The sequence below is a fragment of the Uloborus diversus genome, chromosome 4 (genome assembly GCF_026930045.1).
Source record: "Uloborus diversus isolate 005 chromosome 4, Udiv.v.3.1, whole genome shotgun sequence".
In the NCBI taxonomy this organism is placed as follows: domain Eukaryota; kingdom Metazoa; phylum Arthropoda; class Arachnida; order Araneae; family Uloboridae; genus Uloborus; species Uloborus diversus.
Genome location: NC_072734.1, coordinates 77,615,621 through 77,728,298, shown reverse-complemented (window position 1 = coordinate 77,728,298; position 112,678 = coordinate 77,615,621). Strand labels below are relative to the sequence as shown.

The 112,678-nt window shown below is 35.8% G+C and overlaps 2 protein-coding genes across 2 annotated transcripts in view; both read left to right on the top strand.

Moving 5' to 3' along the window:
- The window catches only part of LOC129220652 (A disintegrin and metalloproteinase with thrombospondin motifs 7-like), a 52,088-nt gene extending 47,617 nt beyond the window's left edge, over positions 1 to 4,471 (top strand). The window contains exon 10 of the mRNA XM_054855080.1: positions 4,463 to 4,471. Within this exon, the coding sequence (XP_054711055.1) occupies positions 4,463 to 4,471 (9 nt within the window). The remainder of the gene's footprint in view (positions 1 to 4,462) is intronic.
- A 59,527-nt stretch (positions 4,472 to 63,998) lies between these two features.
- Positions 63,999 to 102,602, top strand: LOC129220651 (NACHT domain- and WD repeat-containing protein 1-like). The gene is made up of 11 exons (XM_054855079.1): positions 63,999 to 64,069; positions 73,298 to 73,460; positions 77,913 to 78,138; positions 78,632 to 78,800; positions 81,069 to 81,268; positions 83,031 to 83,346; positions 86,408 to 86,761; positions 87,458 to 87,801; positions 98,890 to 99,093; positions 99,765 to 101,341; positions 102,572 to 102,602. The coding sequence occupies exons 2-11, from the start codon at positions 73,393 to 73,395 to the stop codon at positions 102,600 to 102,602; spliced, it is 3,489 nt and encodes a 1,162-aa protein (XP_054711054.1). The 5' UTR covers positions 63,999 to 64,069; positions 73,298 to 73,392.
- Positions 102,603 to 112,678: the final 10,076 nt, after the last annotated feature.

Sequence of the window (112,678 nt, the reverse complement as noted above, 5' to 3'; positions counted from 1 at the left end):
GACTCGACCACTTGTGTAAAAGGACCTAAGAACGTACGCGAAATATCCATTTTGACGATTCTCGAGTTAGTTACAGCTAGTGATGTGCCGGATCGTTAAAAAAGTAGATCCGAGGATACGGATACGGATCCAGATCATTAGTGTTAAGATCCCCGGATACGGATACGGATCTCAAAATGTTTTTGCCCAGTTCAACTATCCAAGTTTAAAATTTATTGCGGAATGTATTCCGGTCACTATAACAACACTGTTTTTTCAAAAAATGTGAACTGCGGCAAAAATATAATCAAGACTATGATTTACTCTTTAAAGAAATCTCCGTTAACATTGAGGGAGAGTTGAAAGGAATGGAACAGCGCTGCATCAATGCTTAGATGGAATGGAAAAATTATTTCTAGCTTACTCGGTAGATGTAGGATACAGGAGCAACCCGAGTAGCATCAACTCATCGGCCGATGATCGGCCGTTCATCGAAATCCGATCAAACTTTGATCGGTCGATGATCGGCCGATGATCGGATTCCGATGAGTTTTCATCGGAAATTGCTCCAATATGTCTCATCGGCAATAGTAGAATCCGATCATCGGAATCCGATGAATTTTGCTCCCTATACCGATGAGATTTGGAGCAATATACGAGCAGTGCTGTTCCGAGGCAATGAATTTTGGATAAAAATACGATGAGATTTGGAGCAATATACGAGCAGTGCCGTTCCGAGCCGATGAATTTTGGATGAAAATACGATGAAATTTGGAGCAATATACGAGCAGTGCTGTTCCGAGGCGATGAATTTTGGATGAAAATACGATGAAATTTGGAGCAATATACGAGCAGTGCTGTTGTTCCGAGGCGATGAATTTAGGATGAAAATACGATGAGAAGTAGTAACAACTACGATATAGGGACAAGCAAGGAGGAAACAAAAATAACAGTGGGAAGAAAACTTGCAGGAGGGGTATTTTCGGATGACGTCATTTGGGAATTACTTAATATATATTATTTTTTATTAACTTGTTTAATTAATTTCTAATTTAACAACTTTTGATGAGCGTGATTCATGAGTTCAATCATAGTCGCTCTAGCCGGGAATCGAACCCTAGTCCTCTGGAATACGAGATTCATATGCTAACCACTAGACAAGTTATGCTAGCTCCATGGCGGAAAATAATGTGTTAAATGGAAAATCATTTGTGGCGCCATCTATCGGGTGGCAAGGCCATGACAGATTTCTGAACGGAAAGTGAGAATTTTATTCAGTGAATATACTTATGGCGCCACAGCTAGTGAAGAGTCGGAGTCGGTAATTTTGGGAGTCAAATTGAACGGAGTGGAATTGTTTTGGAGATAGAGAGAAATCATTCAAGAGCCGGAGTCTCATTTTGTTCGCAATTCCAGTGAGGTAATCGGCGTTGGAATCGTGGAGTTAAAGTTGAATTGATTTTGCAGCAAATTGGAGTAAACCCTTCCAAAATCCAGGAGTCGGATTCGGAGTCAAAGTCTCAGTCATTTTTCCTCCGATTCTCAAACTTGAATGTTGATCCGTATAGCCTTACGTTTGATCAATATTCGGATATTCGAATAATAAAATTTATCCTATTTTAACAGTTGGGAGATTTCCAAAAATTTTAGATTGGGAAAATTTTTATCGGAAAATTTAAACGACCTACTTTTTTTAAGATGAAATGTAACTCGGCAAATTTTCATCGGAAAATTTGATCGTTACGATCTCTTTTTCCGATGAAATGTAGCTCAGCAAATTTTCATCGGAAAACTTGATCGTTACGATTTCGTTTTTCGATGAAATTTCGCTCGGAAAATTTTCATCGGAAAATTTGATCGTTACGATCTCTTTTTCCGATGAAATGCAGCTCGGCAAATTTTCATCGGAAAATTTGATCGTTACGATCTCTTTTTCCGATGAAATGCTGCTCGACAAATTTTCATCGGAAAATTTGATCGTTACGATTTCTTTTTCCGATGAAATGCAGCTCGGCAAATTTTCATCGGAAAATTTGATCGTTACGATCTCTTTTTCCGATGAAATGCAGCTCGGCAAATTTTCATCGGAAAATTTGATCGTTACGATCTCTTTTTCCGATGAAATGCAGCTCGGCAAATTTTCATCGGAAAATTTGATCGTTACGATCTCTTTTTCCGATGAAATGCAGCTCGGCAAATTTTCATCGGAAAATTTGATCGTTACGATCTTTTTTTCCGATGAAATGCAGCTCGGCAAATTTTCATCGGAAAATTTGATCGTAACGATATAGTTTTCCGATAAAAAACAGCTCATCGAAAACCGTTCTCGGATTCTGATCGCATCGATATCAGCGTGCATTACGCGATGAGTTTAGGAGGAGTCGATGATCGGCCGAGCAAAATCCGATGAGTTAATGCTACCTGGAAAGAGTGTAAAGCTGCTACTGGACAGGCTAGAAATAATTTTTCCCATTTTATTTCAGCATAAATGCAGCGCTGACCCGCGCTGCATTTATGCTGTCGCAAATTACTCCGACGCAAATTACTCCGACCGACGGAATAACAGAGCCGGGAACACCTTTACAAACAGTAAATAGAGACTTTTGTCTCACTTTTTTTGAAGGATGCCGGGAAAAACCAAACTGAAGAAAAACAGAACCCCATATCCAATAACAAAAACTAATATTAAACTAAAAATTTAAAATAAAAAAAAACATGTCTCAGAGGGCCGTTGGCTTCTGAAATGATACCTTATAATTTAAATAGGGAATAAAACCTAATTTAAACGGAATTTAAGAGTCTTTTATTCAAATATTTAAAAAATTTTAGAATAGAAACGATCCGTTTAAGATCCGTCAAAAAAGTAATGGATACGGATACGGATACAGATCTTTATTTTTTCTCGGATATTCGCGGATACGGATACGGATAATCGGAACATCACTAATTACAACGAGTTCTATCGTGACGTCTGTATGTACGTACGTATGTATGTGGGTATGTATGTCGCATAACTCAAGAACGGTAAGTCCTAGAAAGTTGAAATTTGGTGCGTAGACTCCTAGTGGGGTCTAGTTGTGCACCTCCCTTTTTGGTTGCATTCGGGTGCTTCTAAGGGGGTCTTTCGCCATTTATTAGGGGTAATCATGGTTAATTTCGATGTAAACTCAAGTGGTGTTGCAATTTGGCGGACAATTGGCGATATATCGCCAGTCTTTTGGTCGCCAAGTTTTGTCGTCAACTTGGCGACAAATTTGGCGATTTTTTTAAAAAATCTGGTTTCAATTTTTTTTTTCTAAATCTCGTTTTAATTTGTCCACTGTTGGTGATATTTAGAGAGTAAACTATTGAATCACATTAAAATTGCCAATGATGGGAAAATGACATAAAACTGGAGTAAAAGGAAGTCATGTGAGGTCATCAGCTCGTTTTTTTTTAATGAAAAATGGAAGAAAAAGTGTGTTTTCAAATTCGATTGATCCTTGAATTATATAAGAAAGTAGAGAAATTATATAGAATTGTATGCACTCAAATTCGAGTTTTTTTGTACTGTGCAGGGAGACAACAAGTAAACGAGCTGATGTGTGAATCACATGACTTCCTTTTACTCCAATTTTAATGTCATTTTCCCATTATTGGCAATTTTAATGTGATTCAATAGTTTACTTTCTAAATATCACCAACAGTGGCCAAATTGAAACCAGATTTTTAAAAAAAATCACCAAATTTGTCGCCAAGTTGACGACTAAAAAACTGGCGATATATCGCCAAGTGTCCGCCAAATTATAACACCACTTGAGTATACATCGAAATTAACAATGATTTCCCCCCAAAAAGGGGCAAAAGACCCTTTTAGAAACACCCGAATGCAACCAAAAAGGGAGGTGCACAACTAGACCCCACTAGGAGTCTACGTACAAATTTCAACTTTCTAGGACATACCGCTCTTGAGTTATGTGACATACATACGCACATACGCATATACGCACATCCGCATATACGCACATACATACATACGTACATACGGACGTCACGAGAAAAGTCGTTGTAATTAACTTGGGGAATGTCAAAACGGATATTTCGAGTGTTTATACGTTCTTAGGCACTTATCCGCGTGTGGTCGGGTTGAAAAAAAAACTCAACATTAATTCCGGGGTGAGCAAAATGGAAGTTATGGCCGAATTTTGAGTGAAATTTTGTTTGCGAATACACTACTTCCTTTTTTGCAAAAGGAAGTAAAAATTGATATTTTACATTTTTGAAGTTTCTTACTCATTTTGGAGAGGGTCCCGACTCCCTGGATCCACTCTTGGCTTCGCCACTGCTTGGTGCAACACGTATTTTTGTGATTTTTAACTACTGTTCGTGGTAATTCAACTGCTTCATATTATCATACCTAAAAATTTGTTAAGTACATAAGTACTTATTATTAGGGTTTGTAAGTGCATATTATTTACTCGTGCATAACATTTATATATTGTAGACAATATAGGCTAACTTTTTAGTTTCGTAAAGTAACGACTTGACCATAATTACTTGATTCTCTAACCCCCCCCCCCCCCCCGCTCTTTTCTTCAACTATTTGTTTATTAAATCTAAAAAGAGCTTTGTACAATGTATATGTTTTAGACATTAAATTCAATGCTTTTCTAACGATTCCGTACTTTAGAATTAACTTATTTTGCTGGAAAAAATTTAAATTTCAGTTTTTAAGGTGGAATGTCCTCTATATTATTATGCTTCAATTTATAAATATAATCAGTACCAGGAGCGGACTGGCCAGAGGTCGGCTAGTCGAGGATCCCCAACTGGGCCAACCACTGAGTGGGCAACTTCAAGCAATTTTTTTTATTGAACTATATATATGTTTAAATTCGCACCTAACATTTTTTTGAAATGGTATTATAAGTTTTGAAAAAAACATGTAATTTGTTTACTCTATGGAAAAAAGTGTTTGGAAACAAGTGTTATTTTTTTCTTTCCTAAGCACAGCCCAGGGACCAAAGTAAATAGCCGAAGCCCACACGGGCGAATGCTTTTCTCTCTTATCAACTTTTTCTCTAGTTTTTAGAACCCTGGAGGCCAACAAGGCACCCACATTGAGGAAACGGGAGGGGGCAGAGAAATTGCTGACATCTACAAATAAAATATGCCTCGTTCATCTAAAGATTTAGATGCATAAAAAATAAAATAACGAACATCTTTTAAACAAAGCAGATATTACATTTTTTTTCAATTAAAAAAATAATCTTTAACCGCTTTCAAAAAGAAAAAAATAATTGAAAAAAAATAGCCCATTAAAATAAATACATCATATATATATATATATATATATATATATATATATATATATATATATATATATATATATATATATATATATATAAAATCGTTTGCTTTTCCCCTGTTGCAGAAAAATATTTTAAAAAATGAATTTAATGTACTTTCAAAAACAAATACTAAAAATAAATGAACAAAAGAAATATTTTCATTGTCAAAAAAAAAAAAAACCCTGCGCATATTTATGTAAGAACATAAAGGACTTCATACCAACAATAATTATCACACAGTAAAAACTATTACTGCGGAGTCAGAGTCAATCTCATTTTGATGTATTAGAGCGAAGGTTTTTAATTCAAAGATACGGAGTCGGAATCGGTCACTTTCCCTCAAAGTCCGCAGTTCTGCCAAAGTTTGCGGAATCGGAGTCAAAGATTTTAAAATTCCAAGAGTTGCAGGAGTCAGTCATTTTCCCTTCGTGTCAAAATTTTTGCCAAAGCTACGGAGTCAGAGCCGGAGTCGGGGAATCGGAGTCTGATTAATTTTTGTGTACAGGAGTCGGATTGGGAAGTCATAGGCGGATTTAGGCCGAAATATTTGGGGGTGCAACAATAGCAGGGAACTGAGGAGGGGGGGGGATTCCTGCAATAACTAAGGCAGTTGCGAAATCAGAAAATAATTTTAGGGCGGGACACACTTTTAAGTCTAAAAAACGCGATGTAAACCATATTTAGTAAGATTAGGGGATGTGCAATTCTTAACATTTCAAACTGCAGAAAAAGTCTTAAACGAAAGTCGATATTAGAAGCAATGGGTGAATCTAGCTACTGGTTTGGAATGGGATTCACTCCCGAGAAAAAATTTGAAATAGTAGTTTTGAAAACGCAGTTTTACAGTTCTTGGTGATATTTTAGAGGCAAGAAAGGTACGTGTGGCTCCAAGGCTATTTTTAGAAATTTTAGTCTTATAAATGTGACTATAGTCCATATTTATAGTTTGGGTTATGAATGAGTCTCATAGACTGCCTCCAATCGATTTTTTGAAAAGCAGATAGAAATACGTAACCTCTCCCCCACGCTACCTCGTTAACTTTTCATAATTGAAGTTCCGAAAATACTACGGAGGACAATTTTTGATGCTGTTACCGGACGGGGTGTTCTGGAGCTCTCCCCTGGAAAATTTTCGAAATTGAAGTCCTAAAAATGAAGTTCTTTTGCAATAATCCATGGTATTAAAAAAAAAGGATTCTCCCACTTAAAGATTTCGAAATAGTAGTTTTCAAAACCAAAATATTAACACTCTTTGATGATAATAGAGAAAGGGTGGTCAGAAGCCGTTGTTCTAATATTTTCCAAAATTAAAGTCTTAAACACATGAGTGTAAGACCATACTTGGTAACGTTAGGGACACTGCAGTATTTCAAAACTGAAACTCCAAAAACGCAATTTTAAACGATTTTCGATGTATTTAGTGATTAGAAGATCTTCCTTGGAAATTTTGCGAAAGTGAAGCGCAGGAAACGAAATTTGAGGTACTCTGTAATAATTTTAACTGGAGAAAGGAGTTTGCAGAAAAAACATTTTGAGGACTAATAGAAAAAATGAAAACGAAATAGAAAAAAAAAAAGGGAGGGGGAGATATGAAAGAAAGAGGATTGTGCGAGAAGGCACGCAATTCGCCGCCAATAATCGGAAGCTGTTGAAAAATTTGTATGTCAATATTTCTTTTTGAGAGAAAAATTAAGATTTTTTCCCAACACTTTTTTTTTTCGTAAAATAGCTGCGTTTTCCCAAAATGAGATCTTTTCTTCTCTTCAATAATAAAGAATATTTTTTTAAAAACATCTACTCAGCATTTTGTGGGGAGGGTCACCAATCTTGTGCCCCTTCCCCCTGGATGCACAACTGCTGCAAAATGTCCGGAAGTCCTCCTTCAAAAATTTTTGATTTTTTACCTTAAAATTGTTGGTTTTCGGTTGATTTCGGTGTAGATTTTATTAATCAAGTTTCTTGCTATAGCCATGTTTTTTTTTTTTTTTTTTTTTGGACTTGATTAGCCATTGTTGTTTTAAAATAGAAGAATTTGTATTGATATACGAACAAATACCCAATTACAGAACATGCAATTTTATTCTATACAATAACACAGCACTGAACAATAAAGTGTTTGAGAAGTTTCTTTATTTGCATGAAATTATTTAATAGGTTTTTTTCTTTTCCCCAAATGGATAAAATTACTTGAATTCTTAATATGAGCACAGTTATGTTTTTCTTGCACTAGCGCCGTGTGGTGATACACTGGATTCAAGTAAATTTACTAGTATAGGAGCTATGATTTTTTCCTCCAACTGCGTTTCTGAGTGAAATATAGTAAACTAATTTTTTTTCAAAACCCAACCAAAAATTTTGGGGGTGCGGCGCACCCCCTGGCATCCCCGTAAATCCCCCTATGTGGGAAGTAGGTGTAGGTCATCAACAGCTAACAAAATTTGGTTGAAGTAAAGCCGCCTTAATGTTCGTGATCGAAATTGATTTTTAGTTTCCTCTTTGGTTATTGTTATCTAATGTTAAAGGATTGGAACTGTTCAAAATGGAACTTAAACTTTTTCAAATCAAAAGATATTTCTTCTTCAAAAGCTTTTTTCTACAAAGTTTTTTTGAAGCAAATTTGCCTCTTAGTTCGCGGAATTTATATTTGCCTTTGAATTTCCCCCAGCCTCTAATGTAAAGTTTTTTTGAACTGTTCAAAATTGAACGAAAAATTGCTCAAATATAAAAATGAAACATGTGAATAAGGTGTCTTTGCCAAAATCTTTCGAACAACAAAAAAAAAACTAGTATGTTGTGGCCATTACGAAACTTTCTTCTATATTTTTCCTTTTTCTGATCCCTCCCCATGCTTGACGAGGAAGCAATATTCCTAACAAAAACAAAATTACACATGCAAAAACTTGACGACCATCCCAATGTCTGAATTATTGTAAAAACAAAACAAAGAGCGAAAATGGAAAGTTGCTTTAAAAGACTTACTTGAATTAATTACAAATATTTTATTTATTAACAAACATAAGATGGCAACAGTGAAAAATTTTAAATCATTGAGATAATATTTCCGATCATTTCCATACAATTAAAATCACGAGAAATACGCAGACGACAATCTATTACGATTTATCTTTCTTATTGTTGCATTAATAAAAATATTTTTATTCGCAAAAAAAAAAAAAAAAAAAAAAAATCAACACCTCTTGGAGGGATTGGAGTCAAAATTGAACCAAAGCCTCTTTACGTATGGATTCACATATATTCCAAATTTCAACCAGAACGTAGCATTACTTCTTGAGATAGGGCACTCACAATGGAAAAAAAGAACGAGCGATTGCGCTACCCCCTTTTTAGCTGTTGACACCAAAATAAAATCAGCTCTTATACCCACTAAGGGCTACTTGTCAAAAAATTTTTGTTTGATTCCGTTAGTTATTTCTTGAGATACAGCAGTCACAATTGACGACAAAAAACGTTCTATAATTCAACCCCCGTTTGAGCTATTGACACCAAAATTGAATCAGCACCTGCTCCTGTTAGGGGCAACATATGGACCAAATTTTGTTTGATTCCGCCAGTTACTTCCTGAGGAATAGCAAGCACGCGTAACTCAAAAAACGTCCCATTGCTCCACCCCCCTTGGAGGAATTCGCGCCAAAAACCAATGGGCACAAGTTCACATAGGGGCACATATGTGTACCAAATTTCGTTCAATTTCATGCGGTAGTTTTTGCTGTAGAGCAGCCACAAAAAACTGGTCACACACAGACGTGACACACATACACACACACACACAGACAGACAGACATTTTCCAAAAACAGTCGAAATGGACTCAGCACACCTTAAAACGTTCAAATCATTCGAAATTCGAAAATTTGCACGAATCCAATACTTTCTTCTATATATAAGATATAGAAGAAAGTAAAAATTGTTCGAATCGGACTATTCACTCAAAAACAGGGGCGTAGCTAAGGGGGGGGTTTTGGGGACAAACCCCCCCCCCCCGAAAAGTTAGCCTCAAAAAAAAAAGAGAAAAAGAAGAGAGAAGAGAAAGGAAAAAAAAAGAAGAAAAGGAAAAAATTCCAAGCGATTATATATATATATATATATATATATATATATATATATATATATATATATATATATATATAAGAAGTAACCCCCCCCCCCCGAAAGTCGGGTCTAGCTACGCCACTGCTCAAAAGTTATTACGGGAGGGCGGGGGGGGGGGGGGCAGACAGACGACCAACAGACACAGGTGCAGCAGTCACAAGTGACGTATTGAATCAGCACTTGTACCTGTCAGGAGCAACGTATGGACCAAAATTTGTTGAATTCCGCCAGTTACTTCTTGGGGGAATAGCAGGCACGCATAACTCAAGAAATGTTCCATTGCTACTCCCCCCCGTCCCACCCTCTGGATTAAATCGTGCCAAAGACTAATGAGCACAAGTTCACACAGGAGCACATATGTGTACCACATTTCGTTCGATTTCATGCGGTAGTTTTTACTGTAGAGCTTTCACAAAAACCAGTCGCACACATACAGACACAGGGGTAGACGGACGGACACACAAAAAGACAGGTATTTTCCAAAAGCGGCCGAAAAGGACTCGGCACACCTCAAAACGTTCGAATAGGTCAAAATGTGAAAATTGGCACGAAATCAATATACTTCCTTTCATACATTAGATATAGAAGAAAGTAAATAGAAGTAATTTTAAAATGCAATGAACAATTTTTTTTTCTTAAGAAATCACACATACGTCTGCGATTCCTCAAGCACCAAAATTTTGTTCACACACACACACACACACACACACACATCATTACCCTTTCAAATTAGTTTTGATAAAATATGAGCTGTCATGCTCTTGACAAAATGTTCGTTCTTCCGTGGAATGGTCTCATTGTGAATTGTACTATATATCGTCGCGCTTCAGAGCAACAGTAAGACATCTAATCCCAGAAATAACACTTAGATATCCTACGGTTGCTCTGAGGCGACGAAAGACGATATGTTATTTAAATACAGATTAAAAGCTTGCGTATTTTGAGTGCCAAGTACTGTTTTTACTTTCTTCTATATCTAATATATAGAGGAAAGTATTGGATTCGTGCAAATTTTCGAATTTCGACTTTTAACGGATTCGAATGTTTTGAGGTGTGCCGAGTCCATTTCGGCTACTTTCGGAAAATGCCTGTCTGCCTGTGTGTGTGTGTGTGTGTTTGTGTCACGTATGTGTGTGACCAGTTTTTTGTGGTCGCTCTACAGCAAAAACTACCTCAGGAAATCGAACGAAATTTGGTACACATATGTGCCCCTATGTGAACTTGTGCCCATTGGTTTTTGGCGCGAACTTTTCCATGGGGGTAGGAGCAATGGGACGTTTCTTGAGTTCATGCCTGCTATTCCGCAAGAAGTAACTGGCGGAATCAAACAAAATTTGGTTCATATGTTGCCCCTAACACGTACACGTGCTGATTCAATTTTGGTGTCAATAGCTCAAATTGGGTTGAACTATAGAACGTTTTTGTCGCCAATTGTGACTACTGTATTTCAAGAAATAATGAACGGAATCAAACAAAAAATTATCGACAAGTAGCCCTTAGAAAGTATAAGAGCCGATTCTATTTTGGCGTCAATAGTTGAAAAAGGGGTGGCGCAATCGAACGTTCTTTGTTTTCCATTGTGAGTGCCATATCTCAAGAAGTAATGCTACGTTCTGTATGAAATTTGGAATAAATGTGAATACATATGTAAACAGACGTCGGTTCAATTTTGACACCAATCGCTCTATGGGTGGCTGATTTTTACTTTCTTCTATATTTAATATATAGAAGAAAGTATTGGATTCGTGCAAATTTTCGAATTTCGAATTTCGACGGGTTCGAACGTTTTGAGGTGTGCTGAGTCCATTTCGACTATTTTTGGAAAATGTCTGTGTCTGTGTGTGTGTATGTGTGTGTCACGTCTGTGTGTGACCAGTTTTTTGTGGCCGCTCTACAGCAAAAACTACCGCATGAAATCGAACGAAATTTGGTACACATATGTGCCCCTATGTGAACTTGTGCCCATTGGCGCGAATTCATCCAAGAGGGGTGGAGCAATGGGACGTTTTTTGAGTTACGCGTGCTTGCTATTCCTCAGGAAGTAACTGGCAGAATCAAACAAAATTTGGTCCACATGTGCCCCTAACAGGAGCAGGTGCTGATTCAATTTTGTTGTCAATAGCTTAAACAGGGGTTGAGTTATAGAACGTTTTTTGTCGTCAATTGTGACTGCTGTATCTCAAGAAATAACGAACGGAATCAAACAAAAATTTTTTTGACAAGTAGCCCTTAGTGGGTATAAGAGCTGACTTTATTTTGGTGTCAACAGCTAAAAAGGGGGTAGCGCAATCGCCCGTTCTTTTTTTCCATTGTGAGTACCCTATCTCAAGATAATGCTACGTTCTGGTTGAAATTTGGAATATATGTGAATCCATACGTAAACGTAGGGTGGAACGAAAATGACCTTATTTTTTTTTTTTTTCAATTTTTTTTGGTTTGCCGTAGGGGGGAAAAGTTGTCATTTAAGTTTAAAAAGAAGCAGAAGAAATTTCATTGCTTTACTACAACACCTTTAGGTGCCGCAACGAGCTTAAAGTTTGATAAAAACCGAAATTTCCATTTAACAATGAAATTTCTTTTTATGCTTTCCTACTGTATATAACGGCACAAAATATGATACTAAATACATTTTTTAAGCATTACATTAGGAAAAAAGTACTAATTACAAAATACAGTTTTAAAAAAATCATAATCTGTACTAATAATTAAGCTGAAACTCTGTCTGGACATCTAGATGTCTGTCTGGATCTCTGTGACGCGCATAGCGCCTAGACCGTTCGGCCGATTTTCATGAAATTTGGCACAAAGTTAGTTTGTAGCATGGGGGGGGGATGCACCTCGAAGCGATTTTTCGAAAATTCGATTTTGTTCTTTTTCTATTCCAATTTTAATCACATTTACCCGAGCAACATTATAAGATGGGCGAGTAAATTACCAAGTTGTCATAACGTGGAACCGTAACATGGGCATTGGGCAAGCCAATTGGCGAGAAATTCTTCTTACATTATTTGTAAATATACAAGCAAACCAAATGACCTTTTAATTTTTCTACAACGGGCAAAGCCGTGCGGGTATATACTATAAAAGACATTAACAATTCCATTTTTACCATTTAAAGTATTCTTAATGATTGTAAATAAATGGTTAAACCTGTATGATGTTTGTGTCTACTTTTTTGACACATTAAAGTGTTTTTATTTATTTATTTATTTATTTATTTATTTTTCTACCAAATAACTCTTTCTTCCAAATAACTCTTAAGTGAATTTTCCGTCTCTTGCGATTGAACCATACTTTTTAACAGCCGCTTAGGGGTTACAAGTTTAACTTTGAAGGATTCACTAGACAAATGCTTTACCAAGGGGGGATTCGGTTATTTCATTTTCACCCCATGAGATCAAATCGATGTAATCTTTGGCAGCAAAAATTATTTGTTGAGCTTTAAACTTCTTGACACCGCCTTTACTTTGTGTTCTTGCATTCAACACACGTCGTAATCCAAGTTCTCTTACATTTCTACGCTCTTTGCATAACACAGCCAAATGGAGATTTTCTGTTGCATCAAAATACCTATTTCTTTATATAACCCGGTCTATAATGTTCTTAAAATCATGAGAGAGATATCGTGAATGTAAGATGCGTTCAAATAAATGTTTAGAGCAGTAAGTACGAGAAGGTTTTAACTTGATGTTAAACCACACAGGAGCATACGCATTGCCCACTTGATCTGTACAAGAAATGGATCCTTTCTTGAAAATGTATGAATGAATAATGATTACTATTAATATATTTCAGTATTATTATTTGTTTCAAACAATTTTAGCGAAATGCCGTGCCCCATATAAAGGAAACTATACTTTACTACACTTTAACAATGTACTGAGTCAAGAGTCTTCAGATTTTCAGTCGGATTTTTAGTTGCCACGTACAATCGAAACATACGGTTTGCAAATGTAAGTCATCTAGAGTGGGAAAGTTTTCCTAGGTTCCTTGAAGATAAATCTAGTGAGCAAGTCCCACTTGATATCATGAGACACATATCCAATACATATTTGTGATCGGTACTTATGTCCTGTATGTTCTCAAAAAAAAAGGCTATTTTCAATAGGTAAGGAAGTAACCACAGGAAGATTAGAGCAGGTTTCCAGCTGTTGACCTATTTTGTTTTTAAATTCGTATGATTCTTTTGTTTTACCATCTAAGAATCCATTAGGCTTCTATTCCTGTTGTCGCAAAGAAGCTCCTGACGAAATGTAATTTATTCTGGAAACTAAAAAGTCATATATATTTCACTTACAGAAAGGTCTTTTTCAGCCGCACTTTTTATGCCGTGTCTAATAAAACAGTAGCATTTCATTACATCTTCGTAAGTAGTTAGTAAAAGTTCATTGAAATAGCTAAAGATTCCAAAAATAGGACATTCTGACGTTTGTCTCGTCTGCACTTGTTTAGACTGAGCCATTGCAACTCACAACAATGAAGTATCTTACCAAGTAACAAAATTTTACGTTACTCACTAACTCAACTCGACAAAGAAATTGACACCTGATCTGAGCTTGGCCCCACTCACACAAATTCCTCCTGACCAGCCATTTAAACCAACTGACCATTTAAACATCCGCTGCTGCAAGACTCAAGCTCCCAGATGCCAGTGCATTCGGCAAAAAGTGCGTTTTTGCGAAACTTACTTTGCTCTTGCTGCACCTCAAAACATAATCCGAACAACAAAAAAAAAAGTTATTGTGCGACCTGTTGAGCATGAAAATTGCTTTTCGACAGAATTTGGAGCATAAAGATAAATTTGAAATTTTTTTTTTTATTTAAAATGTAGCAAAAATTGCAATTTTGCAAAACTTTATGCTCTTTGCGACACCTCAAGACGTGCTTCAATATTTTTCATATTTTTTTTTACATCTTGTTTGCATGAAAAGACAACTTTTCCGCACTACGGCAAATTGAAACTAAACAGCACGAAACTGCAGTCCTCGGCTGGAAATGACTGAGCTGGCGGTGTATTTCATGTAAACAGGCTTTGGTTCAATTTTAACTCCAATCGCTCCAAGAGGTGTTGATTTTTTTTTTTTTTTTTTTTTTCGAATAAAATAGCTTTATTAATGCAACAATAAGAAAGATAAATCGTAATAGATTGTCGTCTGCGTATTTCTCGTGATTTTAATTCGGAACTCCAGCGCTCGAATACGCTACCTTGCGCTGATTTACATAACTGCCGAAAAACCTATAACATTGCGTTCCATGTGTGTCTGTTGACGTAAACATAGGCAGTTTGTTATGAGTATTTATTAACGCAATCGATGTGTCTTGGATTGCTTTCAGAAAAAGAAAGTATTTTGTCCCTTAATGTTATTCTCGAGCTCTTCAAAATAATGTTAGTCTTGATTATTTCCCTCTAAAAAGTGAGTTGACTGTCGTAAATGGCGTGAAATCCTAAACATATGAAAACTCTGGATTAACAAACTTCGCATCTGCAAGTCTATTCGAAGCATTTTTTTTTTTTTTTTTGGAAGAGGATAACTTTATACAAGGTAAATTTTTTTTATTGTTTTGTGTGAATTTGTAAGAATATGTTTTTTTTCTCTCTCTTAATCTTAAGCTCAAAAGAATGATAGTATGCAGTATTATCGTAGAACGGAATGAAAAAGGTTTAACCACACATGAGAATTTTCATCGCGAAAATAGTGCGATTATAGTTTAGGGTTATAGTTTTAGTATTATGCGAGCAAAGAACACTTCTTGCTTGGCGAGATTTTGCATGTCAGTTGTAAACCATTTTTATTTTTTATCATGTGTGGATTAAAATGGTAGAAAGATAACAGAATTTGATAAGTTTAAAGAAATAATGGAAGATCAATTAAAAAGAAAACTACCGCCATGTATCCGTGAGAATTTTATTGATGATGCATGACAGAATTAATTCATAATTCAGAAATTAGAAACATACGAAACCGAATGTAAAACAATTAGCGCTAGCCAAACAAAACAAAGAACTTTCATCTTCCTCTTTTGATAACACTGATAAACAAAGGTTTATTTACATGAAATATTTATAGTGTTCATATGGCTACAATAAAAATGTAGTTTTATCAAGAATTGATAAATTTCGAATTCAACATCGTGGAAATGGCTGCTTACAACTACGAACTACGTAATTTGCATTAAGTTTTGACACTTAGTAATGCTTCTTGAATTCCCATTTCTTTTTACATGGGCCAGAATATCCACAAGACATGAAAATTAATTTAAAAAGAATAAAACAAAAAACTCATGCATACAAACAAAAATTACTAGGCTTTTTAGCATATTCTACGCTACAGCGTGCGTTTGTTTTAGTTTTTTCATCCGCCATTAGACGGCGGCTGCAGTGCCCCCTATAGTTCGTTAGAGTTGCGAATCGTATGGAAATAATCGGAAATATTATTTCTATTTCTATTTCTATTCAAGAGTCACAACTGACTACAACTGTATTTATGTCGAGGTCTGCATACTAGTGCCTTGCCTCCATTATTTTATATACCGATAGATGGCAGCACCATCACCGGATCGAACAGTTAATGAGAATTTAGAACTAGTCCAAGAGCTAATAGCTACCTGGTACTAGCACCCCCAGAGGTATCGTTTCACTTGGAGGACATTGAGACCACGAGCATATTTAACGTCGCCCAGTCCCCTTTAATGACGACGGTGGGTCTTCGACCAGCGGGGATCGAACCCGAGCCCCTCCGGCCCCGAGTCCAATGCCCTACCGATCAGGCTACCACGGCCCATTGGAAATATTATGTCAATGATTTAAAATTTTTAACTGTTGCCATCTTATGTTTGTTAATAAATAAAATATTTGTAATTAATTCAAGCAAGGCTTTTAAAATAACTTTCAATTTTCGCTCTTTTGCTTTGCTTTTACAATAATTCAGACATTGGGATGGTCGTCAAGTTTTTGCATGTGTAATTTTGTTTTTGTTAGGAATATTGCTTCTTCGTCAAGCATGTGGGGAGGGATCAGAAAAAGGAAAAGTATAGAAGAAAGTTTCGTGATGGCCACAACATATTAGTTTTTTGTGAGAATAAAAATAGGTTTATAATTGCAGCACTAACAAAGATAAATCGTAATGAACTTTCATCTGCGAAATTCATGTGATTTTAATTGTTGAAAAATTACAAGAAAATCGCGATGATTTAAACTTTTTAACTGTTGCCATTTTGTGTTTCTTAACAAATAAATGTTTGCAATTATTTCAAGCAAGGTTTTTAAAATAATTTTCAATTTTCATTCTTTGCTTTGCTTTTGAGATAAATCGGAATGGCCGTTAAGTTTTGCCGTATGTAATTTTGCTTTTGTTGGGAATATTGCTTCCTTGTCAAGCATGGGGAGGTGTCAGAATTATAAGAAAGATATAGAAGAAAGTTTCGTGATGGCCACAACATACTACTAGTCTCTTTTTATTTTCAATTTGAATTCTTATCGTTACATGTGTCTCTAACCAGTCACAAATATTTAAGCTTCGAAGTATGGTGGGTTTAGGGCCATGGTAGTTTTGCTTATATAGAAGCAATGTAATTTTTTTCTTTTTAATTTATTTACAATGGTGGGTCAAAATGTAATTTTGCCGGCGACTGGGCCAAAGGTAGCCAGACCGTCCCTGATTCGCAACTCCAGCGCTCGAATACGCTACCTTGCGGTAATTTACACAATTAAAGAAAACGGTAAAACATTGCATATTCCCCGTGTGTCTGTTGGTAAACATAGGCAGTTTGTTTATGAGTATTTATTGACGCATTCGATGTGTCTTAAATTGCTTTCAGCAACAGAAATTGTTTCCTCCCGTAATGGTATTCTCGAGCTTCTCAAAAGAATGTTAGTTTCATTATTTTCCTCTAAAATGTGAGTTGACTGTCGTAAATTCGAAATCCTAAACACTAGAAAACTCTGGATTACCACGCATTTGCATGAAATGTACGCATATGCAGAAACAAATATGCTGTTCGAAGCTTTTTTTTTTTTTTTTTTGAGCTGTCACGATTGCTTATTGCTTTCATTTCACCGTCGTTGATGTTGTGGTTCCTTTTTCAGCTTGGATCAGGGACACCAGCACCACCGCCCACCGGCCTTTGCAGGCGCGGCTCCGAGCACTGCCTCCTGGAATCCGTTTCTCCTAGTCAATGCCGACCATGTCCTACACACACGCGCGCTCATACACACACACACACACACACACGCTCATTAACATAAGCCTTTACACATGCGGCAACAAATATTGACAACTCAACTTTTTGCTATTGAAGTGAAGTGAAGCGCTACGTCTTGTCATTGCGCCAAATTACTCGCGCCTCGCACTCGTACGAATCACGTGTAGATAATCCTTAGAATTTTTACCATTTTCTTTTCCCTTCTTGTATTGTCCAAAAATGTTTGAATAAATGTGTTACTTTTCTGTAACTTCGTTTTCTTCATGAACATAACACGCCAACCTGCCGTAAATTGGTGACCTGAGGACTTATTAAAAAAAGTGTATGCAGTTAATGTTAACTGGATGCAGCCTTAAGAATGCCGTGTTAATGAAGCATTTGGCGTCATTGTTTTCCTGAGGACTTTGATTAGTAAGTTTTTGCATTTGGAGCTACTACCGTGAGTTAGCGATGACTGCTCCCGATCAACAAAATCAGATTTGCGAAAGTTGCTCTTCGCATCCCACCAAGTTTTGCCTCTGGCCCTCAAACTCCTGTTGGACAACCTCATCAATCAATGCCGCAAAGTCAAGCAGTCAGTGGAAATCAACCTCATGGGCCTGATGTTCCACAAAATTTTAGTACAACACCTCACCCTCCTGTTGGTCACTCACCTGGCCCCCAACAGCAGCAGCAGCAGCAACAACAATTTCCAGTCTCTCAATAAGCTCAACAGCAGCAGGCACAGCAACAGCCCCATCAACAACAACAACCACAGGCTCAACAGCAGCAGCAACATGCATCGCAACAACCACAGCAACAGCCTCAGCAGCAACTTGTACCCTAGCAACAAACACAACAGCAGCCGCATCAGCAACAAGCCGGATCCCAGCAGTCTCCCGCTAACCAACAACAAACGAGCATACAGTACAGCCAGACTGCTATTCAGCCTCATCAGTCCCAGAGCAATTTCAATATTTCTCAGAGCACCACTCCCCAGCCTCAAATGTACACTACCCAATCTACTACATAAACCAATTACCTCACCGAGTGGTTCTTCATTGAAACCTACAACTCCTTCATCAGAGGATGAAGCAACTGTTCAACCAAGGACTACACGTTCTGGACGTCATGTACATTTTCCCGTAGGATATCGTTGACACTGGGAGGGGAGTATGCGGCAACAAATATTGACAACTCAACTTTTTGCTATTGAAGTGAAGTGAAGCGCTACGTCTTGTCATTGCGCCAAATTACTCGCGCCTCGCACTCGTACGAATCACGTGTAGATAATCCTTAGAATTTTTACCATTTTCTTTTCCCTTCTTGTATTGTCCAAAAATGTTTGAATAAATGTGTTACTTTTCTGTAACTTCGTTTTCTTCATGAACATAACACGCCAACCTGCCGTAAATTGGTGACCTGAGGACTTATTAAAAAAAGTGTATGCAGTTAATGTTAACTGGATGCAGCCTTAAGAATGCCGTGTTAATGAAGCATTTGGCGTCATTGTTTTCCTGAGGACTTTGATTAGTAAGTTTTTGCATTTGGAGCTACTACCGTGAGTTAGCGATGACTGCTCCCGATCAACAAAATCAGATTTGCGAAAGTTGCTCTTCGCATCCCACCAAGTTTTGCCTCTGGCCCTCAAACTCCTGTTGGACAACCTCATCAATCAATGCCGCAAAGTCAAGCAGTCAGTGGAAATCAACCTCATGGGCCTGATGTTCCACAAAATTTTAGTACAACACCTCACCCTCCTGTTGGTCACTCACCTGGCCCCCAACAGCAGCAGCAGCAGCAACAACAATCTCCAGTCTCTCAATAAGCTCAACAGCAGCAGGCACAGCAACAGCCCCATCAACAACAACAACCACAGGCTCAACAGCAGCAGCAACATGCATCGCAACAACCACAGCAACAGCCTCAGCAGCAACTTGTACCCTAGCAACAAACACAACAGCAGCCGCATCAGCAACAAGCCGGATCCCAGCAGTCTCCCGCTAACCAACAACAAACGAGCATACAGTACAGCCAGACTGCTATTCAGCCTCATCAGTCCCAGAGCAATTTCAATATTTCTCAGAGCACCACTCCCCAGCCTCAATTGTACACTACCCAATCTACTACATAAACCAATTACCTCACCGAGTGGTTCTTCATTGAAACCTACAACTCCTTCATCAGAGGATGAAGCAACTGTTCAACCAAGGACTACACGTTCTGGACGTCATGTACATTTTCCCGCAGGATATCGTTGACACTGGGAGAAGAGTATGCGGCAACAAATATTGACAACTCAACTTTTTGCTATTGAAGTGAAGTGAAGCGCTACGTCTTGTCATTGCGCCAAATTACTCGCGCCTCGCACTCGTACGAATCACGTGTAGATAATCCTTAGAATTTTTACCATTTTCTTTTCCCTTCTTGTATTGTCCAAAAATGTTTGAATAAATGTGTTACTTTTCTGTAACTTCGTTTTCTTCATGAACATAACACGCCAACCTGCCGTAAATTGGTGACCTGAGGACTTATTAAAAAAAGTGTATGCAGTTAATGTTAACTGGATGCAGCCTTAAGAATGCCGTGTTAATGAAGCATTTGGCGTTATTGTTTTCCTGAGGACTTTGATTAGTAAGTTTTTGCATTTGGAGCTACTACCGTGAGTTAGCGATGACTGCTCCCGATCAACAAAATCAGATTTGCGAAAGTTGCTCTTCGCATCCCACCAAGTTTTGCCTCTGGCCCTCAAACTCCTGTTGGACAACCTCATCAATCAATGCCGCAAAGTCAAGCAGTCAGTGGAAATCAACCTCATGGGCCTGATGTTCCACAAAATTTTAGTACAACACCTCACCCTCCTGTTGGTCACTCACCTGGCCCCCAACAGCAGCAGCAGCAGCAACAACAATCTCCAGTCTCTCAATAAGCTCAACAGCAGCAGGCACAGCAACAGCCCCATCAACAACAACAACCACAGGCTCAACAGCAGCAGCAACATGCATCGCAACAACCACAGCAACAGCCTCAGCAGCAACTTGTACCCTAGCAACAAACACAACAGCAGCCGCATCAGCAACAAGCCGGATCCCAGCAGTCTCCCGCTAACCAACAACAAACGAGCATACAGTACAGCCAGACTGCTATTCAGCCTCATCAGTCCCAGAGCAATTTCAATATTTCTCAGAGCACCACTCCCCAGCCTCAAATGTACACTACCCAATCTACTACATAAACCAATTACCTCACCGAGTGGTTCTTCATTGAAACCTACAACTCCTTCATCAGAGGATGAAGCAACTGTTCAACCAAGGACTACACGTTCTGGACGTCATGTACATTTTCCCGCAGGATATCGTTGACACTGGGAGGGGAGTATGCGGCAACAAATATTGACAACTCAACTTTTTGCTATTGAAGTGAAGTGAAGCGCTACGTCTTGTCATTGCGCCAAATTACTCGCGCCTCGCACTCGTACGAATCACGTGTAGATAATCCTTAGAATTTTTACCATTTTCTTTTCCCTTCTTGTATTGTCCAAAAATGTTTGAATAAATGTGTTACTTTTCTGTAACTTCGTTTTCTTCATGAACATAACACGCCAACCTGCCGTAAATTGGTGACCTGAGGACTTATTAAAAAAAGTGTATGCAGTTAATGTTAACTGGATGCAGCCTTAAGAATGCCGTGTTAATGAAGCATTTGGCGTCATTGTTTTCCTGAGGACTTTGATTAGTAAGTTTTTGCATTTGGAGCTACTACCGTGAGTTAGCGATGACTGCTCCCGATCAACAAAATCAGATTTGCGAAAGTTGCTCTTCGCATCCCACCAAGTTTTGCCTCTGGCCCTCAAACTCCTGTTGGACAACCTCATCAATCAATGCCGCAAAGTCAAGCAGTCAGTGGAAATCAACCTCATGGGCCTGATGTTCCACAAAATTTTAGTACAACACCTCACCCTCCTGTTGGTCACTCACCTGGCCCCCAACAGCAGCAGCAGCAGCAACAACAATCTCCAGTCTCTCAATAAGCTCAACAGCAGCAGGCACAGCAACAGCCCCATCAACAACAACAACCACAGGCTCAACAGCAGCAGCAACATGCATCGCAACAACCACAGCAACAGCCTCAGCAGCAACTTGTACCCTAGCAACAAACACAACAGCAGCCGCATCAGCAACAAGCCGGATCCCAGCAGTCTCCCGCTAACCAACAACAAACGAGCATACAGTACAGCCAGACTGCTATTCAGCCTCATCAGTCCCAGAGCAATTTCAATATTTCTCAGAGCACCACTCCCCAGCCTCAATTGTACACTACCCAATCTACTACATAAACCAATTACCTCACCGAGTGGTTCTTCATTGAAACCTACAACTCCTTCATCAGAGGATGAAGCAACTGTTCAACCAAGGACTACACGTTCTGGACGTCATGTACATTTTCCCGCAGGATATCGTTGACACTGGGAGGGGAGTATGCGGCAACAAATATTGACAACTCAACTTTTTGCTATTGAAGTGAAGTGAAGCGCTACGTCTTGTCATTGCGCCAAATTACTCGCGCCTCGCACTCGTACGAATCTCGTGTAGATAATCCTTAGAATTTTTACCATTTTCTTTTCCCTTCTTGTATTGTCCAAAAATGTTTGAATAAATGTGTTACTTTTCTGTAACTTCGTTTTCTTCATGAACATAACACGCCAACCTGCCGTAAATTGGTGACCTGAGGACTTATTAAAAAAAGTGTATGCAGTTAATGTTAACTGGATGCAGCCTTAAGAATGCCGTGTTAATGAAGCATTTGGCGTCATTGTTTTCCTGAGGACTTTGATTAGTAAGTTTTTGCATTTGGAGCTACTACCGTGAGTTAGCGATGACTGCTCCCGATCAACAAAATCAGATTTGCGAAAGTTGCTCTTCGCATCCCACCAAGTTTTGCCTCTGGCCCTCAAACTCCTGTTGGACAACCTCATCAATCAATGCCGCAAAGTCAAGCAGTCAGTGGAAATCAACCTCATGGGCCTGATGTTCCACAAAATTTTAGTACAACACCTCACCCTCCTGTTGGTCACTCACCTGGCCCCCAACAGCAGCAGCAGCAGCAACAACAATCTCCAGTCTCTCAATAAGCTCAACAGCAGCAGGCACAGCAACAGCCCCATCAACAACAACAACCACAGGCTCAACAGCAGCAGCAACATGCATCGCAACAACCACAGCAACAGCCTCAGCAGCAACTTGTACCCTAGCAACAAACACAACAGCAGCCGCATCAGCAACAAGCCGGATCCCAGCAGTCTCCCGCTAACCAACAACAAACGAGCATACAGTACAGCCAGACTGCTATTCAGCCTCATCAGTCCCAGAGCAATTTCAATATTTCTCAGAGCACCACTCCCCAGCCTCAAATGTACACTACCCAATCTACTACATAAACCAATTACCTCACCGAGTGGTTCTTCATTGAAACCTACAACTCCTTCATCAGAGGATGAAGCAACTGTTCAACCAAGGACTACACGTTCTGGACGTCATGTACATTTTCCCGCAGGATATCGTTGACACTGGGAGGGGAGTATGCGGCAACAAATATTGACAACTCAACTTTTTGCTATTGAAGTGAAGTGAAGCGCTACGTCTTGTCATTGCGCCAAATTACTCGCGCCTCGCACTCGTACGAATCTCGTGTAGATAATCCTTAGAATTTTTACCATTTTCTTTTCCCTTCTTGTATTGTCCAAAAATGTTTGAATAAATGTGTTACTTTTCTGTAACTTCGTTTTCTTCATGAACATAACACGCCAACCTGCCGTACACACATACACCCACGCCTACGTGCATACACACTGGTCTACGCACACACCAAGTCTACACATGCACGCACGCGCGCCTACACATACATACATGTCTACACACACACACACACGTCTGCACACACACACAACTTTAAACACGTAGCCGCCCAGGAGGAGGGGCAGGCTTGGGGGGACAGGAGCCGTATCTAGAAGCAATAACTTCAATGAGTAGGGCCCTGTCGCAACTCGTGATTGCGAAAAACATAATTTGAATTCAAAATTTCAGAGTTCAGGTTTTTTTTTTTTTTTTTTGAAAGAGGATAACGTTATACCAGGTAAAATTGTTTTGTGTGAATTTGTACGAATACGGGGTTTTTTCCCCTTAAGCTCGAAAGAAGGATTTAATAACATTAGCAGAAGAATTCGAGCTTTCATCTCTGCCTAGTTAAAAAATAACTAATTTGACTAACCTAATTTTATTGCAGCATTTGGTTGGAATGGACAGTATGCAAAATATTTTCTTTAATATATTGTCGTAGGACGAAATAAAAAATGTTTAACCGAGAAAGAAATTTGAAACAAAAACAAAAGCCGAAAATTTTCATCGCCAAAATAGTGAGTCAATTTTACTTTATTGCTTTCATTCTCAGCTGAAGAGTTTCACCAAAAATTTGTTTAGGGTTATAGTTTTAGTATTGTGCGAGCAAAGAACCTTTGGCAAGATTTCACATGTCAATTAAACCATTTTAATTTTTTATCATGAGTGGAATAAAATGGTAGAAAGATTACAGAATTCGATGAGTTAAAAGAAGTAATGGCAGATCAATTGAAAAGAAAACTGCCACCATATATCCGTGAGAATTTTGTTGTTGATTTGCATTGCATGACAGAATTAAATCATAATTCAGAAATTAGAAGCATACGAAACAGAAAAACGTAAAATTAGCCGATTCGGCAATTTGAGAAAAATAACTCAGCTACAAATGCAAAATAATTAGCGCTAGCCAAGCAAGGCAAAGAAGCCTCCTTTTCCCTTCTTTTGGTAACAATAATTCTTAATGACATATAATTAAATTATCTACACTGTAAAAAAATTTAGTGTATGTCAACACCAAAAATGGTGGCAACTACTTTACACAAAGTGTCGTGTAGTGAAACACCACAGATAATTCTTGGTGTTTGTATAGCATTAATTGTTATTCTTGTCAGTCTTATGGCCACACGAAAATGTAGTTCCATCAAGAATTGATAAATATCGAAGAATTCAACATAGTGGAAATGGCTGCTTAGAGCTACGAACTACAAAATTTGCATTAATTTCGCCAACAAACTATAGTAAGCACTGAAGCCACTGTCTAATGGCGGATGAAAAAGGTAAAACAAACGCATGCTGTAGCGTAGAAAATGCTATTAAGTCAAGTAATTTGTGTTTGTATGCATGATTTTTTTTTTTTTTTTGCTTTATTCTTTTAAAATTAATTTTTAAAGTCTTGTGGATATTCTGTTCCACGTAGAAAGAAATGAGAATTCAAGAAGCATTACTAAACGTCAGAAATTAATTCAAATTACGTAGATCGTAGTTCTCAGCCATTTCCACGATATTGAATTCGATATTTATCAATTCTTGATGGAACTACATTTTCATTGTGGCCATAAGACTGACAAGAATAACATTTAATGCTAGATAATTTAATTATATGATATTACGAATTATTACCAAAAGAGGAAAGATGATACTTCTTTGTCTTATTTGGCTAGCACTCATTGTTTTACAATTGTAGCTAAGTTATTTTTTTCAAATTGCCAAATAGGTTAATTTAAAATTTTTCTGTTATGTTTTTAATTTCTGAATTATGATTTAATTCTGTCATGCTACGCATATCATCAACAAAATTCTCACGGATATATGATGATAGTTTTCTTTTTTATTCATCTTCCATTATTTCTTTAAACTTATCGAATTTTGTAATCTTTCTACCATTTTAATCCGCTAATGATAAAAAATAAAAATGGTTTAACTGACATGCGAAATCTCACCAAGTGTTTTTTGCTCGCACAATACTAAAACTGTTCGCAACTCCAATAAACTATAGGAGGCGTTGCAGCCACTGTCTAATGGCGGATGAAAAAGGTAAAACAAACAAATGCCGTATCTTATAACTTGCTTTGACGCTTAGTGAATGGCAATAATTTTTCATCGTGTTTGTGGAAAGTTTTCTTTTCTATTCTTCTGAAATCATATTTTCTTACTACTATTATATATGCGAAAGTTTGTCTGTATGGATGTATGGATGTTTGTTACTCTTTCACACAAAGACTACTGAATGGATTTTGATGAAACTTTACAATAATATAGCTTATGCATCAGAATAACACATAGGGTAGTTTTCGTCCCATTATGGGGGGCAATAAAACACAATTTTCGTATTTTACTAATATTATACAGTCAAACCCCGCTATAGTGAACCCGGGATATAGCGATCCCCCGGTTGTAGCGATCCTTTTGAACGGTCCGAACTGAAGTCCTATGTCATTAATGCAATTTCAAACGCTTGTAACGATCCCCAATTGTTCGAAAATCGGCTATAGTGAACCAAAATTTTCAAAAATTTCAAGCTTTTCAACATTTGGTGCAAAAAGTAAGAAAGAAATCCTTTCATTCGTAAACGTTCCTGACCTAAAAAGTGGATACACTTCAAACAAATTTTATTGGACAAATTTTATGACTTTAAAAATGTGCAAAGAAGTTTTCTGGTTTCATGTGCTTCAGTATTTTCTGATCTATGCAAAAACCTTTCACAAGAACAATTTCACTTTGAACTCATCTTCTGATATTGATGAAGAAATAGGAGATCCCGAACCTCCAATTTCAGCTCCGAAGGCAACTGTCAATGTTTTTAACTTTTTTACTTCCTTTTACAAAAAAGGAAGTATTGTATTCGCGAAAAAATTTTCACTCAAAAATCGCCCTTAATTTCCATTTTGCTCACCTCCAAATGAATGTTGAGTTTTTTTTTCGATTCGACCACATGCGGAAAAGTGCCTAAGAATGTATAGACACGCGAAATATCCATTTTGACCATCACCGAGGTAATTACAACGACTTTTCTCGTGACGTCTGTATGTATGTGCGTATGTGTGTATGTGCGTATGTGCGTATGTGCGTATGTATCTCGCATAACTCAAAAATGGTATGTCCTAGAAAGTTGAAATTTGGTACATAGACTCGTAGTGGGGTCTAGTTGTGCACCTCCTATTTTGGTTGCATTCGGGTGTTTCTAAAGGGGTCTTTTGCACCTTTTTGGGGGGAAATCATTGTTAATTTCGATGCAAACTCAAGTGGTGTTATAATTTGGCGGTCACTTGGCGATATATCGCCAGTCTTTTGGTTGCCAAGTTTTGTCGCCAACTTGGCGAAAAATTTGGCGTTTTTTTTTTTAAAATCTGCTTTCAATGTGGCCATTGCTAGTGATATTTAAAGAGTTAGAGAGAGAATCCCATTAAAATTGCAATAATAGGGAAATAGCATTAAATTGGTGTAAAAGGAAGTCATGTGATGCACACATCAGCTCGGTTTTTTTTGCAACTGAAACATGTTGCGGATTTGTTTCCAACAGCTGACGAAAAAAGTGGTGAAATGCGTTTAAAATCAAAATGCTTGCAACCTAAAATAACATCTTTCGTCCATGCTGTAGAATTTTTTTTTTTCATAGAAAAAGTAAATTTTTATAGTTTGCTTTTTACTGAGTACAATGTAAATAATACATTTCACTTTTTGTGAACCTAACTACTGATAGAAACATTGTGTAATTAGGATGTCCATTATGGAAGTAATTGAGTGAATTTAGACTTTTTTTAAAAATCGGATGTAGCGAACACTCGGCTACAGCGATCTCTCAAGTCGGTCAGTTGAGGGTTCATTATAGCGGGGTTTGACTGTATATGCGAAAGTTTGTCTGTATGGATGTATGGATGTTTGTTACTCTTTCACGCAAAAACTACTGAACGGATTTTTATGAAACTTTACAATAATATAGCTTATACATCAGAATAACACATAGGGTTGTTTTCGTCCCGTTATGGGGGGGGGGGCAAAACCCCCTTAGGGGGGCAATAAAACACAATTTTTGTATGAATCCTCTAATATGAGGATGAAAAAAATATCTGCACATATTTACATTATATGTCCATCGAAAGCTCTGATTTTTCTGCTGAAGATGGCACCTGTTCGAAATTTCTAAGTAGAATAAAAAACGAGTAATGAGCTTTTTTGTTCCATGTTCGAAGGCTTTCTTCAACTCGATATAGTATTTAGTGTATCATCTCAACTCCCTGTCGATAGCGACAATTGTTGTATTGTTTACTATCTTTGCTTTTCGTGACTGTTCAAGGCTTTTTTCTCAAGTCAAATCTTGAAGTAAGGTTTTTGCTCAAGATTGGCAAATAATACACGGATTTGGCTGATTATTTTCCATATTAATGCAACTTTGAGGCAATTAATGCGTTTTTTTTTTTTTTTTTTATTTATTTTTGTTGACTGGCTATTTAATCGTTTAGCAGGAATCTAGCCAAACTTTTTTTGTGGAATCATTTCAATAGCTGAAGCATTTGGCAATTTTTTCAACTGTCACTGTTTGTGAAGCTAAAAAGTATGCTATACTGTTTCTCGATTTTCACCATGTAACCAAATATCGCCATTTCTTTAATATTTCTTTCTTTAAATTTGTTAACATGTAAAGCAATTCTCCAACTAAAGCAAGCAAATCAATAAACAGCACAAAAACTTTTATTAATTTGTCTTTGCGCACAATTTCAAACAATTGCCACATTTTTACTATTTATTGGAAACATTTCGGGTAGCAACAATTTTATAATCACCAGAAGTATCTCAGTATTTGGCGACACTATCTCTTCGATGAAAATTAATAACACACAGTTTTACAAAGTAGGAAGGGAGAGCCTCATTTAAGGTATCCCAATACGATTAATGCAAATTTAATAACATTTTAAATCGCAGTAAGAGATTACGGGCGGCTACGTTTTTTAAAAGTTTGTACTTCAATAGCAATATAGAAAAGGTTTTAGACTATGTTCAAAAAAAAAGAGAAAGATTAAAAATTAATTTGAATTTTGACATCTGGAATTCAAATTATGTTTTTCGCAATCACGTGTGTGTGTGTGTGTGTGTGTATGTAGGCGTGTGTGTTTGTGTCTGTGTGCAGGCATGAGTATGTGTGTGTGTGTGTGTGTGGACATGAGTGTGTGTGTATGTATGCACGTGTGTGTAGGATCTGGAAGCAACCTGGAGACTTTGCTCGCTAGAGTATCAGCATCAGAAGGGGCCGTCGACGGTGGTGCTGCAGAGGGGGTGGGGGGAAAATAAAATCATAGGAATTCAAAACAGTCAAGTGAGAACAATAAGCAATGTGATTGCTCAAAAAAGATAATTTTTTTAAACAAGTGAAGTTTAATTTCATATTTTGGAAATTCCTCAAATTTGTATATGCTTAAGTATCGTTTTTTCGTTTCTAAAAGAGTATTATTTTGTTCTTCATACTTATTGCCATTTTATTTTTATGGATTAGGAAGAAGCTCTATTTTTAATCACGTCAAAGCGGTGTATTTTGAGGTTTTTCAGTTACAGCAGAGAACGAATAAAAGTAGCGATTGTTTCTCATAATTATTACAGACCCAGGCAACGACGGGTATTTTTGCTACGTACAATTATCTGGTAACTAAATAAAGTTATGAAATAGAATCTGCCCCCCTACCACCAAGTTACCGTCGAACAAAGATTTATTTTTCGCCAGGAACGGCCAAATACATGCAGACATTTTCTTTATAGCATCTTCTGTTCGGAATTAAAAATCCTTTCTTATGAATATAGATTAACCAAACATTTTACGCAATTTCATAAACTTGGCAAATCTCTGGCGAATGTATGGTACTGTGGTCCTTTGGCGATTAATAATGGATTTGGATTTATTATTTTACATTTTAACGCTGCTTTCAATTGCAAAAATATAAAATGAAACTAAACAAAATGATATTTTAAAAACTTATTTGATAGGAAGAGTTATGATAACGTGTTCGGGACGAGTGTTCAAAATTTTGGCGCTACAGCCATTATAAAAGTTGCATTAAAATGTAAAAGTTCCGCCAAATTAATTTTGGTAAAAAGATTATGAGGTATGGAAGTTAAAATTAATCTGCAAAATTAGTGAAAAAACACTCTTAAATAACATTAAAACTACTATTAAAATGTAAATTAGTTCACCAAATTCATTTTTATCTCCATCTTACCAGGCGATTACGTCAGTGCATTGGCGAATTATTTAAAATTTTTATGAAACTTTTCATTTTCTTTTTTCTTTTTTGTGTGTGTATTTTTAAGGGTTAATGATGCTAATTAGGATTTTGTGGAATTAATGTCCCTATTTTAATGGCGACAATGGAGAATACTGTTCTTTCTTTCTTTTATTTATTTTTATTTATTTATTTATTTTTGTTTTTTGTCCTATCGACATGTACTGATGAAGATTTTTGGAAATAATCATGACTGAGATCATCAGAGGGAAATGTTATTTGAAAACGCTGATAGAAACCATTCTAATAGAGACTTTTGGGAATTTTTTCTCTTTTGCGAAATGAGAAGTTTTTTGTACTATTGTCCTTGTAGTGAAGTGAAGTCACTGATTCCTGCGAGCGAGCAACTCAACTCGAGCGGAGAGCAGGAGTGGAACGAAAACAATTCGGCGATCGAACAGACGCGTTTGATTTGGTGTGTATCATTGTAAGATTAATAAATAATATGGAGTCAGATGATAGTGTTTACTGAATCAACAACAACACTAAAGCTACAGTGGTGACCTATTTTGTGCATTGAAAATGAGTACTGATAAAGAAATTCCGAAACAAAGCGTTTCAACGGACGTTCTTTCTGAAACCGAAAGCACTGAGCAAGCCTGCTTTGTGGGTCATGTTGGAGTGAAAGTTCCACCGTTTTGGAAGCCTGATCCCAGGATTTGGTTTCTGCAGTTAGAAGCACAGTTCCGCCGTGCAAAAATCACAAGTGACGAAACAAAATTCGACCTAGTCGTCAGTTCCATAGAGGAGGATATCCTAGCGCAAGTTACGGACATTTTAGTTACCCCACCACCCAACAACAAATATGACGCAATAAAAGATCGCCGGATTTCGACTTTCGCAGACAGTGAATCCCAAAGGACACAAAAATTGTTGACCCAAATTGAACTTGGGGATCGTAAACCTTCAATTTTACCCTGTGAAATGAGAAATCTTGCCGACCAAAAGGTTAGTGAAAATTTTCTAAAAACCTTGTTTTTGCAACGCCTCCCAATGGACATGCGCAGCATTCTTTCAGTCAGCAACGATGATTTAAATAAACTGGCCACCATGGCTGATAAAATTTGGGACCTTCGATCACCCAATAATTACAATTTGGCTTCGGTGTCACATACTAATGTGTCGATGGTTACTTTGGAATCCCTCCAAAAACAGATAACAGATCTCCGAATACTGGTGGAAAATTTAAACAAAAGGGGACGTTCCTCAGCTCGTCGTCAGCATAGTGGGAAGAGCCACAGTAAATCTGGCAGCCGCAAACCCTCCGATCAGCACGGAATATGCTACTTCCATTCAAAGTTTGGTGATAAAGCGTATGAATGCTTACAACCTTGCAGTATGTCTCTTCAACTACGGCGTGAGGGCCCCGACGTGCAGGAAAACTGATACCCCGGCTTTCCACGGCGACAGGGAGCCTAGGGGCGGAGCTGAGTCGCCTCTACATTAGTGACAAAGTATCAGCAGCCCTTTTCCTGGTAGATTCAGGGGCGGAGATTTCTGTAATTCCTCCAACGCTCACGGAAAGAAAAAATGTACATAAGTTTGAACTATTTGCAGCAAACCATTCGAAAATTAAAACTTTTGGGCAGAAACTGTTACGACTCGATCTTGGCCTCAGACGAGACTTTGTATGGCCGTTCATAATAGCCGATGTCGACAAGCCAATCATCGGGATAGATTTTCTGGCAAACTTCAACCTTTTAATCGACAGCAAAAATCAAATGCTAATAGATGGAAATACAAAACTGTCAACAAAGGGAACGTTTTTTTCAACGAGAAGACCAGTCATCACCGAAATAGAAACGCAACAGCCATATATGTACATAGTCTCAAAATTCCCTGATTTGCTAAGACCTAATATTGTAAATACTAAAATTGTAAATCATAATATTGAACATTTCATCACCACACAGGGACCACCGGTATATAGTAAAGCGCGCAGACTTTCCGCAGAAAAATTAAAGGCCGCTCGAAAAGAGTTTGACTACATGCTACAGCAAGGTTTGTGCCGCCCTTCCAAGAGCAGTTGGGCCAGCCCACTACACCTAACCCAGAAAAAATCAGGTGATTGGAGACCTTGCGGGGACTACAGGGCCCTTAACAACGTTACGGTTCCAGATCGTTATCCGATACCATTTCTGACGGATTGTAGCTATATACTGCATGGAGCTAAGATTTTTTCATCCATTGACTTACTGCGAGCGTACCAGCAAATACCGGTGCATGAAGCGGACATCCAAAAGACCGCCATAAAGGCGTGACCCAATAGCCACGCCTTTTGGGCTATTCGAGTTCCCCTTCATGCCGTATGGCCTTTGCAATGCAGCACAGACTTTCCAACGTCTGATAAACACTGTGTTGCAGGGATTAGACTTTCTTTTCTGTTATTTAGATGACATATTGATTGCTTCGAAGAATGAAGAGACACATCAAAAACATCTGTTCCTTCTCTTCGAGCAACTGAACGAGTATGGTCTACGCATTAACCTTTCTAAATCTATATTTGGTGTAACACACATCCAATTTCTCGGATGTGAAATCAGCTCCGAGGGAATGAAGCCTTGTACATCCAAAGTCGTTGTCATTAAAAATTATCCCGAACCTAGCTCTGCCACTAGCCTGAGACGGTTCCTGGGAATGGTAAATTTTTACCACAGATTCATTCCTAAATGCGCTGGCATACAGCAACCACTCACCAAGTTACTTGCTGGCCATAAAAAGAATAGCACCAAACCTCTTCAGTGGACTGACGAAAGTCGTGAATCGTTTTCCAGGCTCAAGGATGCCTTATGTTCGGTGACTCTCTTATCACATCCAGATCCAGAGGCTCAACTGAGTTTGGTAACGGACGCTTCAGACATAAGCATCGGAGCCGTCCTTCAACAAGAAATCGCTGGATTAAAAAAACCTCTTAGTTTCTTTTCAAGAACTCTATCCCCGGCACAGAGGAAATACAGCACGTACGGTCGTGAACTTCTGGCCATTTACAGTGCAGTTAAGCATTTTAGATACTTACTAGAGGGAAGGCCTTTCGAAATCTATACGGACCACGAACCCCTCACATACGCTTTTCGACAAGACTTGGACAAAGCCTCTCCCAGACAAGCAAGACAATTGAGTTATATTGCTCAATTTTCAATGGATATTCGCTACATCAAAGGAGAAGAAAACATTATTGCTGATACCCCTTCCAGAATTGATACAATATCCGCACCATCTCCAATTGATTACGCAGCTATTGCAAAACTTCAAGATGATCACGATTTAACAATTTTGAAGAATAACCCAAGGCTGAGAATGGTTAAAATATCCATTCCAGAAACTGACGAATCCATTTATTGTGATGTCTCCACCAAGAGTAATCGACCCTACATCCCTCCAAACTTCCGACGACAGTTATTTTCTTCTATTCATAACCTATCTCATACAGGGATTAGAAGCACAAGAAAATTAATTACAAAAAGATTCATATGGCCAAATATCAATAAAGATTGTCAGTTATGGTGCAGGGAATGCGTGGAATGCCAAAAATCCAAGGTACAAAGACATACCAAATCAGCTCTTATGGACTTCAAGGTTCCTACCGAACGTTTCCAGCACGTTCACATTGATATCGTTGGACCCCTGCCACCATGTCAAGGTTTTAGATACTTACTAACGATGATTGATCGTTTTTCGAGATGGGTTGAAGCTGTTCCTATGGCAGATCAATCAGCAGAAACAGTTGCAACAGGCATGATCTCAACCTGGATTTCACGCTTTGGAATACCGCAACGTATTACGTCTGACCAAGGACGTCAGTTCGAAAGTCAAATCTTCTCATCTTTGAGCAAATACTTCGGGTTTCAAAAATCCAGAACCACAGCCTACCACCCACAATCGAACGGACTGCTTGAGCGACAGCACAGGACTATTAAGGCAAGCTTGAGATGTCATTTACAACAAAGCAAATCTTGGGTTGACGCTTTACCTTTGGTTCTCCTCGGATTGCGTTCTGCACTGAAAGAAGACATAGGATACTCTTCGGCCGAGCTCCTGTACGGAAGTCCTCTACGTTTACCCGGAGAGTTTGTTGACACCATTCCTAATGTCACGCATTCAGAGTTTGTACAAAGGCTACAAAGTATTATCCGCAACCTAAAACCTTCTGCAACGACTACCCATGGTAATACGAACGTGTTCGTTTCAAAACAGCTTTTGAATTGCTCACACGTTTTCGTCTACAATAATGCCGTCACTTCATCTTTGCAACCAGTTTATCTTGGGCCTTATGTTGTGAAACATCGGTCACCAAAGTATTTTGAAATTGAAATCAATGGAACTGTCAAAAGAATCTCAATTGACCGACTGAAACCATGCTTTATCGTAAAGGACAACGACGAGAAACCCCTCGAAAACCAAAGACACAGGGATTTCACGGATCAACCCACCCAAGGTGCATTTCGAGAGGAAATTTCACCGCCGAGCAATCGCACTCATACCACACGCAGCGGAAGGATTGTCAGGTTCCCCCCTCATTTAAAGGATTATGATTCCTAATCGTTTGCTCTAGGGAGGGAGTGTGTAGTGAAGTGAAGTCACTGATTCCTGCGAGCGAGCAACTCAACTCGAGCGGAGAGCAGGAGTGGAACGAAAACAATTCGGCGATCGAACAGACGCGTTTGATTTGGTGTGTATCATTGTAAGATTAATAAATAATATGGAGTCAGATGATAGTGTTTACTGAATCAACAACAACACTAAAGCTACAGTCCTCATTTAAATGGGAACTTTAAAAAAAAACTGTTGTCCTTACTCTGATTTTAATGGTATTTTCAGTCTGAACTTTTTAGTATTGTAATCAGGACCGTTTACTTTATTTAGAAACAGTTGGTTTCCTTCTGATGGGGATTTTAAAGGTTTAATGTTCTCTCTCTAAAGGGACATAATTAGAATCATTATTTGTAGTGACTGTTGACCCTATTTTGGGACGATATCTCCGGTAAAAAGCTATACATTATACAATAATTTAGATAGCTGGTGTAGCGCTGGATATTATTTGACGGAGATCGGGATTATAAGGGAACTGTTTCACTTTATTTAAGAATACTTGACCTCATTCGAATTGGATTTTTTGAGAATTACCCAAACTAACTTCTTTAGAACTCTTGAACGTTTTCGTGATTTATTTTGTGTGATTTTTTGGGTGTCTTCCCAGTTTCGCCGACATTTCATTTACCCCCTTTCCCCCTGATTTTCAATTTTAATCATACCTTTTGATACATTTAAAGGGCAGGCAATTTGAAATGTCAGCGAAACTGGAAACAAACTTTTTTTGGTAACTATTTGAAGGTTAACTTGAATCGATTGAAAAAAAAACTACATCAACGTGAGCGAAGCCGCGGGTAAAAGCTAGTAAATTCTCTAATATGGGGATGAAAAAATACTTGCACATATTAACATTATATGTCCATCGAAAGCTCTGATTTTTCTGCTGAAGATGGCACCTGTTCGAAATTTCTAAGTAGAATAAAAAACGAGTTATGAGCTTTTTAGTTCCATGTTCGATGGCTTTCCTTAACTCAATACAATATTTAGTGTATCATCTCAACTCCCTGTCGATAACGACTATTGTATTGTTGACTATCTTTGCTTTTCGTGACTGTTCAAGGCTTTTCTCAAGTCAAATCTTGAAGTAAGGTTTTTGCACAAGATTGGCAAATAATACATGGATTTGGCTGATTATTTTCCATTTTAATGCAACTTTGAGATAATTAATGTTTTTTTTTTTTTTTTTTTTTTTTTTTTTGTATTGACTGGGTATTTAATCGATCAGCTGGAATCTAGCCAAACTTTTTTTGTGGAATCATTTCAATAGCTAAGGCATTTGGCATTTTTAATTTCTTCTATATCTAATATATAGAAGAAAGTATTGGATTCGTGCAAATTTTCGAATTTCGAATTTTGACGGATTCGAATGTTTTGAGGTGTGCTGAGTCCATTTCGACTATTTTTGGAAAATGTCTGTCTGTCTGTGTGTATGTGTGTATGTGTCACGTCTGTGTGTGACCGCTCTACAGCAAAAACTACTGCATGAAATTGATCGAAATTTGGTACACATATGTGCCCCTATGTGAACTTGTGCCCATTGGTTTTTGGCGCGATTTCCTCCAAGGGGGGTGGAGCAATGGGACGTTTTTTGAGTTACACGTGCTTGCTATCCCTCAGGAAGTAACAGGCGGAATCAAACAAAATTTGGTCCACATGTTGCCCCTAACAGGAGCAGATGTTGATTCCATTTTGGTGTCAGTAGTTCAAACGGGGGTTGAGTTATAGGACGTTTTTTCGTCGTCAATTGTGACTACTGTATCTCAAGAAATAACGAACGGAATCAAACAAAAATTTTTTGACAAGTAGCCCTTAGTGGGTATAAGATCTTATTTTATTTTGGTGTCAACAGCTAAAAAGGGGTAGCGCAATCGCCCGTTCTTTTTTTCCATTGGTTCAATTTTGACTCCAATCGCTCCAAGAGGTGGTGATTTTTTTTTTTTTTTTTTGCGAATAAAAATAGCTTTATTAATGCAACAATAAGAAAGATAAATCGTAATAGATTGTCGTCTGCGTATTTCTCGTGATTTTAATTGTATGGAAATGATAGGAAATATTATCTCAATGATTTAAAATTTTTAACTGTTGCCATCTTATGTTTGTTAACAAATAAAATATTTGTAATTAATTCAAGCAAGGCTTTTAAAATAACTTTCAATTTTCGCTCTTTGCTTTACTTTTACAATAATTCAGACATTGGGATGGTCGTCAAGTTTTTGCATGTGTAATTTTGTTTTTGTTAGGAATATTGCTTCCTCGCCAAGCATTGGGAGGGATCAGAAAAGGAAAAATATAGAAGAAAGTTTCGTGATGGCCACAACATACTAGTTTTCTACTGTTGCTGTTTTTGAAGCTAAAGACTACGCAATACTGTTTCTCGGTTTTCACCATGTAACCAAATATCGCCATTTCTTTAATATTTCTTTCATTAAATTTGTTAACGCGTAAAATTATTCGCCAACTAATTCGCAAATTCATAAACAGCGCAAAAACTTCCATTACTTTGTCTTTGCACACAATTTCAAGCAATTGCCAAATTTTTACTGTTTATTGGAAACATTTCGGGTAGCATCATTGTTGAGCCTATTTTGGGACGATTTCTGCGGTAAGAAGTTACACATTATACAATAATTCAAATTGCCGGTGTAGCGCTGGATATTATGTATTTGATGGAGATCGGGATTATAAGGGAACTGTTTCACTTTATTTAAGAATAGTTGACCTCACTCGAATTGGATTTTTTGGGAATTACCCAAACTGACTTCTTTACAACTCCTGAACGTTTTCGTGATCTATTTTTTGTGATTTTTGGGTTTCTTCTCAGTTTTGCCAACATTTCATTTACTCCCTTTCCCCCTAATTTTCAGTTTTAATCATACCTTTTGATACATTTAAGGGGCAGGCAATTTGAAATGTCGGCGAAACTAGAGACAAACGATGTTTTGGTAACTATTTGACCTCTGCCTGTAACAGGGGCGGCATTTCAGCATTTCATTTGGGGGGTCGAGATTCTTAAATACGTACTACCACATTGCGGTACCAAGCACACATTAGCTAACAGAAAGTTGTCATAAAATCGGTTTAATATGAATAAAAATTAGTAAATTTTGATTCACTTTCTAGTAAGTTATACAAAACATCTCGATACTAAAGTTTTTATACCTTTTGGAAAAGTTTTAATGCATGATTTTTGGAATTCGGAAGAGCAGGGAATCGTGTTACTAATCTATCAGTGCCCAGTGTCGTGCTGTTTTGCCAGTTCAGCTAAATATAAAAGATGGTGGAAAAGCTCATGCCCTTTAGCATGTATGACTTCGTTTGAATATTTTGCCCATTGTGCTTCGAAAATAATTCTCTAACCTCCTGAGACATAAAAAATCTTTCTCTACTAGCTGAGATAATTGAAGTAACAAAGTGATGTATGAAAACACTTTTTATATCTTGCTCTTCAAAATCACCCAGAGCAACTTCAAAAATTGTGAGTTGCTTAATTTTTCATCTGTGAATAATCTAGTCTCCTCGGCGCTCTCAGCTGCAGTGAGATGTCATCTGCCTCCAGCTTTGTTATTCACTATTCAAACTTGATGAGTCCATAACAAGGACGAAACTGCAGTCTCTGGAGGTGATAACTACTCTGTCGCTATATTGCTTGTAATTTTTCATGCCTCGTGCTAAAAATTTTACTCATAACTGAAACATTTTATTTTTTGTTTCAAAAATCCAATCCAGATAATATAGAGCCAACCATACAGAAAAATAATTATCATTAAATCTTGTGTTAATTTCATTCGAAACTGAATCTATTGTTTCATACAAAATTTAAAAAATCAATATTTGACTTCACATCATCATGTGGATTTTTGTAATTTTTTTTTTTTTTTAAGTTTTACGTTTGATTGAAACACACATCTATGTAAATCTATTTTCTGTTTCAATTGTAAATTCAACTATGGTAGTGTGGTGCACAGATCAGTTGTAGATTGAACTGTGGCTTGAATAGTTCGAAAATTAAGGGTAACGGATTGAAGATGTTTTAATAGAGTAACGTATTTTTCAAAAACTTTCCTCAGTACAAAAAAAATTGAATAAAAATTCAAACGGAGTCAAACATGCTAAAAGGCATGAGCTTTTTCATCATTGAAAGAATCGTTTTGTAATAATTCTTCCAGTCGTCAAATCACTGCTTTGAAGTTATAGAGAAATATTTTTATGATTTTAACTCTAGAAGACCATTTTGTGTCACTCCGAGCTTGCATAATTATACGCATAACAGGTATTTGTTGATATGTTTTTTTTTTAAGTCAATGATCACATGCACTTTTAAGAAGTTTTTTTGAAAGCGTATAATGCATTGAGCAGCTGAAACGTGTTTCTAGCCGACGAAAGCGGTGGACACTCATTAAATAAATATACATTAAAAAATGAGCGTAAAGTGAATGTAAAATATCAAGAAATTTTCTTGTGAAAACCATGCAGTCACACCACTTTGCACGAGCCTCTCATATTGGACATACCATCGTTACACTGGGCACACAAGTATGAAATATTTAGCCTGTATGAGAAAATGTCTTCTTTGGTTAATAAAATTAACCATGGTTCTCTATCAGTTTTCCATGTTCTGAAAAGGCCGGAAAATACTTCAAGAATTCCTAAGTCATTATCCAAATAACGAAAAACACTTTTTATAGTCTGGGAATGTGTCGAGTTTCATCAAATAGTTACTGAGAACCAGCGAGATTTCTTTTAATGAACATTGATTTCCGACTTACATAAATTGAATTCACCCATTTTCTATCATTCTGCGCAAAAAATTTGGGGGTGCGACCGCCCCCTCTTGAGCCCCCTATTTGCCGCCCCTGGCCTGTAATGACCATTAACTTGAATCAATTGAAAAAAAAAAACTACATCAACGTGAGCGAAGCCGCGAGCAAAAGCTAGTTATACATAAAGGGCTACTTCTGTTCGAATGTCCGGGGTAAACTTCAAAACTACTGGACGGATTTTAACCATTTTTTCACCATAGATAGCTACATTATCAGGCAGCAACTTAGGCTATAATTTATTAATTAAAAACTTAGTTTAAAAGCGTCGTGATCGAAAACTAAATTTCATGTAATTTCCTCATGTTATGATTAAACATAGAGTAAAGAAATATACATAGAGAGGCCCCGTTTATGGTAAAAAGGAGATGAAATTGAACCCGGAATTATGGGATACAGCGCTGCAATAATGAGCGGGTTCATGATAACGTGATCGCTTCGCGAGTATAGTTTTCACCAATCTGGCAAAGAGACCGTATAAAGTAGCTGGCGGATTGGTTTGCATTTTAATTCATGTTTTAATGCGATTTCAAAAACGCGCTTCATAAACTTGCAACAATATCTAAGTTTAAATTAACAACCAATTGAGATTCAGTAATGGAATGTTTTCAATCAATATGTATCTCAAAAACTCGACGTTAAATCCCGGTTATCACAAATTTGCCACTTCAACTGCGCTCGCGCGGACTTTGCTGATTTCAAAAATCTTGCTAAAATTAATTACAAACATTTTAAGTTTGGTAATAAATATGAGATGGCAACAGATAAAAATTAGAAATCATAAAGTTTTCTCTGATTTAGCTTTTAGGCCTCGGTAAACATTGAATTTTGGATTCATTATTAATGGATTCGGTGTCTGATTTGTCTGTCCCTTTTCAGGACCAAATTTTTAACCTTAGAAGAGCAGAGCATTTTTTAACATAGGTACTACGCGACACCAATGTCGCGTAGTGAAAAAATTCTGTCGCCTAGAGGATGCAAAATCAAACTACTGGGCGACATTGGAAAATTCAACATCCACTCCTCGTTTTTGTAAAAGGATTTCAAACCTTTCTTTTCTTTCCTCTTGAGCAACAGAATTACATCGGGCATTTTCCAGCTGTGAACCAAAAGCAGTTTTTCTCTTTTTTTTCCTACTCGTTTAAAACCGCTCGACTGGTTACGAAAACATGTCATCCCCTGCGGGTTAAGGGGTGCTAATTGTTGTTGCCATCCAGTCATCATTGTACTGTACATCGGGTAGACTCAGTGGTGTAAATTCCAGACTAATCAGTGATTCACTCGGGGTGTGATGATCTTTTTTTCTCTCTCTCCACCCCACCACTCAGCATGAAACGTTGTTCTTTCTTTCATCAAAAAGGTAAGAGAAATAAATGATTATGCTTTGATTTTAATTTGTTAGTTAATTCAAATACATACGCTTTTTATTTTAAATTTAATTATGTCTGAATAAATAAGAAGAATGTCGGAATATGGTTTAGCGAGGGGTTTTTCAATCTTTTTTACTCATGGGCCACATTGCAAGTTTTTGGAGATGAGGCGGGACTACTATACTTTAGTTCATATGGTTTAGTTCGCACTCCCCCCCCCCCCTCCTTCCCATAACTTTTTTTAGAATAAACGCTCAGTAGCATGGGGCAGGGGCGGATACAGAAAAATCTTTTGAAGGGGGTCCCGGTAAATTGAATGCCCCCCCCCCCACACACATACATTCGGTGTTTCATAACAAAGTTTTCATGAATTTATTTTAAAATGTTTTATTTATTTATTTGTTTATTTTTTTATTCGTTTGGTTTGATTTGATTCTTAATGTTTTCTTCGTTTTGGTCTACGTTATCCTCAAATTCAGTTTCAGATTCTGAATGTTCGCTTTCTTCAATATTCTCATTTGATGTATTGAGAATGCATTTGTTTTTGTTTTTTTTTTTTTTTTTTTTTTTTCTTCCATCGAAAAAAGAGGGATAGGATTTGTTTCATAGTACAATACTCTGAAGCAACGAACAGTTTTTTCCCCGTTACAAACTGCATTTCTCATCTAGTGTGCAACCTGACAGGGATGTTGTTTTTTTCCAGTATTTTCACCAATCGTAAATTGTTCTTATAAATACTTCTTCTGCTTTGAAGTGAACTTGGACTGAGCTCTTAAAATTAGGGCCCATCCAATTTCATTAAATTGAACTTTTGGCAATGCAGGGGTATTTATTAGTTGAAAATTTGAAGCATTTATATAAGATGTTTGTAAGCACTTCTCTCTATACATCTTTCGTATAAAATCCATTTGCAAGTTGAGGTCAAATGTATGTCAAGAACAATTGGAATAAATAGATTTGTTTGACCGAAAAAACAAGACGAGTATTGGTATGATAATCTAGACATATTATGCACAATACATCCGCCTGTACCTATATAAAAACGGGCATTTTCTGTTCAAGAACAAGACGCTCTTACTGCCCAAAGCTGTTTATGTTGAAATATACACATTTCTGTATTAAATTAAAAATAAATATGTTCAAAAAAACTATCTGGGGGTGAAAAGATTAAATAAATAAATAAATAAATAAAAAAAACGCCATAACGTACTAACTTCGAACGATTATATTTCCAAAAATAATAGGAGTGACACCGATTTTTTTTGTGCAAAATGTTAGACAAACATGTCGGTTATCAACCAAATTTAGTATCAGATCTCTGCTATGAGGGCGACAGTTTTAGTTAGATTTTAAATATTTGTGTTTTTGTGAAATTTATCGAATAAAAGTTCCAATATCTTCTGGCGCCCTTATAGTGACACCGATTTTGATACATATTTTGATGTATGTAAGTGTGGCTAGAAAATGATCTAAAAATGTTGGTGTCATCATGAAGGCGCTTTGAGAAAATTGGCCTTGAATATAGAAAAAAATTCATTTTCAGTCATTTTTAAACGGAGTTTGTGGGCGTCGCCCTCGTAGTGTCACCGATTTGACAGCTGTAACAGTATCTAACAAGACCATATAGTCCATGTCATTATAAGGGCGCTTCAAGCAACAAGCACATTAAAATCTGCAAATTTGAAAAACCAGCAAAAATATGCCACGCCCCCTAAACAAAAAAAATTGTTTTCTCAAAAACGGTGAGTCAGACAAAGCTCAAATTTCGGATTTACATTACATTCATGATAAGAAACAACCTATGTTAAAATAAAGAAAATTAAAAATCCCAACAATCACAACCTGCCTGATCCTTACAGACAATGGCTCTTAAATATAAAACCCATTGTTACAAAAATTCGTTGCCTAACAACAGCAATATTAAAACTAATCATAATGAAAATTTTAAATCAAGGCTTCTCCCAAGCAAACATGCGTTTAAAGTCATTTAAACATTTGGAAACTCTACTTTTCGCACCCTGAGGAAAACATAGTCGAGAGTTTTTTTTTTTTTTTTTTTGTGTGCATGTGTGTGTGTGTGTGTGTGTGTGTGTACTATTTAATTAAATGAAGCAAACGCACGGTTTTTTTAGTGATCTTTGTTTTTGTTAGTTCATATTTTGGAAATTCTTCAAATTTTTATATGCTTAAATTATTGCTTTCGTTTCGAAATGAATATTCGTTGGTTCTTTATACTTATTGCTATTTTACTTTTATGGGTAAGGAAGAAGCTCGATTTTTCATCACGTCAAAGTGGTGTTCTTTCAGTTAAAACAGAAAACAAAAGAAAGTAGTGATTGTTTCTTACAATTATTACTGACCCAGGCAACGCCGGATATTTTTGCTAGTTACACCATAAACTGTCTGAAACAAGTAATTTACGCCAAAGAAAGCACGAGGAATGGAATGTTTTACCTTTTTCTTTAGTTTCGTTAATCACCGCAAGGTAGCGTATTCGAGCTCTGGAGTTGCGATTAACCCTAAACAAATTTTTAGCGGAACTTTTCAGCTGATAAAGCAATAAAGTAAAGTTGGCGATGAAAATTCTTAGCTTTTGTTTTTGACATTCTAAACGTTCTTTCTCGGTTAATCATTTTTTATTTCGTTCTACAATAATACATTCAAGAAAATATTTTGCATACTGTCATTTCCAACTAAATGCTGCAGTAAAATAAGATTAGTTAAATTAACTATTCTTAAACAAGGCAGAGTTGAAAGTCGCAACTCCAGAGCTCGAATACGCTACCTTGCGGATATTTACAAAACTGCCGAAAAAACTAAAACATTGCGTTCCACTCGTTCATTTTGGGCAAAACAAACAGTTTGTTATGTGTATTTTTTTTATTTGCGTAATTCATCATTTGGAATCGTCATTAGGGGTGCGACATTGATGTCGATGTTTTGGAAACATCGATGTTTTTGTTAAAACATCGATGTTTTTAACATCGATGTTTTACTTTCGATGTTTTCGGAACATCGGTGTTTTGGTTTCGATGTGTTTTCGATGTTGGTGTTTTTGTATTGTAATTGAAAATTTTAGTAAAATTTGCTCCAATTTTCTCGCTAGGTAATTAAGTTTACTTATGGAATTGCTCCAAAAATTTCATTTATTTGCGCACATTTAAAAAGATCGATTTTTCTGTGTAAAGGATGATTTTTGGGAAGATCACTACAAGATGGTAGAATATAACTGGAGAATGAGTAAGAGGTCAAAGCTATTGGAAGAACTCGACAGTGGTAGTCTGTTGCAAGAACTTACAGTCGATTCTAAGGCTCGAATTCTTAAACTAAAGGAGAATCCTATATATTACTACGGTGAATATTATAACTGTAAAAATTCAGAACTGTTAAAAGTTGTGTCGAAGTATTTGACAGTGATGGCGACTTTTGTTTCATCGGAAAGAGTTTTTTCTCTTCCTGGTGAAATAGTCAGCGAAAGAGAAATGCGTTTAAACACCAAATATTGGAGGTTACTTATCTTCTACCCGGGAGCGGATACAGACTAACATTTTAGGGGGTTCATGCTGTAGCTTTAGTGTTGTTGTTGATTCAGTAAACACTATCATCTGACTCCATATTATTTATTAATCTTACAATGATACACACCAAATCAAACGCGTCTGTTCGATCGCCGAATTGTTTTCGTTCCACTCCTGCTCTCCGCTCGAGTTGAGTTGCTCGCTCGCAGGAATCAGTGACTTCGCTTCACTACACACTCCCTCCCTAGAGCAAACGATAAGGAATCATAATCCTTTAAATGAGGGGGGAACCTGACAATCCTTCCGCTGCGTGTGGTATGAGTGCGATTGCTCGGCGGTGAAATTTCCTCTCGAAATGCACCTTGGGTGGGTTGATCCGTGAAATCCCTGTTTCTTTGGTTTTCGAGGGGTTTCTCGTCGTTGTCCTTTACGATAAAGCATGGTTTCAGTCGGTCAATTGAAATTCTTTTGACAGTTCCATTGATTTCAATTTCGAAATACTTTGGTGACCGATGTTTCACAACATAAGGCCCAAGATAAACTGGTTGCAAAGATGAAGTGACGGCATTATTGTAGACGAAAACGTGTGAGCAATTCAAAAGCTGTTTTGAAACGAACACGTTCGTATTACCATGGGCAGTCGTTGCAGAAGGTTTTAGGTTGCGGATAATACTTTGTAGCCTTTGTACAAACTCTGAATGCGTGACATTAGGAATGGTGTCAACAAACTCTCCGGGTAAACGTAGAGGACTTCCGTAAAGGAGCTCGGCCGAAGAGTATCCTATGTCTTCTTTCAGTGCAGAACGCAATCCGAGGAAAACCAAAGGTAAAGCGTCAACCCAAGATTTGCTTTGTTGTAAATGACATCTCAAGCTTGCCTTAATAGTCCTGTGGTGTAGCTCAAGCAGTCCGTTCGATTGTGGGTGGTAGGCTGTGGTTCTGGATTTTTGAAACCCGAAGTATTTGCTCAAAGATGAGAAGATTTGACTTTCGAACTGACGTCCTTGGTCAGACGTAATACGTTGCGGTATTCCAAAGCGTGAAATCCAGTTTGAGATCATGCCTGTTGCAACTGTTTCTGCTGATTGATCTGCCATAGGAACAGCTTCAACCCATCTCGAAAAACGATCAATCATCGTTAGTAAGTATCTAAAACCTTGACATGGTGGCAGGGGTCCAACGATATCAATGTGAACGTGCTGGAAACGTTCGGTAGGAACCTTGAAGTCCATAAGAGCTGATTTGGTATGTCTTTGTACCTTGGATTTTTGGCATTCCTCGCATTCCCTGCACCATAACTGACAATCTTTATTGATATTTGGCCATATGAATCTTTTTGTAATTAATTTTCTTGTGCTTCTAATCCCTGTATGAGATAGGTTATGAATAGAAGAAAATAACTGTCGTCGGAAGTTTGGAGGGATGTAGGGTCGATTACTCTTGGTGGAGACATCACAATAAATGGATTCGTCAGTTTCTGGAATGGATATTTTAACCATTCTCAGCCTTGGGTTATTCTTCAAAATTGTTAAATCGTGATCATCTTGAAGTTTTGCAATAGCTGCGTAATCGATTGGAGATGGTGCGGATATTGTATCAATTCTGGAAAGGGTATCAGCAATAATGTTTTCTTCTCCTTTGATGTAGCGAATATCCGTTGAAAATTGAGCAATATAACTCAATTGTCTTGCTTTTCTGGGAGAGGCTTTGTCGAAGTCTTGTCGAAAAGCGTATGTGAGGGGTTCGTGGTCCGTATAGATTTCGAAAGGCCTTCCCTCTAGTAAGTCTAAAATGCTTAACTGCACTGTAAATGGCCAGAAGTTCACGATCGTATGTGCTGTATTTCCTCTGTGCCGGGGATACAGTTCTTGAAAAGAAACTAAGAGGTTTTTTTAATCCAGCGATTTCTTGTTGAAGGACGGCTCCGATGCTTATGTCTGAAGCGTCCGTTACCAAACTCAGTTGAGCCTCTGGATCTGGATGTGATAAGAGAGTCACCGAACATAAGGCATCCTTGAGCCTGGTAAACGATTCACGACTTTCGTCAGTCCACTGAAGAGGTTTGGTGCTATTCTTTTTATGGCCGGCAAGTAACTTGGTGAGTGGTTGCTGTATGCCAGCGCATTTAGGAATGAATCTGTGGTAAAAATTTACCATTCCCAGGAACCGTCTCAGGCTAGTGGCAGAGCTAGGTTCGGAATAATTTTTAATGACATTGACTTTGGATGTACAAGGCTTCATTCCCTCGGAGTTGATTTCATATCCGAGAAATTGGATGCGTGTTACACCAAATATAGATTTAGAAAGGTTAATGCGTAGACCATACTCGTTCAGTCGCTCGAAGAGAAGGAACAGATGTTTTTGATGTGTCTCTTCATCCTTCGAAGCAATCAATATGTCATCTAAATAAAAGAAAAGAAAGTCTAATCCCTGCAACACAGTGTTTATCAGACGTTGGAAAGTCTGTGCTGCATTGCAAAGGCCATACGGCATGAAGGGGAACTCGAATAGCCCAAAAGGCGTGGCTATTGGGCCACGCCTTTATGGCGGTCTTTTGGATGTCCGCTTCATGCACCGGTATTTGCTGGTACGCTCGCAGTAAGTCAATGGATGAAAAAATCTTAGCTCCATGCAGTATATAGCTACAATCCGTCCGAAATGGTATCGGATAACGATCTGGAACCGTAACGTTGTTAAGGGCCCTGTAGTCCCCGCAAGGTCTCCAATCACCTGATTTTTTCTGGGTTAGGTGTAGTGGGCTGGCCCAACTGCTCTTGGAAGGGCGGCACAAACCTTGCTGTAGCATGTAGTCAAACTCTTTTCGAGCGGCCTTTAATTTTTCTGCGGAAAGTCTGCGCGCTTTACTATATACCGGTGGTCCCTGTGTGGTGATGAAATGTTCAATATTATGATTTACAGTTTTAGTATTTACAACATTAGGTCTTAGCAGATCAGGGAATTTTGAGACTATGTACATATATGGCTGTTGCGTTTCTATTTCGGTGATGACTGGTCTTCTCGTTGAAAAAAACGTTCCCTTTGTTGACAGTTTTGTATTTCCATCTATTAGCATTTGATTTTTGCTGTCGATTAAAAGGTTGAAGTTTGCCAGAAAATCTATCCCGATGATTGGCTTGTCGACATCGGCTATTATGAACGGCCATACAAAGTCTCGTCTGAGGCCAAGATCGAGTCGTAACAGTTTCTGCCCAAAAATTTTAATTTTCGAATGGTTTGCTGCAAATAGTTCAAACTTATGTACATTTTTTCTTTCCGTGAGCGTTGGAGGAATTACAGAAATCTCCGCCCCTGAATCTACCAGGAAAAGGGCTGCTGATGCTTTGTCACTAATGAAGAGGCGACTCAGCTCCGCCCCTAGGCTCCCTGTCGCCGTGGAAAGCCGGGGTATCAGTTTTCCTGCACGTCGGGGCCCTCACGCCGTAGTTGAAGAGACATACTGCATGGTTGTAAGCATTTATACGCTTTATCACCAAACTTTGAATGGAAGTAGCATATTCCGTGCTGATCAGAGGGTTTGCGGCTGCCAGATTTGCTGTGGTTCTTCCCACTATGCTGACGACGAGCTGAGGAACGTCCCCTTTTGTTTAAATTTTCCACCAGTTTTCGGAGATCTGTTATCTGTTTTTGGAGGGATTCCAAAGTAACCATCGACACATTAGTATGTGACACCGAAGCCAAATTGTAATTATTGGGTGATCGAAGGTCCCAAATTTTATCAGCCATGGTGGCCAGTTTATTTAAATCATCGTTGCTGACTGATAGAATGCTGCGCATGTCCATTGGGAGGCGTTGCAAAAACAAGGTTTTTAGAAAATTTTCACTAACCTTTTGGTCGGCAAGATTTCTCATTTCACAGAGTAAAATTGAAGGTTTACGATCCCCAAGTTCAATTTGGGTCAACAATTTTTGTGTCCTTTGGGATTCACTGTCTGCGAAAGTCGAAATCAGGCGATCTTTTATTGCGTCATATTTGTTGTTGGGTGGTGGGGTAACTAAAATGTCCGTAACTTGCGCTAGGATTTCCGCCTCTATGGAACTGACGACTTGGTCGAATTTTGTTTCGTCACTTGTGATTTTTGCACAGCGGAACTGTGCTTCTAACTGCAGAAACCAAATCCTGGGATCAGGCTTCCAAAACGGTGGAACTTTCACTCCAACATGACCCACAAAGCAGGCTTGCTCAGTGCTTTCGGTTTCAGAAAGAACGTCCGTTGAAACGCTTTGTTTCGGAATTTCTTTATCAGTACTCATTTTCAATGCACAAAATAGGTCACCACTGTAGCTTTAGTGTTGTTGTTGATTCAGTAAACACTATCATCTGACTCCATATTATTTATTAATCTTACAATGATACACACCAAATCAAACGCGTCTGTTCGATCGCCGAATTGTTTTTGTTCCACTCCTGCTCTCCGCTCGAGTTGAGTTGCTCGCTCGCAGGAATCAGTGACTTCACTTCACTACAATGCTAAAGAGTGACCCTCCCCTCTACTCCATGAATAAACTTATGGTTTTGGTATGAAGAGTGACGGATTGGTTGAAAAAATCGGCTCTGACATTAGGAGATGTAGCGGCCCCATAGCTGTTATAGATATTAAATTTTACCTAACGATTGGGATATCTATTAAATATGAGGAAATTAATCTTAACAATTAAATATGCTTTATTTAAACAACATTTATCAGATAGGAATACTTCTGCGCTTTAATGGTGAACAAATTGATTCAGTATTAGCTAAACCTTATTTTGGGGGAAAATTGCAATTGTAATTGTCCATTTATGAGTATTTTTTTAATGCTCAGAACTCGATTGAATATTTCCGTAATCATAACACTGCTTGGCTGGTATGTCATTTTCTGCAGTCATAACAAGTAACTTAATTGCTCTGTTATTTGAAACTGATCTAGCGATGTTCACTGGTGGAAGACTAGCGCCGTCTTAGAACGTGATGGGTCCCTCGACACAAACATACATTACTGGGCCCTGTCATAAAAATTCCCTTTTTTATACTGTCATACCCTGACGACCATCAGACTCGATGCGAGGTCAAAAACCTGGTGGGAGAAGTCAGATACGAGTTTGGCAGCCCCTTAACGCATGTATCTGTGCGTTTGAAACATTATTGACACATTATGAGATGAACATTATTGTGGGAACTAGCTGACAAGCCCCAACCCAACTACATGACAAGAGATCGTGCAGTTTCGCTGCCAGCGTCTACGTGGCAGCGAGAGTATTACCATATCGCGCGGGAAAGCAGATAGAGTAATTGACTGCGGTCAAGAGAGGGGACTTGTTTGGTTCGCGACCTGTGAAAGACTTGGCTGAGGTCGAGTACCGCTTCAAGTGCCAGTCCTGGAAGGTACCGTGGTTGTGGTACCATGTGCCAGATTGGGATCGGATGCCGTGCTATCCAGTAGTTATAGGACATTCATTTTCACGTGTAAATATATCATCATTATCGTTAAAGAACCATTTGTAGATAAGCATCTAATAAATAATTAATCAGTTAACGTGGAAGTCTATGTGTCCCCCCACATTATGAACTTACTTATATACTTAAAACATTATGAGATGTCCGGGGGCTCTAATGCATACAAAGAGAGATAGAGTGGACTTAGCTTTCTGGCTTCTGGGAGTCATTAAAGTATTAGCAATATAAACTTAATGGAAAGATTAACATTGAGTCTGAAATAGGGGGTCCGGGGGGGGGGAATTTTCGAAATTGAAGTCTTAAAAACTCAATTTTAGACAGTATTTCGTGATGTTAGGGGAGCGTATAGGTTCAGAGTTTCTCCTGCTGCAATTTTTCAAAAGTAGAAAACCAAAAACAGAATTTTAAATTTTCTTCGAGTATATGGTATGAAGAGCGGTTCCGAGGGCTCTCCTTTGAAAATTTAAAAAATATATTAGCTTTGTGAAAACGCAGTTTTAGAAGATCTTTGGTGATTTTAAATCGAGATAGATTCCGAGGCCATCCACCAGAAAATTTTTAAATTCAATTCTTAAAAACCTTTTTGGTAAAGACTAGGGCACTGGCAGTTACTCGAAAGTTAAGTTCCAAAAACGAAATTTTTGCCGACCTTCAGTGATGTTAGGAAAAGGAGTTTTCAGAAGGCTCACCCCGGAAAATTTTCGAAATGGAAGAACTAAAAATAAGATTTAAAACGTTCTTCATTGACGATGCCGTGAGAGAGGAGGGGACGGGGCACTTTCCAAGACAACTTTTGATACTGTTAATTTAAAAACACAGTTTTAAACCATCTTTGGGAATGTTAAAAAAATGGGAGAGCTTCGAGTACTTTCCTCCAGCAAATTTTTGAAACTGGAATTCCGTGTTATGGCGGGAGTTGATTTGGCTGTTCACTTATGAAGTTTTTCAAAAGTGAAGCCCAAAAATTCAAATTTTACACGATCTTCGATGATATTAGGAGGGGAGGGGGGGAGGTTCTAGGGACCACCGGAATTCTTTCGACATTGATTTTTATCAACTTATTTTCTTTTTAAACTAAGGGGCCAGAAACCGTGAGTTTGTGCAGCGTACAGAATACTTTATGTTTCGTCAAAAAATGTTTGAAACTCACATTTCGACGGCCTTTGGCCTTTGATTTGATAATCTTAACAATGTAGAGTCTTTTATGTTCCTCAGTGGTATTTTTAAAAATAATTTTACGAAAAAAATATTTTGTCACTTTTATTCCAACTGTCATAAACAGGGTCGCCGAGAGCAAAAGCGGATCCGGGAAAAAAATGACAAAGGTCATTTTTTTCACAAGCCTCCTTCTACAACTTTCACAACTAGGATATTTTACCAACTGCACGAGTTCAATTCCGAGCAGGGATGCTATCCTCTGCTAAGCTGACATGACCTCACGTCGGCCCTTGTTGTAGGTTGCATTTTATAGCAATTGTGAATTTTCATTTATAAATAAAAGTGTCAAAGAGACTAAAAGTATTTTAACTTTTTACGACCGCTAAGGTTTCCCTGTTTTTTTTTTTTTTTTTTTTAATTTATTCATTTAATTTTTATTACACCACAAAAAATATATTGGCAGTCTTAGTGCCCAACTAATTAAAAGTGAGGCCCTAGGTCCACATTAATTTGGATGCCCCCTGAAGACTATGCAGTGTTCGATTTACAATTTTAAAGCACGAATGCACTTTCGGAGGCCTCTTTGTCTAATAACACAACTATGTATAAATCACTTATGTACTTTTATGAATCCCCTTTGGGCCCCTTCATAATCATGACCTAGTAAATTCGTTACCGGCAGAATGATTAAAAATTCCCCTTTAAAGAATTTTTTTTTCAATGAATAAGTCATATTTTTTAATTTTTTTTAAAAATACATGTATTTTTCATATCGTTGCAATGATATGCATAATTATTTAAAAAATGTGGGGCCCCACACCTAGGCCTAGTCAGCCTGTGTGGTAAAAAAGGGCCTGGGCAGCCCCATTTCAGAAATTCCCCCTCCCCTACTCCAATTGGTGACCGGCCCTGCCCCCTCCCCCCTCCACCCGCAAGTTTTATCCCATGCGTAAAGAGGAGCTGAGACTGTGTTTTGCGAATTGCGTTATTCTAAACACATGCGCGCAAAATTTATATTTTACTGTTAGTAGACAAGCCCGAAAGACTTTGCTGTTAGTTGATCGGCCCGAAGCATGACCTGCTCACCGGGCAAATGCCCCGGTTGCCCGCCGGCTGTATCCGCCACTGGGTATGAAAAATTTCTGAAACTGCTTATGTGTTTAAAAAATATCACATCGGTCAGGAATATGGCACCTAATAGGACAAAAACCTCACGAATAAATTTTATTAACAATTAAAAGAAGTAGTATTTCAAGCATTTACTTTTAAAAATAATTCAAAAACTGAAATCATTAACATTTTATCCATAAAGTGTTTGAATACAATGCGAACGGATAATATTGTCGACGTTTTAGGGGGGGGGGGGGGTCATGACCCCTACGACCCTCCCTTTGTATCCGCCACTGATTAGTGTTCACCCCTGCGAGAACCTATGTATAATGAGGTTCTGCGCTAACACGACACTCAAATCTTACATTTCTTGCACGCTAATAAATCCTAAACACTGATTTAAACTTATAAACTATGTACAGCGCATATAAAAATAAACAAAGCACAATTAAAAACTGAACTATCTAAAAATTACAACAGAAAGAAATTCTAATCTATAGAGACTACATAAAATAAAATTAAAAAAAAAAAAAAAAACATTTACGGACTCAAATGTTTTATCGATTGAAGCGATGCCTAAAGCTTTGGATATGGTTTTACAAAAACTATCGTTGATTAAATTTGTTGCTTATAAAAAGGAAACTGGCGTCAGATACTTCTTTGTTACTTTTCGTTATACTGGCTCCTGAACAAAGCGCCGCAGACTAACTGTCTCAAGAAAAGCTATTTTTACTGTCTGCATATTTTAAATACATATGCTATAAATAGAAAAGTTACAGTTATTACTCCCCCCCCCCCAGAAAAATAACTATTTACTGTTTCTTATTATGGTTTCGGTCCGGCTTTTTTTTCAAGCAGTCATTTTCACTACTCAAATGCATTGAACCTTGAAACAGATTACAAAGTATTGTCGCAGATTTTGGTGGGAGGAGCGGGTCATGATCCCCATGATACCCCCTCCTCCTTGTATACACTTCTTACGGTTTCGATCAAGATTTTTATTTTTTCGAGCAAACATTCAAATATTGTTGCGGGTTGATGTTATGATCCCTCTTGACCCCCTCACTTGTATCCGCCACTGCGTCTACCCCCAACAAGCTATCCCTCAATCACTCACAATTTGTGTTTAATTATATATAGCGCTAACAGTACAAAATATATTTCTTGCTCTTGATAAAAATTGTCGGAATTAATTTTGTACTTTTAATTTAATTTGCACAACTCTTTCTCATCATACAACTGACTGTAAGTGCTATGATATATTTTTTCGCAGATTCAACTAGTTTGTATTAATTGTTGCATGTCTTATTATCATTTTTTGTCTTATCATAGTACCAAGGTGTTGCGAAATTATTCCTATTAAATTGTATTCATGATTTGCAGTTCAGTACTTTCAATATATTCGTGGGGTTCGTATTCTTTTGTATTGCTTAAATTAGACGCAATGCCAAAAGAATTCCCTGATCCATTAAGAATCATTTGTTAAAGATTATCATCTATGTAAGTTTGTAGTGTAGTATATTAAAAAATGTATGTTAAATATTGACAAAAAGATCGATGTTTTAAAACATCGATATTCGGAAACACCAATGTTTTTTGGTCGATGTATCAAGAACATCGATGTTTTAATTTGCAACATCGATGTTCTGAAACATCGATGTTTTGCCATCGATGTCGCACCTCTAATCGTCATCCGCAACAGCGTAACATCAAAAATATCTGATATAAACTGTGAGTACACATTTTATTTATCTTGTTCTGAGTGAATTTCAGTAAATATTAGTTTTTCAATTCGATAAAAAAAAGCGGACTTAACAACATTGACTGGACACTAGGGCCATGCTGAAAAATTACTCTTTTCCTTAACCTAATTCCACATAAATGATTTAAATAACCTTTATTACTACAGCATCCAACTGAAATGGACAGTATGCAAATAAATTTTCTTGAAAATATTTATCGCAGAACAGATTGAAAAATCCAGAAAGAACGTTAAGAATTTGAACAATAAAAAATAAATGTTTGGAATTTTTATCGCTAAACTATCGCGCCAACTTAACTTTATTGCTCTGTAAAAGCTGTCATTATCGGTAGTTTCGCCAAAAACCTGTTTATAGGGTTATGGTTTTAAAATTGTGTGAAAGAATAATGTATCTTGACAAGATTTCGCATATTAGTTAAATCATTTCCATGACGAATGAATTAAATGCATGATGATTTCTTTTGATATCCAATCATATAGTCATAGAAATAAATTATCTAGTGTTTAATGTTACTCTTGACAGTTTGTTACTTATGTGCACTATGTGACAAAAATGTCAACAAATGCCGGAAATGTCAGAAAAATGTCAACAAATGCCGGAAATGTCACGAAACTCGACATAATATGTACTAATGTATAGAAAAAACGGTACAAAATGAAAATGCTTTCGAAGCGAACCAAAAATTTATGAATTCTGAATTCAACATCGTGAAAATGGCTGCTTCAGAACAACTTACTGTGTGTTCTGAATTAATTTTTTACTTTCGTAATACTTTTTGATTTCTAATCTCTTTCTACATGGGTCAGAATGACTAAAAGACTTTGAAAAATCTTTTCAAATGAATAAAGAACAAAAAATAATGCATGCGAACAAAAATTTCTCTCCTTTCCTAAGTTTAGAAGCAGAATGACTAAAAGACTTTGAAAAATCTTTTCAAATGAATAAAGAACAAAAAATAATGCATGCGAACAAAAATTTCTCTCCTTTCCTAAGTTTAGAAGCATTTTATACGTTACAGCGTGCGTTTGTTTTAGTTTTTTCATCCGCCATTAGACAGTGACTGCGGCGCCCCCTATAGTTAGTTGGAGTCGCGAATTAAATACTTCTTTCGAGCTCAAAATTAAAAAAAAAAAATAAATAAATAAAAAAAATTAATTTGAATTTTGACATCTTAAATTCAAATTATGTTTTTCGCAATCACGAGTGTGTGTATGTAGTCGTGTGTGTTTGTGTGTGGGAGTATTTGTGTTTGGGTGTAGGGGGTATGTGTATGTGTGTGTAGGCATGTGTGTTTGTGTGTGTGTACTGGCATAAGTGTGTGGGTAGTTGTGTGTACGAATGTGTGTGGGGGGGAGTATGTGTATGTGTGTGTAGGGGGTATGTGTATGTGTGTGTAGGCATGTGTGTTTGTGTATGTGTACTGGCATAAGTGTGTGGGTAGTTGTGTGTGCGAATGTGTGTGTGTGGGGGAGTATGTGTGTGTAGGCATATGTGTTTGTCTGTGTGCAGGTATGAATGTGGGGGTAGTTGTGTGTGTATGTGTCTGTATGTGTGTATGTGTTTGTGTTTTTTTTATTTGCTTGCGTGTGTGTGTAGTTGTGTATGTATGCGCGTGTGTGTAGGATATGGATGCAACCTGGAGGCGGCTTTTGCTATAGGAGCACCATCGTGAGGACCCGGTCGATGGTGATGGTGCGGAGGGTGGCGGTGGGAAAATAAAATGATAGCACGCCAAAAACAGTCAAATGGAAGCAATAAGCAATCGTGATTGCTCAATAAATAAATAAAAATAAAATTTAAAAAAAATGAAAAAATTAATTTGAATTTTTTCATCTTGAATTCAAATTATGTTTTTTCGCAATCACGAGTGTGTGTTTGTATGTGTGTGTGTGGGGGGGTATGTGTATGTGTGTGTGTGTAAGCATATGTGTTTGTGTCTGTGTGCAGGCATGAATATGTGGGCAGTTGTGTGCATTTGTGTGTATGTGTAGGTGTCTGTATGCATGCGAGTGTGTATGTGTTTGTGTATGTGTGTAGGGGTATGTGTGTGTATGGTGGTGTTTGTGTATGTGTGTAAGGGTATGTGTATGTGTGTGCGTGTATGTATGCGTGTGTGTAGGATATGGACGCAACCTGGAGACGGTTTTCGCTAGAGGAGCAGCATCTTGAGGCCGGCCGCCGCGACGGGTGCTGGCAGAGGGTGGCGCCGCGCCGGTGGGATAAATGGTAGCACAAACACAGTCAATGGTAGCCAAAAACAGTCAAATGAAAGCAATAAGCAATCGTGATTGCTCAAAAAACCATATTTTTACAAATTCACACAAAACAATTTTTTAAAAAAAATACCTGCATAACGTTATCCTCTTTCAAAAAAAAAAAACTTCGAACAGACGAGTTTTTTTTTTTTTTCCGCATGCAAATGCGAAGTTTGTTAACCCAGAGTTTTCTTGTGCTTACGCTTTTGTCATTTACAGCAATCAACTCACTTTTTAGAAGAAAATAATGAAAACTAACATTTTGTGAAGCTCGAGAATACCATTACGGGAGGAAACGATTTCTGTTTCTGAATGCATTATCAAATGCGTTAATAAATATTCATGAACAAAAGCTATGTTTACCAACAGACACACATGGAACGCAATGTTTTACCTTTTTCTTTAATTTTGTAAATCACCGCAAGGTAGCGTATTCGAGCCCTGGAGTTGCGAATTAGAGATTAGGGAGATATTTAGAGCGGCGTTAGTTTTAATATTAGAATATTTTTTTATTCCAAAATGCATTAGCATATCAGATGGGCTACTGAACTTGAAATAACTTCGAGATATGAAGTAAAAATGTACACTGTATTCCAAAATTGAATATTTACACATTGTTTTTTTAATAAATTAAATTTCAAACCTATTTTTTGCCCATTATATTTGACGAAAAAACCTCACTCCAAGTGTTAACTAGATTTTTCTCGAACGCCACGGCTTAAAGGTGCTCAAAAGGGTTTGGGGTCAAAATGTCGCCACCGAAATGTCGCGGGACAAAATGTCGCGGCCAAAATGTCGCCGGTCCAAAATGTCGCCGGGCCGAAATGTCGCTTGTCCAAAATGTCGCCAGGCCAAAATGTCGCCGGTCCAAAATGTCGCTTGTCCAAAATGTCGCCAGGCCAAAATGTCGCCGATCCAAAATGTCGCCGGGCCGAAATGTCGCCGGTCCAAAATGTCGCCGGGCCAAAATGTCGCCTGTCCAAAATGTCGCCGGGCCAAAATGTCGCCGATCCAAAATGTCGCCGGGCCAAAATGTCGCCGGGCCGAAATGTCGCCGGTCCAAAATGTCGCCGGGCCAAAATGTCGCTGGGCCAAAATGTCGCCTGTCCAAAATGTCGCCTGTCCAAAATGTCGCCTGTCCAAAATGTCGCCGGGCCAAAATGTCGCCGGGCCAAAATGTCGCCGGGCCAAAATGTCGCCGGGCCAAAATGTCGTAGAACCAAAATTCGCTCATTCATTTGGTAAGAAAAATGCAAATGTACAAAAATGCTGTTTAACACCAAATTTGCAGAATAAATGATTACTGCCTTTAATGAATGTCTTCGTTAAAAATGGGACTGAACTAACTGAGTTTCTTGATGAATTCTAAAAAGATTATTCCGTTTTGATTCGCAACTCTCGGCTGCTTTTCAGCAAACAAATAGAATACAAGCGTTACGTTATCTTATTTCTTGTGACTCGCTATCTACCAACTATAGAACGTTCTGACGGCGTTCAATTCTGACGTTCGATAAATTTTTTAAAACTTTTCTTCAAGAATAGTGTGCATTTGTATGTGACCGATTTTTTGGGGCCATTCTACGTCAAAAACTGTGGTAAGAATTCGAACGATACCCGCAAGTACCCATATATGATTTAGGGCTGCGTGGTTTTTTTGCGTCAATTCGTTCAAGATAGTGGAGTAACTGAACGTTTTCATCGATATGCGTGACTGTCATTGCTCAAAAAATGATGAACGGAATCAAATAAAATGTTAGGAAGCAGCAGGGGGACAGATTTTGGGGTCAATAACACCAGAGGGTGGAGCAATCGAATGTTTTTTTTTCCTTTCTTTTTTTTATCTGTGACTGATATATCTCAAAAAGTAATACAGTAGACCCTCGTTTTCAGCAGGTTTATTTTACGCGGTTTCGATTATACGCGGTTGAAGATTTGACACCTTTATTTTATTTACGCAGATGAGTTTCGGTTTTACGCTGATGCGGCAATGCAAACAGGTAACATTTTCCTCTCTTTCAAAACCCAAGCTCCTATAGATTGCAGATTACTTGTAACTAACTGCATTTTGGCGTGCTAATAATCGAACTTGGGTCCTTGGAGACATTTTATGCGATTGGTTCCAGAGCTTTTTCCATTATAGAAGTAAAGTGATTAAACTCACACAGTTCAGAACTCACTGGAAGAAGAGCTTTTAGGAGTGACAAAGGAGGTCAAAACCAACGAGGATACCGACTCCGGTGACACACAACCAAAAACGCTCACATTGAAAATTTTGAACCATTCGTAGACAATAGAAATAATCTTTTTTCTGATTTGTTAGTAAAGGAGGATTTTATCAAGGAAATGACGCAAGTGGTCATGGATGCGTTAATGCTCAGCAAAGAATTAGAGGAAAAATTCTTAATGACTACCAAAAGACTATCATAGCCAGCTCTTCTTCATAAACAGAACACGAAATTAGTTTGTTTTCTTTATGCATATTATGCATAAAAATCGAGATAAGTACACATTAAACTTTTCATACAATTAGTCATCACCAGAATGAAGTATTTTTTTATCTACGGAACCTAATCCCTATTTTGAACCCATTCCCTATTTTTGATATTAGATCTCAATTTACGCGGTTTTGATTTACGCAGCATTTCCGTGGAACATAACACCCGCGTAAAACGAGGGTCTACTGTACAAGGGTTAAGACAAAATTTGGTCTACAGGCTACAGGTATATCTTAAAGGGCGAGTTGCTCATTTATTTTTGGCTTCAGTCATCCCAAAAGGATGGATCACCGAATATTTTTAATCGTTTTATGTGACTGCTATATCTCAAGAAGTAATGCGAGGATTCATACAAAAATGTAGTATGCAAGTGAAATTAAACGAAAACAAGCCTTATTTTCGTTCTAAGTTGAGTTTCGTAATCGTTTACGTGAGTCAGTGTAATTAAATAAACAATGAAAAATATACTGGTTGAGCAAGATATCAATAAAATCTAAATTAGCCGTGTATTCCTCTCATTTTTGTAGCACTTTAACTAGCGTGGGTGTTAAATAAAAACTGAGTCTGCATTCTTATACAATTTGCGTAGTAAAAATTCAATAATTAAAACAGCATTTTTTTCTGAGAGGGGAAAACTTATTTGTTCATTATTATTATTATTATCAGTATTCTTTTCTTTCTGAATTACCAAGCTATATTGAGCTAGAACTATTACTTTTTGAAACTCATTTTAAAAATAAGTCTAGGTATAGTGCCTAGAAAGAATAGTGTGCCGATCGGCGCTTTTTCCCCTTCGATTCTTGAAGACAAAATGTATGAAAACCGCTAGAGGGCAGTGCGGTCGAGGTGTACGTTCAATTTCGCGGTTTTTACATTAGTAGACGCGGGATTTTGTTACAATTTAGTTCCGCGTTTCTCTTTTTTACCTTTATTTCGTGAATATTTCATGAAACAGCGTTTAAGGCTTTTAATGGAGGCATCAAAGTTTAATATTAGAAGAAGTAAAGCTTTATCTTGTTTCGTACCAGGGTGCAAAAGTGGATAGAAAACATGCAAAGAAAAAGTTTCGCTTTTTAAAGCTCCAGCAGTGAAGAAAAACTAAAGAAGTGGAACTCGTTAATTCCCAGGTTAGATAAAGTTTTTGATAAATATTGCTCAATTTGTGCTCTGCATTTCGAAAAACATTTTATTGAAACGCAAAATGAGCATATTATAAATGGTGAGGAAGTTTTGATTCCCCGGGGAAAACTTTTTTTAAAAGACGAGGCAATTACGACAATTTTCCCAAATCTGCCAACATACTTTACTAAAAAAATACCAAAGCAAAGGTCCATCAGGAATTATGCAGTTAAGAAAAATGTTCCCTGTTTGAAAAAAATAAAACTTGATCTTTCCGCAGATGAAACTGAAATAACCACGTATAAATCTATTATAGATGAAATTGTTCATATTAATTTGCCTAAAACGAATATTGGGTTTGTATGAAATTTAAGAAATCTCCAAATATTGTAGTTTTTGTATATAATGAAAATTATGTGGAAAATAATATTGACGATAAAAAGATCATTATTGAAGTAGAAGAAAATTTACAAATCAATGCTACTATTTTGGTCAAAGGTGTAAAAGTAGATTATCCTGTTCTTCGACTCAGACTGAGAAGCCCCGATAATTTTAATTAGCTTCAAGAATTTAGAAGCAGTTTTATTTTGTAACTAGCGGTACCCGCACGACTTCGTCCGAAGGAGAAAATTAAAAGGTCATTTGATTAGCCTGTATATTTACAAATAATGGATGATGAATTTCTCGCCAATTGGCTATGTTCATTCGCTCTTCCCATGTTACGATTCCACGTCAGGATAATTTCGTAATTTACTCGTCCATCTTATGATAATTCTGCTTCGGAAACTGTTTTTAAAATTTAAAAATAAAAAAAGAACAAAATCGAATTTTCGAAAATTCGCTTCGAGGTGCACACCCCCATGCTACAAACTAACTTTGCACTAAATTTCATGAAAATCGGCCGAACGGTATAGGCGCTGTGCTCGTCACAGGGATCCAGACAGAATTCCGGACAGAAATCCAGACAGAGAGACTCGGCTTTATTATTAGTAGAGAAATAAGAGACGCGCTGTTATTGAATACTTAGGGGCCATTCATTAATTACGTAAGGATGATTTTGGCAATTTTTGACCCTCCCTCCCCCATGTAGGGGTACGTAAGAATTTTCACCCCCCCCCCCTCCCCCATTCTTATGTAAGATTCCATTTCGTTTTTCAAAATGATAAAATAACAAATCTTGAATCGTTACATCACTGGAATCGTTATTAAATTCACATTATTAAATTAAACCTTTTGCGTAAAGAAATAGTTACTGAAAAAAATCTAAACTGAATGTTTTTTCGACTTTTTTTTTTGATGTAATATTAATTACAAATAAAACATGCCGTACGCAAATTCTTTGTAAAACAAATAAAAAAACATCCTAACACGTTTCTTACCTTCCAGACGCAAATGGAACATAATCTCTGCCAAATCACTTGACCGCGCAATGTCTAATGTGAAATATCGACTTGGAAAATATTATGTAAGAATGAGTTTGACCCTCCCCCCAAGTAAGGGTACGTAGAGGCTTTTCCAACCCCCCTCCCCCTTGGGACCCTTACGTATTTAATGAATGGGCCCTTATAGTCTACTTTTCATTGAAGTAAGGTAGTTTTTTTAATAAGGTAATACGGTAATTTTATATGCTTCAAAAAATAAACGAACACCCATGTAACAATTAGCACTTATTACAGAATTTGTCTTTTGCGCAGAAATAAGTTTAATCCGAAAAACGGGGTTTTTAAACTGCGAAATCAGCATGCAATCGCTGATTTAAAACGAGTCTGATTGAGGAGCATAACGTACTACTCGAGTGCAGCGCCACCTGGATTTTCCTCAGATCTGACCTCACTTTTTCCCCGCCGATCGGCACACTACTCTTTCTAGGCACTATAGTCTAGGTCAAAATTGATCTGAATAATCTCATTGATATCAGTTATTTCACCCTACATTGTGAAATTTTTTCTTTTCTATTTAAAATTGGAAAATGTGATTCAGCTGACAAGCGCTACTTCGCAAGCATGAAAGTATCCTCTTGAAAACCTCTAATAAAATAGCTGTTCTGAAATTGTCCCCCTTGATGTTCTATCGGATATATAAATTTCATGAATGTTGAGAATTGAAAATATTTGTCATCGCGTAGAGTCGTTTTTCAAAAATCTGTGTGAAAGACACCTGTTTTAGCAATTACGGGTTTCATTGATTTCAAAAGATTTGACGGTGAAGATTTCGACGTAATTTCAGAATTTTACTCATAAGACAGAGTTTCCACGGCAATAATCTGTCATCTCTGTTAAACATTTGTTTTGCTGTCCCAAAATCCCGGTCGCAAAGGACATACAAATGTCCTCTCAGAGGAAGGTCTCGAGCAGTCTTGTTAAACTTCTTCAGTTTCATTTCCAGAAAAAGTCTCAGAACAGTTTTGATCTTACTTTAACCAACGTATATCTCACTGAAAACCTAGTTTTTTTTTTTTTTTTTTTACAGTTCTTAGGGTGATGTTAAAAAATCTATGAGAAAATTAAATTTCATTAAGATACCTTTCTACTTGATTTCCACCCTGGCCCGTGATTTCGAATTTTTCTAGTGAAAGGGGAGAGGGAGGATAACGGGCATATAACCAATGCAAATTTCATAGGATTGCTATAAAAAGCACTTCCACTTGTATATATAAAAAAAATTCAAAGTCGGGGGCCATTCCGCCTGATCCCCTAAATTACTGACTTGTCGCTAAGGTAATAATATGCTAGAGTGAAGGAGTTATTTGTTTTTACTTCATTACGCCAAAAAATACAAACCGCCTATTCTCTTGCCATATTCACATAGCGCCTCACTATTCTTTCATTCGCCTTTAGAACAGTTTCGTTTTACTTCCATACCAATTTTTTGTCTGAATCCTTGCGTTACATCTTGATCCTTTGCTTTACATCTTGAGTATCATTATTAATCAGATTAAACGAGAAAGAGAAATCCGTTGCAGCAGCCTTTCGCATGTTTACGTTCTTAATAGTATACAGAAAAACGTATGTTTTTCTGAAAACTATTAATTTTCTGGAATTAATCTGATGCTTACGAATTAAGACAGGAGAAAACGTTTGGAATTTTTGAAGGAACTTACTTTGAAAGGCAATTAATATTCTTTCGCAACTTTTATGCTGAAAAGCATCGACGTACATTTAAATTTTTCGTACCAATTGAACTAGCGAATTTTGGGCCGGCGACATTTTGGACCGGCGACATTTTGGACTGGCGACATTTTAAACCGGCGATATTTTGGACTGGCGACATTTTGGGCCGGCGACATTGTGAACTGGCGACATTTTGGACTGGCGACATTTTGGGACGGCGACATTTTGGGACGGTGACATTTTGGACCGGCGACATTTTGGGACGGCGACATTTTGGACCGGCGACATTTTGGACTGGCGACATTTTGGGACGGCGACATTTTGGGACGGCGACATTTTGGACCGGCGACATTTTGGGACGGCGACATTTTGGACCGGCGACATTTTGGGACGGCGACATTTTGGACCGGCGACATTTTGGGACGGCGACATTTTGGGACGGCGACATTTTGGGACGGCGACATTTTGGCCGCGACATTTTGGCCCGCGACATTTTGGCCGCGACATTTTGGGCGTATACCGCTCAAAAGACATGTGTACGACGGCGCCGATCAGTCTTGGCACGGGCCTGTCTGGATCTCTGTCTGGATGTCTGTGACGCGCATAATACCTAGACCATTCTGCCGATTTTCATGAAATTTTGCACAAAATTAATTTGAAGTATAGGGGTGTGCACCTCGAAGCGTACTTTTGAAAATTCGTGTTTCTTCTTTTTCTGTTCCAATTTTAAGTCCATTTTTCGCTTTAATTTGATCCTATGGGGAAGAAATATTTCATTTAGCGCTTAATTTTGAAAAAAAAAGTCTCTTTTTGCTTTTGAGCTTGCTTCATCTTTAAAAATATTTCTAAGGTTTTTGATGGTTTCTGAAAAAAAAAAAAAAAAACCTTTAACGCCCAGTAGACGTTAACTATATGTTCAGGCGAACCAAATGACCTTTTAATATTCTACTACGTGCAAAGCCGTGCGGGTACCGCTAGTAAGATATAAATCCATTATTTTTTTCATGTTTGTATACAAATTGTCTAAAATACCTTTCCTTGATTGGAAGCTTTTTTTTTTTTTTTAAGTGTTCGTTTTTCGTTAATCTTCTTTCTTCTGTTTCTTTCTTTTTGCTTAATTGAATTTTTTTTTCGTAAAATTTTATCTTTTACTTTTTGTTTCGTTTTCATTTTTTCGTTTCATATCTTTTCTCGTAGATGGATAAACTAAAAATAGAATAATTTTCAATAGCCTATATTGCAAGGAAATTACTTTAGTTTTTTTCTCTTTCTCGAACTGTACTTTTTTTTTGTTTATTTATTTTTGATTTAATTGGTATTTCTTTTGAAGCAGGTGCTTATTTCCCGAAAACGGTCTGTGCAAAAATACAGAGCCTTTCATTCCATCGATCGTTCGGAAAGCAGCGTCGGTCGCTTCTGCGAATAAATGCGCGCGCATCGGATTTCCTCTCATTTCTAATATGGCGGTTTAATACCGGCTGGAGGTGCAGTCAGTCGAAGGCGGTCGTAATCCTAAATTTTCTTGCTTAGAGCTTTCTAGGAGTTTTTGTGAGTTCATTTATGGTAATATTGTAAATAATCTAGTTCATTTTGTATTCGCCAGTAAAATTGGCGACTCCAGTGGTCTTGTGTCTTGCGAGGTAACTTAAATTTGAAGTGACATTGAATGTTGATATTTTTTATTGCTATTTATGTGCCGGCGATCTATCAAATAACTCTTGCTGTACATTTTCTGCATTCTTCCTATTGAAATTCTATATTTGTGTGAAACTGTTATTTCGATTATTATAAAATAGTATTCTTCTGCGCATGTGATTTATTTTTTATTAATTTATTTTTTTTTTAATTTAATGCAGTGACTTCTTCAACATTTTACTACATTAATGTTTTTTTAATGTTTTTTAATGTTTTAATGGATAATTAGGGCATAATTGTGTAATTTGTGAAAGATTCTGGTTTTGTGAATGAACTCTGATATGCTTTTTTAGCTTTCCTTTAAAGCTGAAAAAATAATTCGGTTTGTCACTGCATTAATTACACCTGCTAAAAAAAATTTTCAGTATCAACATGTTTTTCTCAGTATTAATATGTTTTTTCTCGTTTGGTAATTAAGTTTCACGCTATATTTTTGTCATTTAGTTCAAAAAATGAACTTCTTTTTGGGTCAAAAATTTGCGGCATCTTTCTTGCCCTGGAATGTTAATGACAGCTTCAGTTTTCTAAACAATTTTTATTTAAATTCCAAAAATCGGATGCGTAATTGTGTACAAAACTTGTTTCAGTTACTTTATTTGTTTATTTATTATTTTGTTGAATTTATAATTTGAAAAAAAAAATTCATAAAATAAATTTTGAGTTTAAATGTATTCCCATTGAAATGTTCAAACTGGTAAAACTAAGTTTTAGTTAAATACTTTTATTGTTTATTGTACCATGTGTTGACTAAAAAACAATATTACTTGACTTTTAATTTAGTATGTTTTACTATTTACTGCATTCATTTTGGGATGCTCACTCAAAATCTTTAAGTTTGTCATTAAATTTTAACTGCTTAATAAAACTTCTTTAATAAGTTTTCAAATTTAAGATAATAATTTTGACCTAGCTGACAAATTTAAGAGTGATTTATATATTTTTATCTGCAACATATTTAACACAGCTTTTGTTTATCCAATGCTTCAGCACAAATGATACTTTCATTTTTGTTTGCTTACATTAAAAATGCTATTTCTTCCCAAAATGTAACATAATACAAATACAAATACAAATACAAATGTGACGACCAGCAACAGGCACTGGGCCCAGCTAGGCTGGTCCTAGTCAATTAATTAGTCCCCAATGAAGATCAATGGCCCTCTTAAAGCTATCCACTCCCTTGCTCATTACCACCTCTTCCGGTAAGCTATTCCAAGTGCCCACGACCCTGCTAAAGTAGTAGTTTTTCCTGATTTCCAAGTTAGCCTGAGATTTAAATAGCTTAAAACAATGACCCCTTGTCCTGCTTTCCCCGCAAAAATTTAATCCATTTACATCTTTCATTTTGATAAATTTAAATAACTGAATCATGTCCCCTCTGACTCTCCTTTGCTCCAGGCTATACATGTTAAGCCTATTAAGTCTGGTATCATAATCTAAATCTGAGAGTCTCCTTACTAATTTAGTTACCCTTCTTTGAACCCTTTCCAATACAAAAATATCTTTCTTCAGATAAGGCGACCAAAACTGAACAGCATACTCCAAATGAGGTCTTACTAAACTCCTATATAAAGGCAGAAGAACTTTCTTAGATTTGTTTGAAATAGATTTATTGATGAACCCAAGCATTTTGTTGGCTTTGTTACTAGCAATACTGCACTGTTGACTAAACTTGAAGTCCTGATTTATAAAGACACCCAGATCCATAACATTTTCTGCCTGATTTATGACTGAACCCTGTAAACGATATCTCATACGCTTATTTCCATGACCTAAGTGTAGCACTTGACATTTCCCTACATTAACTGCCATACCCCATTTATCTGCCCACTTAGTAATATGATCTAAATCCTCTTGCAGCTGTTTTACTTGTTCTTCATTTTCGACAATCCCCATAACTTTTACATCGTCAGCAAAACAATTCATGCTTCCAGAAATATTATCATTGATGTCATTCATAAATATAATAAACAAAAGAGGCCCTAAAACTGATCCCTGAGGAACCCCACTTAAAACATCACTCCAATTAGAATGATTTCCTCTCACAACTACTCTTTGCTTCCTACCAGTAAGCCAATTTCTAACCCAAAGTAAAGTTTTTCCTCCTATTCCAATGTCAGCTAACTTGCTGAGAAGAGCAACATGCGGTACCTTGTCAAAAGCTTTTTGAAAATCAATATAAACAACATCCACACATTTTTTGTTATCTAAAGCTGAGGTAACCTTGTCGTAGAAATGCAATAAATTAGTAGTACAGGATTTACCTTTCCTGAAACCATACTGCAAACTAGTCAACAGACTATTAGTCTCTAAGAACATCATGATCTTAATTTTGATCAAAGTTTCGAAAATCTTACAAATCACCGAAGTCAAACTTACAGGTCTATAATTCCCAGCAATACCTTTAGACCCCTTCTTGAAGAGTGGCATTATGTTAGCCAGCTTCCAGTCCTCTGGCACCGTCCTTGAGTTATAAGAAGCATTGAAAATATTCAAAATAACATCCACTAATTCCTCTGCACATTCAACTAAAATTTTTGGATAAATATTATCAGGTCCCGGAGCTTTAGTTGCTTTAATCTTTTTCAAATGAAATAAAACCTCCTCCCTGGAAAATACAAAATCCTCAAGCTGTATAATAGCTTGTGTCTTGTTAGTGTCAACTGTTGAGATACAGTTATCGTTAAACACACTGGAAAAAAAGTTATTTAGAACATTTGCAATATCCCTATCGTTTTGGATTAAATTTCCATGCTCATCAACCAAAGGCCCAATTTGACTGTTTCGAGCTTTCCCAGAATTAGCGTAAGCAAAAAACCTCTTAGGGTTCCCATCAATGTCATCTGCCAGCCTTTGCTCCAATTCCCTTTTCTGAATCCGTACCAAATACTTAAAATTTCGCCTTGCCTTACCATACTGGAGCCTTTCCGCACTCTGACCAGTATCTTTAAACTTACGAAAAGTGGCTTGCTTATAATTAAGAGCTTCTTTAGTCTCCCTGGAGAACCACATGGGCCAAATTTTGGTACTAACACCTTTTCTCCTAAATGGAACATAGTCCCCAACGGTTTTAGCAAGTTTATCCTTAAATTCTGTCCACTGCTGATCTACGTCGCTATTTTCCAACCCTGACGAAAAAACCTCTTTCAAGCTCTGCCTAAGTGCAACAAAATCGGTGTTTCTGAAATTGGGCACAAACCTAAAATTATCATCTTTGCACACTTCAAATTTAACCCGGAACCTAATGCTGTTATGATCACTATCTCCAATATGCTCCCCTACACTCAACCCCTGAACAAAACTACCTATGTCACAAAAAACTAGATCCAAAATGGCCTCCTCTCGAGTTCCCTGAGTTACAACTTGATCTAAGAAACAGTCACCAATTACTTTTAAAAATTCCTCTTCTTTGCCATTACCAGGATAAAAATTATTCCAATCAATACCCGGAAAATTGAAATCCCCCATTATGATAACGGATCCCTTACTGGACATGTCACTAATAATACGGTACATCTGTTCATCTTGTCCCTGGTTTGAATTAGGTGGCCTATAAATGTTTCCAAAGCGTAGCTTTATGCCCTTACTGCTCATCAACTCCAGGCAAACCATATCAATATCAGTAGGCTTATCATTTATGACCAATTCATTGCAAATAAAATTGTCTCTAACATAAAATAAAACCCCACCACCTCTTTTACCTACTCTATCCTGTCTGAATAAATTATACCCAGCAATATGTAATAACTCTGCATCAGATTCGGTAGCCCATGTCTCTGTAATTCCGATAACATCCAACTTCTCATCCATAACTATGCTTTTCAATTCATCCATCTTGTTCCTAATACTGCGAGCATTGGTATAGAAAACTTTAAGCATGCCTAAGTTGCTTTTATTTAACACCCTGAAATTTCCTAAATTACAATTGTTAACATTACTACTCTTGTTTGTCACTTTATTTCCATTTCTAGCAATACCCAAAAACATATCATTCTCTCGATACCTGGTGCTTGAACCATGCCCCCCATTCCAACTTAGTTTTTTGACTCCAAAGCCCTTAAAATTAATCCACTAACCATTTTGACCCCTGTAGAGCTCAGATGCAGGCCATCCCTAGCAATCCAATCCCGTTTACAATGACTCCATACATCAATGAACCTGATACTGCGCTTTTCGCAAATTGACTTCAGTAGCAAGTTCATACACCTCGCACGTTGATTTAGCCAGCTCCTATGCACTCCATACCTGGGAAGCAAACCAACCACTTGGACATTTGTCGAAAAGCTGGTTGCTTTATCCAACAGGGATTCCCATTCCCTAGAAAACTCCTCATTTTTACTGTGGCCTACATCATTTGTTCCCACCCACAAAGTAACCATGTCCTCCTTATTCAATACTCCCTTCTTTTCAGCAACCATATTAACGTCTTTTACCCGAGCCCCTGGTAAACAACACCTAGCCACCTTACGCTTTACTCTCCCAACTGTGTTACCCACCTCCCTTACCATAGAGTCCCCCAAAATTACACCCTTAGTTTCCCAATCTAACTCCTCATTTGAAACTTCCCCCTGAATCTCTGGAACATTTATACCCTCTACAACTGGCTTACACCCTAATGCTAACTGGGCTTCCAAAACTAGCATCTTAAGTCTTAAGTCTGAGAGTTCAGCACATTTAGTGCAAATATAATCCTCTTCAAAAACAGACTCATTTTCCCCCTTATACAGGCAGAACATATGACATAGATCACAAGAGATCCACCTGTCCCCCTTCCCACTCTTTACCTCTTTCATAATGCATACAACACCCATTTCTACTCAGTGAATATGTTCCAAAAGGCAAAACAGTAAGATAAAAATGCAAAAAAACACAGAATAAATACTAAAAACAGCAGTAAATAAACAGAGTTACTACACCCAATAAAGCACACAAGATCAAAAACCAGGAGATCACCACATGTTAGGCTTAGCTCCAAAAAATGCAAAAACACTTCAAGAATACAATAACAGCAAAAATGAGCCCCCAAAACACAATAAAACTAAATTACATGATAAAGTGAAGTAAAAAAACCTAAAACTAGACAGTAATAATGAAAAATTATAGTAAAAAAACACTTATCAAATTAGCAGCAAAAAACACTCCCTGCATCACAGGCGCTAAGTTAAAATGCTGTGTCAAATTCAAAATTTTTTGCAATTTGCATCAATTAAGTATTTGTTTTTAGTAGTATAAGCTTACATTTTGTAATGCTTACTAAGTCTGAAGCTCGCAACTGTGCTTCAACACTTTTGGGTTATTCTGGTTGTCTGTTTTGGTAGTCCCTGTTACAGTGATCTGGGGAGGGGGAGGAATGGAGATGGTGAAAAATGATAATTGTGTAACTCTGCATAATATATGGTTTAAGTCAAACCATCATGAAAAACAAAAATGTTTCATGTCACTCTATTTTTACGCTGCAGTCTGTATATGAAATTTCTCTTTGCAGAACTTAAATAATTATACAGTACAACCTCGATTATCCAAGCTAATAATGACCTCAGGAGCCTCGAATGTTGGAATTCTCGGTTAATAGAAACTTTATATAAAAACTTGTAAGGATCGTAAATTGTATTAATTAAAAATACGATAGAATATTTATAAAAGATGGACAGATAAAAAGTAATGTTTTACAGTTAAAGAAACTAAAATGGAAAATAACTTGTTGTACATTTTAAAAAGTCAATATAATTATTTTAGCAATTTCAAGTTAAATATTGAAAGTTGCATTAAAAAACAAACACACACATTTCCAGAAAATATTTTTACATTTTCAAATTGAAAATTCCTCATTTTCTTAAATTTACATTATTTTTTTGAAAAAGAGACTTCATTATCGGCTTGGTTAACAAAAACCTCGGATAATCGAGGTTCTACTGTAACTTCAATTTTTAAGCAGAACAAATACACAAATTGTTATTGACTTGCGGACATGATTTTTGAATGGATGTAAGTATTAGTAGAAGTAATTAAGCTTAAAATCCTGGAAAAAAAAATCCCCTGAAGAAAAAGTGGCTAGTTTTTGTAGACCTGCAAGCATGAAGATGTATATTGGTCCGCATACGGTGTGACTGATCTAAAACAAAATGAGGTTTTGCATAAAATAATGTTTCTAAATAAATTTATAAGCATTTTACGTTTATTAAACATCTCATTTGTCTTAAACAAAATTTACATAATGCAGCTAACTAGTTTTGATTTTAAAGATATTATCAAACAGCTCACACCAGAAACATTTATCTAAACATAAAATACACTAACCTACACTGGTGTGCAAAACTTAAGCAACAAGTGATTTTTCGGCCACAGCTCCTCAACAAAGTATAAGATAGCCATGAAATTGCAGTACAATATGCACGTAATTCAGTAGAAAGACTTTGTATACAAATTTTAGAAATAAAACGTCATAGGTGATATAAGGGTACGTAAAACTTGAGGGTCGGCGCGCGCAGGTCAAAGCTGTGATAAAAGGATGAAGAAAGCATAGTTAAAAACATTCGCTGCAAGTGCAAGTGACTTGTTTTGTGAAACATGTCTTCAAGAAATCATTTAAACAACTTTACTCAAGGAAGAATGATTGGGAAGCTTGAGGAGGGGCGTAGTGTGACCAGTGTCGTCAAAGTGTTTGGGATCAACAAAAGTGTTGTTTCTCGTGCTTGGAATGTCTTTAAAACTACTGGTATAGCTGTTCGGAAGGTTGGTGGTGGCCGTCCAAGGAAAACAACACCAAGAGATGACCGTAACATTGTCATACAGGCAAAAAGAAACCGTTTTCAGTCAGTGAGCGCCATATCTCAGCAACTGTGCACAGCCACAGGACGACAAGTATCAAGATTTACAGTGGCCAGATGCCTCCACAAAGGTGGCTTATTTGCTAGACGTCCTGAAGGCTGCATACCTTTAAAAGTTAGCCATCGGCGGCACTGTTGATAGTGGTGCAGAGAACACAAAACCTAGACACCTCATCAATGGAGTCGTATCCTCTTCACAGATGAGAGTCGTTTTAGTGCTATAAGCGATTCTCAACATCAGTTGATCTGGAGAGAGGTTGGAGCTTGATTTCATCCCAATAACATCGCGGAAAGAGATCGTTACGGTGAACCTGGAGTTTTCGTCTGGGGTGGCATTATGTTGAACGGGCGGACTGAGCTTCAAATCTTCGTCCGAGGTTCTGTAACTGGAGATCGTTACTGCAAGGAGGTAATCCTAGCCCATGTGCGTCTGTTCCGAGGGGCCATTGGACCAGACTTCATTTTTATGGATGACAATGCTCGGCCACACCATATTGCTAATGTTCAAGAGCTACTGGAAAGTGAAGACATCAGACTAATCGATTGGCCAGCTTACTCTCCAGATCTAAATCCCATAGAGCATGTGTGGGATGCATTAGGGAGACGTCTTGCGACACGACAGTATCCTCCTGGTAACACCCATCAGCTGAAAGATGCGTTCAAGGAGGAATGGAGACGTTTACCCTAAGAACTCCTGGATAATCTGGTTCTTAGCATGGAGAGACGATGTCAAACAACGATTGCAGCAAGGGGAGGACATATCCCATACTGGGATCTCAAGTGCGATTTTTCTCTCTCTCTCTGTCACTCCTTTCAAGTTTATCAACACTTAATTACAAAAGCAAATCTTCTTTCTCAAAATGTAAAAATATACACAACAAACCTAACATTAAACAGCTTTCCTTGTTCAATAGAATGACACCAGAAGATTGTGTTGCCCCCTTTAAAAAACCTTTTTTGTTCAATATTATAATTAAATTTTTTGTGGTGAGTATAAGTTAGGGCGTACTTTTGAATCTTGCAGGGAAGAGCACCTAAGTCCATGTGTGCCACTACCTACCCCTTATAACACAAGACATGTTGACTTCTCTGACAGATAATGTGCATGTAGCAATTTATTAAGAAAAAATGTTTTGTTTGTTTTAATTAAATTATTTTAAGATGCATTAATCAGAGAACATACATTTTGCAGTGGCGTACCTAGCATGGGTGACACCTAGGGTGGTAATTTGTGGTGTCATCCCCCCTCCGTCCTACAGATGCAAAAGAAAAGAAAAATATAAACATGAAATTCATGCAATTCAGAAACAACTTCATTTGTGTTATAGCAAAATTTTCAGTCGCCTAATGTACAAAAAACAGATAAGAGTGGTAAAAAGCGGGGTCTTGGGTTTTATCCCGCAAAAATTTTCAAATTTTTAGTTTTAAAAATGCATTTCAGCTTTATATTTTTCAAAACTTGCAAGGTTTGTTTTTTTTTTATTTTTTAAAAAAATCAAAAAAGTCAAATTTTTTTAAATTTAAATCAGATATTTTTGATTTTTTTAAAATGTTCAAAGATTTATAGATATTAATTACTTTCCATTAATAAGCATATTATATTTCATGCAATAGATGAATCCATTCAACTTACTTTTAAAATTAAGATAAGTTTTCTAACTATTCAATGATATTTTAAGATTTATAAAAACGTTATAATGCTTAGATAAGATGTGATTTTGTTTTATGGTTTGCTTGAAGATAAAGTTTCGATTGTCATGTACATTTTTGGTGTAAAATAATATGTTGAACAATTACTTTTCTGAACTATATTAATCATGGTGTGTATAAGAAAAACTCAAAATTTTTATTTTGTTCTAAACTAATTTTGTAGTGAAAGCAATTAAGTGAAAATGTTACACACACAGAAGGAGGGATCTATGTCGTTTTGCCTGTGAAAGTTAAGATAGTATAATGCAGTATAGTTACATTTAGAGCAATACGTCCTAAAAATGCAGAAATAATTTATAAAAGTAAAATCAACTGATTTTAATTAATGATTTTGTTAAAAAAAAGTCACTTAATTCAAATCAATTGATTTAAATCAATGATTTTTTTGAAAAAATCACTTGATTTAAATCATGATTTCAATCAACAAACCCTGCTTAGACACCCCCCCCCCCCACAGCTGGGGCCATAACTGGTGTGGGACCACCAGAGATTTTGAACATTGATTGCTACAATGTTGTATTAAACTTTCTTTTTATTTACACAGCTTTCTCTACCAAGCTATGATGAGGCTCTTCATAGTTGCTCGAGCCTACTTCATGCTGAAATATTCCTGATTGTTCGTCGTCGTCTGACGTCATCATGGGAAGTAGCTGCTCCTCTGCCCAAAAGAAAAAAGATAAAGACAATAAAAATGCTCAGAGTGGACAGTAAGTATTTTGTATGCATAATTAGTTAAGGTCTTTTAAGTATTGTTTTTTATTATAATTCTTTTTTTTTTTTTTTTTTCAAAATTCCAGTTAAAATTCTGACCTTAAGTTTATTTATTCAGTTTTTCAAATTTAATAGTTTGAAATTAAGGTTTTAATGCTGGTACGAACTTTCTTATGTAATATTAATTTTTCATATGCGTTGAAAGTTGAAATCATAAACGTAAATACTTTTTAGAACTCAACTGCTGTGATTCATTTTAAGGAAGTGCAGAGCATTATTTTTGTTCCGTGTCTTGGTTCTTATTTGCTATGTTTGAAATGTCTAATGGTAAAAGCTTTTAAATTATCACTCTTCTTTACTGTAAATTCAGTTATGTATTATTTCATTATTGTACCTATTTAACCCTAGCATCAATGACCTGGTGCCTATTTGGGGCTTTTATCATAATTTTTACCCTTTGTAACTAAGTCTTGGTGATTTTGCTTTTAGTCCTTGTTATTTACATGAATCTGAACTGAAGAAAGTTGTAACAGTGTTTTCAGAAACATTTTTACTTCCTTTTACAAAAAAGGAAATATTGTTTTCGCAAAAAAATTTTCACTCAAAAATTGGCCTTAATTTTTATTTTGCTCACCCCCGAATGAATGTTGGTTTTTTTTTTGACTCGACCACACGTGGATATATGCCTTAGGAACATACAGACACCCGAAATATCCATTTTGACGATCCCCGAGTAAATTACAACGAGTTTTCTCGTCACGTCTGTATGTACGTATGTGTGCGTATGTGTGTATGTATCTCGCATAACTCAAGAACGGTATGTCCTAGAAAGTTTAAATTTGGTACGTGGACTCCTAGTGGGGTCTAGTTGTGCACCTTCTCTTTTGGTTGCATTCGGGTGTTTCTAAGGGGGTCTTTTGCACCTTTTTGGAGGGAAATCATTGTTAATTTCGATGTAAACTCAAGTGGTGTTATAATTTGGTGGACACTTGGAGATATATCCCAGTCTTTTGGTCGCCAACTTGGCGACAAATTTGGCTTTTTTTTTTTTTTTTGTATTTTTAAATCTGGTATAGATTTGGCCATTGTTGGTGATATTTAGAGAGTAAATTATTGAATTACATTAAAATTGTCAATAATGGGAAAATGGCATTAAATTGGAGTAAAAGGAAGTCATGTGATGCACACATCAGCTCATTTTTTTTTTGGGGGGGGGGAGTTTTTTTGGCATTTGAAATGTTTATACTTATATTCAATAACCCGGGTACCCATTACACTGTACATCAAAAAATACCCTTCAAAATGCATCTGACACTATTCTTGATGATTCTCATGTAAAGTGAGCCCTTGAATCAAAACATGACCAGCGTTTTCCCCCATTATCCCCCCCCCCATTTGATTTTGCTGCCCCTCCTAATTTTATTCAGTTTTCAGCACCTATATAGCAATTATTTATATTTGATATGGGAAACAGTATTGTATTCACCATTAATTATATTTTATTATTAATCATATTGTATTCACCATTCCACCCAAGCTTTAAATTATAAAGAAGTTTTGATTACTTAATTATTATAGCGGTTGTATCGTAAAATGTCTAGAGAATTAAGTGTTACTCCCACCAAAAAGATGTTTCAGCAACACTTTTACAATATGCGTCACCTTATGTGGATGGATCAAGCTGGAAACTACTGAGCTGTGAGATCAGCGAAAGCAGTTTGAGATTTTCCTTTAGCAACATGAAAGCTCAAGATTTACCTTTTCTGAATATAGCTGACATGGAGTCGGAGTCGCATCTTGTGGCTGTGTGGAGCAAAAGAAGAGAATCTTTCAAGGCACCCAAGACTTCTGTATTTTCAATATATTGTAACATTTTTCTTTGTATTAAATTGGTTTGTGGGCAAGAAATACAATGATGATCCAGACATACCTGTTTCACTTAGAATCGAGAGCAGATCTGTATCAATACCTATTACTGTGACTGGTCTGGAGCTGTTCTGGCATGTTTTTATCTCAATTGAGCAAATTAATACATTGGCTTCCCTATCCACTTGTACAGCAGTCGTTCCTTCTAATCGGAAGTATTCCATCATAATTTGAATTAATCTTGATTTGTTCTCAGAATTCTGCAAAAATTTAAACTATAAAGTCGTTCCCACTACATTTTCTTCAAAAAGCATTAATCTCAGACATTTTCGACATCATCCTTCTTTGTTTCTTCTCAGTGTTAGTTGGTAATGCATCAGCGTATCCATTAAAAACCTAGAAGCTTCACATAAAAAGTTTTTTCTGAAGACACCTGAAGTATTTGTGAAATATGTTTTTATTATATGTCTGACTCGTCCTATGCCAATGCATGCATAAAAAATCCTTCATCTTTAATGGATAAAGCGATTGGTGGTGTGTGGCTTAACAAAAGGCTTTACTAATTCAATGATAGCTGCCACGCTTGTATTTTTATCCTTTCACAGAGAAACCCAACCAAGAATGGAGGGTAGTTGAGGGGATAATTCATATTTGAGATATCTTGTAAATAATCGTTTGATTTGAAGACGGAAGCATCCTGGTCAAAAACTGAGGAAGACGGAACAGAACGCTCATTTCTAATTAATAATAACTCCTTTTTTCTTCTGAAGTTTAACCAGTTCTGAAATTTCCATTGTCACATAATTATATGGAAACATAATTTAAAAAAAAATCATTCTTGAGTAACTATTTGCAATCTAAAATGTACAAAAAATATTATTTTGAGATAACAATGATCTTTTTATTAAAAAGAAAAAAGTTTTGAACGATTTTTGTGTGTGTGTGAGTTTTTTTTTTTAAATTCATTTAATATTACAAAAGGAACTTGAAGCCAATTTACGATTTATGGTAGTTTCAAACAGCTAAACAGATCAGCATTGAATTTTCACACCGAAAATTTTGCATTTCAGACAACAAAAAAAAAACACAGTTTGCAGATCATTATGTTTATAATTTTTTATGGGGAAATGTCGGTAAAACACAAGCACCAATTCAAACATACATAGCATTTTTTTTAAACTGAAAAATAACAACTATTGACTAATGTATGAAGGAGAATATTTTTAAAAAAATACTCTAAAAATGTTTAAAAAAATTATTTATTTTAGAAGCTTATCTCTGTTCTGCTGCATATTATATAGAACACAGAAATTTCAGTTTTTTGTATCAAAACAAATGTTAGAAATTTTTTATTGGTTATTTTAAGTTATGTATTGAAACAATATTACTTCTAGAGCCTACAGTTTTTTTTTCAGAACTGAAAATTTTTCATTTTTGACCGAGTTATAAGGAAAACAAAAAGTACTAAGCGGCCATCTTTGATCCACCATTTTGGATAGAAGCTCACATGGGAACTAAGGGGACTTTTTAGGATTTGTTCTACACATGTTCAGGAACTAATCCTGAAAAATTCAGCTAATTATAAATTTATGGCGCATCGACCCTATTTTTAGGCCTAAATTTACTGAGCTAATTTTGAAATCTTGTTGAAACGAATACTAATACAATAAAATATCTGTTTCAATGAAATAAATTTTTAATCCTGATGTAATTTCCATTACAGTACTTGAATTCATTTATAACGAAATTCATTTTACAAAAATTACGGTCCCTTGAAGTTTATTGGTAACAGGAATTCACTGTACATAAAGATAAATGAAATAACAGCAGTAAGTTACCACCTCTTAGCCAGGGCTAAGGCAGAACTAATGCAATATACCAGACAGCCCGGTTATCACGTATAGAAACTGCAGTTTCGTTCTTATTAGAACTCTTCAGTCTGGAATTGTGAATAACTGAGCTGGAGGCAGATGTCATCTCATCCTTCAATTCATGAGTCGAACTGCACCATGTTGCGGACACTCGCTAGTGACAAATATTTACTTTTATCTACCAGTTTGTTGGACTCTTAGCTTCAATGAAATGACATCTGCCTCCAGCTTGGTTATTCACTCATCCAGACTGAAGAGCAAGGGTGCCCATATAGGGGGTAAGGGGCCTTAGAAATTAGAATTTCCTTGCTTTTAGTTCTTTTTTCTTTGCCAAAGTGTAAAAACATATGTTCTCCAGCCATTAACGAATAAGTAATTAAAAATGTCAAATTTTAATGACTGTAATCTGTCCTGAAATCTGCTTCCATGGGGAAAATATCCTGCTAAGCATGATTAAAGTGTCTGAGCCCCCCCCCCCTTACAATTTTGCATATGGGCGCCCATGCTGAAGAGTTCTAATTAGAACAAAACTGCAGTCTCTTTATGTGATAACTGGGCTGTCTGGTATATTGCATTTAAAAAAAATAGTTTAAATAAATAAATAAATAAAAAAGTATCTTATAGCATGGTTTTGATATTTAGCACAGTATGAATTAACCTTGTTATACGAGGGAAACCTGTATATTGTTTATTCATTTTCTAATATTTCAGGTCTCCGTATGATGGACGTCGTCGCTCGACTGACAGTCTGCCCTATGGCAAAGGTTCCCCTTCGTCATCCAGGCGTCCATCCTTCGACCCTAACTCCACCCCAGCTCCTGTGGCAGAGCAGGCAGAGAGCCCCGTAGATTCTGGACAAGCTCACAAAGTTCCTGTGGATGCAGCTCTCTCTTCGATTAGCGCCGGTGGATCATCTTGTTCACCTCCACCAGGGACGGTATGTAACTTTTATATTGAACTGCAGTAATCCCTCATTTTACTGAACTTCACTTATATATCACCCTGCTGGGATTTCAAATTGCTGGCGAAGTAATTAACATAGCTTTAAAAGTCTAACCAAATTCCAAAAGTCTTGGCCTTTTATTTAACTTAGTTCTTCCTTTATATTTTATTTTCAAATAATAGTGTCATTAAGATCAGACACAAGTTTGGACTGGAATAAAAATTCTGACTTAGTTCTTCCTTTATATTTTATTTTCAAATAATAGTGTCATTAAGATCAGACACAAGTTTGGACTAGAATAAAAATTCTGACTTTAAAAAAGTTCTTTATATTTTGCAATGGCTCAACTAACATTTTGAAAGTCCAACATTGCCCATTTTATTAGTTATTTAAAATTTGCACTTGATTTATAATAGAACATCGTAAAATTTCACTTTGCATTTATAAAAAAGAATAATACACTCATTTTAATACGAATTTTCTTTAGACTGGAACTCCACTGATAAAAGATGCACCATCTCTTGATGCCATTGGTCTTCCTGATTTGCAAAAGTTTCCTGACCATGTCCGGGCTCTTTTGTTGGGCAGAGTGGCCGAAATTGAAGTTTTGCCTCCTCTCCAAGAGATTACATTGTACATAGCTGCAGATTTTTATGGTAAATGTCTGGTTTTTGATTTTAATTGACATGAACTTTCTCTGGATTAAAACATCCTCCTATTCTTAATAAATTTAAACCAGAATAAGAGGAATTATTTTCTACAGATTTAATTGTTTCCCTGAAGTATTTGTTCCAGTGCATTGTTTTGTTGCATGTTGAGATTTTTGTTAAAATACTGGAGTTATTGCGATTGGGAAAACATATTTTAAAATTACTGAGAGTTGAATGGTTCACATTAAAAAAAAATTAAGAACCTTTTTTTGGCATTTTATTATTCTTACCTTCATTTATGTAAACCTTTCACTTTATTTTATGGTATCTATTAGCTGTTTTCGAGTGTTTGTGTGAATGTTGTTTGCTCAAAACCACCCTAGTATCTTTGAAACAGTTTTAAGAAAATTTTATTGTTTATTATTTTTATTTGAATTATGTTATTTTACTTGATGCGTCAATGCTAAGAATTTCAACTTTTTTTGTATTGTATTTTTATTAAGACTTCTTCAACTCATAAAAAAAAATAATGACATTACTGAAATCTATGTGGGTAAGTTGCACAATTTATTTTTTGCAACTAAATGAAAATCTGCTTGCAAACATAAATGAGATTTCAGAATAATATAATTAAATAATGACAACATGAAATAACAATTTATGAACTGGACACCATAATGACTTAAAATTCGTAACTACATTTCCATTGATTGTATTTGCTGAGGATAGGAAAAGTTGCTTAAAACGTAAGTAGATATTGCTTTGTCTCTCTTGATTCTACTATACTGAGAAATTAAGTATTTTTACTGTAATTGGTGCAAATGAAAAAATAAATCTTATGACATTTCTCATTAGCCAGGCTGCCATTAGTTTTGTATTTAATGCCTAGTTTCAGTTGATTTTTACTATGAAACATCTAAGTTTTGGTTTTAAAATAATGTACATATTTGATGCCGTAGATTTTATTTGAATACACAAGCTTAGATTTAATAAAGTTGTATTAATTTAAAGGATTAAGAAGTGACTTAAAGTAAAGCTTATGAAAAATTTGAACTGTAAGTGTTGAAGTTCATTAATGTTATTTTAATGTGTTTTACACTTTATAAAATTCATTATACTCAATTTACTAATGTTCACTTAATAGCTGCTAAATTTCCTAGGAACTTTGTTGTTTTTTCTGACACAACTTAATGCACAAGTATAAATGTAGGCTTTCTTTTGGATGGATTACTTCATTTTTAGTTTTGAAAACTCAAATGAAAAGTTTTGAGAAGCATCAAAGCTGTTTCACTTTTTTATTTCTTTCTATTTGTTCTCACAATTACTTTTTTTAAGAGGAATTTTCATTAGAAGGTTGTATTGTTTCAAAATAGATGATGATTACTAAAGTAAACACACCGGTAGTGGCTAGTGCTTCAGTAGTGACCACTTCAAGGTTTCTATTTGAAAAAAAAAATAGGATTTCAGGTTTGCCCAATAGATTCAAACGTGCAAGAGGTAATACTTCCTGCATGTTTGATGCACTTTTGAATCCATTGAGAGACCTTAGTTGTGAATAAAAACAAAAATTAAGTCGGGAATTTTATAAATCTGCTGTTTGAAGGTAGAGTGCAGTATCTGCAATTTTTTTTTTTTTTTTGCATTTTTATCTTCAATTGTGCTTTTACTTTATTGAACAAGCTTGCATATTTGGTTTCAGCTAAGAATAAAGCATGAAGGAAATCTCTCATTCTATTATTTATCTATTATTACTATCAAATCTGAAACTTTTCATTCCTCTCAAAAACTCATTTTTGCAGATACTGCTGTTAACCTCCTTGGGGGGGGGGAGAATTGTTCTTTAATCTTTGGAGCCTAAACTGTTAGTATCAGCTTCATTGGGACAAAAAAAAAAAAAAAAAAGAGAGAGAGAGAGAGATTAAAAAAAAAAATATTCTGATACTTATATTGTACTACTAAGTACTCAAAAGAGTAACTTCATTTTTGGATTTCAAAAAACTTGTGTACTGAGAAATTTAGCAACATATGAATAACTGCATTTGAACCAAATTTTTTAAACTACTATAAATAATTGGCTCCTTAGCTGCGTGTTTTTGATGTGTTTAGTTGTGTTATTATTGTGGGTATATTTATTAACTGTTAATCATATTTTTAGCCCTTCAGTTCATTTTAATTTTACATATGAAATAAAAGTATTTATGTAAATTAAAGCCAGGCCTTGTAATAGATCCAAAGCATGTGACTGATTTTCAAATCTTTTTCCTTTTTTTCCAGATTCTGTTGTGGAAAGAGATGCACTAATTGAAAGAGTGTTCCCTTATTTGAGGAGGTACACTGCAGAAAAGGGATATGAACTGAATGTCACAGATTTACATTGGGGAATACCTGGTGTAGGTCTCGTGGATCACAGTATACCTAGTATATGTATGAATACATTAGAAAAATGGAGAACGAGAAGGAGACTTCTAACTTTAGTAAGTTTATGGATTAATACCTAATTCTTACTTTATTATTATTTTTTCCTCTTCTCCTGTCTGCAGTATTTCTTCCATCAATCAATGAGCAGCGCAATAAGATGAAGTATAAAAATGTAAGTAAAATTTAGTGTCTTCAGAGTTGTTGTTTAAAAACTTTAAAATAATGTGCACTTCCTGTCCATCTCACCTTAGCGACATAGATGACAACAGGGAATGCATTCTTGCCCCCTGCCCCAACAGATGACACATTCTTGCCATATAATAACGTTCTCTTGTTTTATTTAAAAAAATTGCTGTAATGGAAATTTTGTTGTGTAGAGAACCAAGCTTAATGCGATTAAGTAAATATCAGAAACTTTTTAGATTGTGCAATGTCTTTTTCAATGTATGTCAACTGTCATGGTATAATGGGAGATTTTAATTTTCCAGGAATTGATTGGAATAATTTTTACCACAGTAATAGCAGAGAAGAGGAATTTTTGAAAGTAATTGGTGATTGTTTCTTAGATCAAATTGTAACTCATGGTACTCGACAGGACGTGATTTTGGATCTAGTTTTCTGCAACATGGAAGGTTCTGTTCAGGGGTTATGTGTAGGGGAATACATTGGAGATAGTGACCACAACAGTATTAGGTTTGGGATTAAATTTGATATGCACATAGTAGAGAATTTCAGGTTTGTGCTCAATTTTAGAAATACTGATTTTGTGGCACTTAGGCAGAGTTTGAGAACCGTTTTTTCTTCGAGATTGGACTATAGAGATGTGAATCTTCAGTGGGCAGAGTTTAAGGGAAATCCAGCGAAAACGGTTGGAGATCATGTTCCTTTTAGGAGAAAGGGTGTCAATACTAAAATTTGGCCAATGCTGTTCTCCGGGGAAACTAAAGACGCTCTAAATTACAAGCAAGCCACTTTTCATAGGTTTAAAGAAACTGGTCACTTCTTGAGGATATTTTTATTGAAATTCAAGCTGAAAATGAAATAACAATGAAATATGCAAATTATTGTTACGTGTCTCTGCCTGCAAGGCAACCTCTTTTTCAATGAAAAAAAAAAGGATGTCTCATTTATAAGCTCACATCTGCTTTGAAAAACAGATCTTTATAACCAATGTGATGTGTGTATGCAATAATTTTGCAATTTCTAAAAATTAATGTTTTTATCATCTACTGTGGCTTTCGTGCACAATTCTGTCGACCAGAGAGGTAATCAAAGTTGAGGAAAATTCAGCTAATAGTTTGGCGCCACTTTTCCAGTCTAAAAAACTAATTGGTGAAATTAAATATATGAGGCGGCGAAAAGCAAAGGATGTTAGTGGACATTTTCAAGTTTTGAGTAAAACGCGTTTAAAGATAAGCTCCTAGGTAGGCTTTCATTGAAATGTTTTTCTAAGTCTTGCTGTATGATAGAACCTTCTAGTACCATCTCTTGCCCCAAGCCAGATGAGAGGTTCAACTACCATTTGTACTGGTAATCTTCAAATTTTTTATTTTGCCACTTACACATACATCCCTTTGCTTCTCACTGCCTCATACTTGCATTCATACATGCATGCATGTAGTATATAGCATGCATTCTGTTATTGGTAGACTACTGCAATGGGGGTTTGGCTGCCTTTTTTTCTCGTTTGGCGGCATATTTTTACTCTCAGCGCTAAGGTATTGCATTATTTCTTACATTATTTTTTTAATGATACTTAAGCTTTGTTTTGAACTGCTTTCAAGTGTCTTGAAAATGAAACATTTCCTTTCCATGTAGGTTGTTTTTAATGACAATATTGGACCAACATTATTACCAAGATCACTACCAAAACCTCACTATGAATCTGCAATGGAGTTGGTGGAGAATGAGGAAGATAAGGAGCTTTTTCATAAATGGTACTTGTTAGATTCACATGCTTCTCCCATGGTATATATCTTGCAACCTGTCATTAAGCACTATCCTGCTTTTGCTGGAGAGGATCCTGCAGAGAGGAAAAAGACTTTTTTGCAATGGAAAGAAGAAACAGAAAGAATGATTGTTGTCCTGGGGAACGTGTTACCTGATGGCCAAAAGCAAAAGAATCTCACCTCAGGTGTTTGTCTTTATAAATAGAGTAAAACCTGTTAAGATGGAATTCAGGTTAGAGTTATTGAAGCAAAAATTCCTGTTTTGACATTGTTGCACATTTGTTTTACTAAGAGAAAATTCAGTTTCAAATTTATCTTTAATTACTCATAAATTCCATCTTGACAAGTTCAACTGTAATTCCACTTTTGTTTGTATCCTCCACCCCTCTTGCAAAAAAAAAAAAAAAAAAAGCTTAGGAAATGCAAGAGGCCAAGGAACTGAATTCTGAAAAAATGAAAAATTGAAAGAAAAATAACATACAATATCAGTTTGTAAATTGATAATACAATATACCCCTTCTGGGATGTACACAAACAGGGCAGGGGTTTTATTTTTATTTATTTATGTATTTTTTTTCTTTAAACATAAATACTCTCATGTTTGTGAAAATTGCAACACCATGAAGGAATTATGCAAACATACTGAAATTGACAGGAATAGTGCAGTAAAAATAGGCCAAAAAGCACCTTGGGAGCAAACAAATTGCAACAGAAAATTATTCTTGTGGTAAATAGTAGGTAATACATTCCTAATCAACATACTAAAAATATACATCCGTACTGTTGGGACAAATGTGTTTTTTAACCGCCATCTTAAAAATTTATGAAATTTTAAAAAAAAAAAATCGTGTATGGTATCAAATGAAAGGAAATTTCTTGATGAAAAGGAATGTAATGTATACTTAAAGAGAAGTGAAGATGCTGAGAAACAGATATTTATATTGTAGTGAAAAATGCAGTTTTTTTTTTTTTTTTTTGCCGCCAGCTTGAAAAACTATGAAATTTTTTGTTCTTTAAATCATGTGTAGTATCAAATGAAAGGAAATTTCATCCTAAAAATGAATATAAAACGGTATATTTAAAGTGGCCATAAAAAATCTTCATCTACATTGAAGCGAGAAATGCGTTTTATTGGTCTGAACCAAACTTGATACACTAGTGACTGCAAACTTCAGGATTCATCACTCACTATATCCTACTCTTACATATATTTTTTTTTAATACAGTGAGATAAAAGAAACTTGCTATTGTTTTAGTTTTAACTCCTCATCAAGTACCCCACACAGATCACATGTGCTGAGCAGGTAGCCAATAATTTTAGTGTTTTTCATTGTATTAAACAAATGCTTTAAATCTAGCTGTCTGTAATGAATTTTGAAGGCTTAAATTCAATATCCATAGGTTGACATTTTGACATGTTTGTTAACAAGAAGACAGTCTCTATATTTTTAAAATGAGTGTTTTTAATGGGAAGTTGCATTGTCCATGAAGGAAACAACATGCCTCTTTTCTCTAGCAAAACTTTTTATCTGAAGTCAGAAGCCAATCTGATAAAATACTGGTTCACTGGTTGTCATCCACACTCTTTAACTTGAATGCCAGTCTACTGGTAAATGCTTTAAATCCAAACCTTCAAAGCAATGGGGTCTTGCTGCTTTCCTAATGGCAACAAGTTTTAATTTTGTGCTATCCATGCTGGCGGTAAAAATTATTGTATTAAATATTATTGTTTTTGTGAAATTTCAACTAGAGCAACTTTCTGTCTGTTAAGACAAAGTTTTATCCTGCAGGGCTCTGTAAAACAAGTAGGTTTCGTCAACTTTATAAATGTGATGTAAACTTTCCAATGTGTAATTATTTTATTCTAAAATTTTATTCTTTCATTCCTAAAATAGTTTGTCTGCAAAAAAGGACATATCAGTGTAAAATAGTGTCAGTGTATGTAGTTGAGGGTGTCCCTCCAAGAGAGGGTTCTAATACATAAGGCTCAATGTCTTATTGTTGGGGTATTAAAAATTGTTCCTTTATAGATGGATGTCCGCTCGGAGGGGTTTTACTGTAACTGAATGTAAAAATTGGATGAAAGCAAAACCTTTATTCATTCAGCTCCAAGGTATATTATGTTAAAAGAGGAATATTATGTTAAAATCTGCAGAACTTGTGTATGGGTCATTCTTCAAAAAGTATAACTTTTCTGTCACATGCCTTTTAAAGTAAAAACTTTGAGGAACAGTTAATTTAACAATGCTTTTTAATAATAACTTTTATTTTAGTTTATTTTTGGTTCACAACATGTGAATTCTCACCTCCGTGGCATGTCGCACATCTTGTGTGACTGTTTATGTAGCTTAATAACTTGTTAAATAAGTTAAAAGTATATACTTATTTATTTATTATTCCTTTCACAAGTGTCTCAAATGCTAACTGTTTAAGTATATTTAATTTTTTAGTATAGTGTTTTAGTTCGTTTAGTGTTTCGTTTAGTCTCCGTGAGACCTTATTTATGTCATTATTTCTGAGGTGAAAATAAATGATGGAGGGGAAATACATCAATCTTAGGCATTCTACCAAAATTTTAAATTGCCAGTATATTTCAAGTTTACTAAATACTATTTTTTAACATGCATTTGAACAAAAAGGATAACTACTAAATAAGATGTACTTCAGTTAAGATAGCTTAATAATAGATTCACACTATAATTAAAATTGCTCATTGTTTGCACAATTAACAAAATTACTACTTTGATATTAAATTAGCCTCGATTTTTAAATTTTCTTTTTTTTATTTCTGTGAACAAGTCATTTTTTAAAAATTTATTTTATTTATGAGTAAAATAATTGGAACTTAGCTGGGCCATTGTTTATGGTTTCTTCTAATAGGTAACACTTTCATGTAAGAATGAAAAAAAATAAAGGTTTTAAACCCATATGTTTTATAGAAATTATAGAGTAAATCTAAATTTTCAAATCAGAAAATTTTTTAGGAGGGGGACTTAGTTTCAAACATATTTAATTTAAACAATTAAGAAGCATGAATTGACTTGCAAAAGAAATAGTTTATTTAATTAAATGAAAACTTGAAGCCAACTCAACAATTATTCCATGTGGATGTTCCAAATGAAGCATTGGAGCATGATGATGCTTTCAAATGAATTGTAATAATAATAATAAAAAAAGACGTGCTATTTTGTTAAATTAAGAAGCTTTATCATGTACATTGCTAACAGATTATTAATTTGTTTTTAGTTTTTCAAGATGAAATCAAGTTCGTAGTAAATGATGATCCCCAAGAAGCCAAACGAGTCCTGTGGATGCAACGTCGTTTTACGCACAAGCCTTCTGCGGGAAGTGGTGACAAGCCATCGCCAATTACTAAACGAGTGGACCAATCCAAAATTCAGTTAGAGGATTATCTACCAGATACCCAAAAGCTGGTCTTTTATGTGAAGTGGCATGAAGAAGGAATCGATCCTCAAAACTTTGAGGAAGATGAACAGTATATTTCAGATTTTTGTGATACTTTAAAGGAAGAACTTAAGAAGTTAATTGATGGACTTTTGGAAGAAGATTTTCTCGAAGAAGCAAATGAATTTTATAGAGGTAATACATTTTTACTTTTCAGCTTCACTGTTATTTCATATGGGCTGTAGTGAAAATTCTATGCAAAAAAATAATTAAATGTTTAATACCTGTAAAACGTTTAGATAATATCATAAAACTAAGTTTCCCAGAAAGAAACTGAGATTACCAGTCTTCAGCTAATTTTTGGCAGGTTCTTTTTAAATAAATGTGTTTTTGAAATAAATGTATATAGATAATTTTAAAACATTTTAAGATGCACTTAGCCAACTTTTTCTCTTTTACTATATGTTTAGAATAATCAACAGAATAACATTGCAACATCAAACTTACATATATTTGCGCTGCAGGATTAAATTCATATTCTTGATCTTCTTCTTGCTTCTAATCAAGCATATTACTTTCCGGGAATAAATATATCTCTTTTTTTACAGTAAAGAACATTTAATTCAAATATAAAAACTAATTATTTATAACATTACAAAGCAGGGACAAACATTTCTCTCAACACAGAATTTTACAATTTTCCTTTCTCTTCATTCCACTCAAAAATGGCATGTTACATAAACTTAAATAATGACAGAGAATTTGTTCTTAAGACTGCCTTTTGTATTGTGAGTGTCATCTGTTAACAAAAGATACTTTTTTTATGTAATATTCAAAATTGGAATGTTAACTACTGTCACCCTTTGCTGATGTTATCTTTTTATTTTTTAGGAATAGAGCAACCTTTATATATAGAGCTAATTCAACAATATCAGACATGCAAATATCTCCTTAACCATAATTCCATTTCCCAAGACTCGGTGTTAACTTCAATTAAAGAATATGTTCTAGGAAGCGCAAATCATCCATTAATAGTTCAAGGACCAGTGGGCTGTGGCAAGACCTGTCTTATGGCAAAAGTGACTGAAATGGCTTCTACTTGGTCTCCTGCAGCATGTGTAGTTGCAAGAATTGCTAATTTAACCGCAGAGTCTACGACTCAACAGCAGCTATTGAGAAGCATTGCTGAACAATGTTGTGCCTTGTATGGAGAACATACAGCAGTAGTTTCTTCTGTATGTTAATTTTGGTATTTATAAGCATTTTTATTTTACAAACTTTTTTGAGCTCTTAGCATGCAAACAATCTTATTTCTTTTTTTCCCCCGTGTCAAATTCAAAAACCTTCAGCACCTGGTTTAGGGGGCCCTGGCTAATGGGCGGTAATTTACTGAATATACCATGCCTTGCCATCAATTTTCGAGTTGAACCGAACCATTGCTTCGGTCACTCGTCCGGTCTGTGCTAATTCTACATTAGCTACCAGTTTGTTTGGCCCTCTTGGCTTCCATAAGAGGTTTTCCATCTCCAGCTCAGTCACTTTCCTATGCCGGGCTGATGAGTGCTAATAAGCACGAAACTGCAGTCCTCGGCTGGAAATGACTGAGCTGGCGGTGTATTTCATTAATTTGACTCTTGGTCATACACCTGAATTGCAGATTGAAGCCTTCTCAAGGCTTCAACCAGCAATTTGGTTATCTGGCATAAAGTCAGAGTCGACGTTGAATCAGGCGGTTGTTGTGTTGGCTTTGTTTGAAACTTTTCCAGGGTTACCTGGAAGTTTTCCCCTATCCTGGTTTTTAATTGATGAATCCTAGGATCCTGGTAAGAAATCTTTTCTATGAATAGTTTACCAGAATTTGTTAGTGGATACCGTAAAAGATACCTGTTAAAGATATAATTTAATATTTTAATGCAGTAGGAAATGTGTCATTACTATTTAAATGGCAATTTAGGGCAAGAATGTCTATTTTGTGCTAACAGTCCCTACTTAAATTGCGGAACGTGCATTGCAAAAACAAATTCCGAAGTAGAAGAGGGACGGGAGCAACAGTTTTCTTACACCACTTTTTACTGTACATCTGTTCTGTTCTAGATGCATGTATGGCTTCAGGGTTTTAGCATTGAGGTCATTTTCACCCCTATGTGCTTTTCTTTGCATATACAAATACAAAAGTGACGACCAGCAACAGACTCTGGGCCCAGCTAGACTGGTCCTAGTCAATTTACAATCCCCAGTGAAGATCAATGGCCCTCTTAAGACTATCTACTCCCTTGCTCATTACCACCTCTTCTGGTAAACTGTTCCAAGGTTCCACTACCCTGCTAAAATAATAATTTTTCCTAACATCCATGTTAGCCTGAGATTTAAATAGCTTAAAACAATGACCCCTTGTCCTGTTTTCAGTGCTAAACTTCAGCCCCGTAACATCTTTCATTTTAATAAATTTAAACAACTGAATCATGTCCCCTCGTTCTCTTCTTTGCTCAAGACTGTACATTTTTAGCCTTCTAAGCTTGGATTCACAGTCTAAGTGAGAAAGTCCATTTATTAGCCTTGTAGCTCGCCTTTGAACCCTTTCCAATACATTAATGTCTTTCTTAAGATAAGGAGACCAAAACTGAACAGCATACTCCAAATGAGATCTTACCAAACTTCTATATAAGGGCAGAAGAACTTCTTTAGATTTGTTTGAAATAGATCTATTGATAAACCCAAGCATCTTATTGGCCTTGTTACTAGCAATGCTGCACTGTTGGCTAAACTTTAAATCCTGACTTAATAAGACCCCCATATCAGTAACTTTGTCTGCCTGACTAATGACTGAACCTTGCAAATAATAACTTGTACACTTATTTCCATGCCCTAAATGTAGCACTTGACATTTCCCAACATTAACAGCCATACCCCATTTATCAGCCCACTCCGTAATATGATCTAGATCCTCTTGCAGCTGTTTTGCTTGTTCTTCATTTTCTACAGTCCCCATAGCTTTGACATCATCAGCAAAACAATTCCCATGTTCCCAGAAATATTTTTGTGAATATCGTTCATTAAAAAAAAATGAACAAAACAGGCCCTAACACTGATCCTTGAGGAACCCCGCTTAAAACCTCACTCCAATTAGAATAATTTCCCCTTAAAACTACCCTTTGTTTCCTTCCGATCAGCCAGTTTTTACCCAAATGAAAGTTTTCCCTCCTATTCCTATATCAGCTAATTTGCTAAGTAGAGCAACATGCGGTACCTTATCAAAAACTTTTTAAAAATCAATGTAAACAACATCTACAGGCTTCTTATTGTCCAAAGACATGGTAACTTTGTCATAGAAATGTAATAAATTAGTTGCACAAGATTTTCCTTTCCTGAAACCATACTGAAAACTAGTCAATAGATTATTAGTCTCTAGAAAATTTACTATCTTAATTTTTATCAATGTTTCAAAAATTTTGCAAACCACCAAAGTTAGACTCACAGGTCTATAATTTCCCGCACTCCCTTTAGACCCTTTCTTGAAGAGCGGTGTAATGTTAGCCAGCTTCCAGTCCTCTGGCACTGTCCCCGAGTTATAAGAAGTATTGAAAATATTTACGATTACATCTGCTAATTCCTCCGCACATTCAACTAAACTTTTTGGATAAATATTATCAGGTCCCGGTGCCTTAGTCTCTTTAATTTTTTTCAAATGAAGTAAAACGTCATCCCTGGAAAATACAAAGTCCTCAAGCTGTACTATAGCTTGTGTCTTGTTGGTGTCAACTGTTGCGATACAGTTATCGTTAAAAACACTCGAAAAAAAGTTATTAAGAACATTAGCAATATCACTATCGTCCTGAATTAAAATTCCGTGCTCATCAACCAGTGGCCCAATATGAACTTTCCCCGAATAAGCGTATGCAAAAAACCTCTTGGGATTCCTGTTTATGTTATCTGCCAGGCTTTGCTCCAACTCTCTTTTCTGAATCTGTACCAAATACTTAAATTTACGCCTTGCCTTACAATATTGGAGCCTATCTGCACTGTGACCAGTTTCTCTAAACCTATGAAAAGCAGCTTGCTTGTAATTTAGAGCGTCTTTAGTTTCCCTGGAGAACCACATTGGCCAAATTTTAGTGTTGACACCCTTTCTCCCAAAAGAAACATAATCCCCAACCGTTTTCTTTAGCTTTTCCTTAAACTCTGCCCACTGAAGATTCACATCGCTATTGTGCAATCCAGAAGAAAAAACTGCTTTCAAACTTTGCCTAAGTGCCACAAAATCAGTATTTCTGAAATTGGGCACAAACCTAAAATTCTCTACTTTGTGCGTATCAAATTTAATCCCAAACCTAATACTGTTGTGGTCAGTGTCTCCAATGTGTTCCCCTACACATAACCCCTGAACAGAACTTTGCATATCACAGAAAACTAGATCCAAAATCTCGTCCTGTCGAGTACCCTAAGTTACAATTTGATCAAAAAAAAAAGTCACCACTTACTCTCAAAAAGTCCTCTTCTCTGCTATTACTATGGTAAAAATTATTCCAATCAATTCCTGGAAAATTAAAATCTCCTATTATAATGACTGACACTTTGCTTGAAATGTCACTAATAATACTAAACATCTGTTCATCTTGACCCTGGCTTAAGTTGGGTGGCCTATAAATGTTCCCTAAATGTAGTTTATTCCCCTTATTGCTCATCAACTCCAGCCAAATCATATCAATCTCATTAGGTTTATCATTAATTACCTATTCATTGCAAGTTAAAGTGTCTCTGACATAAAATAAAACCCCACCACCTCTTTTACCTACTCTGTCTTGTCTAAACAAATTATACCCAGCAATAGATAATAAATCATCATCACTTTTGGTAGCCCATGTCTCGGTAACTCCAATAATATCCAACCTCTTGTCCATTGTTATGCTTTTCAATTCTTCCATCTTGTTCCTAATACTACGAGCATTTGTATAAAAAACCTTAAGTAAGCCCATCTTACCTTTATTTAATGCTGCGCGATTATTTGAATCCGGACTGTTAAAATCTTTTCTCTTATACTAGCCACCTTATTTCCGTTTCTACTAAAATCCCAATAGTTTGTACCCATTCGAATTCTGCTCCTTAAAGCATGCCCCCATTCCAACTTAGTTTTTTGATTCTGGATCCCCTAAAACCAAACCACTAACCATTTTGACCCACATAGAGCTCAGATGCAGACCATTACTAGCAATCCAATCACGTTTACATTTACTCCACACATCAATAAACCTGATACTAGGCTTAACGCAAATTTCCTTGAGTACCAGGTTCATACACCTAGCCCGTTGGTTTAACCAACTCCTATGTACTCCATATCTGGGAAGCAAACCAACCACTTGGACATTTGCCAAACAGTTGGTTGCTTTGTCCAACAGGGAATCCCATTCCTTAGTAAACTCGTTGTTACTATGGCCTACATCGTTAGTTCCCACCCACAAAGTAACTACTTCCTCTTTATTAAAAACCCCCTTCTTTTCAGCAACCCTATTTACATCTCTCACCTGAGCCCCTGACAAACAACATCTAGCCACCTTACGTCTAACTCTGTCTATTGAGTTTCCCACCTCACGCACCATTGAATCTCCCAAAATTATACCCTTTGTTTCCCAGTTTGTTGCCTCAGTAATAACTTTCCCCTTTACCTCTGGAATATTCTCACTATCTAACACACAGCTAATGCCCACCTCCTTTTTACTAACTTCCTCCTTTACCTCTGGAATATTCCCACTAACTAACACACAGCTGATGCCCACCTCCTTTTTACTAACTTCCCCCTTTCCCTCTGGAGTGTTTACCCCATTTTCACTCCTACAATCTAATGCTAACTCACCCTCCAAAGTAAGCATCCTAACTCTGATTTCTGAGAGTTCAACACAGTTAGTGCAAATGAAATCCTTCTCAGACTGATTCATATGTTTAATGAAATTATTTTTGAAGAAGTCTATTACATGGTTTCATACATACTCATACTAAAAACCAGATGTGTGTGCAAAACTTTTCAATTAACAGTTGTATTGATTAGTGAAGCAAATTTTCATGATAGTTCAGGAGCGCCCATCCTCCCTACAGGCGAACTAAAACTCTCTCAAATAGCCAATTCCCTAAAAATATGAATGGAGCGGTCCAGGCCATTGCCCCCCCCCCCTTCCCTCCCTTTGTAGTAGACCTCAAGATTCAGAAATTTTTCAAGTGGCCAATGGCCACTAGACTCAAAAAACTTTTGGCCACCAGCTTTACCGGGTTTCGAAAACAGCGCTCTAGTATGAGAATGATGGGGGGGGGGGGGGAGGATTTCCATTTCTACTTTTTGAAACAAATATTATGAAAGTGATGCTAAAGGAATGCTAACAAGAAATATAAATTATATTAATCATGGAAATATAAGAGGCACTGGGTGAAGGTTGGGAGTACCTGAAGCATATGGTTCAATGCACCCATTTTAAAGTTTCATAAGAAAAAAAAATCATTAAACCAAAAATAAAGTAGTGTACACAGTGCCATGGACCAACAGTGAAAAAAAAAGCATTTCCCATAAAAACAACAACAAATTCCTTTAAAATCTTTTTGTAAATCACTGCAAACACCATGGCAGTAAAAATCAACTTGCACTTTTCAAGTAACTAGTTTAATGAAAAGAATTAACTGTAAGAAAATTAGCACGAAGGGAATACAAAAAATATTAGATAAACATATGATTTGATTTTTTTCAATAATTAAGATTGTTTTTTTTTTTTTTTTTTTTTTTTTTTTGCATAAAAATAATCAACTACAAACCTCCTCCAGTAATATACAATTTGGTATTTACCGAGAATACATTTCCAAAAAAAAAAACATTATTTTTGCATTATTTGAACTAAGGATATGACCAAAACATGGCGACTACGTTCCATACGCAGCGTCTCCATGTTAGGATGACTATGAAGGGAAAACGATCAAAGGACTGGCTATTTGGCTTATATTTTAATCTGATGCGATTGAAGATTAAAAAATTACAACAGTTATTCGAATAAATAGAAACTAGCCTCCGTTGTTTAAACGATTTTCAATGGAACGTATTCTTAATCTATCGCGTGTATTAGCGTCCACATCACACCAGAAATATAAGATTTAGTTTATAGAAATTTTGTAATAGTTTTTTTTTCTTTCTATTTTTAATGAGGTATAGGATTTTTAATGAAATACAGGATTTATAGGACAACATGGAACATTGATTATGGCAAAGGAATGATAAAACGGGGCGCTCAGGGGGGGGGGGGCTTTGTGCTTTCAAGTTTTAAATTAAATAATATGTCTTCCTATTTCGACGATTTTTAGAAAAAAGGCTGTTTGAGTAAATTGGGAATCAAATAGGATCGGAACGACCTTCGAAGGTTTATGTAAAGAAACATAAAATATGGTGTGTTTTTTTTTTTTTCACTTTTAAAGAGCCAAAATTCGCATAATAATTTCATACTTTCAGAACAAGATTTAAAGCAAAACATAAAACTGTTTTAGAAAAAAAATTGAAAAAAGTAATACAGGGTTCATACACTTTTGGTTAAAAAAAATTCCCTGACTTTTCCAGGTTATTTTTTAGAAAATTCCAGGTTACTCCCTTCATTCAAATTTAAGCTTAAATAACAATATTTTCAAAATAGTCAAAATTGTTCAAAGTAGCAATGCGTAAGAACTGAAACTTTTCCACTTGTAAAATAAAAAATAAAAAAAACTTGGATTTAAAATAAAAAAAAAATCTGTCACAATTTAAGTTTTTTTTTTAAACAATTTGTTCAAAATTGTTTTCATTTGTTAAATATTTGTTAAAAATAAAGTACTTTCAACTTATTTTAGCATTTCTTTGATGACACATGTCATGCATATTTGCGTTTTGCTGTAATTGGCAGCAATCTTTCTCCACTTTTGGTTTACGATTCTTCTTTTTATTTTCTTATTAGTATATTTTTGAATTTGTAGCATAAAAGTAGTTATAAATGATAATTACTCCTTAAAAAACTACCATTAAGACAAAATAGTCCGTTTTTAGCACATAAGCGTCTAAAAATCAATTAGAATTTAAAAAAATGTTCTGGCAATAAAATTTTGCATTTTTCAGAAAATAATTACGAATTACCCAGGAAAAAGGGGCACATTTTGCGTTGTTATCAATAGTTTGCACTGCAATGAACATCTAATGCCATTTTCGGAAATTCAGGCACTTAAAAAGTTGTGTGTACTGCCATCTTGGGAGTGACCAAATATGGCTGCTACGACAAAAATTAAGGAATCATTTTTTGAATTTGTAGCATGAAAACAATTTAAAAATAATAAATCTTCGTGAAACTACAATTCAGTTGAAAAGTTTTTAGCACATTTGTGTCCAAGGCAATGAGTATAAGATTAAGTTATAAGAACAAAATTTTTCATTTCTCAAGGAAATTACATATTTAAAATAAAATTATTAAAAAAAACAAAAAAAAAAACAAGTTGCAGCACATTTTAAGTTGTTTTCATTAGTTTGCAGTTAAAGAAAACATCCAATTTCGCTTTGTTTTTGGAAACTTAGGCATTTAAGCATCATGCTTTTCATCTTATAAATGACCAAAAATGGCGACTACGTTTCATTCGCAGCTGAAAAGACTTTTTGATTAAAAACCGTTTTTCCCAATTGACCCTACCATCCGCAGGCTTGTGCTTTAGGTGCAGGAAAATGTTCTTCTCCTGTTAAATTTGTGCATAATTCCTGTTCACCCTAGGAATTTTTTTCTTTGGAACTATTGAGGGGCAAAAATGGCGTCCGCGGAAGTTTTTTTTTTTTTGGTGGGTGGGGGGTCGCCTTTTTTATTTTATTGCCAGCGTCATTTTGCCTCAAAACTTTTACATTTTTTTCAGGAAACATCGATAAAAACGAAGATTAGAACTCAAGGTACAAAATTCCTTGGGAAAAAATTGGAAAAAAAAATTGGGGGGCAAAATTTTAAATTTCCCTGACATATTTAAATATGTCGTTTTCTCTGACAATTCTAGGTTTTCCCGGAGCGTACGAATCCCGTTTAGTAACTGTATTTTCCTGCATAATTATCCGCGGGCAGCCTATAATCTACAGGTTCTAAAATGGGCCTGAAGAAAAAAAAAAGCTTCGTATAATCGGAGGTGGTGTATAATACGATGTAAAAAAATAAAGTTTGAATTTAATATACCTATTTGAGCAACTAAACTAAAAAAGGTAATTACTTTGAAGGCATAATCAAAATTAATCTGAAATATAATCTAAAATATAATGATTTCTTCTTCAAATCATGATTATATTACGCTAATTACTTGAAAAACAAAGAGTCAAGACAAAGGAGCAAATGCTCTCATCTCGTGCAAATGGCTACCTGTTTCACTGTAATCTGGCTTATTTTACATTACCTGAATCGCCAAGAGGAACATTCAAGCAACGTAAAATAACCAATATACAGGCAGGCAGCGAAGAAAAACATGCATGCTTCGTAAAATAAACAACATTCAGTCGGCGTATGGTCTCTCGATCGGTGAATCCTACTCTTTTCTTTAGATCTAAAATAAAAATAACTCCCAAAAAAAGTTGGCGACTGTAGAAATTTTTTGGGGTCGCCAATTTTGAAAACTGAGTCGCCAGGTGGCGAGTGGCGACCGTAAATCTTGACCTTTACTTTGTAGGCACCCCATAATAGTTTAATCCCATTATGTTATTACATACGGCTTTATTCCGAAGGATATTAATCCATTTAAAAGGCAGCTAAGAACAAGAGAAAAAAAATTACAATAAACAATTGAACATATAACAAAAGTAACAATTTAAAATCAAAAAGAAATCTTAAATAGAGGATTTTACAATTGTAATAGAAATGAAGAGAAAGTCATTTCAGGGAGTCCATGACTGATTGCGCAGACCAATAAAGCTTTCCGAGTAAATTTTGTTTTTGATCAGTTGGGTCAAGTTTTGAGCGGGAGAGGAGATGAGTGGTATTCATGTTGCCAGAACTGCAAATTAGACAGGTACTAGATGTTAAGATACCTATCTTGTGGAGGTGCTCAACCTGGCAATCATGGCCTCTTAATTCCATTATAGCAGACACCTAACTGTTAAAGAATTTCAATTTGTAATTGTAAAATCATGGTAAATCTTTCATTAATTACTCCCTAACTCTCCCCTCCAAAAGAAAAAAAAGTAGGCTGACTTTTATTGGAAAGACAAGAGACATCATACTCCCCCCCCCCCTCCAATGAAGCTTAAAATTATGTGGAAAACACACATGCAAAGGCGCTTTTGGGCATTTAACTGCAAAAAATTTTATGTGAAGCCCCCCCCCCCCCCCGAAAAATTTCTCGCTATGCCACTTGTTACATTTGTATAAACTACTGTATTAAGATTGGCAATAATGTTTAAAGCAAGACCTCTGGTGTGTTTTTATCCCCAAAATGCCCTTTTGCCATGCCACTGGTGTTATTTATTGTAAAACATAAGAATATAAATTTTCTTATGTGTTTTGTTGGTTGAACAGTATTGTATGTATTTGATTTATTGAAAGATGCTTTGCTTTAATTTACCAATCATGTCAAAATTTAGTGAGGAATATTACATAGATTTTCCTTCAAATATTTAATGTACAAAGTGAATCTTATTGACCTCCAGGAAGATTTATTTGTGGTTGCATTCTGTTCTACTTTTTGCTATGGATGGCAACCTAAAATTTTATTGCTGGCTCAGGGTTTGAAATAGGGTTCAATTTCTAGGGGGGAATGTCCCCCTTTACTTCAGATTCCAGGGGGGATTCTTTGGATTTAGGGGAGAATTTTTATAAGTTCTGAAAATTTGTTTAGAATTTTTTTATAATTCATTTTTATTTCATTTTTCTATTCATTCATTTTTAAATTATAATTTTTTTAGTGTAATATCAACCCCACACACACACACACATTTTCAAATAATTATTCAGTAATTTTGCAATTTTATTTTTATTTCATTTTTAATAAAATATTTTACAACTAAGTAACATACACATACACTCAATTATTTTTTTAAATAGATCATTTTCTGGATCTAATTATCCGAATGATGTTCGGTCCCCATTGTTTAGAATAATATTTCTACTGCACAAAGACTTTACTTTAACTTTTTTCTGACGATCAAAAAGTTAAAGTAAAAAATTGCCTATACCTTTCGAAAACGGACTGTCGTTTCCAGCAGCTTTCGGATCACATTTCGACCGGGGGATCGGAATCAGTTGATGTCGGCGGATTGGAATTTGTTGATGCCAGCGAATCGGAATTCGTCGATGTAACTTGAATTGCTTTGAATTGACGGACGCTTTATAAAATTTTTTCCATCTTTCCAAAATAAAAATGGATTTGGAATTTTTATTTATCTTCTCCGCTTTCCCGGTATGGGGTTCGTTATCGAGTTTAAGAATTTATGGGGGGGGAGGGGGGAATCCCGCAGGGACCTTTGGATTGCGCGGAATTTACAGATTTTGTGCGCGTTTCGCGCAATCCCGCGCTCTATTTCAAACCCTGCTGGCTAATCTAAGAGAGACTTAAAGTTTTAGAAAAAATTGAAAAGTAGTCTTAATTTTTTGAATGATTCAAATAATCATGCTTTGATGATAGAAACTGCCTATGAAAGAAACAATAGCTAGAACTGGACTTCAAGAGCTGTTCATAAACAGCAATGATAACGAAGCTAAAGTGGCCTACAAATGGGATCATTTTGATTTTTTTTTCTGGATGGAGGGGGGGGGGGATTTTTCACAGTGGTACCTGGAAATTCCAAAACCATGGATAAGTCGAATGGTGTTTACAAATTTAATGATATTTTAAGATGTGATTTTTAAAAAATGTAAACAACAAAAAATAATTTCTTTTTTTGAACTATCTTAGTAAAATTTCTTCTCTTTAAAAAGTATTTTTAGGTAATACATACTAATACTTAATTTTATCCAAACTATAAGTGTTGCAGTCTATCTATTATGCACTATTCATGAAGAATGAAATAAAAATTACTCTTGAGAAGGCTGGAAGGGGAACTTCAGAAAACTTGAACTACCAATTACTCGAAGGTTTTAGCTGGTCCCTTGGGATTTCAAGTTATTGGCAGTTAACTTGATTCGGGGGGAGGGGGGCAGGGTAGATAAGTTTATTCCTGATGAAGACAATATTTAGTAGACTTAGAAGAATTCATTTTTTAAAAGACCGTGGAAATATTTACCTTGATTCTATTGTAATCCTTATTTGATGCTCTTCCATAAAAGTAAACAATTTTGTTTTGTCCTGTTAAAAAAATTGCTTTTTTCTTTCTCTTATAGAGCACTCCTACGTGGGATTATGCACTAGGAAAACTGTTGTCGAAAGTGTCCGAGTTGAGGCCACTAATAATTATTATTGATGGCATTGACCAACTGGCTGAATACAGTAACAAAGATCTTCACTGGCTACCACGAGAACTGCCCCCTAATGTTAGGTTAATCATTGCTCTTCGTGATGATAGTAAAGAAATCTCCGATATTAAGGTATAAAATTTTATCTTTCTTTGCTTCTACAATGAAATTTTTAGTAATATATGTAACACACGTTCTGTATAATCTTGCAATTTTTTCTAAATTGTCTTAATAATGTTTATGCAATGTTTTTTTCCTCAATGTATTTTTTTTTTTTTTTTCAGATTTTTTTTTTTTTTTTTTTTTTTTTTTTTTTTAAATTTAAAAACCTGTTGAATTATTTCCTTGAGAAATTTGATTTGCATGCCCTATTTTAAAAAATATTCTTTTATTAGAACTTATTTTTATTCCCTTTTATTGAAAAATGCAATTAAAATTTTATAGCTTTTCACATTACTACCATAATGAATGCATATAAACATAATAAATGCATATAGATAGAGCGGAAAAAAAACCCCAGGTTTAACTTTTACCATGAAGCATTATTATCTAAAATTGTCTTCAACCATAAATTAAGCTTAAACTCTTTTTCTTGAAAAAAAAAAAAAGATGTTTTATTTTTAATGTTAGCATTTGTATGACATGGCCACTATCTCATACTCATAATAAATTTTATGCAATTATATTTTCATAAATTTACATTTTTTAATTTTTTAAATGTAAAATGATAAGGTATGTACAATGATATGTATGTATGAATGGTATTTCATCTACATTATTTTCATACATATTTTCAATTTTAGGAAATTTTAGATGATAGCAGCTGCTTTCTTACTCTCAGCAATCCTTCAGTTGAAGAAAATAAAGCTACAATCAATAAAATGCTAGAGAAAAGCAAAAAAAGACTAAGTGAAACCCAGCATCAATTAGTGGCATCGTATTTGGATGAAAGTTCTAGTGCTCGTTATTCTTATTTGCTCGGACTGATTTGTAGTCAGTGGTTTGACATGCTGGAGCCAAGACCTGATAACATGCAGAACAACACAGAAGGCCTCTTCTTTCACTATATGTCTCATGTAGAATCGCGCCTTGGTGTTACTCTAATCACATTTGTTCTTGGACTTTTAGTTGCTGCCAAGCATGGTATCTGTGAAAGTGAAATGTTAGATTTATTATCTTGTGAAGATAGTGTATTAAATATTGTATTTTTTAATGAAAAAACTAAAGTTCGTCGTTTTCCGCATATTATATGGTTGTTGTTGAAAAAGTATTTAGATCCTTTCATTCAGACACAAGTTCTTGGTGGTCGGACTCTAACTATGTTGTCTTCCGAGGCATATAGGACAGTAATAAAAAAATACCTTAAGCAAAAGGGGCACACAATAAAAGCATCTGCACAAACACTTGCAGATTATTTCTTCGGTAAGTGGGCAGAAGGTAAAAAGAAGCCTATTTCTGCCGATTCAGCCGAAGCACAAGACAGGTTCGTTCTCGACCAACCTCTCGCTTACGGCCCCAATCCTAACCGCCGAAAGCTAGAAGAACTCCCCCATCAGATTTTGCAAATCAATGACTCCATTCGAGAGAACTTCTTGTTTGACGCGACGTGGCTTTTATACAAATTTTGTGGATCTGATCCTTATCAGCTTTTAGAAGATCTTTCGAGCCATAGGAAAACATTATCGGAGAACGACAAAGAACTAGATTTGCTTGAAAATGTCATCCAATTGTCCGGCTATGCTCTGCGGAACGACGGCTCACAATTCTTTTCCCAAATGTATGGGCGACTCCGGAGCTTTTTCGACAACTCCGAAAATGCATCGGGTTATCCAGCAATGAAAAGCATTTATGAAACTTCATGTAAACCACCGTTATCCTGTTTGTTGCCTATTGGATTTTGTTTAAAATCTCCTGTTCTAGAAAACTTTACTGTAAATTGTAATTCCGAAAACCACGTCTCTCATTCTCCAAGGTCTGAATCTCCCATGCCTTCAAGCTTCCCATTTACTCGTTTATATACCATCAAAGAGGACAAAGCTCACGTTGTTTCAATCTCCAGCGAGCATAACGAAATAGCCGTCTGGAACATTTACGAACAGGCAGCCGTTCGTAGAATCACGGGAATTAACCAGCCAAAAGATTTGAAGATGATCGATGTTAATCGTGCTTTGGTGTTGTGCAATAGAGAATTGAAGGTCTATCATTTAGATCAAGGCTCCTTGGTAGTCAAATTGAAAGGTTTGATGAATCAACAAATGGCATATTATGGCTTACATAATGAAAAATATGCTGTTGCCCTGTCTAGGAACAGAATGTATGTGAACATGACTAATTTAGAAACTGGTGATTTGGAAACCACTTTTAAAGTTGGAGAGGACAGGTATGAAAGTTTTTGCATATCATTTTATGTATTTGTATATGTATTAGTTTTTATCTAATTAATAAGTTTGGCATTGTGTTACTTTAGAATGTCTTTCAAATTATTTTAATTGATCGTAGAAACCTTAGTCACCAATTCTGATTTGAGCAGTTGATTGCTGTTTGAAGGGAACTACAGTACAACCTTGATATCTCAAATAGCTCGGAAAAAAACTACACTAGTAACTCTTGCAATCACACACCCATATGATATATATATGTGCTATATTTATATGTGCCCTATGTAATCAATTTGCATGACGCTTAGTAAGTTATTCTTCGACAGTTTACTAGATTTGTAATTACCCTATTTTGATGTAACAATTCATTCAATTTTTTGACTGATTACTGTATATTAATAAGCTGCATTGTTAGTGCTTCTGAGTGAACAGACTTCCTAATTTTAATTTTATAATAATTTCTTTCATAGTTTTTCTCAATAAATTGATGGTTTTTTGTTTATGTGGAAAGTATAGTGGGAGTTTGAAATGAACAGAACGATTTCAACTTTCGTTTTTCTTCTACAAACTTAAAAATTCTAACTTTACTTCACATTCAAAAGCTTTTTCCCAGCCATTTTGTAGGAGTCAAAAAAGCAGAATATGAGGATGAGAAGCGCATTTTCCGTTTTTGCTTGAAAACTGATGAAAAATCGACCTCCTGTCCTATGCTCTGCATTTTGTTTTCATTAACTGACTTCAAAAAAGGAGGTTATGATTTCGTCATGCGGCTTTTTATGTATGTTTTTGGATCATTCAAAGACTACTGGACCGATTTGAAAAATTCTTTTTTTGTTTGGAAGGGTATATTTCCCAAATGTTCCCATGGTAATTTGGTCTCATTTGTTGTGGATACGTAATTCAGCACATGTCAGCGGGCGGAATACGTAACAGGTCACATGGTTTTTCCTGTGACCGGTGTATTTTCACAGTAAAGATTTTGCCTTCGTCTTGAATGAGAATTCTAGCGGTATATGGATGATTAATTTTTGCGCCTGTTAATTTTTACTTATAGGTGTTACCAATGTTTTACTGCATAGCAAAGCAGTAAATTAAATATTTTGCCAATTTAATTGCTGAATCAATTACCTTAACATTATTTTAAACTAAAATAACTTAATTTATTCCCTAAAATGTTTTTTTTTTTTTTTTTGAAAATTCAGTTTTTAGACATATTTAGTGTTTATTCCTAGGGGAATTGAATACAGAACACCTTTCCCATGATGTTTTAACTTATATTCTTTAATAATATGTTGTAACTTTTGTCTGATTTCTCAAGTTTGACAATTATTCTAGATTTACTATTTTACAATGCCGCCAGTTTAATTTGAAATTAGGGTTATACTAATTAGCAGGCTTCAAAAAATGGAGAAGGTTCTGAAGTCGTTGGATTAGTTTTTTCTTTGTTCAATGTTCTATAAATACTCGAAGACAACTGTACCCAAGGGCGTGCACAGGGGGGAGGGGGGAGTGAGAAAGAACACCTGTTGGCCTGAACCTGAGAGTGAAGGGGGCCAAATATTTTTTAAACTAGGGGTGAATATAGGAGTAAACAATATGGAGAGGGGACCAGAAAAGTCATTTGTGACGGGCTCCAAAATTTCTGCTTATGTCTGTACCGATTTGTTTTTTTTTTTTTTTTTTTGTTTGTTTGTTTGAAATGGTATACTTCCCAGGCGGTCTAATGGTAATCAAGTTCGGATTTGATGAAATGGAGGGAACTCTTCAAATATCATACTCAGATTTAAAGCAACTTGTACTTTATTAACTTTGTATATTGTCTCACTTAGCGAACCGGTTTTTATGATTTTTTTTTTGTTTAGTGGTTAGGAGGTGGTCTAACTTTACTCTAAGGTTCCAAATCTTTGATTTACCCTAGTTGTTCTTTAAAGAAAAGTTATGGGTAAAAAACTATAAATTTCTTGTAATTTCTCTCACGAACGGTTAAATATAAAACCCATTATTTCAAAGAAAATTTTCTATTGTTTTTTTCTTTAAATCTAAAGGGAAAAGTTTCAGTTTTTTCACGTTGCTGCTTTGAACAATTTTAATAATTTTGAAAATATTGTAATTTAAACTTAATTTTTAATGAAACAAGTAATCTGGAATTTTCTAAAAAAAACAACCTGGAAAAGTCAGGGAATTTGTTTAAACCACAAGTGCAGGGGTGATTGTGTTCCGGTATTTTACCAAATTTCCGGTATTTTCGGACGTATTTCCTGTATTTTTATGTCCGAAAATACCGGAATAATGGTTTTTTTTTAATGCTTTTATCTCTCTACCTCCGCAATTTTTTTTTATTATGTAATACTCATCAAATATACCTGCAAGAGCCTTAAGATGGACACCTATCCCTTAAGATGGACAAATGTCAAGATAATTTGTATCAAATTATCACCAGCTCACCTGCTCATTAACACCAGCTCAAAAGTAACTTAGTAACCCATTAAAAATTTAATCAAATGTATCAAATCACAATATTTTGACTCAGAACTATTTAATACTATGGCAAAGGTACACTTAAGTAATAGGGGGCCAAAGATTACCCCCCCCCTCCCCGTTTTCGCTTTGAAACTTTCAGGGGTATTTTTTGATGAACTCACAATCACCCCTGCACAAGTGTATGAACCCTGTAAAAAAAATTTTTTTATGGGATGTAACAGTAATGCTTAAAGTTAGAAAATAGATACTTTATTTCACTCTTATGAATTATTTTAGTTTTGAAAAAAAATTCATTTCTTTAAAAGCATTTTCTATGTGTCAAAATAATAGAACTAAACCTGGACTTGAAAAGGTTAAAAGCTCTTTACTTCTGATGCATACATTTCAAACCCTTGATGTGTGTGAATGAAGAAAAAGATAGCAACTAAATGAGATAAGCAATGATGTGACGATTGTGTAACTTTTCTTATCTCAAATGAAGTATGAAGCTCTTAAATCCCTGTTAATCAGTTGTTAAGATCTTATGAATATTAATTATATATAATTACTAGTGGTACGCGCACGGCTTTGCCCGTAGTAAAAATTAAAAGGTCATTTGGTTCGCCTGTATATTTACAAATCATAGATGATGAATTTCTCACCAATTTGCTATGTTAATATGCTTGCCCTTGTTATGGTAAATTGCTCGTCCATGTTATGATAATTTGCTCGGTAAAATGTTCTTAAAATTGGAATAAAAAGAACAAAATAGAATTTCTTAAAAAGCTTTGAGGTGCACACTTCAATGCTACAAAGTAATTTTGTGCGAAATTTCATGAAAATTGGCTAAACGGTTTAAATGCTATGAGCGTCAAGATGTTGAGCTTTATTATTAGTAAAGATTAAGAAGAATCTGTACTGCTTAATTCTCATGACCCCAATGGTAAATCACAAAACTATCAAAAACTGTTTTGTCTACTTGATAGAAAATCCTTTAAATATGGCGCTTAGATCAAAATATCTCTAAGGCTTCTGCATTAACATAATCATAGGTTCTTCAAAAACTTAAATATAACCTTAGTTACAAGCAGTTTATAAGTTACCTTCTGAAACATTGCAGACAATTTGATGATTGTTTAAAATCATGCATAACTTTTATATTTGAAGGGAAATTTTCAGTATATAAACATGAGTTTTTCATTTTATATTTAAAAACTCAGTATGTGTGGCATAAATTGATAAATTTATTGACCTTCTTGATTTGTTTATTGTTGTTAACCTTCTATTATTATCAAAATCGTGTCCCAAAGTAATCAAATTAAGCTATTAAAGTACTAAAAATTTTTTTTTTATTTGAAAGCTAGAACTTCACAAAAGAATTAAATGAAGAATTTAGAAGTGCAAAGAAAATCATAGATGTCCACTTTCAAATACTTTTATTTCACTTTATGATTTTTTCACCTGAGATTTATAAAAAGCTAAATCATGATCATGTAATAAAATAGTTAAGCAATTTTTTTAATATTTGTCTCATCCATCAGTACATAATTTTATTCTTTGTTTAAACAGGTTTTTAAAACAGTTTATTGGTCAGTGCTAATGGGAGAATCTGCGTGTGTGGAGATGAAACTCAGAAGCCTTTTCCATTATTAGTCTGGGATTTAACTAGTCGGAAGTTGGTTTACGACCTGAGGATACCCCACCATGAGTTTGTAACCAGGTTGTCTGCTATCAGCGATGATGGACATTATGTCGTCTCTGTCTGTAGGGTTTGTAATTTCAATTGTTTTTTCCAAACCTTTGTGTAAATGAAATATTTGCTTGTATAATTTATATTACATTATAAAAGGTAGTGATTCTAGATGCAATGACCTTTAGTCTAATACTTTCAGTGACGTAGCATTAGGAAATGCTAGTATACTGAGCTTTCTCATTTTAAAATGAGCTTTTTGAAATATATTTTCACATGCAGTGTGTTTCGTGTTTTAGAGCAATAATATATTAAAGTAAGACATACAACGTTAGAAAAAGCACAAATTTGCAAATAACAACAGACACGTGTTTCGGCATTACAGGGAACGCCCTTTTCAATGCAAACAATAATGAGCTTATGGATGAAAAGACATCCGACAAAAGCCAAGAGCAGACAAGCATGCAGCTTAAAAGATAAAAACAGCGGATTAGCCAAACAAAAATGTAGACCGGGATCTGAAGGGGGTTGAGCATACATGGAAAGGCTGACGCAATATTATTTCTTATTATTGTTACAGGCACGATGGTGATTGTGAAACCACATGTCGTCGCCCCCCTAGGTGGTCGACAACCCTGGGGGAGGGGGGAAAGCAGTGGGGGAGCCGTTTGCTGAAACACTCATAACTCGTGAAATATTTGAGATAAAACACTGAAAAAAGTGGCAATCGACGCAAAAAAACAAGGGCTTCATAAAAGCTAAATATGATTATGGACCTATCTTTGTTGGTTTCTGAGTAAAATTCCATTTTTCGCAAACAAGCAAAAATTTTGAATAAAATGCGCAAAACAAACTTTTTTCGACCAAAATAAATTCCAAATCAAAATTGTTTGATTTTTTTTTTCAAATAAAGTCCAAAATATCATTGTTCAGTTTGTTAAAATCATTTAAGTACTGTTAACGCGTTGAAAAACAAAATGACAGTAGCAAGCTCGAACACAATTTGCATTATAGTTCAGGATCTGAAGGGGTATTTTGAGCATGCATGGAAGACCTGAAGCAAAATTATTTCACAGGCACTGTAGTGATTATGAAACCACATGTCTTCGCCCCCCTGGATGGTCGCCAACCCCCGGGAGGGGGGAAAGCAGTGGGGTGGAGCTGTTTGCTAAAACACTCATAACTTGCGAACTATTTGAAACAAAACACTGAAAAAAGTGGCAATCGACGCAACAAAACAGGGGCTTTATAAAAGCTAAATATGACTATGATCATATCTTTGTTAATTTCTGAGTAAAATTCTATTTTTCGCAAACAAGCAAAAAATTTGAATAAAATACGCATTTTTTTTTTTTTCAAATTATCAAAATTATTTAACTGTTTAAGGAACCAATAAAATCTGAAATGTCATTATCCAGTTAGTTTAAAATTACTTAAATATTATCAAAGCGTTGAAAAGTGAAATAAAAGCAAGCTCAAAAAGCATTTGAGATATAATTCACAAAAGGAAAAAAATAATAATTGCGGAATGTACCTTGAAGACTCGACGTAAACCAAAGTAAATCTTGTGGCTCTCTTGTTTTGGCGGTTTTATTTCGTAATGTTATCAAAACAATGTCCTAGTTAAGTGATTACTTAACCTTTAACGCATTATAGCTGCTTAGTATGGGTCACAATGGCACTTTTTTAAAAATTAAAACATTCAAGTTTGCAAGTACGAATTAATTACGGAAAGGATAAATGATCAGGATAACCTTTTTGCAGATTTTACACCTGAGTTATGAAACATAGTGAGCGAGGCTATTGCCACATAAGCAGCATCAAAATTTCAGTGGAACGTTAAAGAAAATGAATAGTCTCTTATCCAGAGAAGTCCTGCAATGGCAATGTCTTCAATAGCGACTGCAAAACAGCGAAAGAAAACCAAAAACACATTTAACCTGGGAAACGTTAGCTTAAAAGTGATGTTAGTACATCTAAATAATCATTCCCATATAATAAACCCAATGCTAGGTTAGGTTCATCAGAATGGTTCACTGAAGCAAAGCGCGATTTCCGATTTCGTGAATGTAATTGAAAATGCTACTTCTTGCAGCAAAACTCTGGAAGAAGCACCCTATTTTAAGAAAAAAGTTCAAGTTATCGATGGAATGACTCTGGTCCATAATGTCCTGAACACTACTTTCAAATGTAGCAAAGATTTTGCTGGTCTCCAAATAAAAAATAATAAAATTTTCTCTCCAATAGTCAAACTACAAGAGTGGACCTTAAACACGATCGGTACATCTCACTGTCGTTTTCATAACTTGAAAACCAGAAGTTCCGGAAAGTACATTACACACACACACACACAATAATTTCTTGTCATTTCCATCAGAAATAAATATAATATCAGCTCTTTACCATGCTCCTGCAATTCTTCCCAACATGTGCTAAGAAGTATTGCTCAACTCTACTATTGAATCAATTCCCCTGTACCTTAGCAGTGCCTTTAGATGTAACCAAGTTTGGGTTTCACTTGAATAAAAATAAAACAATAAAGCCCCACACCTTATGATGCAGCCAATGTTACCAGAGAGTTTAATTCCACCCTGCGCAGGCAAGAACTGTAAATAATCTTGTAGTTTTTTATTAATAATTCATCTTGCTGTAAATACTGTGCTTTTAAGGCTAAAGCAAAAACCCATAAACTACAAAATACTCGGAAGAGAACGATTCAATAGAACAATTACAAGTCAACAAAAATGAGTATGATCCAGCTTTCAGAATTTCTGATATATTAATGCTTTATGTATGCATATTGATGTTCTTCAATTATTTTTTAATGCGCAATATTTTACTAATTTTATTTAATTAGATTTTTTAAAACTCTAGTGTATAATTTTATATTTATATTCGTTTTCATAAAAACTCAAGCTTCTCATTTTTTATATTTATTTAGTACATATTATTTCTTGTATCATTGTTCTTTGTTGAGTAAATTATAAAAAGCAATATCCGCAAAACAATACCCGCAATATTCTTTTGTGCAAATTGAAAACGTAAATTAATAGAAATAAATTAAAATTATATTTGAATTAAAACTACTCTGGGCCTGGTTCCCTAGTTCCTCTCAAATTTAAAGCAGTATATAACAAAATTAAAGCCATAGTTGAATACTTTGCAATTAAAATAAGTTTGTAAACTGAAGAATGAATAGTTCGTCATAAGTATAATAAGGCTATTTTTTTCTCCTTAGCATGCTGCCGTTTTATTCAGTGCGCTAACTTAGGCAAGTGCTTGCATTTTCTATTTCGCTTTTTAACGCTCACGTTCGTAATAATTAAGTAGTTTTGAACAAACTGAGTAATGAAGTTTCAGGTTTTATTGATTCCCTAAACGGTTAAATAATTTAAAAAAAGAACTTATATTTAAAAAAAAAAGCTTTTCGTATTTTATTCAAAATTTTTGCATGGCTGCTAAAAAAGGAATTTTAATTAAAAACCAACAAAGATAGCACCATAAACATGTTTAGGTTTTTCAAGCCCTTGTTCTGTTGCATCTTTTGCCACTTTTTTCAGTGTTTTATTTCAAATAGTTCGCGAGTTATGAGTGTTTTAGCAAACGGCTCCCCCCACTGCTTTCCCCCCTACCCCGGGGTTGTCGACCATCCAGGGGGGCGAAGACATGTGGTTTCATAATCACTATAGTGCCTGTGACATTAATCAGAAATAATTTTGCGTCAGGTCTTCCATGCATGCTCAAAATACCCCTTCAGATCCTGAACTATAATGCAAATCGTGTTCGAGCTTGCTACTGTCATTTTGTTTTTCAACGCGTTAACAGTACTTAAATGATTTTAACAAACTGAACAATGATATTTTGGACTTTATTTGAAAAAAAAAATCAAACAATTTTGATTTGGAATTTATTTTGGTCGAAAAAAGTTTGTTTTGCGCATTTTATTCAAAATTTTTGCTTGTTTGCGAAAAATGGAATTTTACTCAGAAACCAACAAAGATAGGTCCATAATCATATTTAGCTTTTATGAAGCCCTTGTTTTTTTGCGTCGATTGCCACTTTTTTCAGTGTTTTATCTCAAATATTTCACGAGTTATGAGTGTTTCAGCAAACGGCTCCCCCACTGCTTTCCCCCCTCCCCCAGGGTTGTCGACCACCTAGGGGGGCGACGACATGTGGTTTCACAATCACCATCGTGCCTGTAACAATAATAAGAAATAATATTGCGTCAGCCTTTCCATGCATGCTCAACCCCCTTCAGATCCTGGACTAATGACAAAGTTATAAGCCAATCAGGAACCAATAGGAATGCAAGCAAAGGCTAAGAGCTTTTTCTCTTAGGTACGAAACCCAGAAAGAAATAATTCAATTGGACAAAGATTAAGCCGAAGCTTAAACAAAAAGAAAAGAAAATATCGGTAACCGTGAACCGAAAAAAAATAAAATACATTTTCTTTTCTTTTTGTTTAAGCTTCGGCTTAATCTTTTTCCAATTGAATTATTTCTTTCTGGGTTTCGTACCTACAAGAAAGCTCTTGGCCTTTGCTTGCATTCCTATTGGTTCCTGATTGGTTTATAACTTTGTCATTGGTGTTTGACTAATCCGCTGTTTTTATCTTTTAAGCTGCATGCTTGTCTGCTCTTGGCTTTTGTCGAATGTCTTTTCATCCATAAGCTCATTATTTTTTGCATTGAAAAGGGCGTTCCCTGTAACGCCGAAACACGTGTCTGCTGTTATTGGCAAATTTGTGCTTTTTCTAACGTTGTATGTCTTACTTTACTGTTCAGCACAAAGGTATTTATTTATCAATAATATATTGTTTAAAAAAGTAGCACATTTGTAATATTAGAATATTAGATTTAAACAATTTTATTTAAAAGCAACTGAAAATACACAAAATGCTTTATTTTGTGAATAATTTCTATATTTTAAAATGGATCTTTTTATACAGCAAATTTTTGTGCATCTATGAATATGCTGCTTCAAATACATTTTTGCTTGTATTATCAAAATTGCTTTGATACCACTGATACTTTTCTAGTTTTCTCAACAAGTGCATTCATTAGGAGCCGCACCCAGCCGTGCGGGGGGCCCGCTATTCGGACCCCCCGGGCGGTGGAACCTAAGGCTTACAGCTAAGAGGTGGGGTGTGTGTGTGGAGAAAAGTGCATTCATTAGGATCTGCAAATATTCTATTTCCATTTTAGTTTCATTCAAAACAGAGATTCAAGTTTACAGGGTTCGTACGGGTCATGGAAATCCTGGAAAGTCATGGAAAAAAAATAAACAAATTTCAGACCTGGAAAAGTCATGGAAAATTAATATTTTCATTAAAAGTCATGGAAATTTATTTCAAGTCATGGAAAAATGTCTTGAGTAGTAAGAAAATAACAATAGCTAAAAGAGCGATAGAAATATTGAGTGATTTAGTAATATTGCATGTAAATTGAACGATCTCAAAAACAAATTCGAATTTTGGAATCCAATGTTCATCCGCTTCTGTAACAGCCGCTCGTCTATTTTCAATATGTGATTTTACTACTGAGACATCACTTATTTGGAATTCACCATCATTTTCAGCACTTCTTATAGTTTATATTCTGTAGTAGTAGACATGCACGTTTTTCATTTTGCCACGCCTCCTCAAAAAGTGCAATTAAATTGCTTCCAAGTTCGTTTCAACTACTTGTAAAAATTCATTAATAATTTAATCAGAGTTTATCTCAATATGTTGAAGACTTTAGAAATTGAAGTCTTTAGTCAGGCAATAGAACATGAAAATAGGGGAATTATAATATTCTAAAACAGTGATGCCCAATATACAGCTCGCAAAACTGATTAATGTGGCCAGCTGAAATATCTCGTTTAGAAAAATGAATTTACTGAAAAACACGGCTTTACTTATAATGAACAAATATACAGTCAAGTTACATGGGTGATTTGTGCACTATTGACACCCAAAGGGCAATGTTTTTATGAAGTGAATTTATTATTGGAAACTTAGTAATAATGACTCATTCAATTTTTGTCCCATTATTACTATTCTGTCTTATTTATTAAATATTTATTAGACATTTAAACATCAGTGTATTACATTTCACCATATTTTTACTTTACTTGAATTTATATGCTAAATACAAACAAGGCTAATTTATTAGTTTCTGCAATGTGCACTGATAGTTTTTCATTCACAAGTAAGTGCTCCAATGAGGTAGTGGCATTCACGTAAAAGTTTTTCTCAAGCTTATTTTCGAAAATTGGCAAGTTTGGCATTAAATGGGACTATTCTCTTCGTGTAATAAGGTCATGAAAAAGTCTTGGAAAAGTCATGGAATTTTTTTTATCCAAATTGAGTATGAACCCTGAGTTTAGTCAACGGTGCAGCATTGCAAGTAGCAAAGCCAACAGAATGCTTGGGTTTATCAATAGATCTATTTCAAACAACTCTAAGAAGGTTCTTCTGCTTTTATATTGGAGTTTAGTAAGACCTCATTTGGAGAATGCTGTTCAGTTTTGGTCTCTTTATCTAAAGAAAGATATTTCTGTATTGGAAAGGGATCAAAGAAGGACTTGTAAGCTGAATTTCAGATTTAGACTATGATAATAGACTTAGTAGGCTTAATATGTATAGCCTGGAGCAAACGAGAGTCAGAGGGGACATAATTCAGTTGTTTAAATTTATCAAAATGAAAGATGTTAATGGGTTAAATTTTTGCATGAAAAGCAGGACGAGGGGTCATTGTTTTAAGCTATTCAAATCTCAGGCTAATCTGGAAATTGGGAAAAATTACATCTTTAGTAGGGTTGTGGGCACTTGGAACAGCTTACCAGAATAGGCAGTAATGAGCAAGGGGGTGGATAGCTTTAAGAGAGCTATTGATCTTCATTGGGGACTTATAAACCAACTAGGGCCAGCCTAGCTGGGCCCTGAGCCTGTTGCTGGGCATCACATTTGTATTTGTTTGTGAAACTCCTATTCTTGCTGAAAAACTTTTTAAAATGTGTAAAATTGGATTTTGTATTCTAATTTTTCATTTTTATAAAAGTGGATTCTGTAGTATATTTTTTTTCATTCTAACTATTCAACGAATGGTAATTAATTTGACATTGTTTAAGTATACAAGATCTCAGTAGATCTAAGTGAAGAAGTGTGCAATGTTTTTAATGTAACTATTTTGTGAAAGAAAA

Coding starts and splice junctions, on each gene's coding strand:
- LOC129220651 (XM_054855079.1), top strand. CDS start 73,393: ATGGGAAGTAGCTGCTCCTCTGCCCAAAAGAAAAAAGATAAAGACAAT. Junction 78,801..81,068: donor CATAGCTGCAGATTTTTATG/GTAAATGTCTGG, acceptor CTTTTTTTCCAG/ATTCTGTTGTGGAAAGAGAT. Junction 83,347..86,407: donor GCAAAAGAATCTCACCTCAG/GTGTTTGTCTTT, acceptor ATTTGTTTTTAG/TTTTTCAAGATGAAATCAAG.